General features: G+C 35.2%; 1 protein-coding gene across 5 annotated transcripts; it reads right to left on the bottom strand.

The window, feature by feature from the left end:
- Window positions 1-1,275: 1,275 nt before the first annotated feature.
- Window positions 1,276-98,134, bottom strand: ADGRG6 (adhesion G protein-coupled receptor G6). 5 transcript variants are annotated; one of them, XM_039346812.1, is made up of 26 exons: window positions 93,770-93,949; window positions 89,734-89,831; window positions 63,623-63,964; window positions 59,970-60,590; window positions 56,245-56,313; window positions 50,949-51,029; window positions 43,386-43,471; window positions 40,652-40,704; window positions 40,517-40,573; window positions 38,083-38,219; window positions 36,466-36,580; window positions 36,204-36,265; window positions 34,812-35,019; window positions 33,611-33,776; window positions 31,350-31,490; window positions 28,834-28,962; window positions 27,542-27,587; window positions 25,964-26,070; window positions 22,763-22,890; window positions 21,818-22,086; window positions 17,961-18,075; window positions 16,006-16,289; window positions 12,704-12,805; window positions 9,645-9,797; window positions 8,702-8,748; window positions 4,037-4,174 (listed from the first exon to the last, which is right to left on the bottom strand). In XM_039346812.1, the coding sequence occupies exons 1-25, from the start codon at window positions 93,793-93,795 to the stop codon at window positions 8,735-8,737; spliced, it is 3,609 nt and encodes a 1,202-aa protein (XP_039202746.1). In that variant the 5' UTR covers window positions 93,796-93,949; the 3' UTR covers window positions 4,037-4,174; window positions 8,702-8,734. The 5 variants fall into 5 exon arrangements, with proteins under 5 accessions (XP_039202744.1, XP_039202743.1, XP_039202742.1 ...); XM_039346810.1 differs by lacking the exons at window positions 8,702-8,748; window positions 93,770-93,949 and adding an exon at window positions 97,661-98,134 and having other exon boundaries at window positions 1,276-4,174; XM_039346809.1 differs by lacking the exons at window positions 8,702-8,748; window positions 93,770-93,949 and adding an exon at window positions 97,674-98,134 and having other exon boundaries at window positions 1,276-4,174.
- Between the last annotated feature and the right edge of the window lie 23,762 nt (window positions 98,135-121,896).

The raw sequence follows: 121,896 nt of genomic DNA, 5'->3' as shown, positions 1-121,896 counted from the left end.
ATTGAAAAATTCCTTCATATAAGCAATTATTTTCTAGTAACATATTACCTGTTGAGAGCAGGTAAAAACAAATACAGGTAAATTAGAAAAGGAGAAAGAACTGATAAAGACAAGAAGAAATAAAGACAGGAAGAGATAAGGGGGAACTTAAAGCATATTATTTATTTAGGTAGGTAAGATATTAAGTCAAAAGGGGGTGATCTTTTGGCTGCTTCCTTGGGACAAAGGGTATCAAAAGGTTATGAGGATTGTGGGGGGGAATGCATGGCAGTTTGCTGCAAATTCCCCCACAGTGTGTGAAGTGTGAAGGCTGCATCCTTAGCAGATAGTTTGAAGAACTCTGGCAAAGTTCCAAAATTTGGACTGGAAAGGTACAAGAAGCAGTTATGAGTAAAATGTTGCAAATGCAATACGACTTTAACATGGGCTGGTATGTAAACCAGGTCATTGAGAGATATATGATTGTGAGAAAGGTTTATGTTTATTGAATAAAGTGAAGAGATTTGAATCTTGGAATGCTTTGTGCAAGTATGGAGTTGAAGGTTGGTTACTAAATTCAGAAACAATGACAGATGCTGAAAACTTCCATGTGAATAAATGGTTCAAAACTGAGAACAGTGAATAATAATGTGCAACGTATGTTTATATATTTATGGATGAGTAAGAAATGCATGTGGCTGAATAAATTAAAAGTGAGCACACTTTTGGATTTTAATGTTACAATTTTAGCGTAACTGAAGCTACCTGAAAAGGGTGAGATATTTGCTTAAAATTATAATTTTGCATTATTTTGGAGGGTTAGAAAATAATGATCAGATTGTTTGCTTTTCTTCTCATCTTGAAATCCCTAACAATACATAAAGACGCTCTCCTCCTTATGTCATCCCTACTCTTTTCAATCAGATTCTCCTGTGACCCTAAGAAGGTCATTGGCAGAATTTAGAGCAGGGGTCCCCAACCCCTGGTCCGTGGCCCAGCACCGGTCTGCAGCATGCCAAAAACTAGTCTGCAAATAAGTGAAGCCCCATCTGCAGGATGCAAGCTGTACATAAAACCACGCCCCCTCCAGTCCGCGAAAAAACCTCTCTCCACGGAACCGGTCCCTGGTGCCCAAAAGGTTGGGGACCTCTGGTTTAGAGTTCCTGTCCTTCAGTGTCTGCTTTAATTCTTCCATCTCCAAATTCTGGTGAAGAAAGGTTACTTGGAAGGAATAGGTCATTCTCTGGCATTCCACCAAAGAATTTCATTGATCAGTTGCAAAGAATCAAGAGTCACTTACAATTTACATTTTTTTAATGACTTAGACTATTGATGTTACAATGTTTCTATAAATTGTATCACTAGTCCCTAAAAACTAATGTTTGAAATTATATCGGCATTTCCGTCATAAACAAAAGTTTACCCAATAAACTATACACATAGCAAATCCAACATGCAATATTCACACACACACACACACACACACACACACATCTCCCTATCACTTAAGGTTTGCATATAATTACAAATACTGCTAGTGTGCAGCTAAAATATGCTTGCATATTTTGAACCTCAGAAATAAATAAATATATACAAAGGAAGTTAAATTTTGCTGATAAGAAAATCAAATATTTATACAGAAAGATGATATGATAAAAGAAGAGCACTGGAAAAACTATCTGAAATAATTTTTTAAGGATTACTACATGGTAGTAAATGCAAAGAATATTCTTATTTGGCAAAAATATAGGCATATTTCACATTAATCTGGTCAGAAAAAAACATCTTAAGGGAAAACAAAACTATTACAATTTTCCTAATTAAAGCCCTATTTACCATTTTAATATTATTTACTTCCAATTACCATATACAGACATACATTTTCCCTTCTCATTTTGAATATTTTTATCCAAAATAAATGTTACATAAGCTATTTTCTGAAATCTATTAAGAAACATAAACTTACTAAGTTTTTAGAAAGCACATATGAGCAAAACATTCTTAGTAAAGCTGTTTGATCCCATCAGACTCTGATATAATTTGATGTCATAAGGAATCATTCACTCATATTAAGTTAAATTCTTAACCTGTGATAAATAATTCCTTTTAGGGATTATAAAACAAATTAAATAGTTTGAACTCAAGCAACTTTAGTAATAGAGCAACTTAGTTTGACAATTCTGATGGTGCAAATTAATAAATTGTAGTTGTTCAACAGCTATAATACAGATAAAGTTGAAATGTATTTTGAAAATAAACATGCAGAAAGTATTTTAATAGAAATAGGGAGAGAATCCTATGACTTGTCAGTGGTCAAATTTGCAGCTGTAATTCTGTACTAATTTTCCTTAAAGTAAGCCTCCAGGTATTCAGTTGGAATTACTTCTAAGAAGACATACTGGAGATTCTGCTATATATTACTGGGCGATTAAATAAAGTAGCACACACAGAAAGTTATTAAAGAATTGAGCAAGTGAAAAAATAGTTTTATAATTAGCATATAATTTTTGATTAATTTCATTCAAAGAGAATTTATATTTGTAAACAATGAATATAACACCCTTTCCTTTAAAGATGAGGCATACTGACTTTAGTAAATCTAAATAGAGGTGCTACAGAGTATATAATTACTATAATCTGTAATTCAAAATATTGTATGAAGGGATGCATAGATGGCATTACCATTATGCTTACATGAGTATCTTAATTGTTTCAGCAGCTGTGTGTATCTGAAATTATAAAGATTTCTTCTTAGGTATATTTCAATACACATCTTGGAAAAGAACTATCTGGGGAAAAGGTGTAAGAATTGATAGCATCTTGATTTGTACAGGTTAATAAACACTGCTCTTAAGGCATAAATCAATGGAAAACTTCCATGTTCCAGGCTGCAATTCTATCTATCTAAGGATGTGAAAATAAAGCAAATTAGGAAAAACTGATGGAAGTTTATTTATAATATTGGGTTGATTCAGAATTTCTATTCTTTGATCATGATAAAGATGCATAGCAATCGTGATATATTCAACTGCTCACTTTCTTTTGGTCTATAACTAGGCAAACTTTCAAGTTAACACAAAACACTTTGTTAAGCTCTTCCAATATCAAAGAAGCACACTTTAATACAGGGGTCTTCAAAGTTGGCCCTTTTATGGCTTGTGGACTTTAACTCCCAGAATTCCTCACCCAGGCATGCTGGCTGAGGAACTTTGGGAGTTGAAGTCCACAAGTCATAAAAGGGCCAAGTTTGAAGGCCCCTGCTTTAATACTTCTGCCATTAAAAAATAACAAAATAATAAATATGGCCCAGAGTTTGCAAGTAAGAGTTAAGATCAAGCGTACAATAATCTTTGAAACACTTTTGGTTTCTGTAATCAGGCACAAAAAAATATAAATTCACTAAAAATAGCTTTCCCTTGCCTTGTTCGTAGGAAAAAAAAAATCTATAAAATCTCCCATGACTTCTCCAGCATTGCAGAAGCAGACTTCTGCTTATGCCACAAGCAGAATAGGCTATCATCCCTCTTTACAGAGTAGATTTGGTCATATGAAACAAGGGGATCCATTATACCTGTGAACAAGCACAATTGGATAGCTCTCCCTGTGTAAGGCTACATATACACACAGACACACACAGAGAAGAACACTTGGGTTGATGTAACATCTTAATAGCATGATTTGAAAATATATTTGGAAGCTACAAGCTTTAGTTTTGGGCTTTTCAAGATTCTTAATTTTGCAAGATTATAGATGGGATTAATAAACATGTCACTGATAGATGCTTGAGAACTGTTGATGAGAGAACACCAGCATCAATACTGTGTCAGTGGAGAGAATTAATTAGATGTTCTGTTTCTCCAAGTAAGATACAGGTAGCTGAACAACTTATATAACTGGATAAAGCACAACACTTTAGCAGAGTCTGTATCTTCAGCCAGTCACCAAGTTCAACACTTAATAATCTTAATAATCTTCATTCTGTTTGTTGATTTCTCTTCTTCCAGATATCCAGATACTCAGAATTTTGTACTGTGGCTCAGGGAGTCTGACATGATCATGTTTCTATAGAAATTGTCTGACTGAGTATTGTAGTAACCTTTCACTTTGTCAATGACTTGGTGAACTGGGATGATTGACGTCTGTTCCATGTCCACTTGGATGTATTTTGTTGAAGGCTTGTCAAGAAAAACATTGTCTGATTAAAAACAAGACAAAACAAAACAGGTCAGTAATTTTGAAAACAAAGTTTACTGCCAAGAGGATGACCTCAGACAACCCCTTATACAGTATATAATAACCTTTTATTTTTGTTCCAAAGTCTGATTTTCTTTCTATAATCCATACCATGAATATGTAAGCTGTCAGTCTGATAGTTACAATAGACTTTACATTGCACATTAAAGTTTTTCTTTTAATATTTTCTTATAAAATTAAGTCATTTTGAGAAGTTTTAAGGAGTAAAATGTGTGTGCGTGAGAGAATGTCTAAAAGGTGCAATGAGTGTCTTAAAGTCTTAAGATACAAATTTCATCTGTATAATCTGCCTGAAAAATTCAGCCCCACTGATCCTCTCAGAACTGTAAATTAGTAAGGCTGGACTGTATGCACACCACACTTTTGTGCTCCTGATTTATCTAGAAGTACAAATCAAATTTTGCTGCTTTAGCCTTCGTGATCTGAAATTTAGCATTTCTAAGCTGACCTACATGGTTACTGAAATAATGTCATCGGCATTATTGAAGCCGTGATATCAAACTGCAGTAATCTGACTCACAATTAAATGCTTTTGGGTATAAGCATTAGTCTGTTTTTGTAATGGGAACATGATCATGATGGTGCTCTATAGAACAGGATTCAAGATAATTTCACACAAACAATCAGCTTTGAATGTACGAACCAATTCAGAATAAGGACAAGAGAAAATACATCTCATTAAGAGTGATGCCAGAAAGGGGAAAGAAGTTCATTTTTTACTACTGAATTGCTGAAATGAGGAAATCATAAAATGGCTACAGGTTTCATCATTTTTAGATTCAGCTTATTATGTCCTGAAACAAGATTTTGAGTGTGTTCCTCACTATCAATTTACATTCATATTCCATTTTGTTTATGCACATAGACAGTGTTATCTACATTGAAATGAATGTCAAGCCCATGTGCCAACCCCTGGAGATGCAGAATCTATAGATACAGGTTTTTATTTATTTATTATTCATCTCTCTTTCAGAGTGATTCTGCTGCATCTAAAGGTGACATTTCTTCAAACTGTAAAGAACGTACAGAATTGACAATGGAAGTCACAGCTTCATATTCTTTTTTATAACAGGCATCATCTCTCACCCTCTGTTATGCTATGATCATATTGTGTTTTTTTTTTCTCTTAATGACCTTGTAATCCCTTGCATCAGGGTGGAGTTGGGACGCTTGAAAGACGCTTGAAAGACATTTACTGACCGGATGTCCTTCCTAACACCTAAACGGAGTTCACAGCAGACAATAACTCATTGCACCCAGAAACAGAAATATCTGCTGCTATCTAGTATTGAACTCACAGCCTCCTGATTGTGAGGTGAGAGCTCCATCTCTAGGCCACCACGCTTCTCACATTGTGTGTTTCCATTATACTGTACAAAATCAGCTGGCATGGCTATTCACAACAAAATATTCCATATCATTATTGTAATTAGAGATTATTGGCAGAACTGAAATTTACAAATTTACAAAATTAGGAGAAGCAGTTTCCAGCATGCATTCTTTTCAAGGGTACCAAAATGCACTTCATTAATACATTTTTGAAAAAGAAGAATAATGTTTAAATGCATTTTGTGTGAACTGGGTTGTTTTCAATGTAGAGTTTAACCCAGAAAGAAGAATGTGTGGTTAAATATATGTGAAAGTAATATTGAATCATCTCTCATTATTATATAGAATAAATGGTATTACTTATTACCTAAAAAGAGAAGGAACTTAGTAACATATTTTTTTTCTACTAAAACTAAGATATATAATTTTGACCTGGGAGCAATAAATGTCTATAACAACACTGACAGAGTTTACTGAATTTCTTTTCAGTAATGCTTAGTAGGTAAAATATATTGTTTCAGACATTGGCAGAGATATACTATGACATAATCAGGATTGACTCAAATATCAACTGAGTTCAGTCAGCTGTGTTCATCCTGGTAACTTCAACTTCAAGCATACCTAGGACAAACTTTTGAGTAAGATACTAACAGAAGACTAGAAGGTTCAAGACAGTAAGCAGCTTTGCTAATCTAAATGTGACCATTAGATGTTCCTCTTCATGTGCAATTAAACACATTATTTTTAAACATATCTAATGAATAGGATTTTACCTGCTAAATTCTTTCCACAATTGTATGTTACTATTGAATATTGAATATTATATTTATGCAAAAGTTTAATATTCCTTAAACCATTTAGCATTCATTTACCCAAACAAGCAACTATATAAAATTTAAATTGGTCATAAGTATAAACAAGAGGAAAGGATTCCTCAATCTTTTCTGACAATAATGTATAGCTAAAATTAAGATTTAAATTAGAATTACTTATGAAATGCAAATGAAGAAAATGTAAATTGCACAGAGTTTTTTTAACATGGAAAAAAGCATAGGCATGCTAAAATGTAGCCAGAATGATTTTTTTTTTTGCAAACATTCTTATATGGCAAAGCAAATGGTTTACTTTGGTTTTGTTGTACAGTTATTTATTGCATGTTACATTATATGTATTTATTCAATATGAATCTATGATTTAAGGGCTAAAGCAGCTTTCCTACAGTGTTTAGGGTTTGGGGGTTTAGAAGGAAGTTCAATACAAAGAGATAAACAGAGATATGAAATAAGCCATAGCATGAAAAATATAGAAAAGTTTTCCCCTTCAGTCTATTGGAGGTCGAACGGAGTGAATAAGACAGCAAAACAGCATCTTCTGCTGAAATGTGCAAAAGCAAATTTAGAAGCTCATTAACAGCTCATTAACCCGAGGAGTGGATTATAAAATCTTTTTATTCATAAATACAGCAGTTACTTACTTAAATAACCACACTTTAATCCATAATCCATGTAGTTCTACAAATATTGATGAATTGCAATTCCCAGCAGCCTCAGTCATGCTGGCTAATGGTAAGGGATGCTGGATTCTGTAGCTCGGCACCATTAGCAAACAATCTTTCCAAGGAAAGCTTCACTTTCCAAGGAAGACCCATTAATTCTTCCCCATCCCATCATTAGAATGTACTTTCAAGTCTCCAACAAAAGCAGAGAACAGAGGATTTCACAAATCCCTCATCAGTCCTTCAAAAGTTAGCCAGGTTTGTTGCACATCCTTCCCTTTGATCTTTTAGCCCTAATAATGGCCTCCAATGGGCTCTTTCCAGCTCTCATCTTAAGGGAACTTCCAAGCCACCTGTCTAGCCTTCCATGCTACATTGCAGTCCTATTTCTTAGATAGTCTGCTAATTCATGTTCATCTCTATCATGGCCCCAGGTTATTTGGAGTGATGTAATAAATTTCTTCTTCTCCTCTTCCTTTAGAGAGGGAATAGCTTTATTCCTCCTAATCCATGTGTGAAATGGGGTGGGAGGAATAGAGAACTGCAGTGTTGACTCTTCCTTCCAGTTCTTCTTCTTCAAGCAGGTGGTGAGGGCGGAGCCAAAGGGAGGCAATCAGCCTTGCTCATTCATATCCACCATAGAAAGGAATGTATTGCAGCAATTCAGTGATGTGGTGATGTTCCAGTCCTTTCATAAGTTCACCTCTCCCTCACCATCTCCCTCATCAGGCTTTCCCAACTCCTCCCTTTTCTCTCTCCTCCCTCAACTCAGCTCCCTCTTCTCCATCCGGGTAGCTGGAGACTCCTTCGGCTGCTGATGCAAAACAGCTTGATCCACTTCCAGATGCCATCCCCATGACCACTTCTCCTAACCAGATTGAGAAAGGTGGACCATTCAGGAAGGGGGATGTTTGTAATGCCTGCTCCCTTTCTTGGAGGCTAAAACTGAATGACTGGAGTATGAACATGTGCATGCTTAATAGTTATATATTACAGTGAATTCAAAGGCAGTATGGCTTAAACCAACTGTCAGGGACCAATATTTGAAGAAGACAATTCCCTCATTTCCTACCTATAAGCTTTATGGGATGTCTCTGTTGGTCACTGTATGATAGCTGAATCCAGCAGAATTCATTCTACTTTCATTAGATTGGCTAAACATTAAAATAAATGCTGAATCATTTATACTGTCTGTGTTCACTGCATATTTTAAAAATCTAAGTAAGTTGCTAACTGAAAGCTTTTTCTAATGCTCTGAAAAAAGTTCAGCGTCAGAGAATACAGTAATTTCTTGCAGACATTATTATAAATTAGGTGAATCACTTTAGTGGTGTTTTTTTATTTTCTTCCTGTCAGTTACTATACCAATTTTAGAGACACCTAACAATATGCATTTTATGAAGCACATTGGATGCTTACCTCAAACAATCCTGAATGTTTCATTTTTATGCTAACCGTAATCAAAAGCACTCTTGTGTCCCAAATTATAGTCAGCCAGAATTAATGACAGAGAAAGATGCACAATATAGAATGAAGCAATGTGTATGATTAGTTAATCTTTTTCTGTTGATTCAAACTTCATGCAAGTGTCCTTATGCAAGCGCTTGGAAATCATGCATTCAGCAAATGTGATGTACACTTTACCTTGAATGTTCGACCACTGGTGAGGATATGTTCTTAGAAGACATTATCTATACCATAAACATATGAGCAGCTGAATCAATTTTGGAGAACAGTGAAATAGTTCAATAATTACTTGGAAATATCCACCACCATACAAATTACTAAACTATGATTAAATATGAGTACAACATATCAATCGAATAACTGCATTTTACACAAATGTACTCAAGCAGTTAATAGTTAATACAAAATGAAAAATTAAATTGTGCTTTATAAATTTTGCACATAACACAAACATATTGTTGTTGTCATTTATACTAAAAAGAGACCAATAAGCTGTATCATGACCAAGGATAAATATTCACGTACAGATACTTAAAGGAAATCTACTATGTAAAGCAGAACTTCTACGAATAAAGCTTTAATCCACAACAATACACCAAATTAGTTAGTTAGGGTGATTCATATTTAATGGATCACTGAAAAGACTGCTTACAATTAACGCAATGAGGTGTTATATGCCAATAATTATAAACACTTTTAAACACTTCCAGAGAAATTTTTTATTGCGCTCAATTTTTTAAACTGTAAACAGCCCAGAATTACTTAAGTGTGATGGGTGGTGTAGACATTTGATGAGTAAAATAAATAAAAATTAAAATAAATGTTACTGTGCACAATGTCTTGTTGAAAAGTACCAAAAATCTTACTATGTTTTAGACTTAGATAAGCCTTAGCTTTTGGTAATCCTAAAGATAATGCAATAGCCTGGGTGGCTTGAGGCCTATATATTTCACTTGAATGGGCTGTTGAAAAAAAAACAGCATTGAAGTAGATGAATCCCAGCCAAATTCTGGTTAATTCCTATGGATGCACAGTTGCATAACTTATCTAAGGTAAAGCAAGCTATTCCAGTAGATACTTCATTTTAAAGTTAGACTTTTTCATATTGAAAACTACTGACCAGAATGGCTGTTCCTTTTATGGTAGGTGTTTGATGTGGATTTGGATTTTGAAGTCAGATATGTTGAATTGGAACCAATAGAACTGGAAGATAAGGATTTTCCCAGATTGTCTGAACTCTTCTTTATTATATTAGTTGCTGTTTTACTCCAGTCTGAAAATAAATGAGAGCAAAAGGGGCTGTGATTGCATACCAGCTGGAAATAACGATTCAGACCTTAAAAGTAAAGAAATGGAATTAAAGAAAACGCAAATCATTTTCATTTCCCCCCCCCCCAGTGTACTTATTACCCTTTATTATGCAAATCATTCCCCAGTGCATTTCCTTTGGGTTGAAAATATGGGGAATTCATATGTGCAGTGACAAACCATGTTAATGATATCATTCATGTTTAACATCTGAAATTATTCCCACCCTGTCACTAATATAAGTATTTCTTGTTTCGCAAGGCTTGGGGAGGGAGGGAGGGGATGTGTAACTGGTGAGAGATGCATGGCGAGGCTCAGGGAGGTACTGGGGTCTGTGAGGGTGATGCAACAAGCCTCAGGAAGGGTGTGCCAGGCAGGTGCAGCAAGGAGGGGGAGGTTGTGCAGTGGTTCCTGAATAGCCTGCAAGGTGCAAGGGAGGAGGAGCTAGGGAAGATGTGTGGGTAGTGGAGACTTACTCCAGTGACTTGCAACCTTCACTGCCAGTTTCTCCACTGACTTTTTGGGGAAGCCATCAGGAAAGGTCATACACGGTAATCAGATAACCGCAGGGTATTACAACTGGTCATAAGTGCAAGTGGTTGCCAAACACCCAGATCATCATCACATGATCACGGGAATCCTGGGATGGTCAGAACTCTGAGGATCAATTGTAACCACCCTTCATTCAGCACCGTCATAACTTTGAACGGTTTCTGAATGAATAGTTATATGTTGAGGATTACCTGTATGCACAAAGATGGAGAAATACTGAACTACCCACAATGGAAGAATGGATTGTGAAGATGGCAGAACTAACAGAAATGGCAAAAATTACCTGTTTGGTCAGGGTCAAAACAATTAAGTACTTTTATTAAAGACTGCAAACATTTTATGAAAATGGGAAAAAAGAGAAATGGTGATTTCTGGATTTGATAATTGTAAAAAGACTGAATAAGGGATGGAGGACTATTGCAATGTTCTGTAGGGAGGAAAGATAATGAGTTTGTAACTGCTGTAAAGAAATGTGGAAGTAGCTTCTTTAACTATCTTTTTTTCCCCTTTAACTCTATTTTTTCTGCACATGTTCTTTTCTCTTTTTTCCTTTATTTGCTTTTAGCTATGTAAAAACCTTTAATAATTTTTTTTAAAAAATGCAAATATTCTCTAAATGCAACCACTAAATAATGACTTTCTGAATCAAGGTTCTGTATGATTACATCTGAAACTGCAATTTAGTTTAGTTTAATTAATTAATTTTGATTTAAAAGGAAACACAGGTGAGGTGAGGTGAATTTCACTATTGTGATGAAGAGTCCTAAATTTTAACTAGATGTTTTTAAAAGACATATGCAAATGATGCTTTTAGTTCCTATTGAACCATGCAATACTGTAGAACACAGAGAACCTCTATGATAAACTATTTCAAGATCCTTTATGCTTCTGACTCATACCCTTTCCTCTGCCAGCTTTCAAACATACAGAAGAAATTATTCAAACATATATTCACCAACGTAAGTCAGAGAAATATATCCATCTGTCCAGTACATAAACATGAATGTTTCTCATTAGGTAGACTCAAGGGGTTCAAATGTTTGTAGGCAACTAGTCTCCTTGAACTGGATGAGGCTATAAACAATATTTTTTAAGCTACAGAGACAATTTTAAAAAGATTCAGAGCAATTAAAGGTTGTTTCAACTCTAAGCATGGCTACAGCCATTTTCCTTCTCATTCTAGGTTGCCACATAGACCGGAGGGAGGAGGGGGTTACCCAGGTGCTTCGTTAGTCAAAATAATTCTTTATCCCTTGGGAACCAAGGTCACTGGCTGCCCCCAAGACTGCAGGCTGGGCATTGCGTAAAAAGCCCGCCGAGAAGATGTATTGGGGAACGTAGTTGCTTGCATAGTTTTATGGGTGGGATTTTTAAACTTTGTATTGGGGAATTGTTATGTGTGTATCCAGACTTGGTTTCATATCTCCGATTCTCAGCCTAGGAAGCCTGTGTTGTCGGAGAAATGTTTCTATCATTATGTGGCCAACATGAAAATATGGAACACAGTCACCTTTCCCACCAAAGCGGTATCTATTTATCTACTTGCATTTGCATGTTATCGAACTGCTAGGTTGCAGGAGCTGAGGGGAGTATCGGGAGCTCACCTCGTCATGTGGCGCTTGGGTCTCAAACCCGAGCAATCAGCTTTCCAACAATGGAAAGCAATGGAAGTATATAATTATGCAAACCCTTCCTGGTAACACTATCACAGAAGATCCTTTTAAATTCTGCTTACTACTAAAAATCCATTACATACATACAATAACTAGAAAGTTAAATAAGAAATCTGGAAAGTTGGTAAGGGCAAATAACTTAATATAACTGCCAAGAAAATTACAAGGACATTTCTGTAAGTAACCCATTTAAAATGAAGTAGATTTTGGTTTAATAATGAGTAGAACTGATGTTAATTAAAGTAACAAATCATAGAATAAAATGACAAGTATACAGTACATGGGTCTTGTTCATTTATCTACTAAATGGAAATTCTGCCAGACTTATGAATACATATATTTAATTCGGTGAAAGCGAAGATAAAAGGATCTAAGCAATTGCTCTGTTTCAGGCTTTGTTTTCTAATATCTCCTCAAACATTTACATAAACGTTGCAAGGAAACACTTATTCTTTGAAATAACATCATTTGCAGAAATGGCACATTCTCAATTTTCTGGTAGACAGTTTCTATTAAATATCTCAGAAAGTTGCGCTTATCAGGTCCTAGCAGGTCAGCACATGGATGAAAGATTACCTTATAATGTATATTTTAGCTTTATGGGCTCAATTAAGAGAGAAGAATTACAAACGGTAGTTCATATTACCTGAGTTATCCGCCAGCCTGAATCGTCCACAACATAGATGCCTTCTCCATTGCTTTTGTACATTTTCTTTCATTGCACAGTGGAATATAAATATAAATAAACCTGAAAAGGAAAATAGTCATAAAAATCTAATGTTTTATTAAATAAGATTAAAATACACACACACACACACACACACAAATACCTTTGGTTTATGAAATAGTGTATATGATATTTAGATATACACCTTCACTAATTATTACTCATGTGTAAATCAAACCAAACTGATTCAGAGTAAGGTAGAAGTTCTAATATAATATATTAATATAATATATTCTAATACATTAGAGCAGGGTCCCCAAACTGTTCAATCCCTTCATGAAGTTTCAGATTGTTCATCAATCTCCAAATTTTTATTATACAAAAATAATTTAATAAATATTACTTTAATGAATGGTTCTATGAATAATAACAGCAACAAACAGTCCTATTGACCTTTGGGAATCAATACTGAGCACAGTTAGAGAGACCACCTCATTTTTAAGCCAAACTGGTTAATATATGAATGACCTCCAATCAAGAAAACCCTGGGCACATGTCCTTTCTCCAGTGGTCTTCCAAATTTCTCTCATTAGTCCCCTACTCATGCTGATGCTGTATCTTTAATGGTGACATTAAATAGGAGAAAACAAAGCTTTATTGAGCGTTACTGTTATTTCCCTGATGCCATTTATGCTTAGTCCTAATACTGCTGCACTTCAGATTCCATCTGTCCCTGCTCTTATAGCACCATTAGCAAGGGATCAATCACAGTAGAAGTGCCAGGAAGAAGGCAAATTTGAATGCTGAAGTTGGACGGACCTGGAATCTGGGACAAGCATGTATCGATGTGGAGTGTGGTAAATCACTTTAAATATTATTTTGCTTGGGTTAAAATGTTTAATTTGCATGTTATATAAACAGCAGGAAGACTCAAGACTTTCCTAATCCAGAAATATATGTGTTATTATCTTGTCTATTATTACATCCATTTGGAGGTAGAGGTAGAAGATGAATGACATACAGTAGCATGTTCACATTATTCTGCCTTACTTGTTGGTTCCAAGGGAATTTTGCAATGGACATTCCATAAGCTGGCAATTGTTATATTGTTATCCCATTTTTAAAATAATCTTATTTTATTCCAGTTAATTATATTAATGAAACAGAAAATGTACTTTCTTTTTTTTAATGACAAGATACTTCAAATGTATTTATTAATTATTCTAACAAATACTACTCCTTCCATTTTATTAATTTAAAAATACTATTAACACTTCTCTATTTCTCTCTTTATTTTAAAAAAAATCCACATCTGTACTTCAAGATTCTATGGCATGTCTCTATAGCACACTGTATATGTAGATTAACATTCACTTTATGTGTTGCCAATTGGTGCTGAAGATGGAATATACAAACTGGTAAAGAAAAACAAATGTATAGAATTAGAACATGACATTATTAATATACAGCTATCCGGAATTGAATAGGGAGAGTAATCAGATTCATAATTTGATTCAGACTACATAATTTGATTCTAACCATTACATTTTGGATAGTTTATACACTATTCATATTACTGACTTATACACAGGTTGTACACATGAAATGAAAGATCTGTTGCATGATTTTTCTCTAGCATGTGGCCTTTTTATTGCATATCTCTATTCAGTTATAATTGTATTCAGGTATATTGATAAGCAGGTCAGAACAATTTCGTAAACAAGAATACAGCTATATAAGTGGGTACCTAGGATGCATTACTGTAAATTGCTTAATATGAAAAAAAAAAACCTGTTCAACTTGTAAATCAAGTTTTTTTCCCTTTTAATTCCTTCAACTAATTAACACAGGCTGCTATTAGGGCTGTTTGCTAAACTGGAAACTTTCTTCTTCCTAAGAACAGTGGATTCTTTGAAAAATGCATAAATGTTGAATTTGTTTTGGAACTCTTCATTGGATTTCCAAGAACAAATTTTAATTATTCATCTGGATTTTGGATAAGAACCCAGATTCCATGACCTTACTGGCAAGAGTTCTCAAGCAATTCCAAAAAAATCAAGTATGGGGATAGTCCTGATGAATACCTTTTAGTTCAATATTTTCTTAATGAAATCTTTGCAGTCTTTGTAAAACTGCACCAATTCAAGTTTCCTATTACATATGAGAGATGTTTTTGACAACACCCTTGGAAAAGCAATGGCATGAAATAAAATTGGGAGTATCTTGGGTAGAAAGGTAAATGACTGAAAAAAACAAATGGAGAACTGATAGTGTGAAAAAAGATCCCTTTTTAAATTGGCCTTTTTCTGCTACAAAAATTTACTCCAGTCTGCTAAAGGGGAAGTGATATAAGCTTGATAATCTAAACCATAACTAAATTTAAATATTATTAAAACAAAGCGACATATTGTCTACATATTTCAAAATCTGGGATTTTTTTTGAGATAATTTAGTATTTGCATCCTTTAGCTGCTCCTATATAATAAACAAATGAACAAAAATAATGAACTTCTTATAATATAATAATATCTTATAATACATTTCCCCCTTTTTATTCTCTCCAAACTAGTGGAATAATACAAAGAAATTGTGTAAAAGGGTTCAGGATCTGTTTACTAGCAAGATAACATTCTGAAAGCCAATTAGAATTGGGCCAAATTTTGATATGGCAAAAGATGGCAAAAAAAAAAAAAAATCAAATAAAAATGAGCTACAGAGAGAAAAATCAGAAACAATTTCCTCAATCAACTCTATGGGTCATGGCTTAGAACAAGAACCACCAATTCAGTCTAAACTCCCCTCCCCTTCCTATTTCAACAATAAGGAACATTTTAGGCTTAATTTTGGAGTGTATTGTTAAGTCTAAATTAGATATTTTGAATAAGTTTCAAGTTGGAAAGCAGAAAAGTGCCAATTCTATATTTCTTACTCCAAAATCTGGATGAATTACTTTCTTGAAACAATAAGAACATGCTCCTAGTGTAAGTTGGAGAACATTTCTAGTTCCAAAAAAATTCTATTGACCGTGATATGATGTTTCTGAATTCTATTATCATCAATTGTTGTCATGTGATTCTTTACTATTTATGCTGTATAGTTGTTACCATTGATATCATTTGTGTGTGTGTGTGTGTGTGTGCACATGTGTGAGTGCATGTGCTTACATCTACAAATCTTAAGCACATTGAATCTGTTAAGAGTGCTACATGATGCATATACTATACCTGTGAATCTGTGTTAGGTTATTATTGATATTGTTTTTCCAAAACATTCCTACTCACCTTGCAATGAGTTGGTAATACAGAAGAGATACACAAAAGGAAGATATACTGGCCCCCAGGCAAAAAAAGCAAAACCCCAAGTCATGCCTAAGAGGAAGGTCAGGCTAATAACACTACGAAGGTTCCTCAGGATCTCTTCCCGCATAGTCCTATTGGTCCGTTTGCCATTTCGTCCACATATTTGCATCATCACCACAACAAACATGGCAATGTTCATGAGGAACATGATTCCAAAGTAGCCAACACAAGTCACGTAAAATACAACCGTGCTTTTAATCCAGCAGCTATAAAAAAAAGTATTAATTCTACATTATTGTCATGTTACAAAATTGGTTGTCTATTAATTCTGGTTGCTTTGGGCTACTTTAAACTAAAGTATTGGGCTTTAGCTATTACTTCTCCAAACTTGTATATCAGGGTAATGCAGGACTAGTAAATGATCAGACAAATTCAGAATCAGTTATTCTGTACTTCTAGATACTTCAAATATTGCCACAATCGCCTCAGTGAAGATTAAATGTTTCTCTGACCAAACCTGAAAGCACTTAAAATCTTTTGCTTCTTTTGAGCCATTAAATTAATGTACAAACAAACTCTGGTTCCCTGAAATCTTTCTGAAGAAGTTCAATATCCAGCTAGGTATTGTCCCAAATGTAAACATTCCTAATTATATAATCACCTCTGCATTAAAAAACTACACCCTGAATATTTATTGACCTCAAATTTAGACAATATGAAAACATCCTACGAACAATGAATATTCACAGAATGCATGGTTATTTCACCAGGAACATGTTTGTTTGTATTGGAATGAAAAATTCAAATAAATGTCACATAAACATACATTTTATGAGTAAAGTTTTCAGTCTAAAAGCATATAAATGAGAGTCAATCCCTTTGATTTCAATGGAGATTAACTCCAGAAGGAGCAGAACTAATAAATTCTATGTCATAATGCTGGTATTATACAGGTAATCCTCAACTTACAACTTCACTTAGTGACCGTTCAAAGATACAACAGCACTGAAAAAAGTGACTGATGACTGTTTTTCACACCTACAACCCTTGCAGCATCCCTGTGGTCACATGATCAAAATTTTGGATGCTTGGCAGCTGACTCATATTTACGAGTTTCAGTGTCCTGGGATCATGTGACTCCCTTTTGTGACATTCTGACAAGCCAAGTCAATAAGGAAGCCAGATTCACTTAACGGCTGTGTTATTAACTTAACTGCAGTGATTCACTTAACAACTGTGGCAAGAAAGGTCATAATATGGGCAAAACTCGCTTAACAACTGTCTCACTTAGCAACAGAAATTTTGGACTCAATTATGGTCAAGGACCTTTCATAGCCATTTCAGCAATAAACTCATAAAGCGAAGATAAAAAAACATAACTACCTTCATTTTAAATCATTTATGCACGTGTTCGGAAAGTTGAGCTTATCAAATGAGCAAAGTGAAGCAAAGTACATTCATGTAAATGCCACACATGCACTAACCTAAATTAATGGTTTCTACTAAATGTTTCCAGAAGAATCATCACAATTACTTTTCACATAGTAAAAACTAGAATTCTAACACAAAAAATTGTAGCACTGAATTACTAAAATATTATTCATCATTGCCACAGTTCAAGTACGACAATAATGTCCATGAGAACATGTCCTCCCTTAGTAAGTTAGGAAATTGCATAAGCGAAGCATGTCTCACTAAATAATGCTTCTTCCTCATCCAACATCTAGAATTACTTGTGTTACATTTTAACAAAAGTGGAAAGCTTACTTAACTGGCTCCTTGGATGGAAGAGGATCATGACAAATTTGCTTTTATTGTATTTGCCTTTACTACCATCATATCAGATACATATTCTTATTGGATTTACATCATTTTAAAAATGATTTAAAAGCATGTACTAGGGTGTCTGCATCATTATGTTTTAACCTAATACTTACAAGTTATCTCCACCTTGTTCCTTATTATTTTTGTCATCCAGAATGTTGTTGTAAATATTATTTGTATTTGCATGGGTGCTTGCTAGAATAATAATCACCACCAATGCTGGTAAACCTGCATTAAAATAAAACACAGCAAAAGGAAGTTTTATAAACCTATAATAACCCATCTGTTGTGAATGTAAACTGCAGATTCTTACATACAACCTTCATGAGTACACATGGATCTTCATCATGCAGATTTTGTTATCTCCTATGGGACTTGGGATTTACTTGCCATGGGGGAGGAAAGGCTGAACTCTCTGAGCCAGGCATGTAAAACTCGCAATGTCACGTGACATCGCGCGATGTATTGTGACTTTCCCCCCATTGCCAGCAATGGGGTGGGTGCGGTTTCAGTATGATGCATCTGGCCCGTGGGCCGGCATCTTGACATGCCTGCTCTAAGCACTGTATTTATATGCTACGTGAATGACCAGAAGGTGATTCTACATTTTGCCTATTTAATCAGAAAGAAAGGATAGAGTGTAAGAGCCCTATCTCTCTCAAAGCACTGGAATGAAATATGTATGTCAGGGGAGGCACCTTCATAAAATTGATGGTGTTAGAAGGAAATACCAAGATGCTACCAAGATGGTACCTCAAAGCAGAGGCTTAATAAGGGTGTGATGACATGAGATGTCTGGAAAAAGAGGTAGGACCTCCAGCCTTGTGAACCTTGTAAACCTCAGCTATCTGCTACACCATCTAATAGAGCAAATTAATGCAACAGTGGCTTTAAAATCAATTATCAATATTTCTAATATTTCTTTTTCCTAGTTTCATCCATTTTCAAATACTCAATGTAACTGTAAACCTTAAGCTGTAGTGTATACACTATAGATAACAATGAATCTGCCAGCTCAACTTGACTCATTTCAAATACATCAAGAAAGAAATAGCTAAACAAAATAATAATGAAGCGCTTTGTATATGATGTTGTACTGGTAAAAATATATCTTACATAGGAACAAGCTGTCTTTCTTCTTCTTCTTCTAGTGTTTCTAATCCTTTCTAGAGCAGATTCTGTGAATATATCATAACACTTCTGGTGGTGAAAAACCTCTCTTCTTTCACCTTCAGTATTTTGCTCTAAGTAGCTGCAGTGGATAAGAGTAGCTATACATACCAGGGGCAGGCAAATGATTATCAAAAGTCTTATAAAGAGTTTATAAAGATTAACTCACTCTTTTAAAGAGAAAGAAGTGATTATATGTAAAGTATTCTAGATACTAATTTCAACTGGTAATAAAGTGTATAAAAGATTCTTCACTGGTGGATAACATCATTTCTTTGCTAAATTGCCGAACGCTAGACCATATGTTACTTTTAAAATAATTTATTAGATTTTAGGGGATATTTAATGAAGAAATATTATAGAAATTGCATTTCAATCTATCTGAGTTCTAAGAATTCAGCATGTCAATAATATGTGGTTTAATGTTCTATTGTAATTTTTTTTAAAAAGATAAAGGTTTCCCTGTCCATTCATGTCCGACTCTAAGGCATGGTGCTCATCTCTGTTTCTTGGCCAAGGGAGCCAGCATTATCCGAAGACATTTCCGTAGTCATGTGGTCAGTTTGGCTATATGCCAAAGGTACTCAAAATACTGTTACTTTCCTACTGAAATAGTACCTATTAATCTACTCGCATTTGTAAGCTTTCTAACTGCTTGGTGGGCAAGAGCTGGGGCAAGGAATGGGAGCTCACCCTGTTGTGCAATGCTTGAGTCTCAAACTTGGACTGTTAGCTTTCCAGCTGTTGTGGCCTGTCAGCTGCCGGAGAACTCCACACCCAACTCAGAGGAGAAAGCACAATAGTGGGCATCGGGCCCAGTGTCAGGGCCAGCTGAAAGCTCTAATGGGGATGAAGGTATGGAGCTGTCGCAGCCAGGGACAGAGGTGGAGCCTGGGCCACCCGCCAGCCCCCAGATGGAAAGGCTGAGACCTCATATCTTGAGGCAAGTGATTCAGGAGAGGAGGATCACATGGGGCCAGTGATTGATGCATGGGCACGGTGGAGGCTGAGGAGAGGAGAACAGCGAGAGGCTATGGGACGGTCTTTGGGGTGGAAGAGTCACCGCTGCCAACAGAGCCCTACCCTCAGCTGTGGATAAAAGGCAGGGGTGGAGACGGATAGGTGTGGCAGACAACTATTCGTCTCCCTGCTGGTCAGCCACTGTTGGTTGGAACTCCTGACTCTTGTTTGGAAACTTGCCGGAGTTTTCCTCGAATCCTGTGGCGCTGGGAGTCAGAGAGTTTTCTTAGCATGTGCATGTGTCTTATATTAGAAAAGAGCCAGCTTGCCTGAAGGACTCTTGCTGCAAGCGTGATGAGAGACTCTGGGTTTTGGGAGACCCCTGCAGAGGAAAAGGGAGTAAGCTCTGTCGTTTGGAGGCAACTAAAGACTTTAATAAGCGACTGTATGAAACTGCTGGCGTTCCTGAATAAAAGGAACGTTGGAGAATTATTGGTGCATCTGTTGTGTTCGTGGAGCCGGGTCAGAACACCAGCTGACAAGCTCAGCGTCTTTAACCACTGAGCCATCATGCCCCCTTCTATTCTAGATTAGTGGTCAGTATTTTGTATGGTACCTCAAAATGGGTGTCAACAATGTAGTTAAATTATAAGAAATCTACTCACAAATTAGTTTACTGCTGTTATTTCATGACTACTTCTTTCTTTCTGTGAATTGTTGCATACTACAATTGTGTTCCAGCCCTCTAATGTTTTTTCATAATTCAAAAATTACAAATGTGAGGGAAGGAGAAAGGAATATGAGTTTTGTTTCATGAACTGTACAATTATTTATTGGAATCACTGTTCACTGCATGTTTTATAAATAAAAGCTGTCCTCCCTTCCAATCTGAAAACAGCACAGATAAAGGCGCAGAAAAACTATATATGATAGCATACTTCATACAATGAATTAACCAATATAATCTTCACAATGCAACATATTTCACTTTATGAATTTCATACATTTACTTTAGTAATTTTTCCTTAGCTTTGTAGAAGAAACAGTTGCTACCATGCTGTGTTAGATTATAATGTATAATGATTATGCTACGAAAATGCTCCTTGTAGCCATGAATATATATAACCCAGATACATAAAATGCAGGAACCTATCCCTTGCTCTCAGTTTCAGTTCTTCTCCTACTTGTATGAATATAATTTCATCAGATACCTTTTTATTTGTAAAAGAAAGCAAGCAAATGCTTCACTGAATGAAAATAAGGACTCCAGGACAGGAATTAGAAATTGGGCTAATAAAAACTCAGCTTTTTTGGCCTAAAGATTCTAATTTTGTTATCTAAAAATAGCTCATAACAATTTGTGAGATTATCAGTTGGCCAGGCTTTTTAAGCCATCCATATGAATATCATATCAACATATGAATGTGTTAAAATTATAGGTTCTACTGTTATATAAGCTCTAAGCAACCACTCCTCTGGCACTTTATCAGTTTCTGTAAATAAGTCATAATAAAATTATGTAATTACATTTAAAGGAAAGAGCTCACTTTTAGGAATAAAAATTAATTGAAAAAAGTTATGGAAAGCCTTATGTGAAATATTTAAAACTTTTAAAATTACAAATGTATCTAGGTAGAATGCCAGAACTTACTTGAGGACAATCCTGCAACTTATAAAAAGTACTAATTTAGCCAAAAATGAAGGCGGAAAGGAAGGATAGAAAAACTAGAAAACCCAAAATAATTCCCATATATCTACTGAACTTCTGTTGTCCCTCTTTGCCTTCAAGAGCTAGAATAATCTAATTTAAAAACAAAAACTGTAAAACAGCCTTACTTACCCCAACCAATAACACAAAATTTTAATATGTATCGTCGAATGTAAGTATTGAACACTTTTACTAGAGCTATATACATATGAACAGCTTCAAGGGCCATCCAGGTGAAAGTTGCCAGAAGAAAGTAATGCAGGAGAGCGGCAATAGCTACACAGAGGCCATCTATGTCAAATGATGCAATCCAACCATCAAGGAGAAAGACCAGATTTAAGCATAGCAAAGCTGTGCTCAAATTCATTAGGATTTTAGAAGGATAATCTCTTCGCAGTTTTCTGGTGATAAATGGATAGCAAAATTACAATCAAGTAAGAATTCCACCCCATTGATTTTTGACATTTTTTTGAATCTCGTAGTTATTTAGGCCATAACAGAACACACAGATGCACTCATTTCTATTGATGAAAGGCAAGTCCGTTTATAAACTTGTGCACTGAGAAAGTAACATATATACATTTGCTTTTAAGTAGTACCTATAGCAAATTGTTTTGTAATTTGGGTTTGATTCTATTTTCCATAGAAACCAGGATATTATCAGGAAGACAAAACTTCATGTCTGAATCTCTAAAATAATTTCAGGTATAATATGGACTTATGTGTGTGAGAGATATATGGGCATGTATATTAGAGAGAGTAAATAAGTAAGAGCTGGATTTTAATATGATATCTCACATTCTTACCTAGTTGAGGAATTAAACAACTATTTAGTCATTTTATTATTAGGTGTCTGTTCTGGCTTGTTTGCAACATCAAAATCACATTCCTGCCACAAATAAAATGTATGTCTTACTGTATCTACCTGCTGAAAGAGCAGACTAGGGATCACGTTTTACTTTTATGACGTTTTCCTGATTTCTCATATTCACGGATCTTGTGACTCTCTCCACACAATGATTAGATTGAAATGTATTACTGTGGTATAATTAAAATTATTATTTAACAAACACTTACTCAAAAGCAATGTATGTCAGAAGAGTTGCAGCAGAAAATATGGCCGATATTCCACAACCAATATATGTTATGAAAGTGAGGACTTTGGTATTTACAGAATCTATTTGTGAAGCTGTTCTTGGCAAATCCTACACAGAAAAAGAAACAAAGTATATAAACTGTTAGAAAGACATTTTTGAAAACTGTTTATTTTCTCCTGTGACAATAACCTAGATGAAAGTCATAGGCAATCTGGCCAAAAGTACTGCCGATGACATATTTAATACTTTGCTGTTTCCTTCCTACTTTTTCTGAAGTCAGAGGCTATATTGTATATCAGTTGTAATGAGCGGTGAATGCAAACCACTATAGTTTATGTCATTTTGTCATGTAGATTACAAAACAGCCAGTAAGCAATCTTTCTACTTGCAGTCTTCTATTTTCTGAGCATTCCTTATAAATCAGGATTTTTTTCCCTCTTTTATAAGTGGAATCTTTTTTTATTAAAAAAAGTCTAGAAAGTTTAACAGTCTTGTCATTTTGGTGTGTGAAAATTTATGCCAGTGTTCTTTTATAGAGCCGTTTGGGAACTTCAGTTTGAGTACTATGTTCCAGATTGGAAAAATGAAAGGAGACAAAATACTTTAAAACTTGGATTTGTTCCTGGGAATAGGGGTCTCCTTTCATTTTCCCAATCTGGAACATAGCACTCAAACTGAAGTTCCCAAACGGCTCTATAAAAGAACACAGGCATAAATTTTCACACACTAAAATGACAAGACTGTTAAACTTTCTAGACTTTTTTTTATAAAGAAAGATTCCACTTATAAGAGGAAAAAAATCCTGATTTATAAGGAATGCTGAGAAAATAGAAGACTGCAAGTAGAAGGATTGCTTACTGGCTGTTTTGTAATGAGATGTTGTTGTTTACTTGTTGATTGGGTTTTTCCTTGGCTAATTATACACTTCTTATATTGTTGTTTATAGATGCTTCTTTTGTAATGTGCCCAAAGTCATCATAGCAAGATGGGTGGCCACATAAAGTGAATAAAATGAATAAAATGCGGATTGATATCCTAAAGATTTTAAGAATACTTTCTTCCACAAGGTCACACATTCATATTATTTCCCCCCAACTAGGCCTCGAATATTAATCAGAAGTTAAACATACAACTGGAATCTTGTGGAAATATTACAAAGGCTAAAAGGAAGGTAATCTTATGTGGGAAAATGGGATTGAACAGATTTCATTGCTATTTCTCAACTACAAAATTTCCCACCTCTACAAATTGCTTTTACTTAATTAAAACCACGGGTCAGATTTAAGAACATGCTATTTGTATGGGATGCGATAGTGATGTCCCTTTAGACTTTCCATTACACAGATCTGACTGAAGATTCACTACAGTACAGGGGTGGACAATTTGCAGTTTCTGTCTACAGCAGGGGTAGGCAAGTTTTTTGACTCGTGGACTTCAACTCCCAGAATTCCTGATCCAGCCATGCTGAGGGGAAAGGGAAAGGTTTCCAAGCTGAGCCATGCTGGCTTAGGAATTCTGGGAGTTGAAGTCCACGAGTCATAAAAGAGCCGAGGTTGCCTACTCCTGGTCTATAGGATCACTTTCTCGGAACAGCCGTGCGAACATGCTTGTAAAAGTGGCCATACCAGAATGTGACTCTTACAGCACAATTACACTCATATCTATTTATACTATTTAGTCTCACCGAGTTCCATAGACTTCCCCCCAGGCAAGTAAGTAAGTACAGTCTTTCCAGCATTAAATATTTCAAAAAAAAAAAAAAAAAATACTGAACTACGATATTGACAGCTTCTGAGGCTGGTGATGTTAACTCTGCTGAAAGAGACAGAAAGTGTTCTATACTAAAGCAGCCACTAAAGAGGTGTAAACATCTGTCTGGTAATGGGCTCCGCTGCCTCATCCTGTCTTAAATGCAGCTGTAAGTTGGGAAGTGTCAGACATTTCTGCACAGAAATATTCCTGGAAGTGTTACTGGGATACTCAAATTAAAGAACTGGCCCCAAAATATTAAAATTTTCATACTGGAATGCTGCCAGGATTCTATAGACTTTTCCCTGTCTTCATTTCTAAAACCTTCACAAAACTATTCGCAGCAAGAGAAAGGACCCATTGAATTTATTTCAAAGAATGATCTCCTTTTTGACAAAAATATGGAAGCAGAATGTAACACAGTCTTGAGAAGGGAACAGAAAAGCTTGCAACATTACTAAGCCTATGGGAGCCATATATTAACTTTGTGGGTTAGGGACCCACACAGAACCATAGGAGGGAAGTAGGAAGGAAGAGTAGGGAAAAACTCATTCTTACATTGTAACCTAGTATTTGAAACCTAGTTTACTTTAAAAAATAATAATTTAAATCAGGAAAATTTTTATGTACCAACTTAACTTTAAACTATAAGAGAAAAATCACCAAAATATCTCAGAAGTTGTCAATATCAAAACAAAAGTTGAAATGGTTACTGAAAAGAGCTCATTGTCAAAAAGTTATCATAGATTTTTAAGAAGTTCAGTATTTAATACATCTTTTCCTTGCCAGCAGATGGTTCAACAGGGCAATTTTTTTTTTTAAAGGAAAATAGCCAGATGAATTCCAGAAAAGTTATTTTCCTAAAACAGCAACAGAAATACAATTCCTGTAGCAGATTCTCACTCTGGACCAGAATATGTAAGAAAATGCAAAATAACTATATATAGTCGTCTATGTTGTATTATTAACTTTTTGCATAGGGATCAAAGCAGAATAAATGAAAGCATATGATGCCTCTATCAATGCTGAATATTGCTGATGAGGATGTGTTTCTCATATGTTTTCCTGTGTAGATAATGTTCAATGATACATTCCCATCTAATGCCTAATACTATATTGTGTGGTATCAAGAATACTACAATTCATAGTAAAAGAATAAAAATGTTTCATGAAATGTTTGGTATATTCAAAAGAAGCTCATTTAAGTAAAATTAAAAAAATACCTCAAGGAAGATAGCAATTTGCGAATGTTAAGATAAGATAACCTTTATTGTCATTTTTTTACTGTAGGCACAACGACACACATCAAAAATGAAATTTAGTTGCCCACTGTCAAAGTGAACACATACATGATAATTACCTAAACATACTATATACAACATATACATATTATATACAACATATGTTATGAATGAATAAGAATGACACTTACCATCAATACACCAAAATGTGTAAGATGATTGCAGAGACAGACAGTCTCATTCTCATTTGACTCTGGAAGTGCATAGCAACCAGTTGTATTCCATCCACCTTGGCCTCCTAGAATAATCAATGAAGGAAATTATTCATCATCATCATCATCATCATCATCATCTTTAATTTTTTTCACGCACATTTTATATGCACAACATATGAAAATAGCTTACAATAATTATTAAAAAATAATGCAGTAGAATAACATAAAATAAAATAAAATAAAGATGATGTAAGCAAAAATGGACAAAATGAAAGAGGCAGACATGATCAAACATTAAACTGCACAGAAATGGAAAGTGTATTAGCAATTACTTAAAGAGTTAAAAAGATAGCCCAGTAAATCTTTGTAAGAAGAATACAGCATTTAATATATACAATGTATTAAGTAATATACTATTCTTTTAAGCTGATGGTACTTAGAAGAAAAAGCTGAACCTCGAATCCCAATCTTATCTGTCCCATTTAAGGGAAGACCATGAACAGAGATGGATATTTTTTATTTTGGCAGGAGGAAAAATCTATATTATCTTAAAATTTACATTGTGGGTAGTAAATACTGCTCTCTTCTATAGTGGTCCCTTCCCTGCTTTATCACAGTTTGGGCAACTAGAACAAATATGATGGAATGATAAAACATACAGTCGATTACTAAGCTGATTCTGCAGGGGTATCTACAGTGACAGTCAACGATGTCAAAATGGCAAGTGTGACTGAGCAACTGAAGCATTGCCAATCTGATGTGTGATACATGACATGCACATTAAAAAAGGGGAGTGCTTCTACCTCAATGGATGACAGTATGCTTCTAAACCTGTTCTAAATGGAAGGATTCAAAAACTGTTCACAATTGCTGTGAATGATTACTAAATACTTTCAGCAAAATGTTACTTTAATATTATCAATCCTTCTAGTTGGCTACACAAAAGCGGACCAAAAAATTATAGATGAAGTTTAACTGTGCCCTGACAAAGGGTATGGACAACTATGTCCCATCTATTTATCCTTCATAATGCATGTTTCATTACTTGAAATAGCTCCTTCAGTGTAAAAATCTAACCTGTGTTGATTTGGATGCATCTCAAAACTTCCAACAACTGCCTTCCATCAACACACCTTTTCATTACTCTAGAAAACAAAGTATCTGTACAGGGATAGTTGCTTGGCTATAATCACTTTCCAGTTTGTATAGGAGAAGTTGCTTAGTTGTAAACACTTTCCAATTTATTTTCTGATTCCTGAGTGTGGTCTGAATTGCAACAAGATTACAGAAGGGGAAAATCCCAAAGAAATACACGGAAATTATTCATCTATAATGGATGGTTTGATTATATCACATAACTGGATTGTATTAAAGAGTTCACCACCAGAGGGAGGCTCAGTGCCACTGTTAGATTAAACTTTTGGACTCTACCTCTTGTATAAATTATTAGTAGATTTGAATGTGAATTGTCTTACCGGTACTGCTAAGTAGATAAAAGTTTTCAGAAATGCCCCATATTTTGCATATCAAAGAAGAGGAAAAAAATAAACTTACTGTTCTTGTTCATATCCCAAAAAACACAAGTAGTATTAGGAGTGTTCTATAAATTAAACAAGCACAACAAAAAAACAAAATTGCATCTCCATTAGGTACATGAATTAAAAAGTAATGTCTTATGTTATTAATTAAGCAAGGAAGCTAATTGTCCATTTATATTTATTTCCATTTATTGTTCTATCTTGTAAACAGATAAAAAACTAAAGAACAAATTAGAAACAATCTTAAATGAGCATTTTCAATTAAAAATCCAAACTTCTGAACAAGCACATTTAATCAGTTGGATAACTACTGGAAAAAAGCAGACACTGTGGAATTTAACCCTTTAGTTCTGTAATGCTCTTCTGAAGAAAATCAGTTTTTCTGAAATTAGTAAGGAAATCATTTGTTGGGAAAAATGCTACATTTTCTAAGACTTTGTAATTCTGTGACTGTCTCAAAGCTGCAAGATTAGAAATTATTGAACTCCTAGTCCTCTAACAAAGAGCGAATGTGAATGAAAAAATAGAAAGCACTTGCAGGAGATAATTGGTGACAATGGATTAAGGAATGGAATCTTCTCTAGCAAAAGTTGATTGTTCTTGAAAATGTTCCTGTATTTCAGGTCACTTTCCTCCCACATAGTGACTCCTAATTTACATGATAGGATCAGCCCTGATATTACTGTTTTGCTTTGTAGATTCACAGCAAGAAAAAGCAGCGAATGCTGCTGTACTTGTCACTATGCTTTTCTTTTTCTCTAATTTCTCCCATTAACAGTTGTGAAAAAGTATAGACATAATGGTTAGTGGATTCCTGTACATTCAATTGGAACCTACACATAGCCTCTCTCATTAGTGAAGAAAAAGGAATGCTAACACATTTCTTTAAGGATATATTTGATGTTCATATGTTTACTTGAACAAGTAGCCATGTAGCTATCATAAACAACTGAGTTTTTTGTGGGATGGGGTCCATGGAAAAACAAAGTTTCTGATTTATGTTTAAGTTATTCTAAGAGTTACCCTGTAACTTTATGTACACCATTTTCAATTCACAAAGGGCAAGAAATTTTACCTTCCCTTTTTGTCCCCCAGCTTTCTGATTTCAGGTTTGATTTTGGAGGGGAAAAAAGCAATTCTGGGGCCACAGAAAATAATTCAGAGTTGCCAATACATGTGTGTTATGTAGAAGTATTTCTGTTTCTAAAAACCATTTTGTTTTGCCCTCCTGCTCAGTACAGACAAATGAACATTTTCCTACTCTAACTTAATTAATTATATTTTAAACAAAAGCTGAAGATCTCTTACCTGGATGTTATCATGTTTGAATGTATGCTTGATTGTAATTTTCACAGCCTCCTTGAGATCACGGATAGTAGTATTCCCCACACTGCATGCTACCACGTAACTGGTTAAATTGGAAGGAGCCTCTGGATCCTTTAGGATATAAATTTAAAGATTCCATAGGAAAACATTATTTTATAAACCCCCATAATAGAAACAAGACTTCATAAATTTATTTCTTCATGTTACCAGAACAAATATTGCTAGTACATAATGCTTAACATTACTTGATTATAAGAACATCCTGTTCATTAATTTAAAAGACTTTTTCCTCCCAGAAAGTCTATTTCCCTTACTGCTGCAATGCGTAATTTTTCAGTCATTCTGAGAAAATGTTTCCCTATTGACATTTTTTGGGAGGCCAACAGGAGTTAATTCACAAACAATACTGATTGATATCCAATGATATAATTAGATTAGTTCCCAATTAAAGATGGAACAGCTTCCTTTTATTAACAAAACCTGTCTTACAGAAAGGAGATCATACTTATCTTCAGTTTTACTATTTTATACATCATCCTATCGCGAATATCCAAAAGGGACATACAGTTTTCAAATCCTGTACCCCTGTGCCCACCCCAAAAATTCAGACATGTTTTCACAAGCTGCCTATCTAAATTATCATTAAATTATCATGCAATTATTTCAGTACACCACTTCATATAAGCCATGGTTTAAACCTGATTTGCAATCTAAATTGGGACTAAGCAAGGATATAGTTATCTTCCAAACTTTATTCATTATATCTTTTGATAAAGAGATGGGAAAGAAAAAGATCTAGTGGTTTGTTAACACTCATACATAACATAATTAACATTTAATGCATCAACAGGGAAGCTATTTCCAGTTTAATGTAGTACTCTCTCAAATAGTATGTTGAGGTTCTTTTTTGGTAGATTAAATGCTAAAAACTCTTATGAGAGTACATCCAAGCTGGGTAAAGCCATCTGTTTCCTTTCCATTTATGCACAACACATACCAAAGGAAGGTGAAAAGTTACCAAAATTGTTTATACTTCTTATGGAGAAGATTGGAAGTCACTTCTTTATATATTTTTCTTTATTCTTACTTTTCTTTTTCTTTCTAATCTTTATATCTTTTTTTCTTTTCTCTTTGCACATTTTACTCTTTCTTCTTTAACCTTTTTTTCATTTGCATTTACTTTACTATTGTAATTGTAATCTTTAATAAAATTATTTGAACAAACAAGAAAGAAGATTAGGCATTGTACCTATCCAATCTTGTACTTATGAACAAATACTCACATTTAAACTGAGTTTACTAGCACCAGAATTTTATTTTGAACAAAACGGATTATATTTCAATCCCATGTATCACTCAGGATTTATTTCTATTGGACCTGGACAATCTATTGTATGAATATGCTGTTAACTGCATATGTTCTTTATAAAGTCTTGAGGCAGATTAATATTACCTATTATTTGAACATTTTACCCAAATTAAATGTAAATGTTTATTTATGAAGACATTTCTTGCCTTTTAGGCATATTGCACCATAAGAAAGCATGCAAAAACAACACAGAACACCAGTAAAATTAATCAAACAGAGTGGAATAATAATGTTTTCAAAATTCTTTTAAAAACCAGAAATAAAGAGGCCCATATGTATTTCACTGAGCAATACATTCCAAGGCTATAAGGCAATTGAGAAGACTTTCTACCCATCAATGTATTATTCAACATGAAAAACAGGATCTCTTTAGTAGATCACAGAACTCAAGAAAGCCCATAAAGATAATACCTGCATATCAAGGAAATATTTACATTTTCTTTTGAAATCCTGCAGTTCTGGTATTCTTTAGCTTCCCCTCCTGTAACTGTGCATTACTTACCAAATAAATGATCAAGACTTGTTTTTTAAATACCAAGGTTAAAAATAATATATTTTTTTCTTTTAATGACCCTGCAATCCGTTGCTTGGGGATGGCGTCAGGGTAACTGACTCGAGCTAAACATTTACTGGATGGATGCTCTTCCTGACATCTATGCAGAGTTCACAGCAGACAATTACTCATTGTGCCCAGAAAGAGAAATATCTGCCGCTACCTAGTATCGAACTCACAGCCTCCTGACTCTGAGTTGAGAGCTCCACCTCTAGATCACTAGGCCACTCAAGGTTAAAAAGAATAAACCAACAAAAATTAAAGCAATGGAAAGAAAAAGAGCCACTATTGATATTTTAAAAAAACTACCCATTAATTACATCAAAATTCACTTCACATCTAAATTGGCCTTTATAGTAGAAAGGTCTTTCACTACATTTGCCATTCACAGAAAGAATCTTCAAAAGGTTTTATCAGATAATGAGCACATAGATGTAAAATGAATGTCATCCTGCTATTCCTCTCTCTAAATATATACATAGGATCATAAAAACAGTACCATCTCTCCAAAATCACAAAGATAAATTTCAGTATTGCTATGTTCTTTACGTAACCATTAAACATATTGATGCCTACCTGGAAGAGTCCATTTTTATTGAAAAAAGTGAATTGAGCCCTGGATATTGCTTCAAGATCTTCTTGACTTAAATTATTTAGCAAACTTGGAGGCAAAGAAACAGTAGCAAGAGAATTTTCTTGGTATTGATGAAAATCAATCTAAAACAGAAAAATGACAAAAAAAACCATCAAAATAAAAATAGAAACTATTTACTATGTTTCATGAGGGAATATACTGGTATTATTTGATTCCTAATTATTTAGTTAATAACAAGTTTAGTCCTTCCTCAGCATTATGAAAATTAATATTATTTTGTTTCAGTTTATAAGATTATGTCCTTATAAAGAAAATTTTAAAATCTTCTCTATTAAACATAAATAGCAATTTAATATTGTTTATTTTTAAAAATCAACATTGATGTTAATTTATTGAAAAATATTTTCATTTAGAAGTTGATATAATTCATGTTTTACAAGATCAACTTATCATTTTTTTCAAAGCTATTGTTTACCTATTTTAACAGGTGGATAATAGTGCTAAATATATTTTGGTTTGCATTCACTGAGAAGTAAATAATTAAGAGAGTCTGTCTCAGCAACCTCCCTCCCAGTGAACCAACAACTACTGTAATAATTGCAATAAGTCCTTGAGCCTACCCTAAAAAGCTGCTCAACTCATAAAACTTAATAGATTAGATTGCTTTCAGCATGGGCCAGATATAATGTTTACCACAGAATAGTACTAGTTTCAAATTCTAATATCTTATCTCAGCCCTTTTATTTAACTTGCTGTTGAATGTTGATGGAACAATATACAACACAACAGTACTGCATAAACTAGCTCAAACCCCTTATCACGTAGGACATAGCCCCAAAGCCTTAAATCAGAGATGGATCACATTCTACAACCTAGAAACAGAATACTGCTTACGTTTCTTGCTGGGAACCACAGAGACTGTGGCCCGCAATGCCATATAACAGTGATGGCGAACCTTTTAGAGACCGAGTGCCCAAAAACCGCCCTGCCCCCAGCTTGCCCCCACTCTGTCCACCCACCCACGCCCTGCTCCACCCTCACCCTGCCCGCTCTCAGGGCCATCCACGGCCTGCAGATCGCCCAGGCAGCCCTGCAGCACCATGGTGGCCATGCCCTCTGCCCATGCCCCAAAGCATCATCTGCTGCCCAGCTGCCATGTGTTTGGCTGTGCTGCTCTGCCCGGGCTGCATCCGGGCGTGACTCTCTTCTGGGGGGGCTGCTGATGAGGGGGCTATGGGGGAGGCAGGGCTGGGGCGACGGCATGTGTGCCCACAGAGAGGGCTCCGAGTGCCGCCTCTGGCACTTGTGTCATAGGTTCGCCATATAACACCTTCAGAGAGACTAGGACTAAATTGCTGATGCTTTATGATGCACACTGTTAAGGCCAAAATGTAACCTGATAGTGCATTCACTATCAAACCCAAGAGGTTCCCCTCCCGTAACTACTTAAAATGACCTTGTAGGAAAACATTCCCAGAAAGCTGAATTGACCCTGGGTGGCGGCAAGGAGAAGAATCAATCAGGAATCTGTGGCCCCAGTAAACCAAATCGTTTCTATTCACTATCTCAAAGATAGTGTGGCTAGCATGCTGACCTAGTAGAATGGGATAAATAATAATGTCACATGGATGGATTTATCTAAAACATTCCACACTGTGTTTGTCGTTTTGTTTGTCTTGTCTTTGCTATGTAGTGGGCCAAAGGTATACAAGCTCTGGTTCTGCTTTTGCTCATGCTTGCTCAGCAAAGAGTCAAAGCTTTGTTGGGAGCCCAGTATATACTGTTGCATGTAAATAAAATTACATTGTGTCTTCAACATGATTTGGTTGCTTTAGGTGAGTCATGTTTTGACAGTAACAATATTTAAGGGCTTAAAGAACTCATTTGCCCTTAAACATCCCATGGGGAAAAAAATCTAACAGGTATTTTGGGGGATGAGAGATGGCAGCAATTTTTAAGGAGTAAAATAGGTGCTTTACCTTGCAAGACATCTTTTTAGCATATAAAAGCCTCCCAAACTCTCCTTCTTATAAACATCTGGCCCCAGTCACTCGAGGGAGTGTTGGAAGCCACAAATGAAATGGTAAGCACATCTGGATTACATAGTAAGCATTGCTCATCCTTGCCTTGAATTGACTAACTTGCCATAAATCACTGAATTAATCAATTACATTCCTGTCAATGTATCTTGCTGGAAAATAACCCTGAATGTTTATACAGTATGCAAATGTTTTTGATATACCTGAAAATCTGAAGCATTGTTCTGGGGACTAACACTGAAGGAAAAGCCATTGAATAAAGATGAATTCAAGGATGAAACTCCAAGTGCTAAGTTTCGGGTTGAAATGTTCATGGAGGGACCTGTAAACTGAATCTTCAATGCCAAGGCATCAATTGTTTTTATAGCTCTAAAATCAAGCATACGTATCAAATTCATTAAAATAATGAGATTAAAAGCACTTTGAGTCTAAAGAACCTTTGCATGCATTAGTAGGTATTATTTTTGGCACAGATTTACCTAACTATAAAAAAAAACCTAAACTACAAAATATTCAGATATTTGTGAGCAAATTCTACTCAAGTACAGTGTATCCCAAATGATGGGAAAGAGAACAAAAATTATATGCAGATCTTCTTTCTTTGCTCTTATCCTTTTTCCTGCTGGAGGAGGAAAATGTTGCTTTTTTTCTCTTAGAATGGTCGTATTTTGAACATATTTTTTAAAATGTAGATTATGACGTTCCTTATTTTTAAGGCCTAACTCTTATTTTTTTAAATTTTGCTTATAGTGATGGGGAAACAATAACTGATAGATACTGGAGAGATAGCCAGGACTTTTGATAGTTGTTGCCCCCACAATACAATTATAACTACTCACAAAACCAGTTGTATCCCATCTATTAGCATGGGCAGAATGGGAGAGAATTTGCAAAAGCTTTATTGGGCACTATAATTTCTATTCTACCACCAAGCTGGGAGCTATGATTACGCCAAACAAACGCATCTCTTTTCTGGGCATCTGTTCCTTTGGATTACATTTGCAATTAAGAGTTAAATTGATGTTACTTGAGCGAATGTGTTACACTAATTTGATTCAAAGAAACACTTTTTTCTTGTATCTAATCTAGTGAATGTTATTGGTGTCACTTGTACATCCTGTCACCTTTTATCTACCTTTCACTATGACTTCTTTTAACTGCTATGATCTTAGAGGAAAACTGGTTTAATATCAAAATAGCAGATTTGCTATCAAGCCCATGAGATGCTAAGGTACTTAAAATTAGGCTTCATTTCTTTAATGATTTGAATAATTCACTTGAGGAGTTAATTATAAAATGCAGATAAAGTTTCACATGGTTTGTATGTCCTTCATGGACTACCAATATATAAACATTTTAAAAAAACTCTGCATAACACTCAGATCCTCTTCCAGTAACACTTACTCGGAAGATGATGCAGCCAATACATTATCAGAACTAGTTAAAATATTAGAAAATATTGTCATCACAGTAGAACCCAAAGATTCATTAATTTCTTCATCATTCACAATTTTTTTTAGTTTCTGGATCACATCATTGACTTTGTCTGAAGTCAACTGCTGCCCTTCTCCTGTAAGATTTAGTAGCTGATTGGCTATGTCAGCAGCATTTTCTGAAAGCACACAAAGAAAGAATATATGCCAGTTAGTCCCAGAAAAAGTTCCTTTCCAATTAATAGCATGTTTATCGAGGATCAGGATGTGTATGTACCTAGTGTGTACTGCTGTAATAGAGCTTCCAGAGTGCCATTAAAAATGGAGATTGGAGATGGCTTTGGACAGTTTGCTCAGTGTTGTTTGCCTCTTTCAGACTCTGCTGGGTCTGATTCTTTCTTTCATTCTTTGGGTTCATATTCATTTGTTCTGCCTATCAGCTAGTATGATTTTGGTGTTGGTGTTGGTTTTGTATTGTGTTATAAAATTCTATCCACTGCTTATGGCACTGCATAATGTACATGGTAGCTGAAATATCTGAGGACAGAGATTAGTTTATTAGTGTTAATATGCTAAATCAGGGGTCCCCAACCCCTGGTCTGTGGACCAGTACCATGCCGCGGCATGCCAGCAACCAATCCGCACAAACAATTCATGGGATGAAGGTAGCACACAAAACTATGCACTCTCCGATCTGTGGAAAAACCTCTCTCCACAGAACCAGTCCCTGGTGACCAAAAAGGTTGCGAACCTCTGTGCTAAATGAATGCCTAAAAGTGTTTAACAAATCTAAAGATGCTCTTTAAAGATGACAGGTGAGAGGGGGAAACAGGCTGTTCTGATTTGATAGCTGCTTCAATTGTATCAATAGACCTATCTTATGGGTGAGATTCTTTATCTTTAAAGCCATTTTTCTGCAGGATGGGAGTCTAGTCCTAGTCAGCGGGACTGCCACCCAAATTATTCATGTGGTGCTACGGTAATAAACAACGGAGTGAGAGGATTTTGGCCAAGTTCCCATGGCCAAATGCTAAAAATATTCTGATTTTTCTTCAGTAGGAATAATAAAAAAAACAAAAACTAAATCTGATAGAATATTCTGAGTAAATTTAAATATTTATGCTATATAAACACATGTTGTTTGCTGTATATATCTAAAATAAACATTGATTGTGCTTTAGAGTCTAACAAAACGGTGCAATTCTTCAGTAAAGCATTAAATAATTTTATATTAATGACTAATATCTAAAAACTTTTCTTGGTGAGGCCCAGAGGTGTTTGAAGCTTGGAAAAGAAATATTTCAAATGGATGGAGCAGATACACAAATACACAAATAGATGGGGCAGATACACAAACCCTTACCTGTGCAGTTTCTAAGATCAGGAATACCCCAATGAGATGTATAATTTTTCAGGTTTAGAAAACTAAGATAGAACAGAAAATATTGGCAATCAATATATGGATGTTTTTATGAAATCACATAGTCCTTCTGTGTTATTTTAAATCCTTTGTATCTTTTGCTTCTTTACTTTTAAAAACCTATATCTGTCACTTTTAAATTATATCCGTAGTATACCTCATCTCAGTCTCACTACTAAGCATCTCGTGATCTCTGAGTTGTTACCATGTTCGTGATGCAATCTGGGTAGAGCTGTCATAGCAGTTAGTGGTGGCAGTCTCTTCTGGCCCGGTTTCTTTCCAAAAGTAATTTAGAGGCTGTTCCTGAGCCTCACAGTTTTCTACAAGAGCAAATGAAAAGCAGTGAACCAACCAACCAACCAACCAACCAAATGAACAAAAAACAACCATTAACACTTTAGCTTCCTAGTAAAAGTTGTTAGACTGATCTGAATGAGTCAGGTTTAATTTTATACCAAGTTATTTTTACTTACAAATACCTAATGCAGTGTTTCCCAAACTTGACAATTTTAAGGCATGAGGACTTCAACTCCCAGAATTCCACAGCCAGCAACGCTGGCTGTGGAATTCTGGGAGTTGAAGTCCACATGCCTTAAAATTGTCAAGTTTGGGAAACACTGACCTAATGGGATGAGCATTTATGAAACAAAATGTACATCACTGAATACAAATGTATTTTCCAATTAGAGACAAAAATCATCTAGAATCAGAGAGAAATTAGTATCCGTGGTTTTTTTTAAAAAAAATCTATACATTTTAAACTAATTTATAATATGATAACTCATAACAAATCAGGAATGTGTGGATCAGGACTGAACAACAAATGATTCCAAATCTCCTTGGATCTGAATTGGTGGCTTGCAATGTGATATTCAAAGCTCATTATGTTGCTCAGTCCTATTGTCTCTAAGTTAGGGTATTGCTCAGGTATTGGCCCATTTTAGTCAAACTAACTCTGATCTGGCTTTGCCCGAATTCCATTACTATTTTGCAGTACTATTCTAGGGCCATTGTCCCAGATGTTAATTCCTTCCCAGATCAGCCACCAAATCCTTTGCATAATGTCCTTGTTTCTTGTGGCATGGGTCATAGGGCACAAGGTACTGAGAATAAAGATTCAACACAAAAGTATACAGAACTTTTCTCAATCATAAATAGTTTTTACTCATTCTGTTAATCTGTGAGGAAACAAGTGCAAATGGTTTCAAGAAGCCTCAGTTTCCCCATTATTTTGTTTCTGCTGTACCGTTTCTACCAGGGCTAAGTTAAAGGTGAACTTGAAGAACATCCGTGAACTGCATGCTTTGAAAATAATTTGGAAAAAGTGTTTTGGATTTCAGACCAGTACAATCAATCTTCTAATATTCATTGAAGCATTAAAGGTATATGTTTTCAATATAATTCTTAATATAATGGCATTTTTTCAGACTCACAAAGGAACCTGAAAAATGACAATAATGAATGAATGAACAGCTCTGCTTGCAATTGTGCATGGTCTGAACCACTTCTTATACTGTAGATTATTTTCAAACCATGAACAGAACTATTAAATCTATTAATTTTGATTTCTCATCTGTTGCAACTGACTTCACTATTTTAATGTCTTCTGCTTATCTGGTCAATGTAGAATAGTTAATTCCTTAAAGCATAGTACAGTACATAAAATTATAAACTGAAACAGTATGTTTAAAATACAGTTACTTGTTAAAACGTATTGTTCTTATACACTAATAGTGATCACAATATTAATATTTGCAATATTGATATTTAATCTAATAGTAATAAAATGAGAATGCAGCAAAAACAAAAACTCTGTCCTTACCTATTGAATGAACTTTCACGTCATGGAGTTTCAAGTTGTCTGTGATATTGCTGTTTTCAAGTTTCTTCCTAATGGTTTGTTCTTCTAAATTTACATTGTCGGTAGAATTGTAAGCTAAAAGAGCACGGACCTCAAAACTGCAAAAAAAAAATGCTGAATCAGAATATAGTATAATAATAAGGCATTTAAATATGATCAGTGTAATTTAATTCACAAAAATAATTAATTAATCAACCAATCCTATTAATGGACTCACCAATTCATCAATTTACATATGCCATATTGGAACATCCTGTTTTCTTCTTATGAGATTTTTTTCCTATGGTATCACAGCTAATAATGAAGTCTTTCTAAAAGAAGTAATCCCAGGAGAATACATGGGGATCGCAAAGAAGACTTGAAATTTCCACTTCTTTTACTTCCTCGTACTTAATCTTAACTAGGTTCAATGTAACAACTAATATTAATCAAGCTCAAAGGAAGCCAACAACACCTAGTTTATTGCTTGTTATAGCATGTTTTAATGATCAGATAAATCAGTCAGTACCAAAGCATATAAAAGTGATATTTAATTTTGCACTATAAAACAAAATTACTGATTTTATTACCCAAAAATACTAGTTCTTCCTATTATCATATTTTTTAAAAATGCAGTTTTAGGAAATAGTTCTATAATACACTGTTAAATGTAACAGAAAGTTTTGTTTGATTAGATTTGCTGTTATTTGTTACAGGAATGGTCATTCCTTGTAGTAAGAATGTGCAGCAAGCGCATATTTATTGAGCTGGTAAATAACATCAAAGGCAACAATGCAATTTGCAAAATAAAATGGGGAATTCAGAAACAGAAAAAAAGGGAGCCCCTTTGTAATACACATCTTACCCATCTGACCTAGACTTGCTCATATGGTTACACCTAGGATATGAATGATCTTTCGGGGAAAAACAGCAGCAGCAGCAGGAACAGAAATGTGTGGCTTTACTGGGATGTCAAAAACGACATGGCATCAGTTATATCGAGGGCAAATATAGAGATTAAATGCAAACGATGATGATTTTAAAAATTATTCTCTTTGCTTTCCAATAGATATCATTTAATTGGGAAACAGGACTCCTGAAAAATTAGACATTTCATTACAGTAACAACTGAGAAAACATTGAATTTATTCAAAAATTAATAATATATTTACAATGTGTTGTCACTTCACTATTGTCCAGAGATCTTTTTATTATGCTGCTCCAGGTGCAAAAGCACCATGTGGTTCAGGAACTGGCAAACATACATCTGTCACCAATGTATGATCAATGCAATCTGAACATTAAGAGCTTTTGATAACTTTAATAGAAATTACTAAGTGATGTAAGATGAACAAACCACTTCGTCAAGCCATTCCAGAGTTTAATATTCTATGAGAACTCTTCCCTAACTCTAGTTCAGTTGTCAGTCTTTGAGAAAACAAACAATGCTAAAACTCACGAATGAAGGCAAATATAATTTGATCTTGAAATACTAAAACTGTTTCCAGTGGGATAGCCGTGTTACTTTGCAGCGAAAAATGAAATTTAGTGGAACATTCATATTATTGTAGTTATTTATTAACATTTCACCTGTGGTGCTGTATGATGCTAATATATACAGGTAGTCCTCATGGCCATTGGTTTAGTGACTAAAATTACAAAAAGTGACATGTTTTTCACACTTATGATCATTGCAGCATTCCCATGGTCATGAGACTAAAATTCAGATGCTTGGCAACTGGCATGTATTTATGATGATCACAGTGTCCCAGGATCATGTGATCACCTTTTGAGATCTTCTGACAAACAAAGTCAACAAAGAAGTCAGATTCATTTAACAACCATAAAAACTTAACAATTACAGTCATTCACGTAACAACTGTGGCAAGAAAGCTCATAAAATGGGGCAAAACTCTCTTAATAACTGTCTTGCTTAGCAATGGAAATTTTAAGCACAACTGTGGTCTTAAATCAAGGACTATCTATATGTGTACAACAGATTTCAGGAAGTATGTAGTAGGTTCCTTATAAAACGCATCAACTGACATCTTTCATAAATGGAACTCCTGGATGCTTCCTAAACTTTCTTTTTATCTTTTCTAGAACATGACTCTTCCGAAAAGGAATTATGACATTAGCTCTTAAACTGATAACTAAAGAGTAGCTTGAAATGCCGTATTTTCCGGCAAAGAAGACGACTTTCTAAAGCATACAAATCGGCTTGAAGTCGGGGGTCGTCTTATACGCCAAGTCATCTAATACACTGGAAAATAAGGTATGTTTTGGGAAATATGTCTCATATAATTACCAGGCAAAGTTATTTGACAAATATAAATCCAATTAGCATTTGATAAATGGAACAAAACTGCTAGAATTATTTCAGCGTTTTTGTAACAAGAATTTCTCACAATTTTACCTTTGATCAATACTTCTCTTTCCTCTTGAGGCGGTTTTTATTGAACTTGGTTCAACACTAGAAAAACAAAACACATATTTTTCAGAAAAGTGCCTTCTGCAAATTTCCTTTCTATCCTGTCAAGCAAGCACCTACCTTACATCCACCACACATACATTGTAATTCCAATTCCCCATGGTCTGAATTAACTAGAAAACAGGAAAACAGAGCAAAGGTTAAAATGCATAAAATTGTTGGAACTTTTATTTTTTGCATTAAATTCATTTTGTATGAATTTATCTTCATAGAATCTGAGTTTATTTTCATATGATCATCATTATGATAATCACCATCACCAGCATATCATTCATGCTGTTCCCTTTCATGTTGTGGTGGAAAGTACAGAAAGTGTAAAAAAAATAATAAGCCAAAGAAATGCTATATACAGTATTTCTGCCCTTACTTTTACTAGACCCATAAGCAGTTCATACATTTCCTTTTGTTCTTGTGAGTTAATTGTAGAAAAAAATAGTCTTTAAAAGGTAAGGCACAGAACAACATGTTAGGGAAAGCAAGGTTAGGTGCAGAAAATCAAGAATTCTAAAGTGCATGGCAGTATGTCTTAGTAAGAAAGTTCTCTTCCTAACCTATACCTTCACTATCAATATAAAGCACTAATAGAAGACTATTACTCTCTAACTGAGACATGAACCTGGATTAGATAACAGTCAAAATCTTTGTTATTAATCCTTAAAAGTAGTGACAGAAATCTAAATACGAGGAAAAAATCTCCATGCAGAAGTCTTAGCTGGGGTTCTCACTTAAACAATATCTCAATGGCTCTCTTGGCAAATTTATAACCTTATAGCCTATAAATTTTATAACCCTGTGGCAAGATGGCTAGCAAATAAATTTAATAAATAAATTCAAACATTATTAATCTAGATTCCATTTGACCTTAGCAACTGGTAAACCTTTAAAAACATATTTAACAGTGAATTAAAAAAACCTATATCACCACCATCACCATCAAAAACCTTGTGATTATACAATGAGAATAAACCTACATAGATGGTGGTGAAAAAATAAACTCGAAGTGACAAAAGACAGAGCCCAGTTTGATGTAATGGTTAAGGTACCAATTTCTTCCCAAAACTGAACTGACATATAAGGTCTAATAAACATAAAATATTTTCTGGTAAATTAATTTCATTTTAAATTCAGGTTTCTTCATATCTGGACCTACTGACTGCAAAATTGGATATTCCAATCCTTCATTCCACAGTTCAGACATTTAACTAATGCTAACTTTCATTTTCCATTTAAATTCCCTATAAATTGGAAATTTTGGGTTTGGTTCAGGTACTGCATCTTTTAGTTAAAACTGCAAGTTACTTAGAAGTTGCTAGAGCCTCAGGTCAATATTCTACTTCATAAAATTTCAATTCTATACATTCTCAATAGAGTATCATACTTAAATTATTTTCAACAGATATCAAGTGATCTCTTGTATAGATCATGAATCTAGTCAAACATCTTCCCTGGTATTTTCAAATTTGGATTATTCTACTGTACTAATTTCAGATGGAATTTGAAAGGTTATCGCTTATCTATTAATAACCAAATATATTTGGCAGCTTTCAAGGGTGGACAAAAATATCTTTGTTTAGTATGCCTTGATCCTAAAATTTGTGAAGCACAAAATCTTGTTATCCAGATGGGCTCCAAAAAATGGAGCAATTATTAAAATGGTCCCCCTCAAAAATATGTTAAAATAAAATGGTTAAATCTGATAAATTATATAATATTTATTATGATATAATTAATTTTGCACCAAATTAATGGAAGTTTTAATCATTAGACAGTATCTACTAACATTGCATCTATGCACCTTTTCTTATTGAATGCCCTCTAGTTGTTGTCAACCACATAGACAGGTTTTCTTCTTTGGTCATATATGGTCCTTAAGTGTATCATTTCGTGAATTTTGTACCTTAAGGGTAAACTTTGGATTGGGTTTTTTTCATGATCCACTTGTTTGTTTACCTAGCTAGCCAGAATATTCTAGGAACTCTTTTCCAACACCTAATTTCACAAAGGTTGATACTCTTCTATCCTGCTTCTTCAAAGTCCAACTTTCAATTCTATGCAGTGTCACAGAGAAAACTATTGCCTGCATAATTATGAACCTTGTAGGTATAGATATGTCATATACTTTCTTTCTTTCTCTTTCTCTCTCTCTCTCTCTCTCTCTCTCTTTTCTTTCTTTTTCTTTTCTCCTTCCTCTCTCCCTCCCGCACCTTCTCCAACACCTACACTGTTATTCTAGTCTATGGTACATTTCTTGATTTTACTTTAATTTATTGCTGATAAGTCTTTATTTTACTTTATTGTTCAGGTTAATCTTAAAAAGCAAAACTATTATCTGCCTAAATTAATTTAAAAGATTAATTCTTTTAATTGTTTTAATTCTGAGAAGCTCACAACAATAATAATGCTCAGAACTATAAAAATCACAATACCGAAACAAACATGGTGCCTCAATCATCTCCTTGAGATGCCTCACAATCAACTCCAAATATCCTCACTCTACTCCAATGCCTGGGTTAAAAGCCAGGTCTTGATGGCTTTCTGAAAAGCTAAAAGGATGGTGGCTGCTTAATCTCTATAGATTTTGAAAGATCAGAATAAAAAGCAGTATTTCAGATGAACAGTATGTACATTTGAACAAATAATCTAGAAATTACCAGTTCTGAATCATGCTTTTTAAAAATTAATATTTAAAATTTTAAATATCATACTTTTAAATATTTTAAAAAATATTTAAGTAACATCTTCAAAAGCACACTTAAAATGTATATACAATGGTTTGAAAAGTAGCCTAACTTACCCATTCTGTAATTACATTCTGAATGTTTGGCTCTGTATCTTCTTTGATTTTATAGACAGTAAAGTCTATTCTGTAGTATAATCTACCTAGGCATTACAAAAACAATGTAAATGTCAGAATTATGACTCTTATTTTATATTAATCTATAAAATTCTCACCAAGACACAACACTGATAATGCTTTGAAAACTGGCTTTAATTTTTAATCAGGAGCTTTAAAAATAATCAAATCCCCATTGAACTGACCCAATTATATTTCATAATTTAGTATGAAATGGGAAAAGCAAATGTTACTATAACTTTTATTGTTTTTTTCAGTATGAGATGAACTTTTCAGGAAAATTACAGTATTATGAAGGTATTCAATTTTATAAAAAACAGCATATTGGGGTTTTGTTTATTAAATATCTTTAAAACTTTTTTTTTACAAATGTGCTTAAATGTCTTGATATACTATATCTTACAGTAATAGATCAGGATTATAGATTTTTTTTTCAAACATATAGCTTAAGGGTTTATTAATATATGTAAGGAACCCTGGGAGAGATCATTGTTGGGGGTTGAAGTAGAAGGACAAAAAAAGAATAACCTCTCAACTATCCTATTAAATAAATAATTTGTTAGCTGACTGATACACAATTGGTCAGATAAGAATCTGAAAAAGGAGGAAATAAAATGAGGAATGAAGAATAAAAATTAATATAAGTTCTCCACAGAATTCAAGCTTTAGACAAATCCAATGCATATCCAAAGTAGTAAACTCTTTGACTTTAAGGTGTGAATCAAATAACAGAGGACTTCCAAAGGTGTTTTTATGACTGTGGACATGTACTACATTATGTACTCAGATATAAGGCAAGAATTTTAGGTGTCAATATTATGTTTGGCTTATCGATGGATGGGCTTATCAGCAAAAATATATATGGTAATATTTTTATAATATGTGTATATCTCGTATATACTTGCAGATAAGTCCATCTACAGAAGAGTAGACCCTTAAATTTAAAAAAAAAATTAAAAATGCAGATTGGCTTATCCTGCAAGCATATACCCTATTTCTTTGATAGGACTATGCCAACTAAAGCGCTCAGTGGCTCAAACTGAAAATATTTTGATATTATTATAGACATTATCTTAACATATATATTGGAGCTGTATAGAAATATTTGCACTAAGAGTAAAGGAGACCGCTTCAGTTTTTTCATATTTTTAATCATAATTTATATGAATACAATGCTGTTATTTTTCTTTTCAGGAGTACTTGAGCTTTATCTTATAATTCATTATGTTAACATGAAAATACGTAATAATTTGTTACAGTTCATAATTATTTATTTGAATGAGCGTATCTTTAATAACATTATTATCATGAATGTGTTTGTGTTTGAATATGTTATATCTAAACACATAGAAACATACATTTTTCTACATTTGTACATTTTTATTAATATATAATAAGATGCTAGATATTGGGAGAGATTCTAATATTTTTATTAACTTTTAATTAATTAAGGGTATCAATGGTGATAGAATTTTGTCAATGCTATTATCACTAGTTACACTGAAGTATATTCTATTTTTGAAGAAGGACCTATAACTTTTCTTTTGATTGTTAACTGCTTATACTGCAATAAGGGATTATTTACATGAATAAAGTTCAATGACTGGTATCTTTTCATTTTATCTTTCCTCTTATTCATCATAGTATTGTACATACCAAGTATAGCATACACAAAGAAGCAAATCTAGTTGTCATATGGAGCACATTTAAAACATCTCGTGGTTCCCAGTAAGTAAGAAGGGCAGAGAGCAGAGCCTGTTTATAGCCTGAAATGATAATTAGGTGGAATAGGGAACAAAATTCCCACAGATTACCTGCTCAATTATAACAGAATCATTTAGGGAAGGAATTACCTACATGGAATCCAGATTCTCTTATTGTACAGCATTTCACTGGTCATACTGAACTTTTTAATAATTACCAAACTGTTTATGGGATAGTAGAATCAATGTGTCATCAAAAAGAGATAAATAACTTTACAAATAGGTTGTACAATCCCAATATTTCATTCCACGTTTGTGGCTATTGTCCCAATTTGGGATTTTTTTTGTATTTTCATTTATATATCCCTATTTCTGGTATGAATTGATATATTTGAGGAACCATGAATAATCCATGATCTCATTAACATTTCAACTCATTTGGACAAATATATACCATAAATATGAACCAATTCTCTATGAACACAAAATCTTTTTTACATCTTCCTGGAAAGGAATTATTCGTGTGTTTTATGAAAATATAGTTTACGTTATGTCACACTGAATGGGAAAATTCTACTATTTCTAAATAGTAGAGCTAATTCAAATCTACCACTGCTGAATAATGAGTGAAAAATTATTTTCTCGGGTTAGTACTCTCAGGAGACTATCAATTGACAATATTAAAAAAAATTCAAAGCATACTTTCCATTGAATTTATACTCACATTATTTTTAAGATCACTGTTTCAAAATACTTAGATTACAGTAATCTAAGTAAAATAAAAATAAAACCAAACTGTTTTTATTTAAATATTTTTAAACATATTAGGCAGTGATTTCTCCTGTTCATTTTGTTGGATTTTGTTTATTTTGAAAAATCAGTTTTGAAAAAATAACAGTTCAGTAGATTCAATGTCTTTTTTCTTTATGGACAGCAAGACATATAATAGAGAAAGAGATATACAGAGATTCCATGTTTTGGTTTAGAAGCAAGGATCTAGCATCTCAGTGGAGAAAAGTGGGAGAGTAGAAATTATCTGCATATGGAGAAGATAATTTGATATGATTTCTCTCTCATATTTTCTGATCAAACCGTAATTATTTGTCTTCATTAGATTTTTACAAAACAATCTCCATGGATTGAATAGGAGAAACAGTGTAATTTGATTGTCACAATAGTCTCCTCAAAGATCTTGAATTAGTAAATGGAATGGTAGTGATTAGAATCAGATGCTAAAGTTCTACACTTCGATCATTGATCGTTTTAATATGGTATAAATGCTTTCTAATACACTTCTATTGTTTTAATGTTTCTATTGTTAAGCATTGTCTAGTTTAGTACCAGTAATTCTAAACTCTATTTATACATCTAGCAGATAGACATTTTTTCATTCTACATCTAGCTCAGTGGTTCTCAACCTTTTTAATGCCGCGACCCCCAACCGGTCGTAAGTTGAGGACTACTCAAAGGGTCATAAGTCGAGACTACTCAACTGGTGCAGCACCTTTTGCAGAATGGGACTTTTGGCGGGCTCAGCAGGGCAGAGACAGCCTGGACAATTCCTATTAGCTTTTGAAAGCCAATAGAATTAGACTCTGTTCAAGAGAGTCTATTCTATTGGCTTTCAAAAGCCAGTAGAATAAAAGCTAAGGAAAAGGGGAAAAAAATGGTGGACTGCGTTGTTTGGCGACCCCCGTGAAATGGTCGTTCGACCCCAAATGGGGTCCCGACCCACAGGTTGAGAACCACTGATCTAGCTTCATGTTTGACCTACTGTGTTTGACCTCAGGTCCACATGGGCAGTTCCGGTCCATGAAGGAATTACATAAAAAATTAGTCAAAAGATATTTGCCACTAGGAGTCAATGTTGTTTTGAACACAACACTTTCATTTGCTTCTGGTGCTATATTGGTCAGATCAGTTTCATGAATTAATATATCCACTGCATTTTGAACTTCTGACTTGTGATTATGGAATATCAGTCCAATGTTTGATACGTTTTCATCAAAATACTTAGTAGATTCATTCAACAAAAAAGACTGAACCTCAGTAACTACTGAAATTGTGGGTTGCTCCAAAAGGGAAGAATAGTTTACTATTTTTTCATATTTCAAGTCTTCAAAAGATGAAGGAATTATCTGGTCATAAAAATCAGTCACGCTAACATTATTTGAATTTAAAGAAGACAATCCTTTCTTAATGGGATCATCAATAGACTTGCTAGAACCATGATGCACTTTCCAAACAACCGATTCTTGTGTTGAAACAGTAACTTTAATTTTCGTATCAATACTTTTGTGAGCCATATCACCAAACTCTTCTGCATGACCAGGTTGAAGAAGTAGAATGTCTTTGCTTTCTAAATTATTTGGATCATTATGTTCATTTTGAAAAAGGTATGTTTCATCCATGGTGCTTGTTTCCTGAACTAGCTTTTCATTCCACAAATATTCTGAATCAAGAAAATATTGATCAAGGTTATTTAGAGGATCCTGTGAAGTTGAAGCATCTGAAATCATTGAAGTTGCTGCATGTTTGCCAAATTGTGCAATTGTTCCATGACTATTAGTAGGCAGTATTTCTAAAGGCAATGTCCTTATGAACAGATCAGGTATCTTTGGATGTTGTTTTTCAAAAAAAGCATTATTTATATGTGAATGCACTGTGCTTTTCATATAATCAGAAGCACTTGTAAGCTGACTAATCTGTAAGTCTGTATATACATTATGTGCTGGTTCCTTAAAATGTATTGGACTTAGCAATAAAACTTTGCAGGTATCTTCTACACAGGAAAATTCAAAAAATGGTGATGCTGATGTTTCAGCAGATGGGAAAAAAGTTATTAGTTGATCATCTGGGATTTTCTCCATAGTCTGTTGCATGGTTAAATTGGCAGTAATTTTTAAATCATCAGTAAACCTTCCTTGTAATATGTCATAAGTACCTATCTGTAAATGCAAGGAAGGCTGAATCAAAGTTATTATCTGGGAAGTTAAAGGGACATGCACAGCTGAAATATCATTTATTGATCCATTTTTGTTAAGAGGGTCTGATTTTGTTGCTATTCTTTCAATAACATCTGAAATCCCTGATGAGTACACTGCAAAAACTGAACTAAAATTCTCTTCTGTTATGTTAGTAAAAATAGATAACTTTGAAACATTATGGCCTACTAGTCTATTATAAGGAACTGTTTGCATGGTGATATCATCATCTATTTGTGTAGGCGACATGAAAAAAGACACTGTCTCTATTAGGGAAGAATATCTTCCAGTAGATTCTAGACGATCATTAACCATAGTCCAAAATGAAGTATTTATGTATTGTGTTGGAAGACTTGAATCATTAATTGTGAGAAAAGAAATGTCATTATGTGGGCTGCTAGATATATTATTTTCTACATATCCTACTCCAGAAATCACTTTTGACTTTGACTTGACATCTTCCAATAGAAATGAAAAAGAAGATACGTCATTATTGTAAGAAATGAACTTATCCGGAAGCTCAAATTCATCTTCTAGAGATGAACCTTCCTGTACTTCTAAATTATCTAATTGCTCAGTGAGAGAATTAAATGCAAAAAAATCACTTTTTAAAAAAGATCTATTGTATGTTTCTTGATATAAAGGCGAAACAGTTTGCTGAATTTCAGAATTTCTGCCTCTTGCTTTTGGTAAACCTGATGATAAATGTAATTCTCTACTATATTCCACTGACATGAAGACTTCTGTGGGATGGATTCTGGCCATAACATCTGGAAACCAGGCCTTCATGTTTTGTAATGAACCAGAAGGATTTGCACTGTGTTTAAACATTTGTTTTTTAAAATGTACTGAATTATAGTCCCTTACATGATTTAATTTTGTAGTCTGTAAATCATCTACAATGTAAAAGCCATTCCTAAGAGAATCCTCTTGTAGAAATCGCTTTGTAGGCTGCAAGTAGACACTTTCAAGTGATTTGTTTAGTAAGCCAAGCATTGTTTCTTTAACTAATTCCTTAGGGTATGTATAAGAATATTTATGAACAAGAGAAGAAAGGTTTTCATTTGGAATTCTGGAAATAAAATACTCATAAGTTGCATTTTCCTTCCATGTACTCAAAGACTGCAAGAAATTGTTAGCATGTTTATACACGGAAGAAAATGTGTAACTGATAGGAGATAACATCCACTGAGGGTCTTCTGTAAGTTCAAAAAAAGTGTTCTTGTCCACCAATGAAGGAAACAATAAGTTTGATCTAGAATCTTCTATCTCAACACTTCCACTCTGTTGAATATGGAATCCTAAATTCCTAATGTGATCAAGTGGGAGAGTTGGTGTTTCCTGTGAAATACTACTCTCATTTAACAAGCTCTCAGAATGTCCTGAAACGTTATTAAAGTATGACACTTTGATGGAAGAATTATAATTTATATTTACTTGTTCTGTGAAAGGGCCCAAGCTATTAATTTGCATTTCTCTAGAAGCAGATGGTATCACCTCAGGAGTTATTGTGATGAAGTAACTAGGTGCACTTTTTCTTTCATTTGTTGTAAATTTACTGGTGTGTAAAGGCCTCTGTTTTATAGGCCAAACTATTGGGGTTGATATAATTCCTATGTTTTTGATGCCTCTTATCTTAGAATCTTCTTGCCAATGTTGAATAGGTTGAGAAGAGTCAGCTGCATTTCTCTTGACTCTGAAGACCACTGTAGCAGGACTTTTCATTTCCTGCAGGACTGTACACATTAAGTCATTCAATTAATAAATAAAGTAAATTACTTGAAGAAATTACTTTGAAATTAAATACAGCTCAGAGATTGATTATGAAGAAATCATTTATTTCAGCAGGAACTGCATTATATAGACTGAGTTCTGATATGCAAAGATTAAACAAGAAGTTTAGGCAATTTATTCTTAAACTGTTCATTATACAAAACTGCTTCCACATTTTTCAAAATGTGCATAGGAGACAGAAATTTGTTCAGTCCTGTTCTTATCAAACTTTTATTCTATGCACTATTACTGTTTGTGAATGAAGACATAGAATTCTCTTTGAATGAGCTCCTTATCATAAATTCTATTACATGATCTATTATCTGTGAAATATTTTTATTCTTACTCCATACATACCCCAAGTTATGCTGTAAGTAGCTCTCTTGGTCGTCTCACCCTTGTACCTATATAGCTGTTTGTTGCTTTCTTTATAATTTTGAATCTAATTTTTATTTCATTTATTTCAATTTCAATTGAAAATATTCAACTCTAGAATCTGACAATGTTTTAAAGCAAGAGTAGACAAACTAAGAGTCCACTCTTGGTCCTTTCTTCTTTGTATATTCCTTAAAATATACGGACTCTTGAATATTGCAACATTCTAAGAGAAGTGTCACTTTTCATGCTTATCTTTAGGAGAAAGGTAGCAATCACTTTCAAGTGGATTTGGATTGTTCTTAATGATGTTACTTCAACTAATGACCCTCATCGAAATTTGTGAATAATTTTCTGTTTTTCATTGGCCCCAAGGGTACTCTGGATAACCACTCCTATAGAGAACTACATGAAGATTGCTTTTGTAAAACCTTTAGTATTTGAAGATTAATAATAAAAAAATCAAAACAGAAACATGACATCTTCTAGAAAATCTTCCCTCCGCACAGGAAATTTTGCTTATTCAAAATTGTTATTTGACACAAGCCTCTTTAAACAAGCCTTTTTGTTTTGATGAAACAAAATCTAACATTCATATATAATGCAAGTATGCTCAAAAGATAAAATGATGTAACCTATCAAAGAAAATATAACATTAAATGTCTTACCATCCGTTATTTTATCGGTTCTGTTAGTATCAGGCATGTTAGTGGTAATGGTGGGTGATGGAGTGGTTGCACTTACAGTAGCTGGTAACAAAGATGAAAAAGAATTGAACTTATATGGAATATGAATGTTAATAAGGTCAGGCAACATGAAAAAACAAACAGAGGAAATGACTTTTAAATGACTGAATCCACATACAACGTAAATCACACATATACATTTTTTGCGTTATACTCATTTCAAATTCCAGTGTGGTATATATATTTTTAAAAGTCTCATTTGTTCACCTACAGCATTTGGCAAAACAATGCCTCCACAAACAATTTAACAATAGTGTATTGGTGAATTCATGCTTAAAACCTCTCTTACATTTTTTAATCAAATCATGAACCAATGAATTACAAACATTACTGTATACTATTTCCTGCTGACCAATGTAGACAAATGTGTTACTTTGCTTCTTTGCAATGGCTGCAACAAATATACTAATGCAGATGCTGACCATTAATGCTATTAGCTATAATGAGATGAACTGAATTAATATGGATTGTAATTTTATGTGAAATTTTGCTAAAACCTACTATGGTTGCAATTTTTTTTAAAAAAATGAAAGTAACATGAATTTTTTCTCAGAGTTTTGCTACAGTATACTACACAAACAATATCTTTCATTAGTTAATAAAGCAGATATTTCAATCCTGAACACATTGTTTGCAAGTGAGCCACTGACTTGTAAATTTAATATCAAACCTGTCAGCTAAACAAGACTATTTGTTTGAAATGAAATACAGCGTAATCCACCTGTGAGTATGAAAATTCAAAATAATATTCTCTTAATGACAAAAAGGAGCCTTTATGAATAGCATAAAATTTGCTTTGCATCTATCAGCCAATTGTGTCAGCTTCTGATTAATACCCGCATAAATGACCACAACAAGATTATTTTTCAAGTTGCCTCAATTTCAGATGTCTTTTGTATTGGTAAAGAGTACCACTCATGACTGAAAATATTCAAAAACAGATTCCTGCTCATTTTTTAAGAACATCAACAGATGGAGACATTCTATTAAAAAAATAAGTTAGTATGACTATATTTTTGAGAAAAAAAATGCATTAAATAACAGCTCAGTCAAAAACATAACTGCTGCAATATTTGTTTAGTAACTATTCCTATTCATAGTCTGAACTACAGAACTGCATGAAATCGAAACATTTTTTCCTGCAAGCTCAGAATGAAACAGCCCTTATTTAAATAGAATCAAACTTCAAATTTTAGAGAAAATGATGGGAATTTCAAATCAGTTGTTGCATACTTGCTTTTCACGTAGGGTCGCGATAGTAGATAGGACTGTAGTCTATCCTGAATGACATCTATTAACCAAACTGCAAGAAATTTGTCTGGGATGATTTCTTTAGACATATTTGAAGACATTAAAATAACTTCTGAAAGGAGGTAATGGTAACTAAGCTATGTTCTCACCTGTGTTCATTCAAACGCATTTAGAGTAAAATATGTTTTTAAAAAGTCTATTTCACCTACTGGCAGAGATACATTTTTAATTTAAATAAATCTACTACAGAGTGACTCAGTTAACAGCTTATGGAATGAAGATGGCAGCTAATCTCTAATTATTTTCAGCTTGGTTAGACAAATGTCTACCTGTAAGCCTATAATAATAATTTTTCTTCTGGGAAAAGGGAGAAGAAACAGCACAAAATTTGGACTTTAAATACTTCCCATGTTGAAATACTTGAAAAGTCATTTGAGAGATGACTAAAATTTTTGATTATTAATGAGTCAAAGATAACATTTTTGAGACTTTCTCTATAGAATGATCAGAATCACTGATGTTTCAGTATCTTCAACTATGTAGCATAGAATTAAAAGAACTTCAGAATAAGAGATAATATTTATAGACTGAACTGAATTCGAAACAACTCATAACAAGAAGCTCAAAGGATTTACTCAGCCCTATTTATAAATTATTGGTGAAATACAACACATAAACCATTATTTTTCAAGCTCAAAATGAAACAGCCTTATTTCAATGGAACAACTGAAAGAAGAAGAACTTGAGACCAGTTAATATTCTGTCCAATTGCTAAACTAAATGAATTGCTAAATTGGAGGTTCATTGTCTAAAGACTGTTAGAAATGTAATGATGAAGTTTGATTATTTTTCCACGTATAGAAAATGTTTTGCAAAATGATTTATAACAGAATAAATTACCTTCTGCTCTGCTTTTCTTTCTTATTAAATATTATTCCACCTTACAGTCTCACAAAACATGATAATTGCTCCAAGGATATTCTATCCTTCCTATTGGAAAAGATTTCTCCTGTACAGTCATGTCCAACTCTAGGGAGCAGTGCTCATCTCTGTTACCTTGCTCAGGGAGTCAGTGCTGTCTGAAGATGTTTCCATGGCCATATGGCCAGGATGACTATATGCTGAGGTGCATGGAACACTGTTACCTGCCCACTGAAGTGGTACATACTTATCTACTTGCATTTACATGCTTTGGAATTGCTAGGTTTGTAGGAGCTGAAGTGAGAACAGAAGCTCACCTTATAACTCTGTTATTCTATTGCTTTATGAATTACAAAATTATTGGGTATACTTCATCCATCTCTTTCACAAATTCATGCTCACAATTGCTTTCTACTTCCCAAGTCTCATCATTAGATTTTTTCAGTGCTAGATTAGGACGACAGAAAGTCGTTAATCTTCAAGAGACTTCAGACTCTCATCACACAGAGACAGGACTGTTCAACAAAACACAAGTGTAGCAGGACATAGCTACCCGACTAATAAAAACTGAACTTCAGTCTTGCAATTGTTACCTGACTATTCCATACCCGACCCAGCTGCACATACTGTAGCAGCACCCTGTCAGCATTTTCTTCACCCACTTTGCAGTGTAGTAAAGCCTTCGTGATTAAGTAAAAAACAAAAAACAAAAATGTGAGTGGAAATGTAAGTATGTCTATGCCAGAGGCTCCAAAATTCCAAACATTCAGACTAAAATTCTTCACTAGTAATTTCACAGATAATATAACTCAAACCATTCCTCTAATTGAAATAATTTAGTACATTATTTAATCTCTCTCACATACACATAGACACACATTGGTATTAAATCTAATAACTGTTTTGTGAATGCCTACTAAGGCATTCAATTTGTATAAACATGGTGTTATAGCTATGTGACTTGTCTTACAAATCTCATGTCATTATGAATCAGAAAATTAATGAAATCCTCATGATCTATTATCCTTTCACTACTAAATATTAAAGGAGATATGCAGTGATGTGCAATCAATAGTAAAGATAAATGGGTAAAAATCTCATGGGTAATTCAAATCTGTCCCACAGATGTTCAACTAACAGTTGTGACACCCTCTTTCTTTAATATATAATTTTTATTGAAAGGTTTAACAACAATATTAAGAACTAATATAAACCAAAGTATTAAGAAAATTCATAAAAAGATAGAGAGAAAATGAGAAATAAAGAAAAAACTAAAAGTGCAGAAAGAAAAAGTAGTAGAAGTAGAGAAAAAGAAACAAGATAAGACTTTGATATATTTCTAATGTCTAAGTTTGATTTTTATGAGCTGTATAATATAAGAAATAACCCCCCAAAATAATAATAATAATAATAATAATAATAATAATAATAATAATAATAATAATAATAATAATAATAATAGCTTTCCTAACTGCTTGGTCTATAGAGGAACAATATGGGTTTTCTCCTTTCTTCTCAAAAAATAAAATCCTCCCACAAAAAGTCTATGTATAATTTCTATATTATACAGAATAAAACATGAATCAAGAACTAAGATAAATTACCACAAGTCATACTGCAGTGAACGTATCCCCTCTTTTCTGGAATACTTTGTTAGATCGCTGTAGCTGGAGAAGAAGAAACTGTATAACCCTTAAGGAGAATGCTGCGATCCATTAGTTTGTTCATACCCTTGTTGTGTCAAAATAAACAGTACACTTCTGAAATATACTATAGCAACAAACTGAATGAAGGAAAAAAAACAGGCTAGAACCTTTTATACTGGAGGTGTTGATTATCTACAAAATTTAAAATATGTAATAGAAAACATAAATTATTTTTCTTTTCCTTCCATATTTGATTTGTTATCATATACATATTAGATAGATAGATAGATAGATAGATAGATAGATAGATAGATAGATAGATAGATAGATAGATAGATAGATAGATAATATACTGATCGTTTAAATCTTAAAGCAGGGCTTTTCAACCTTTTCACCCATTGTACCACTTTTAGGATATGGCAACATCCGAGTACCACCAGTTGCCTAGCAAGGTGTCAAAAACTTGATGACAAAAAAAAGGAAAAAAGTCATGAAGTACAGGTAGTCCTCAATTACAACAGTTTGCTTAGTGAGTGTTCAAAGTTACAATGGCACTGAAAAAAGTGCCCCCCAAGCCACAGCCGAGCAAGACACCCGGCTGCGTTCTTCCTCCTGTCTGAGGTTTTCATTGTTGTGAGCATTTCTGTTGATGATTGGCAGTGGGGGTGGGGTAGGGGGGGTGTTTGGTTTTTATTTCCCCTGTCTGCTGGATGGCTGCAGCAGGTTTTGGTCACTTATTTATTTTTTTAATTTATTTTATTTTTAAAATTTATAAACCGCCCCACTCCCGTAGGACTCTGGGCGGCTAACAATAAAAACAACATAAAACATGACAACAAAACAATACAGTTACAGTCATCCAGGAGTCAGCTTTTATAAACCCCAGGCCTGCCGGAAAAGCCAGGTCTTAAGCAGCTTACGGAAAACCAACAGGGTGGGAGCAGTCCTAATCTCCGGGGGGAGCTGGTTCCAAGACGTGGGCGCCATCACTTCACAAGACCCTGGGACACTGTGACCATCATAAATATGAATCAGTTGCCAAGCATCTGAATGTAAATCACAAGACCTTGGAGATACTGCAACATTCCAGCTGATTGGCGCTTCTTCTGGGCTCAGCAGAAGCGCCAGGATCAGTGCCGAGCTCCATCTGGAGCCTGGCGCTGAGCCCTGACAGCCCTGCAGCTCCAGCCATCTTTCGCTCAGGCTTGTGCGGTGCTGCCACCAGTTCAGCTCATTCCCCTCCCCTGCTACCACTTTTCTAGGATGGCCGCATACCACCTGCCAGGTGCCAATGTACCACAGATGGTACCCATACCACTGGTTGAAAAGCCCTGTCTTAAAGCCTATAAAGAAAAGGTAGCAATAAATTCTGACTCAACAAACTAGTGTTGGTTTCTTACCTCGACAAAGGCTTCCTATAGTGGCACAGCTAGTTGGTTCAACTGTCGGCAAGGGGACAAGATATGAGCCTTTAAAAAAAAAGGAAACACTGTAAACAAGACTTATCTTTTAATGAGAAACTCAATGAGATAGCTAAAGAAACTGCTTTACTAAATACAAAGTAAAGACAAAAAGTGTTAACAGATCACTGAATAAAACAAATGTGCTGAACATAACAGTAGATACTACGGGTTCTTTTGGTAACTCAGTAAAGGTTAAAGGGTTAGCTTACACTTGTGTTTATGAGTGTAAACACAAACATTTGCTAGCTTATTCTCATATTTATGATTCAGGCAAATGAAATAGCATGTTGCCTCATTTAAGGAAGACAAATATGTTAATAGTTCATTTTTCACAAAAGACAAAAGACAAAAGGATAGAAGCTCTTCATGAAATTAGACACACAGCCTATGTTCTATAAGCCAATTGTGACAGAACACTATTCCAATGCCAATGTTAAATAAGATTCAGCTGCTAGACTGTGCATGAAATGAGTTGTGGCAGCAGAGAGGGGAACATTTCTTTCACCACAGATGGCACAATTTATGGAGGTGGTCTTGGAGGTACCTCAGAATAATGGCTCCCTTTCTGAAGATATAATTAGAAATTGAGGATTTTTTTTGCTTTAAAGAAAACCATACCTACTTTGTAATGCTATCTGCATATATAAATGAAATTGTAATTGTTCTTTCCCTTCATGTAAACAAGAATGGTTATGATGATGGGCATAAAAAGGTTCTAGGTCAAAAAACAAAATCCCCTTTTTATAAATGAAAAACATTCTTATAAAGGAGAGTATTTGTAGCTCAGGGTTGAAATAAGGGTCCTTGGTGCTCTCTGAACTTGGCTGTTTTCTTGAAGGTGTTTCATTACCCCAAACTAGGTAACATCACTGTTATGCAGATGTTTGTGAAGTACATCATTTTATGTTAGCAGAAGCTTATGCTATCACTTTCTTGCAACAAACTGCTTTCAAAATCATACCATACAGGCTAAAGGCTCCTTTAAATGCATTATAAATGCATTATATTGTCTATACAGTATATTGTAGGAGGTGGGCCATGTCAGTAGTATCTGTAATGTTGTCTCCCAAAGAACCCCATCCCTATAACCTTATACCTATCTTCCCAGTCCCTTTTCCCTTCTGCCTCATCAGCCATAAGCCAAGCTGCTTCATGCACCTGATGAAATTAACTGCAACCCACAAAATGTTATGCCTTAAATAAAATGGTTAATCTCAGAAGACTCTATCACCTGCTATGAACCATGAGCCATGAAGGCTTCTGTGAGTGAGTTCTGTGAAAAGTAGAAATCTAAAGAAATAAAACTTTAAAGTTATATGTACTCCTTATAATTTCCTTGCCTTTTTGAAATTTTTAAAGATTCCCTGCTTAGGGACATCTCTACAGCATAAAGATACAAATTACTCACTAAAATAGCTGAAGGAGAAAGCAAATTCCTTTTTATTCAAACCTAATCATGTGTGAAGGAACTTTACAAAGCCCATTTCTTTTCACCTGCAAAAGAAGAAGCACCCCCACTTTTGAAAACTTCTTGATTGAAAAGTTACCCCATCTAAAACTTTGGCACATGGCCCATATCCTTGGCTCAATGGAGTGGCAATGTCTAGCTGACCAGAACTAATCTTGAAAAACTAAGCTAGAAATTGGATGACAGGTCACTCCTATTCACTGAGTCCAGGAACAAAGCTCAATTTGAAGAAGACTGTACTTAATCCTCTTAGTGGGGGCTATTCTATCTGATTGTTGTGATTTTTTAAAAAAACTTCCAATCTTTTTTGATTGCCTGTGACAATCAGAGGAAAGGCACAAACATAAGCATTCTGGAACTGTAATGTTGATTTATGTGATACTTGAGTTATGTAACTTTTGAAACAAATATGTGATTAACTGGAGTATTGTTCAAATCACTGAATCACAGTTTGAACCTAATGATAACTATTGATATGTGATCAGCATATACCCCTTAATAAAAATCAAGGATGTACAAAAATTAAGTAGATGGGAACAAGAACTGATCTAATTAGTTTCCCTTACAAGAGAATTTCAAGAAAGAAATAAAATGTTCATTTTGTTATAAAAGTATCATCAACTTCATCTTGATCTTCAATTGGTGCATGTATACGCTATCCTACTGTCAGAATCCCTCCAATTTTACAAACACAATAATCGTATAAGGTAGATTAAGGATCAAATATATAATACAAAGACATTTATTTCCTTAAAATTGTTAACTATTATTTTGCTATTTGTTCATGGCAATTACAGGTTGCTAGAGGCAAAATGGCAGGTGGATCAAAGCAACTAAACTTCTGTCCCTTTCCCATGTATGCTGCAAGCACGTTCAAAAGGAAAGGTCAGTGCTTACACTGCTGGGCCTGCCATCTTGCCTCTTTTGATACGCCTCTGCAAAATGCCATTTTCAAAAGCATTCCTCAAACGGTGAAACATTCCTCTAATGGCAAGTGCCCCTCTGCCCTCTAAAGACTCCAATGTAATAAGCTCCAAGCTTAAAATGAATATAGAAGAATATTTTTGCATATAGAGATTTTTTAGGATCCTTCAAATATAAAAGGTCAAGGTTTAACCTTTTTATCTAGCTTCGGATTGGAGTAGGTATAGTGATAATCAAAATAGGTCTGGAGCAACTTTATTTTCAGTCTGAAAATACCATATTTCTGCATTCTAGACTTTACTCTGCATAGCTCTATGCTAGTCTCTAAGCCAGTGGTTCTCAATCTGTGGGTCGGGACCCCATTTGGGGTCGGTCATTTCACGGGGGTCGCCAAACAAGGCTGTCCGCCATTTTTCCCCCCCTTTTCTTTGGCCATGCCCCTGGCACCCGGTGATGTATAAGTGGTTGGGGGTCACCACAACATGGGGAACTGTATTATGGGGTCGCGGCATTAGAAAGGTTGAGAACCACTGCTCTAAGCAAAGCTGGAAGAAAACTGTTTAAAAGATATATAGTATTTTATAAAATAAGTTGGGGAAATGATGATTTTATTCTTTTTTCTGTGGACTTTTTCATAAGATGTATAGTTTGACTACTAGCAAGACTGGCTAGAAAAATGAAGACTTGTTGATAAACTTTGTTTCTATTTTCATAACTTATTTTTGAATGAGTAGTATACAAATAAATGAATAGATTTAGTTAAGGTCATGAGTGTAAAGAGAAGCATAATGTAATACTTAATGCTGTAGTTTTTGTCACTGATAGTAATATAATTCAATAAACAAAATGTAACAATTTGACAATTGTTAAAATTGCATCATTATAAAATCTATTAATAAAAACTCTTGAAATCAGTTTGTGCTGTACTGGTTGAACTGGTTCTGGAGAGATACCGATTTTAAGGATCAGCCATGGAAACTCACTGAGTGACTTTCAGTCAATCACTGTTTCTCGGTCTAGCTACTTGATCAAGTTGTTATTGTGGGGAAAAATAAAAGAAAGGAATATTTTGTGTAACACCTTAAGCTCCTGAACAAAACAATGGGATATAGATTGAATAAATAAATAATATATTTACTGTGGCACATGAATCTTATAGTAAAACAAGTTCAAGAAATATGGGGATGTTAATTCAAATTCACTATAAACAAATTTTCTTTCTGACCTAAATAATCTTAACAGCTATGCCAAATTTAAAAAAGAAACTCACCACAACTCAAGTTGTTCTCCGCTTTTAGAAATGTTGCTGGAATGCTCCAGAAATCATTTTCCCAATCAATAATGTTACCTTTCTCATCACAGGTGAGGTTGAAAAGTGATTGGGAATTCATTGTAAAATTCCAAAGCCGGAAGTTGTACATATCTCCAGGTAGAGGGCTTATGTCTTCTTTGTCAGAACTCAGAACCAACTTTCCATTACCAGGAATTACTTTTCCATAAGTATCTAAACAAGAGACTGTTTTATACGTCTCTTGGACATTTACACCTACTATGCCTAATGAGCTATCCCATACAATGCAAAGCTCTTCAAATGTTTCTATGAAAATGTCCTCATTTGGACCTATGTCAAGGGCATCATTTAAAAAACACTTTGAGTCTGAGATAAAAATGAAATACCCCTGTTTTGTTTTTCCAAAGCTGAAGAATTCCACAGAGGAATCACCATAGGAGAAAGCCTTCCATTCATAGTTATTACTGTTGTTTGCTCTTGCTTCAAAGCATAGGGTGAACTGATTAAGTTCTGGGACTTGAATAGAATTTGCCAGAGACACAGAATCAGAATCTAGAAATTGCGGAATGGCAACCTTTTGATTCTTCAAAGATACAGCAACTGGAACATAAAAAGAAACTGTTTTCAGAATCAACTACCATCAAATTTTATTAAAAGTAATATAATACTTTTTACCTATGTATAATTAAACTCATGAGTCAGAAATATATGCAGGGATATTATTGTAGTCAATTAACTTACAGTATGACCATTTGATTCCTACAAAATGTAAATAAGTTACTTGCAAAAAATGTTTTGGATACCTTACCTGTTGTACTAGACAAAGCAGTAAACCAGTAACCTGAAATAGCCCTTTCATTTCTTTATGCGCTGCTCCCAATAGGTTATTTTATACAGCTACATTAAACTGAAGAAATGAATACCAGATATCTTTTTCAGACTGTGCAGAAAGTAACCTGCCATGTTATTTCACAAATAAAAGCTCTTTGTTTACAAACTTTTGAATTTCAGTTGAATAAATCTATTCACATTTCATTGCAAAACAACTTATTAAATATACCAGCAGTCACATCTGGCTGCCATATTCCCTGCATCTATACTTAGAAATGAATCTGAGTATTTTAACTGAACTTTACTTTGCAGTAAGCATACATAAGACAGTAGCCATAATACTGATCAATAATTAACCCTTAAAAAGCCTATTCATATTTCTATCTATCTTGCTAAACATGATTCTGAAGCCATTTGTGATTGATCCCATTTGATATACATTGTATTAGTTACAAATATTAACAGATTAATTATAGGAATGTATATTAATTATAGGAAATATAGTGGCATAAATATCCTTCTTCCTCCACAAATAATACACATCATCAAGCAGAGGAAAGTGACTGGGTAGGGGGAGTCATGAAAGGGCACTTAACTGTGTATTGTTGTTACACTTTTTCTGATAAAAGAGAGAGAGATTCTGACTTAGGTATCATGTAAATCAACTTGTTCTGAGTCTGATTTACCTTAGTAACAAGAAACTCAAACTACTTCTTGCCTGTTAATACCTTTTGGAAATCTGTTTGTTTGTCAAAACAAGCAAACCAAAAGAAGTGAATACTGATCCCTTAGAAAGTCTAGAAAAGAAAAACTGAAAAAAAAAATCCTTACAAATCCAGTTATGTAACAATGGTAACCTGATGCAAATAATAATTTTAGTAGTAGCTCAAGAGAGATAGGACAAGCATTCTGTCAGTTATTTCAAAAGAAACATACTGTCAGAATTAGCAACACATTTCTCTCCTGATGTAAAAATGTTTAATTTTTTTTAGGAATTCGTACTATTGGTATTCCTTTTTAAGCAGTATCTATAACATTTTTTATTATGTACCATTAAGTACATACTATTTATATATAAATTATTATTCACAGCAAAACAACAACAACAAAACAACAACAATAATAACAATAATAATGTTGGAAGAGACCTTGAAAGTCATCTAGTCCAACCTCCTGCTCAGGCAGGAAACCCTAGACCATTTCAGACAAATGGCTGTCCAATCTCTTCTTAAAAACTTCCAATGCTGTGGAGCATTCACAGCTTCTGGAGGCAGGTTGTTCCACTGATTAATTGTTCTAACTGTTCTAAATGGCAAACATATATTAAAAAGTAACTAATATCAATGTGCAACTGAACAGGGATACCTTTTTTCCTTCCTTTTTAAAATTTTCCTTGAAAAGTTGGAAAAGTCTATTAAAAAAGCAACCAATAATAGAGTTTTTATATCACATTGTGAGAACAAGATTGGATGACTACAGGCCTGACTAATCAAAAGCAAATTTAAATTAGATCAGTGGGGCTAATTTGTAGCTATGTGGTAGTTTTCTATTTAATTATAACTAGGGCTTAATTTTTATTTAATGAAATGGAAGTTTTATTTCATTAAGGAAATAGTGATATGCAGTCTTATTTCATTAATCCTAATGACTTATTTCCTTCAGGCATTTAAAGAAAAACATCTATATGATCTTACTCACTCTTGAAAGGTTTTGATGTGCAATTAAAATGCGTAAGGAAATCCAATGCATTCCTATTTACTTATTCAGCACATACCATAATCTTATAGTGCATATATATACAAGTAGACTTTGGCTTATAATCACAACTGGGATCAGAATTTCCATTGCTAAGTAAGGCAATTAAGTGAGTCACAGCTGATTTTATGACCTTTTTTGCAACAATTGTTAAACAAATAATTGCAGTTGTTCAATGAATTACATGGTGGTTAAGCAAATCCTGCCTTGTCTATTAATCCCTTGTAGGAAACTGACTGTGAAGGGCAAATGGTGATTACATGAACCTGGGACACTACAACCATTGTAAATGCATACCAATTGCCAAGTGCCCAAATTTTGATCACATGCTGTGACGGTCGTGTGGGAATCAGTTCTAAGCCAATTTTTTCCAGTGCCATTGTAACTTGAAACGGTCACTAAACAAATGGTAAGGTGAGGACTACCTGTACTGTACAGTAGGGGTCCTCAATCGGCACTGGGCTGCAGCATGCCAGAAACTAGGCTGCACAAACAAGCAAAGCCCCATCCCTGAAATGCAGGCAGCACACGAAACCACACCTCCTCCAGTCTGCGGAAAAACCTCCCTCCATGGAACTGGTCCCTGGTGCCGAAAAGGTTGGGGGCGCTTGATGTACAGGATTTAGACAACCACTAGAGGGCAATCAAGAATTAGATATTTGGTTTGTCTTGCTGCCATCTGCTCCTCATCTAGAGTTTTGCAGCTCATATGGTGCCCTATCTTGCAATACAGTAACCCTATAACCTAGATCTATATTATTTTCCACATCACAGATGCAGAAAGCCTGAAGTATAGGGAAATAAAGAGAATGGCAAACTTGAGAGCCTCTTATTGACTTCATGACACAGAGGAGATCCATAACTCTTTATGTAACACAATTTCTTTAAGAGAACTCCAATTAATTTAAGTCAGTGGTATAGATACCTTACCTAACCTAGCTAAATAATAATATTTTACTTTTACTTTTATATCAAATAGATATTATCAAATCACAACCTCAGAAGTATATTCTATAGATTGGAAACAGCAAGAAGCGCATACTTACTTCGGGTATAAGTGGCATTGAAGCCTTTTCTCTGAATGCTAAAGTCACTTGTAAAAGATATAATCATTTCATTCCTAGATGAGTTAAATGATAAACCTTTGGCAGTCATACCACAATAGGAATCTCTTTTGTCTCCAGTGTCCAAAGTTACATGATCATATGTGCAACCAGAAGCTTCTTCAATATCAAAATCAACAAATATTATCTGGATGATGTATCCAGAAGGAGCCCTGATGGTCCATTTGCATGCTTGATTGTTGGGATAATTATTGGGGAAGCAAGGAGAGGTAAAAATTCCTGTGGGATTCGAGAGCACCATACGACACTCTGAGCATTCTTGAGCTTTGGAACAAAAACAAAAAAACAGAAAAGAGTTAGTTAACAAAAGAAAGTAGAATTTACCACAGTGTAGATATTCTTGATCATTCCGTGCATAATCAAGAAATATTTACAATTACCGTAACTGAACTTGGTCTCCTTCAGATATAGCCATAATATATCTATTGTTCTATACATGAGCAATATGTAATTCATTAACCAGATAAATATATTTAAAAATAGTTTAATAAATATGTAGGTGACTATCATAAAGGTTTTTATATCATTTAATGCTTTAACTTCATCTACCCTTACCTGGTTGTAAATTCCATTAATCATGGGAATTTTCCTCTGAATAAACATGCAAGGGGCTCACTACATTGTAATTTGTACTTTGTACTCACTACATTTCATAATTTGTACTTTATATGTTTCCAGCATAATTAATTATTAACTGGCTGCTAAAACATATTTTTATTCCCAGTGTTAGATGTTTTATTTATTTATTTGTTTTTATCCTGCTTTTAATTTAAAAGAAGCTTCAAAGAAAAGGTTTAATGGAACATATTATTAAACTACATAAAATGTGCTAAACGAAACATATTATAATAAATAATTTTAACATTTCAGCAACAATATACAAAATAAAATACAAATGAAAAACCTTTCTGTAGATTTAGATCAGGCCATTGTAAAGGCAGTAATTCCATTTTGATTCCCATAAGAATTTTGGAAATATATTAAATGTAGGGACCTTCTCTACCTATCAGCAGGATATTTGTCCAAAATCAAATTTGGTGGAGCAGAACAAACTGACAAAAAAAATACTGAGTTTGAAAATGGTCCAGATCTGGATAGGAGATACACAGAAAAAAAAATCTCAATGCCATCCAAGGGTAGAAGCAATCTGGCAACCAACTACTTTATCGTACGTGCTCCTGGTCACATGACCCAGCACGACCAATCTGCAGCCTACCCTCTGCTCCTCAGTGTATTTATAAATACAAACAAAAAAACAATGCAACAAAGGGACATCAGAAAAACACACAATGAAAAATCTTTCAAAAAATGTGCTTTTAAGAGCTTTTTAAAGCTGCTGTGTTTAGAGATATGAAACTTTAGGAAACATTCTATTTTCTGGGCATGAGGTAGCTACAAAGAAAGCTCGCTTGCAAGTGATCAAAAGAAACACCCACAGAAACAGTAGATGGATTCCTTAGATGACCCTGAGTAGGGGATTTCATATAAAAGAAAGTATTGTTTCAACTTATGGACTCAAGTTACTCAAGCTTTCAAGGTAATAATGGAAACTTTGTATCTCATATAAAAAAATTACCAAGGTATGTAGTACCAGCTATGTAATTGGTATAATTTAGATTAACTGAGCTGCTTCTGTAGATGAATCTGGCTGCTGAATTCTGTATTAATATAAAACACACCCCATGTAGATCACAATAGACAGACTTGGAATTTACCAATACATGCTTAATATTTTAATCAAGTTCTTTAAAAAAAAAAAAAAAGAATTGAATGTTATAACTGTCTCAATCTGGGCAACAAGAAAAGAATTTAGATCTAGAAACTCTCCCAAACTATGTAACTGTGCATACATATATATCCAACACACAAACAAAATTAAATAATAAAAGTCCTAAGGAATATGATAAACACAGAGAGACATTTGACTAACTCTACTTGACATCAACCCTATTCCTTATATTTAATATACAGATAATCCTCAACTTACAACCACAATTGAACCCAAGATTTCTGCTGCTAAGCAAGCAGTTGTTACTTACATTAAGTAAATAACAGCTGTCTTGCTTAGCAACAGAAATTACTACATCTACTTAAATGGAGTTTTGCCCCATTTTACTATCTTTCTTGCCACAGTTGTTAAGTTAGTAACACGGTTAAGTTAGTAACATGACTCTGCTTGTCAGAAAGTCATAAATGGTGATCATGTGACCCTAGGATACTGCAATTGTCATAAATATGCATCAGTTGCCAAGCACCTGACCATGGGGATACTGCAAGGGTTGTAAATGTCAAAAACAGTCATAAGTTTGTTTTTTTAGTGCCGTTGTGACTTCAAATGGTCACTAAATGAACTGCTGTAAGTCGAAGGCAAATTGTATTTCTCTATATATGTAGTGGCAATGCGGAAGACCATTCTATTTTGATGAGTCTGGTGAAATATTTTGTTTTTTCCTTCATTAAGAAAATTCTACAAGGGTCTTGCCTTGCAGCTTTGTGACTATGGAAGCAGGCCACAAAGTCTTAGTGCCAGGTTTTAATAAAAACCCTAGAATAGAATAGAATAGAATAGAATAGAATAGAATAGAATAGAATAGAATAGAATAGAATAGAATAGAATAGAATAGAATAGGAGCTGGAAGAGACTTTACAGGTCTTCTAGTCCAGCCCCCTGCTCAAGCAGGAAAACCTATACCATCTCAGACAAGTGACTGTCTAGCCTCTTCTTAAAAAACTCCAGTGATGGAGCACCCACGATTTCTGAAGGCAAGCTGTTCCACTGGTTAATTGTCCTCACTGTCAGGAAGTTTTTTCTTAATTCCAGGTTGCTTTCCAACCATTCTTTCTTGTCCTGCCCTCTGGTGCTTTGGAGAATAATGTGACCCCCTCTTCTTTGTGGCAGCCTTTCAAATACTGGAATACTATTTCTTCTTTTCTTTAGAGTAGCCAAACCCAAATCCTGCAGCCATTCTTCGTTTGTTTTAGTCTCCAGGCCTTTGATCATCTTAGTTGCTTTTCTCTGAATTTTTTCCAAACTCTCAACATCTTTTTGTAATATGGTGGCCAAAATTGGTTGTAGTGTTCCAGGTGTGGTCTTACTAGGATTTTATAAAGTGGTACTAATACTTCGCATGATTTTGATTCTATGCCTGTTTATACAATCCAGGATTGTATTAACTTTTTTGGCTGCTGCTGCACATTGCTGGTTCATAGTCAAGTGATCGTCCACTAGGACTCCAAGATCCCTCTTACAGTTGCTATTTTCAAGCCAGGTCTAGCCTTGAAACTGTCCATGAAGTTTGAGACTCTGCATAGGCTTGAATGCTCAGTGCTGTGTATCCAGGCCCAAATGGGGTCTCTCTGCTGCTTGAAAAGGAGCTCCCAGTGAGAAAATCTTGTTTGGTATTTTATGCGTTCTTGTGTTTCTGTTTAATATGCCTGCTACAGTTAAATAATAAAGCTTGAAAACTTCTTATGCTTTTTGTTTCTAGATCCAAAAGTACCAATTGCCTGGGTATCTGATCATTGCCCTGGCACTTGGCAAAACACTACATTTCTATCCCTGCAAACTACTCTTGTTTCCACTAGTCCAAATATCCATTTATATATTGCCACTCTCAAGTTCTCTCTTTTTAAGGATCTGATCAACTCATCCACACATGATTTTCTCAGTCTTCCCTTCCTCCTTCCTTCATGTATTTTGGTGATTCAATCCTCATTCAATCTCTTTATGACCAAATTACTTCAGAAGTTTTTGGGATTGCTCAATCATTCAGTCTGCATTCATTCAACATCAATTCAATATCCAATCCCACTGCATTCATTTTAGTTTTATGCCTCTTCTGAAATACCTGACTTGCTTACAAATAATGAAGTAGAGCTGCATTCTTATCAGACAGCAGGTTAGCTTTTTCTGATAAGCATTCATTTCTCACAGCAAGCCACAAACTGTCTATATATCTCTACCAGCATTTACATGTCTTGAAATATTTCCATTATTTGTCTTCAGTAAATATTCTGTAAAAATGTTCTACTCTTTGATCTAATATTTTGCCATTTGCAACATTACCATCTTGCAATTGTTTATTCCAATTTCCTTGTTATTTTCAAGTTATATTGACCAACATTTTTTTCTTTTTATAATATTTGATTAATTTTCCAATTTTACATTTAAGTATTTAAAAAGCAACGTGGTGTCTGGGTGAATCAATAGTTCGATAATAAAATCTTTAGTACAAATCTCAAGTTACAACCTCAAATATTTCCTCTCTTTTCTCCTTAACATTTACTGTCTCGTATTTAAGCTAATACAGTTCTTATTATATCAACTCAGTAAAAACATCATTATTACATTTATCAATAAATTTTTGCTTATACATATCTTAATTATTTTTTACATTCAATCTTCATAAACAATCCGTATCCTGTTATTATTTTTTTCCCCAATTTTTAGTTTCCCATCAATATTCCAATTTAACCTTTGATATTTATAATTTTCAGGATTTAGGTAACCAAGATTTCCTTTATCTCAATTCATAACAGCATCCAATATCCAAAATACACATTTTATCTATTTAAATATAATCTTGTTCAATTTCCTAAAAGTTATCTATTTCCCACCATATTAAATCATCTACTTAATAATACAATATTCCCTTTGATAAATCAAAACCATTATCTATATTAGCTGGGTTATTCAATAAATCAAACATATTCATAATAATTAATTTTTTTAGATTTGCCATCGCAGCCGCTGGAAGGCAAGCTCTGTCTTCCGCATTCGGTTTTGCTCCACTGAGGGACCCTGGAAAGAGTTGAAAGTCACCCTATAGGGGTGACGAGCAAGGAGGGGACCCCCACTTGATCGCAGGAAGGCGGCAGCCCTTCCGCTTGATCTGGGGCAGCCCTCCAAACTGGCGGAGGAAAGACCGGCCATAGTAATATGGCCCATCACTAGGCTGCAGACAACCGAAGTCAAACTTACCACCAAGCACTTCAAAAGCAACACGGATGAAATTGGGTGAGATCCGAACTTCTCTTTACCCTAAGTACTTTATTTTCCTGTAAAAGCTGCATGAAGTATCTTTCCCCCTGTGAGGAGAGAGGGAAGGGAATTTCTATTCCACCCTCTAAGAATAGCAGCAACTGACCACCCAGGGGAATTAAAGCACTAAAAGTACAATTTTAATCTAATTGGGTTTATATGTTCCTGAAACTTGGGGACCAAAAATGTTCCTATTTTTATTGGAGACTTTTGCTTTTATCTACAAAAAAAAAATGGAAAAAGGATTATAAAAATTTTGGACTTAAAAAACTTTAAACAGCATCAGTGACATCTTGTGGCGAAGTTTGGTATTAAAACTTATTTCCTAAAAGGGACTTGGCTCGAAGCCCAGACCTTAGATAAGACTCTTCTGACCTTGGCACCACCTGTGAGAAACTCAGCTATAAAAGAACAGCTGGGCAGCATAACTGGCCTACTTGAACTGTGAATGTAAATCTTTACTGACTTTCAGAGTTATATGTGGGGAATTGCTTTTTTATCTCTTTATTTGAGGAATATTGGTTACTATATGAGATAATGAAATACCCTGGACTATAAAATCTTGCTTGACAAATGATTTCTACTATAAAGACTATTTATACATATGGAAGAGATGGATGAAGACCAGGAAAAGATCCTTTCCATGTTGAAAGCAATACATGAAACCATTATTTCAGCTTGTGATAAAATAAGACCTAACATAAAAGATAAAGACACCAGCTTAGATATACAAACCCAAACTTTGACTACAACCAAATAACTAATAACACAGAAGATAACAGAAGAAGTGGAACAATCAAATATTAAGACAGAGGACTCAACTGACCAACAAATACAGTTAATGGAAAATCCAGAAAAGGGAATGACAACACTGAAAATGGAAAAGACTTTCTATATAAATCAGAAGAAATTTGAGAAGGAAGAAGAACAGATTGAATGGAAGATAAACATATCAGGGCAATCATGGGGAATTGGAATAATAGGGAGACAACTTAATGAATATAAATGGGCTAGTCCTTCCAAAAAAAATGGCAATTAAATGGTCTCCTTTATTTCAAATAACATATATAATAATAGAGGGAGATCTATTTGATGATCTAAAAGCACTGATATGGAAGCCTAGTTGGCAAAGGAAGAAAGCCAGAATAAGGCTGAAGAAAATTGGGGTTTTGATTTATTAGAGGGGATTTCATATTATTAATTAGAGGGTTAAAGGGAGAAGTTGAGATAAGGGGAATTCTAGTCATTAGACTTAAAATATTTGGAAATATTTTCAATAAAGTTGAAAATAAGGACTTTATCTGTTTAATATTTAAAAATCTTTTTTTATAATAACTTTCTGGGCAAGATAACAGTGAAAACAGTAAAAAGAACAAAAAGAAAAGAAAATCATCACTGGCTTTGAATTACAATTTGGCAGTATTTTGCATATTCTGCTGATATGTAATTCCATCTTTATCTTGTGAGCAATTACTTCTGAAAGTCTGCCTCTAACTGAAGCTCAGTTCACAGCCATAGCAGAGAAATACTTTGCAAAGTCATTCGCTGAAGAGAAGTTAAAACTGTGGATATTAATTGTAAGCAAGTAATATTTTGCAAGATATCTGGCAAGCAAATACATGCTGAATGATGGCGACCCAACTAATTAATTACATGCATTGTCAAAAACAATACAGGGGCAGAAATTTCAGAACCTGACTTTCAAACTCCCACCCCAATTTGTGCCCACATTTTCCCATTCGTATTGGTTAATATGAGGACAGATTTTTTTCCAGAGTGGAAAAAACTTAAATGTTAGACCAATTCTGTAAATAATTATACTTGTCACTCAGAGTGTACTGGTGATTTGGTAGAAATATATTCTCATATACTGGCCTATTACTATTTACATGTATAACTCTAGAAGCATACCAACAAGAAAACCAATAAGAAAAGAAGTCTCGTTGCTGTGACTCAACTTTCAGATAAATCTAAAAGAGTAGTAAAATATTTTACATTTTGCTTACAATTGGCTTACATAATTACTACGCCACAGTTTCTTAAATGTTCTTATAATCACAGAAGTAGCATAGGAATGTCTGTGAGATGAGAAAAAAACTGTTCAGCAGTTGTACCTGTTAACTTTTCTCAATCCAAGAGATATTTGGAACTGGAAACACTTGGACTTGGGTATACCAAAATTTATGGAAAATGAGACAAAGATATGGTAAGGGCCTAAATGACTAAAGTTTGTTTATATAGCTAGTTTTATTGAAATCTTGGAAAGGATAAGTCCTGTTCTGATTCATGGACAAGGCTAGAGACAGCACTTAACTTTTTTCTAACTAATCATACCTTTTGGAGATAAGATACCATACTTTTTAAAACCATGAATTTGAAAACACTAAACAGTAGAATACATCTTCATTTTTTTAATATTAAATGTTTTACAGGCATTATTTACTTAATAATTACATATGGAGAAAAGTATACAATAGCTCTTCCTATTGCCAAGTAGAGCTCAAATCAACACTAATCTTCAACTATGTTGGGAGACGTTGTATTACTAAATGTTTTCACCATTGCTTTTAACTCACTTATAGCACTGATTTAAAAAAAACAACTGAATTCATTATTTGGAAAGTACCTATTTTACTTCACCTTAAGAAAATTAATTTCAAATAAAAAAATTGAAGTCGTTAGTGTAATACATAGTTACGTATTTGTTCATTTTTTTCTCATTTTAGGCTGTCATTAACACTTTTTGAAAGTACAATCACTAGCAATTTTTTACTTTCTAGAAACAAAAAACATTTTATCAATATCAAGAACAAAAACTCCTTTACTTACATTTAAAAAAAACCAAAACAGTTGCTTCTATCAGTATCAATTTGAATACTGTAGCTATTTTCACATTTTCGAATTCACATGAAATAATAAAAAGGATTTTTTTCTCAAGATAAAATTTTATTAAACATACAACTTCTATCATTAAAGTTTAACTGTCAATGTTTGGTCATTCCAAATCTTAAAATTGTATTGCTATACATGGCTATATATAAATGCAGAAGAACTTATTCTGGGAGGTCACAAGTAATAACATAATCTTCTATGATAATATTATTGCTCCAAATATTTAAGAGCGCTATTTAATTAATGTTATTTTATATACTATATAGGATATTACAACTTGTTATTTTTCATTGTTGTGTTCCTCTCGTCTGCTTAGTAGGACTCCCTTAACCCGGAAGTATAGCAATCTTTCACTCTGGACTGGAAATAATGCACAGACCTCATGAAATCTTTTATAATTCAATGAAAGACAGAATTATGCAATCATAAAATTATTCAACTGTGTTTTGGTCGCTGATGATAGGAAACAAAGACAGCATTATTGCTAGTCCCACCAGCTTACTTTATATCTTTGTGCATGGATATTTTGTGTTTTAGAGAAAACTCAACTGCTTATAGCATATAATAGTAAGCAATACAATCCTGTGCTACCCCAAAATAAATGTTCTGCTAAAAAAGAAAAATTATAGTGTGTGGCATTTATAGAGGGAAGAATACAGACTGATGGCATTGACATTATCATTCAAAATCACCTGAAGAATTTTCAGCTTAACAGAGTTTAGCTATTTATCGTGTTACTTTAAAGCAGGGGTCTCCAACCCCCATCCCTGGACCGGCACTGGGCCACAGTATACCAGCAACCGGGCCGCGCAAACAAGTGAAGCCCCATCTGCTGGATGCAGACAGCACACGAAACCATGTCCCCTCTGATCTGCGGAAAAATCTTTCTCCACAGAACCAGTCCTTGGCACCCAAAAGGTTGGGAGCCTCTTCTTTAAAGCTCCAAGGAGAAATCTTTAGTTCAGTAGTCTGCTTAGATTTCTGATGCACAAAACTAATGGCAGGGTTTTTTTTTTTGAGGTGAGAACCACATGAAAATATAAAATAGAATATGTCCTTCATAGTTAAGCAACAAAAGGACCCTACCAAATTTAACACAGAGGTATCTGCAACTGGAGAGGGAAGTTGAAGATGAGGTGCCTATTATGAACGTGCCTGTTCCACCCACCTCATAACCCCTCTGTCCATTCACAAATACTGTACAGCCCTTGACCACCAAAACATCCTGAACTATCTGAGAAGAGGACATTTTACACAGAAATAATTTGAAAAACGAAAGGGCCAGAGCTAGAAAAAGGTCATCTGGTTCATAATATGTAGGAATACAGATTAAGCTACTCCAGGCAGATGGTTATCTAGCCTCCACTTGAACACATTAAATGAAGTAGTTTCATAACTGAAGTGCTCTTATTGTAATGAGGTATTTTTCAACAGAATTGGAAGTTGCTTCCTGTAACTTAAAACCATTCCATCTGGTACTCCGGAATGAGTGAGCAAAATGTGACCATCTTCTTTGTGGCATCCTCTCGTTACCTGAAGAATGCTATCATATTTCTCTACAGTCAATTTTCTCAAAGCTCATTCAATCTCCCTTCCCAAGTTTTAATTTCCTGATTTTTCTTGTTATGCTTCTCTCAATGTATCCCAATTTCTCTGAGTCATTCTTAAAAAATGCTGCTCAGATGTGTCAGTGACCTTTAAGGTAACCTTGAAGAAGAAATCTAAGAACTGCTTAGCCTTGAAAAAGAGTAGAGAATGAGGAAAAAAAAAAATACCGTGCCTTTTGTATAACGGATCGCTGCTTTTTTTTGTCTAACAGGCTGCAGAAAGTTAAAACAGGCACCTCAATATCTGATCCAGTATTAGTGCCCTAGGTTCTACTCTTTTCCTGATTTATATAAATGACTTATGTGATCAACTTAAAAGTAATTGTGCCCTTTTTGCTGATGATGTAAAATTGTTCAATACTATTGAAAATCCACTTATTTTTCAAAATGTCATTGATCATGTTTTTGAGGTCATCTATTTGGCAATATCAAGTTTCAGTTAAACAATGCTTGGTTTTACATATTGGAAAGCAAAACCAGAATGTAAAGTACAAGTTAGGAGGTATTGATCTAGAACAGTGGTTCTCAACCTTTTTAATGCCGTGACCCCCAACCGGTCGTAAGTCGAGGACTACTCAACCGGTCATAAGTCGAGGACTACTCAACTGGTGCAGCACTGTTTGCAGAATGGGACTTTTGGCGGGCTCAGCAGGGCAGAGACAGCCTGGACAATTCCTATTGGCTTTTGAAGGCCAATAGAATTAGACTCTATTCAAGAGAGTCTATTCTATTGGTTTTCAAAAGCCAATAGAATAAAAGGGAGTAGCACAGCTAAGGAAAAGGGGAAAAAATGGCGGACTGCGTTGTTGGCGACCCCCGTGAAATGGTCATTCGACCCCAAATGGGGTCCCGACCCACAGGTTGAGAACCACTGATCTAGAAGCTGACCTTTATTTTGCTAAAGACGTATGTCTCTAATGATTTATGTTCTAAAGTTCATTGTAACAGCATTGATTAAAAAAAGCAATACAAGTTATAAATTTAATTTTACTAAGTTTGTTTTCTGGAAATACTATATTGCTCACTAGAGCTTACAAAACATACATTAGGCAAATCCTAGAACACTTGTTTCACCATTTGGAATTCTTACTACATATCGGACATTAATACAATCGAGTTCAGAAGTATTTTACAAGAAAATAACTCTCCTTCATTGTTTTACAAGAAAAGTTTTGCACTCTTCTGTCCGTAATAGAATACCTTATACTACTAGGCTTGAAATTCCTGGTATGGATAGCTTAGAACTGCTCGGTTAGACTTAGGTATTGCATACAAAATTGTACATAGTAATGTTTTAGCTGTAAATGGCTTTTTTAGTTTTAAATGTAATGTAACGTGGGCAAATAATTGCTTTAAACTTAATATAAGCCGCTTTAAATTTGATAGTAAAAAAAAAAGATTTTTGTAATAGAGTTGTCAAAGTTTGCAATATTCTACCCGATTCAGTTGTTTCAGCTACTAACTTTCCATAGTTTTAACTCCAACCTAATGTCTGTGGACCTCACCCCATATTTAAGAGGTCCTTAAGAGAGTGTACATAAATGCATTAACATGCCTATTGTCCCTGTCACATTTTAAGTTTTTTTCATTTTGCCTATTCAAATTATTAATTTTTGCTTGACAAATAAACATGAAACAGTAAGACTACAGTTTTCAAATTAAGCTTTGGTACTTTGTACCATGTGGGAGAAAATCTCACTAACTATTTGTGGTATCGAAAGAATTGTTTTTTCTCTTTTTTTAAGTTAAAGAAAGTTTACATGTCAAAAATGGATTGGTAATATATAGGCAGTCTTTGCTTACCAACTGCTTGTTCAGAGACTGTTCAAATTTATGATGGCTCCAAAAAAGGAGATTTATGACTGGTCTTCAAAGTTGTGCCTATTGCAGTGTGGTTGTAGACATATGATTGCAATTTGGGCACTCGGCAATTGGTGCACATTTATGAATGACAGCATCCTATGGTCACATGATCATCACCTGCAACCTTCACAGCCAGCTTCCAACAAGCAAAGTCAATGGGGGAGCCAAAAGGAAATTGCAAATTACTGTCACGTACTTAATGATTGCAGATAATTAATTTGACAACTGCAGCCAGAAGTGACAAACTGACATAAGTGATGCATGGTCATATAATGTTTCAATTTATGACCATGTTGCTTAGTGATGGTTGCTGGTCCCAATCATGGTCTGTAAGTAAGGTCAAATAAGCAATTCCTTCAAAAATTTGCTCCAGGTTTAGCATGATTTTTCTTTTATTTTGAAGTTTTTTGCTAAGAATTTTAATCTTAACTCATAAAATATTCAAGTGACTGTGAATATATATATAGAAGTTGTATCAGTAGGAAGTTAGTTTTCCTTTATACAACCATACTTCCCCAAAAATACAATCTTTGTGAGAAAAATAAGTAGGCCTTGAGTCTTTCTAACCAACTTGGTTTTTTTTTTTGCTTTGTACTTTAATACTAGACTTTTCATTTGTGCCCATTCATTGCTTTTCTTGTCTTCTTTTTCTTGACGGTAAGTTACCTTGTTACTCATAACCTTCTCAGTAGGACTATTTCTTCCCTTGTGGTTTTCTCAGCTTCCAGTTTTCTTTTCCTTGCAATAAAGTATTTTGTTCCTATCAAGTTCGTCCAACATGGAGGTGCCCTCTGAAACGCCTCTGATGCCAAAGACCTATTTGCCTTAAGAGCTAGTTGCTTGAAAAAATTATGTATGTCTCTAAATAATCAGAGATTACAAAAGTTTTCCAGGATGATAGCATATATATGTGTTACTTTTCCTGAAAGAAAAGACTGAACTGTGAAAGAACAAGTTGTAAAAGCAGAACATATTTTTTTAACTAGAGTTGGGGCCCTGCCCTGCCTGTTTCCCTTGATACTTTGGTTTTCTGCCAGTGAAAATTCAAGTAGAAGCACAATGCATTGACTAACTCAACCCACATCCATAGTTTTTGAAGAGGTCATCCTAAAGGCAGAGTAAGGATTTCCCTCGGAGGAACAGGTAGTATGAAAATCCTGTGTTACACCCAATATTATTTGAGAGTATTTTCATTGGCATTCATGCTATAGGTTTTTACAAATAACAAAACTCAGTTGCTAATACAAATCTTAATTTCATGTTTGTATAAACTAATTACATTTTTATAAAACAATTAAAGCTCAGTAGACTAAAGATGCTTTGATAATTTATACCCAATAATGTTTCACTAAATAAAAACTAAACACGCAGGAAAACATTGGCCTATGGTTCCATCTTCATTTCCACCTTCTGCAAATTAATTTCATTTCGGGGTAATTTATTTTCAAACGTTACTGCAGGGGAAAAAAATCTATTCTTTCTTCAAACTGCTCTGACAATATCCTTAGTTAGGCTTAGGCTGTATTTTAACAATGTAGTAGCTCAGCTTCTTATAGACTGCATATCAGTGTATTATAAGCTTATTATAATACTCAAGCGTGCAAGAAAAATAATGGCAGAAATTATGACAAACAAAATCCAATATGAAACAAGAATTCTATTCTGTACAACGACATTCTTTTTATGAGACTAAATGAGACTAAATCTGATACAACTCTACCCATGTGGAGATGCATAATCATGAAAACTTTTAGGAGCTAAAGAAATGTGAATAATAAGACCCATTACTGAAGGCAGGTTTGCAATAGTGTTAATTTTTGTGGTTGTTGAACTGAATATAGGCTCAACATATATTTTACCATTTTAAAAGAGTTGCAAAATTATATATCTATTTATTGGCATGACTTCTTATCAAATTTATTCTAAAACTGAGAAGGAATTAATGGGATAATCACACTTCATTTTAACTTCAGTTTAAAGTTAAACTGACACCACATAGAACCGAAATAGAAAGCAGACATGAATAAGGTATTGCTTTAAAAATGGCAATTTCTTATTACCCAAAATCCCAAATAGATAACTTACAAAAGGAGCAAAGACAAAAAACAAAACAAAACAAAAAAACACCTGTTACAATTCAGCTTGTTTTAATGTCTGACCTACTGGTGCACTTCATATTTCCCTCTAAAACTGCAAAACTATGCAACTGAATTGTTTTACAACTTCTGAAATGAAATTTAGGACATTAGCCAAAAGGAAATCTCTGTCATGATTATGTATTTAAAAGTAATATAGACAGGAAAATGGCATTTAGTTATCTCTGGAGACATGCTTTAAGGAGGTTTGGAAAGATTTATTGAAGCAGGATAACAAGTGCATAAAGATTCTTGAAATGAATTAGGAAGTGACTTAAGATATTTTAATGTCTTTTCTGAAATCGACTGAACAAATTGTTTTAAAACAGTGTGTCTACGTTTGTAATTTAGCACAATGTTCCTTATCTTGAACTTTAGCACTATGTACAAGCTCAGGATTAAATATACTTGTCATTATATCTCTGGATGAAATACAAATCTGCCTCAGCCATTAATGTTTTTGTCTACTTTTTTTAAAAAAATTCATATGAAAATAAAGTATGTTCTTTCATTTAAAGTTTCCTATCATTTTGGAACTTTATTAGTAGTTTTGTATATGTTACTATGGCAAGTACCATTAATTAGTCCTGCACATTAGCTTCGAGAAATTTTATTGCAAGCTTCAATTCAGGAATGTTGATGGATTTTATCACATGATGTTCTTCAGGTCCTTCCACAATTGTTCTATAGGAGTAAAGTCAGGACTCTGACTCGGTCATTCCAAAACATTAACTTCCTTTTGTTTTAACCATTTTTGTTGTTGTACAGCTGGTGTTTTGGGTCACTGTCTCCGTGCATGACCCACTTACTCTTCAAAGACAGACACCTAGGGATTTTCTTGTACACTTTGTTGGTACAATTCAGAATTCATAGTTCCATTAATGATAGCAAGCTGTCTTGGTCTATAGCAGTGATGTCGAACCTTTTAGAGACTGAGTGCCCAAAAACTGGCCCCGCCCCACCCCACCCCCTGCTCCGCCCTATCCTCCACCCTGCCTGCTCGCAGGGCCACTCACCACCTCCAGGGCCCAGCGCAGATCGCCCAGGAAGCCCAGCAGTGCTCTGGCAGTAATGCCCTCTGCCCGCGCCCTGCAGCATCAATTGTGCATGATGGGGTGTGAGGGCAGAGTCTTGTCTACGCTGCCTGGCTGCCATGTGCTTGGCTGCCCTGCTCTGGGTGGGCCACGCTCAGGGGCGACTCTCTTTCAGAGAGAGTTGGAGAGAAGGGGGTCATGGGGGGAGGCGAGGCTGGGGCAATGGCACATATGCCCACAGAGAGGGCTCCGAGTGCCATTTCTGGCACCCGTGCCATAGGTTCACCACCACTGGTCTAGAGACAGCAAAGCGGGCCCAAACCATTACACTCCTACTACCATGTTTCACAAATGTGATAAAGTTCTTGTGCTGGAATGCAACGTGTGGTTTTTGGCAAATATAATGCTTATTTAAAAAGAAAAACAGTTTAGTTTTGGTTTCATCTGTCCATAGAACAGTCTTCTCCATTTATAACATTTTATCAGATTATAGAATAAAATACAAAAATACAAAAGCAAATACTAGGACATAGTGGGGAAGGAAAGGGGAAAGAAAAGTGAGGAGGAGAGGGGGGGAAAGAAAAGGCATTGACTTATGACTCCCTCTATTGCAGTAGAATAGAGCATTAACATTGATATCTTGATCATACAGAACAGTCTTCCAATAGCCTTCTGGCTTACCCACATTGTCTTTTGCAAACTGTAGACAGGTAGCAATGTTCTTTTTGGAGAACTGTGGCTTTCTCCTTGCATACCATTGATGTTGAAAATGACCCCATCAAGTAAAAAATAAATTAAAATTAAGTTGCAAAATATTTGGGTAAATATTATAGGATTAGTAAATGTAGCCAATAAGTATTAATGGGTGTTAATTGGGGCATATTTAGCATTCTTAGTCTTATTTGTAAAGCACCATTATTGCACCTGCTACTTTATAAAACTTCTCAAATTATTTGCTTAAACAGTCTCAGAATGTCAGTGCAAGCAATAAGCAAATCCAGCAGGATCTTGGGTTGGCATAAAACCTGTCCTTATAATTTAGGAAAACCGTATCTCAAGGGTTGTTTTGCTATCTCAAATTTCCCATGTGCTAAAGAACCATTTCCTGTTTAATCATTCTGTCACATGATAATTGCTTAGAAAGAATTCTTAGATCTAAAGGAAATTCTTTTAAAGACGAAGTGCTTGGAATTACAACCCACACATTCTTTAGAAGTGTTGGAGTGGAAATGGTAAGGAAACGGAAAGACTGGGCACTATGCTTTGTGTCTATGTTCTTTCGTCTGGTTAAATACTGTTTCACATCAAAAATATCCCTTCCAAAAAGTAAGTGTGTGAGTGTGTGCAGGTATGTATGTGTTATATATCATATATATGATTAAAACAGAAAAATACCGATCCATAAGCTTCAGGCACACAAATTAGTCTGCACAAACATTCCCTGGAGTTTCTTCTCCTCTATTTCCTAACAAATAAAGCAACCCATACATCTTTTCAGTTATTGTGTGTCCTTATATTTCAATTAGTAAACATAGTGTGATTTTCACTGATAGTAACTGAAAATTCAAATTATAAATTTAGGAGCAAGTCCTATTCCCCTTTCCTGATAAGATGCTTTCCCTGCTTTAAATTTAAAAAAAAAAAAAAATAGGGAAGGAAGCAAAGTTGCAAGAAATTTGTCCCTTTCACTTACACCCTGCTGGCCTAAAGCCAGCAAGGCACAAGGGTCTTTAGAGTTCTTCACATCACAGTCCTCTGAGGAAAAGAAAAACAGATTATTTTGCCAATAATTGTATACTGGAGGAAAAAGATAACAGGAATAACTCAACTTTGTAATTGTTTTTCAAAAACTGGAGGAGAATAATAATATTTAATGAAGAAAAAGGGGGAACTAATGCAAAATGTTTCACAGTATAATGCAAAGTTAATATATTTATGATAACTGAAAATTAAAGGCACATTAAAATTACTGTTTTATGTCATTTGCAATAATGATTTAGAACAAAATTAAGACTTTGTGTTAGGATTAGAATTATTTAAAGCCTTAATCAGATTATACAACCTTTAGAGCAAATTCTGTTCAGTTGAGGCAATATGGTCATCCATTTAAAAGTTAAACTGCTGAATTATTATACCATCTGTTTTCCCCAGAATATGTTTTGTTTCCTGCTAAATACATTAAACATAGCTAAATTTAGAATTTGGCCTAAACAATAAACAGCAGCAAACATACAGGTCATCTTCAACTTACAACAGTTCATTTAGTGACTGTTCAGTTACAATGGAACTGAAAAATGACTTATGACAGTTTTTCACACTTACGTCCAACGTAGTATCCTTGCTTATCTGGGTGTTGATTGCTGGCAACGAAGTGTTCTAGTCTTTTTGTTTTCTTTTTAGCCTTTTTATTATCTGTTTCAATTTAAATGTTGCTTATCTCTATGTGCCTGTTGATGTTTCGTGTGGATGGCGTGGCAATTGTGCACAATCTGGGGATCCTCCTGGACTCACTATTCCTGCTCAAAGGTCAGTTGACAATCATGGTTAGGGGGGACTTTGCACAGCTTTGTGTTGTGCAACAGTTGCACCCATTCCTAGATCAGGCGAATTTGCTCAGTCACATATGCCCTAGTAGGGTAGTAAGCCCTACTACCAAGGAAAGTAAGTGGATGTATTGAAAGTACATTGGAAGAATATCTGTAGGATAGTGAAGAAGATGCACCAAAGCTAGTATACCAGGAAGGCCTACTGAATACTGGAGAGACCAAACTGGCCTACAAGAAAGACCAAATGAAGAACAGAGAAGAGGCATGGGAAGACAAAACATTACATGGTCAGTGGCATAAAAAAATAGCAGAGAAAACAAATAATAACAAGACCTGGCAGTGGCTAAAAGCAGGAAAATTGAAGAAAGATATAGAGCGGCTAATTCTGGCTGCACAAGACATAGCCTTAAGAAAAAATGCACACAAAGCCAAAATTGAGAAGACAGCAACAGATAGTAAGTGCTACCTCTGCAAAGAAGCTGAAGAAACAGTGAATCACCTGGTTAGCTGATGCAAGAAGATGGCACAGACTGACTAGAAAGGCATGGCAAATAGCAACAATGGTGCATTGGAAGAACTGCAAGAAATAACATTTGTCTGCAAGCAAGAACTGGTGGGACCATAAAATAGGGAAAGTAATAGAAAATGAAGAAGCTAAAGTGTTCTGGGACTTTAGAATTCATACAGACAGGCACCTGACACGTAACATCCCAGGCTTAACAATTGTTAATAAGCAAGATAAAAAAGTCTAGATCAGTGGTTCTCAACCTGTGGGTTGGGACCCCATTTGGGGTTGAACGACCATTTCATGGGGGTCACCAAACAACGCAGTCCACCATTTTTTTCTCCTTTTCCTTAGCTATACTACTCCCTTTTATTCTATTGGCTTTTGAAAGCCAATAGAATAGACTCTTTTGAATAGAGTCTAATTCTATTGGCTTTCAAAAGCCAATAGGAATTGTCCAGGCTGTCTCTGCCCTGCTGAGCCCGCCAAAAGTCCCATTCTGCAAATGGTGCTGCACCAGTTGAGTAGTCCTCGACTTACAACTGGTTGAGTAGTCCTCGACTTACGACCGGTTGGGGGGTTGCAGCATTAAAAAGGTTGAGAACCTTTTCTAGATAGTAGACATTGCAATACCTGGAGATGGCTGAAGGGAAGAACTAGAGCAAATAACAAAATACAAAGAGCTGCAAATAAAAATAGAAAGACTGTGGCAAAAGAAAGCAAAGGTAGTACCAGTAGTAATAGGCATTTTGGGTGCAACCCCAAAACAACTGGAGCACCACTTGAACACCATCGGCATTGACAAAAATCACCATCAGTCAATTGCAATTTGCTCAGAACAGCTTACATCCTGCAGCAATACCTTTAAGACCATCAAGCATCCAAAATCCTTTGGAAAGACTAAATAGGGGGACAAAATGCTTCAAATCCAGTCTGAACATCTGGCTGACTGTGTGAAAAACCATAATTTATTAACCATGTAAAAGCTTTGGGTGCATTTCATGCCCAGTCTCCATCTGCAATATCACAAATTACTTCCTGCTTGGAAAATTCCTGGACCATCTGGAACAACCATAATAGAATAATTCAAAGGAATAATAGGATGTTTTAGCAATCCCCAGAACTCTCCTTCTCTAGATACAGAATGTTTTGCAAACACTGCATTGTAATATTTGTTTATAAATAATGATTTTGTGAAAATATGTAAAACATTCTAATACTTAAAAGTGGGCCCAAAGTAGTTATTTCTTGCAACTTATATCTGGACATAAATACATTAAAATATATATTAATATAAAATATATTAAGATAAATATTTTATCTCAGGATATTGCCATTTTGCAAATGATACTTACGTTGCAGCATAATTAACTGCAATTGGTATCTAAGCCTCTACATTGATCAAAGTTACACAATCCAGATTTTATAACAAAAAATAGTCTTTTTATTTCAAATCTGGATTTTCTTCTAACAATTTATTTAACATGATTACAAAGACCAAACTTGAGCTGCCAACTGGTTGAATATTATGTCCTCTAATGCTAATATTAGGAACTGGAAATTAACAAATGCAGTAATTCAAAGTTGTGTATGTACATATAGATTTAAACAATTTTGAATTTTTTTACTCATAACTGCAAATAATGCTTTAAAACTCTAATATTAGTAAACGCATCCTTGATTTAAATAATCTATATTAATTGACATGGTTTTCAGGAGGAAAAACACAACACTAAAAAATAGAACTTTCAACACTGGCTGGGTTTAAGTGAACTTTTTTTTTCACAAATCCCATCAAGTTCTTAGGATTCCACAGAATACAATTTGAAAAATCCTAGTTTATTTCACTGGCCATTCAGTGTAAAAGAAGGAATTCTTTGTAGAGTCAGAAAAGTTCTTCTTTGACTCTGAAGAGGACCACACACAAGTATTTCTTGATTAAAAGTACAATGATAATCACAAGAAGTTGACAATAAACAGTTAAGGATAACCTACTATCCTGCCTATAACAGAAAGAGCTACAATGCAATTACCCCTCCTTATATTTTTATTATTTTATTTATTTATATCCTACTTTATTATTTTTACAAATAAATCAAGGTGGTGAACATATAACTGAAAGTGTAATAAAATAAATAAGACCTCCATAAAAGCATTGTTTCTTTTTTCATATCTTCAGCAAAGGCCTACATCATTGGTGGCGAACCTATGGCACGCATGACAGAGGCGGCATGCAAAGCCCTCTCTGTGGGCACGCGCCATTGCCCCAGCACACATGGTCTCTAAAAGTTTGCCATCACTGGCCTAAGGCCAGCCAGCCTGGAGCCACCATTGGGGAGCCTACCATCCCATCCGCTAGACACCCTCTGGATCTCTCCCAATCCTGTCCGGCTACCACAGGTATCACTCCCCATAAGCAACATCGAGGTGGCCACGCCCACCCCGGCCATGCCCACCCAACTGCCATGACTACTTCAGCCACACCCATCCAGTGGCCACGCCCATCCAGTCTGCCAAGCCCACTGTAGCTGCGCCCGCCAAGTGGGCCACACCCACCCGGCACCCAGCGATACAGTTTGGGTTGCAGTTTGGGCACTCGATCTTTAAAAGGTTTGCCATCACTGGCCTAAATATTATACTACTTCTCATGTTCATAAAGTTGGTTTGTAACATGTGATTAACTTTCTATAAAGTTGTTATTTCAGTTAGACAATGTGTTTACCCATCACCTGATTGGAGGTGCTACATTTTATTAATTGTGCTGTGATCATATCAGCATATGTTTAAGGTACACCCACTGAATCTCTCATTCCTTTAAACTTAGTCATGTTTTATTCATTTCTTTAAGGTAAAGTATTAGCTTTTATTTTCCTTGTGGGTGGATGAAGTAGGAAAAGATGGAACTAATACCTGTCATAAATTGAAGGCTTCTTTTATGCTGTAGATTTTTTCCTTTTTTGAAAGCAAGCGGTTTCCCAATTAGAGTGACAAAAATAAAGATTAATCAGTTTTACTGAAGGAAATATGCAGCTCTGTAGTGTAGATGAAACAGGAGAAGATTTCATGTTTCAATTCTTTTTTCATAGTCAGCAGCAACTCTTTCCACTCCTGTTGACTTACAGCTTATTTCATCTAGAGACCTGTTTATTTCTAATTAGCTTTTTGCAACATGGTACCCTCCATATCTGTTTGGACCATAACTCCAGATTTCTCAGTCACGGACCTTTCTGATTAAGAATTTTTTTGCTTTGGTTACTGCTCACGTACAGGTTACAGAAAAACTGCTCTAACTTGATTTACAAGGCACTGGTGATCATTAATTAGTATGGAAGCAAGAAAAAATTAAGCCAGCACTGAAGATCTTTGAAGTTGCAGAAAAGACCAGATAATAGTTATTAAAATTCAATTTTCATTTCTTTTGAATAAAAAATGAGGATTATCAATCTTTGATAATCCTCATAATTAGTGCTCAGTATTTTGCACGAAGAACAATTGACAAAGAAAAATACATTATTCTTAGCATACTTTTTCCTTCTAGAATTGGCACATCAAAGTCACATACACATCTTAAAATTTTAAAATCAGCATATCTTACTTTTTCACATATTTAGATCAAATGACTTGTTTTCCAATTTCTAAATATCTGAGGTTTTTTTTCTTCAGGTATTTGATTAGTTGTCCTCACTAATATAGATGACCATTTAATGACCATTTAAAATTATAATGGACCTCCCCAAAAAATACAGCCCAGTTCTGAAGTCCCCCCATAGTCATGTGACCACATTTGAGCACTTGGCAGCCAGTCCACATTTATGGCTGTTTGCAGTGTCCTGTAATCACATGACTGCAATTTGCAATGTTTTTTCTGAAAGTGTTTATTTCTAATTTTCAGTAAACCTTTGGTATAGCAAGCAATGGGTTTACTTAATGATCATGGTCTTCACTTACTAACTGCCACAAAAAAGGTCGTAAAATTGGCTTAGTCACAGTCTGATGATAGACACATCTTACAACAATTATGGCCAGGCTCCGTTATGGTTAAGTTGAAGGACTACCTGTATTTGAATTAATGATTATTAATTCAAAAGTTAAGCTAGTCCTTAACAAATAGAAAAATGTGTAATTTCCAATCTGTGCCCTTGCTACAGGAATAGCTTTCATATGTGTAAGAATAGTATGTTTTTTTAATTAACGAAACACTGAGTGTCCTGGTGGTGATACAGTCTTATTACTATTTAATAAGCAGGCCTCTTGGTTTTACAACTGCAAAAATAATTGCAACTTATGTATGATTAATTAGGAAATTCAATATTTGCTATCTATTGGGGAAAATATACTGATGTGTCCAACTTATAAAACAGTTTGTAGATATTTCAAAAGAACTAATGAAGAAATTGTTAGGATTGACTAATAGGGCTATGCAAATATTTCAAAAGATGAATTTCAAAATGCATAGAAATGCAGCTGAAGTATCTGTTCCTGAAGAATAAAGACAGCCACCTGTTTCCCAGGGTTATGCACCTGCTTCAAAAGCTATTCCCAGCTCTATTTAGATGAATATGCATGTACAGCTACTTCTCCTTTTTGGGAAAAAAAAATGAAGAGAAATGTCTGTGCATGCCCACACATCAGACAGATGGAAGCAGTTTCTGAAACAATTGTACAAGAAAGAAAAAAGACATAGCTGCTTTGACAATGTGGAAAGTGCTATGTATATAATGCACATATTCCAAATGGATCAGTGGTATTTTTTCTTAGGATTTCCTAAACCAGTGGTTCTCAACCTTTTTAATGCCGCGACCCCCAACCGGTCGTAAGTCGAGGACTACTCAACCGGTCGTAAATCGAGGACTATTCAACTGGTGCAGCACTGTTTGCAGAATGGGACTTTTGGCGGGCTCAGCAGGGCAGAGACAGCCTGGACAATTCCTATTGGCTTTTGAAAGCCAATAGAATTAGACTCTATTCAAGAGAGACTATTCTATTGGCCTTCAAAAGCCAATAGAATAAAAGGGAGTAGCACAGCTAAGGAAAAGAGGGAAAAAATGGCAGACTGCGTTGTTTGGCGATCCCCGTGAAATGGTCATTCGACCCCAAATGGGGTCCCGACCCACAGGTTGAGAACCACTGTCCTAAAAAGAGCTCAAAAAATTGAAAACACAATGCCTTAATATCAAATCCCATTGCAACATTAAATTTTCTTATACTAATATTTTTAAATATTTCTTTTATTTAAATAACTTTAAAAATAAAACCCATGTCCAAGCAATAGAAGGAACCAGTAATCCCTTGTTAAAATCACTTCCATACTTACCATTTGACTTGTATTTAGCTCTCTGTACTATAATCCTAGGATCTTCTAGTTAGGAAGCAAATTACTTAAGAGCTCCATGTGCCATAGGCACAATGAACAGGTTCTGTGTGCAACAATTCTAGAGGGCAATAGGTGAATTTTTAACCTCACTTCAGTTACCGGTTCTAATCCATTGCTCTATTATGACTAATCATAGGGCTGGCTCTGGGCAATGTGGCTGACTCCATTATTACTATTTTTTTAAAAAATCCCTTTCATAGCTGGTTCAAAATTGTACAATGTTTATTACATCTACTGCATTCATTACCAATGTACCAAGACAAGTGCATTATTACTTAAATTAGTATTTCCAAACATTCTTGCATAAAAATAGCTTCCTATTTTTAAGTAGATTTTACTTAATTTACAATACTGAGTGCATTGCAGCATTTGTACTCATGAAGCAATTTTATGAAAATTCAGGAGCTACTATTTCTGAAATACTAAAGTTCATATCTAATTATAAAATACTATGAAGATTCATGTCAATATTATTCTTTCATACTCTGATATTTTGCATAGTCTTTCTAACAGAATACCAACCAAACTTGCAAATTCATTACCTGAATATTGAAAGATGTATAGACAGGGAGAGTTAAACTTGTACTAAACTCAGATTTAAAACAATAAGTGGTTGATGTTATTGATTTGCCCTTCGAAAATGAAGTAGTAAGATAATACCATCATGCAAGCTAATTAGATGCTTACTGATGGTGAACTATTCACTACTTTACCCCTCTATTCCTGTGTCCCGTGTATTCCCACTATCTAAACTGAAGACAGAGGCAAGAAGTCATCTGGAGTTTTTTGCTGCATTGCTGAATGGTTCCTTAGCACCCAACTCTACAAAAGCCATTAGAAGCCTTGAGTATCCATTAATTAAGAAGACGATTAAAAAAGGAGAAAAAAAAATCAAGTTAAAACCTAAGTAAAAATATGAAGATCCCGCTCGTTTTGACTAAGCCTACTTTTCTCTTAAGGGATTAAGTCTACACTTTAGAAGTACTCTTTGACCATGGGCTGTCACCAAGATGTCACATATGGCAGTTGTGGAAATGTTTCACAACCATGCTTGATGTCACAACTGAGTTGGTCATATTAATAGTGGCTGACCAAGCTGTTTTGACTATTGCCACAATCCCTATATATTGAAGTATTCAGAAATGTCAAGTGGTGCAGCATCTAGATTGCCAGCTAGCACAAGGAACAGATATCAAATGATGACTTACCAAAATATTGGAACTGCTTGCCAATTGCTTCCAGAACACAATGTAAGATGGTAGAGTTGACTTTTTAAAGCTGTATTACTTTTAAGGCCTAACCATCCAAATGCATGTTTTTCCTCATTAAAATAACTGTTCCAGTATTAAGGTCTGCAGGAGAAACTTAGTGAAGATGGCCCAGGCTATCAGAGATCTGTGGTTCTAAAAGGAGGAGAGAACCTTAGCCAGTATTCCTTCCGGATTATGGAACACATTCCTTCAAGTGTGGCATCTGGCTCCAGACTCTTCAGTTTTCAGAAAATATGGTTTTTACCATGGTTTTAATAGCTATTTATTGATCTCAAAATCTGTATGTCCTTTTAAAGACCCTGAAGCTAAACTATTAATGTTAGCATAGAAGTGTTTCTAAAGTTCCTTTCAGTTTTAGCAATTGTGACTAGATGTTTTCTTATGTCTTGCCACTGGGGTAAAATTATTTGAATTCTCCTATCTGGACTATTCCACCAGTAGCAATCATATTCCTCCTGCTAATAGTTTATTTCTATCTACCACCTATTGAACTTATTCTGCTCTTCCTTGTGCAGCATTTTTTGCTATTGTTGTCTTCTTTTTTTGTAAGATATTTTATTATTTTTTTATAGTTACAAATATTTCGTGTTTAGTAAACAACGTGTTGTCTGGGTCCACATATTTAACTTAATACATCTTCTGAATAGAAGGAATTTATCTGTATCAAAAGCAATTCCTTCCTTCTACTTCTCAGAGCAAGTCATGTCCCCTCCCAGGCTTCACTAAATCCAATTTACTATTTAATAAACGTTTAAAGAAAATAAAAAAATATTTTCCGAAATAAATTTCATAATACCCATGACAGCAATCATGAAGAGACAGACTGGTATGGTTACTTATTTATCATTGAGCTCTACTTAATTGCAAATCTAATCCAAACTATGTACACAAAATAGAGGAAGCCTAATTTTCCTCCATTCTTCTGTTTGTAAAAAATATAACCACACCTTCAAAGAAGTATTGGCAGAGACTCACAAATATCATAAGGTGACAAAGACTAATAACATCAAAGCCATAATTAAAGACCACTCCTATCAGAACATCAGAGATGTGCCAAAGAGGGAAATTCACAGTTTGTTTTCTTCCTTTGAGGTGATTTGTTTTCCTCCTTCTATATTTTTATTGTTTCATAAAGCAGTAAAATTGATCTTACTCTGTGGAACAAATGAAGCTATACTTTCTATTCACAACATACTTTTAGCAGATGCTTCACAAAACTCAACTTCTTAAATGATACTATTGTGTGTGCAATTCATATTGAAAGAAACAATGATTAGATTTATAGGTGATATTTGTGGTAATTAAGTATGACGTTTGTTCAATTCCTGTTGCACTGAATTTTCTACACTAAGTACTAATATTAATGAATTGTTACAGCTGTTGTCAAATTCTGTTTCTAGCACATTGTGCAATAGCACACAAGATTGTATGTGGTGCACTAGGAGATTCAAAATGCACCACTGGCTGCCACCCCCTATTACTTGGGCATCTGATCTGAAAATTGTACCTTAATAATTTGTGAAATGTAACTCTTAAGAATTAACAAGGAAAAATTAGGATTACTGATGAAGTAAAAAGCATCCATCCAAAAATATAAATGCATATATGATGCAAAGGTTTATACTTGTTTTATTAATATAATGTCTTAATAGTATAATAATAATATAATTATCTTCAAATAACTTTGCAAAACTTCCATAAAACCAATATAAATATTGGTTAGTATTTTTAAGGATTTATTAAAGAAATATTCATGGTATCTTACCTGAAATCTTTATGCACAGAAGACTGAGTATGAATAGAAAAAATAAATGTGACTTCTTTTTCCACTGACAGCACCACATCTGAATCTCATATGACATCCTATGGAACAAGGAATGAGAAAAATATAGATACCTCTTTAACATTCCTGGTATTACAAATCTACTTTTTCTTCAAAGAGTTGCTTTCTTCAATCTATTTCTTCTTGCATAGTATATTAAATACTTGAGGTATATATATACACACTACTTTGGGAGTGCATTTCATGAATAGCAGCTTTATTCTAAAACATTTGGAGATCAGCAGATAACTTTCTCTGTTTTAGATAAGAAATAAGTAATAGTATATATATATATAAAAAATTGATTTTATTTCCACAGGCAACTTTGGGCAGCTTAAAACATTTTAGTTGTATAATTGATAGCTATTATTACTTATTTCTTATCTAAAACAGAGAAAGTTATTTGCTGATCTCCAAATGTTTTACAATAAAGCTGCTATTCGTGAAATGCACTCCCAAAGTAGCATCATCTGAATGGTACTGAAAACAAGTAAATAAGTTACACTTAAATTTACCAAATCTAAGATCTTTTTCCACTGATTTAAAGAGGTAACAACAAAATTGGATATAAGACTGGAATAGCAATATAAGGTGCAGTCCAAGTGTAAAATTGTGCTTGTGTTTCATCAGCCAGTGGATTAGTGGAAGCTTTGCTAGATCACCTAGTTTACTGTAACGTACAGGGGAAAAACAAATAGTTATTCTGATATTAAAAACGTTGACTTAATTCTAGTTACAACATTAAAAGTCACATAGGGATGATAGACTATTCTCCCTGTTTCTCTTCTGTGCATCCAGTGAAGATTTGGGATCAATCCTTCTGTCATTAGAGCACTTTTGTACATCACTGACTCTTTTCCTTTACCACAACTAAGAATTCTAGGACACAACACATTTCACAAAAAAGGACATGAAAATGAAAATATCTATATTATTACAAATGGGATCATAGGTGTCGCCATTCTGTCTCACATCATAGACAGTCTTTGAATATGGTAAATGCAATATTTGCTTAAGGCTAAATATATCATGCAAACTGGATTACACTTACAAGAATCAGAATCTGGAACCAAAGGTAGTCATCATTACTCATTAATTGGTATCTCCACAAAATAGGCACGATCATCATTACCAACAGGGAGGAAGAAGTTGAGATGAATGTACTAGTCCCTTTCTTTAACTTCCTTTTGTACATCTAGATTCAGAGATAGTGTACTCTAATTGGTGATTATTGCATGATCACTAGTATAGGAATTACCTCACTGCAGGCAGGCCAGGAAAGAATCGCACTATGACTAATTAGAGAGGACAGCCAACTGTTTGGTTTACTCCACTGGGGTATCAGACCAACTGCTCTAGGCTGACCTTAGCATCACTGCATCTATTAAGGAAAAAGCTATATAACAACGAGTATGTTACTAATTTAGGTAGAGCCAAGGAATATTTACCTTTTGCAGTTTACTCCAACCTGGGCACTATGCAGTTTCTTCATTATTAATGGTACTTTACTTGTTTAAAATTATATGCTGCCCATTTCTAGGCTGTGTTTTCAGATAGTCTTAAAGATCACACAGCATGGCATAACTTGGATATCAGCTGATATGGGGAGGGGGACTTTGGAGCTAGGATGGCAAGGAAAGTTGACTGGTTCAGGGAAAGCAGCATGGGTGCCCCTGGGGTTACAGATAGATTGTATACTGCTACCACAATGTAAGAAAATCTACATTGTGCTCCTTTTTAGGTTCTGTACCCACAAGTTCATTTAAAAAAGGGCATTCTGACTAGATTATAAAAAGCATAGTTCAGCAACATCTGAAGAACTGTACGTTCTCTGCTTCTGCTATATGTAATCAAAAGGGGAAATGAATGGACAGGCATTGATGACATACACTACAGAGATGGAGAAAGAAAAAAATTTTTTTTCTGGTTGACTCAGTTGTATCTTGGACAGCCCTCCTTTGCTAAAATAGAGTTTGACTTTGAATCTGAGTTTTAATATTTCTTCCCAACATGTAACAACAGGGTTTTAAAGTTGATTTCACCGATTTCAGCGTAAAGCTGTTTTAAAGCCTTATTGTCATGTAGGAGCTATATGTCTGTGGCCAATACTCATTAACTGCCTTTTGTAATATATAAAATGAGATTGCTAATTTATTAAATACCATCAGCCTATATTAACCCCATATTTGTAACCATCAACATTAGAGTACTTATTTTCATCAGATTCATGAGAATTGTGCCTACGTGAGAAAGGAAATATGAAGCAAATCAAAGGCAGTACTTAAGTCTTCTTAGAACATCTGAGTTTCCTCACAGGCTGCCTAATGTCCTCCAGATGCCTTACCTCCAGTTCCATATGTCCTTCCAAAATTATGAAAGATCTAATCTAAAACATCAGTAAAACAAGAAGTCGTTTTTGAGATTATTCTCTGTGTATGGAAAGTATCTCCTTTTGGTTTTTCTTTTCAGACAAAAGCAGCCATTTTACAGGGAACTTATATTTGTAATCCAACTTGCTCTTCCCTAGATAATGGCACGGAGATTTTCTTACATAGATCAATTCCTTAGAAAGGACAGAAAAATGTCTATGTCTTTTAAAGGTAAATGTACAAACGGTTTCATTCTAGTTAGAAATTAAATTACATGATATTATTGATTTTTCATAAATAAGTAGCTGATTAATCAATCACATTGTTCTTTACTGAAAAGTACCGTATCTTAAATTATCAAGTCCGAAAGTGACTCAGCTTTCTGATGAGCAGTAACATTAAACTTAATGGTGATCCTACACTACTTCTTGCTCTCTGAAATATAAAAAGCTCTTTGATGAAGCCAGACACTCTAAAATAACCAGATTAGCACACAACAAAATGATTGTCTTGCATGTCAATGCAATTGCAAATAAATCCTTGCTAAAATTTCTGAAAATGAGATACCAGAGATCCATAATGAATGGTTAATAAATGAACACACATATTCTGAATTCTTTACTAGATGAAGAAGTTTGTCTTTATATTTCTTAGCCTCATTTTTTCCTATATATGTATAATACTGAAATAGACTACAGAGAGTCTAAGAACATTAATTAAGAAAATATGGCTGAGGAAATCTTTACATTTTAAGGATGGCCTGCACTATGACCCAAATTATGTAAATAAAAGTATCTTATCTATCCATTAAAAAAAAGCGGTCAATAAACTATTATTCCACAGCTATAATTCTCAGTTAAGCTAAATAGTGCAAATACAGACTGCATTTTGAATATCAGAGGATCATTATTTTCAATCAATCCTACTTAAAGAGATCTTTTCTCACTTTGAAAGACAAATTATGCCTATTAAAATTACTCTAAGTTCCTGGAAATCTTATGTATATATAAGGTAGCCTTTAACAAATATGTTATAGCAGATTTACTATTAAAACCAAAAATCACACACACACAAACACACAGATTAAAACCTAGGTATAAAGTCAATTAAAATTACCAAGAAATATTTTAAGGCTACTGAAAATAAGAGAGTCAATTAATCCTCTAATTTTACTCAGTGCTTAACTCAAATTATACTGGATTTACAAATATAAATGTTTGGAACTCAGTATATCCCTGGAACTAATCCCAATTCAAAAAGAAATATTTTAAGTACATTTCTCCAATTAATGTTCCTTCTCCCCGATCCATTCTACTCCCCTCCAAACATCATTTTGTTTCTTTTAGATGGAAACATTTTTATTTTTGATCTCTACAGGAATCTTTTTATATCAGTTTAAATACGAAGTGATCAGAGTATGTATCCAGAAATCCATACTGAAATCTCTTAAAGAAAATTTGTTTTGTAAAAATGGATTGAAAAATCCTCACAGTTTGAGCAGATTGAGTTCTGGCAACCAGATATATTACATTGCTCAAACAAGGCAATTAAACTCTATTTTCTGGATTGGAACCTTTTTAACATCAAGTCCACCACAGGCTACAACTTACAATAATTTTAAATACAGCACTCCCATTTTGTCTTTTTCCTCATTCCTCTCCAAAATCCCTTCTCTTCCAATCTGCTGCAATATCTCCCGGGGTTTGTACTGTAATATCCATACGTTGATCCTTCTATCAGCTATTAGTATTGTCACAAGTATCTATCAGAGGTGTTTTTCTTCTCTCAATTGCTACCACTGCAGCCACCAGTGACCAACTGTGGTTCTTAGACTGCAAAAAAAGACAGGGGTGTCAAACTGCCAGCCTGCAGGCCAGTTGCATTATGCAGAGACCGCGCCCACCCTAGCTTCAGCAATGCGAAAAGTCATGATACGTCACAACATGTCAAGTTTGATACCTGTGGTGTAAGATGTGTATAAGCCATAACAAAGTTCAGCAATCAGGTGAAACAGGGGTTCCCAACCCCCCGTTTGTGAACCAGCACCGGTCCATGGCATGCCAGCAATTGGGCCGTGCAAACAAGCGAAGCCCCATCTGTGGGATGCAGGCAGCATGCAAAACCATGCCTCCTCCAGTCTGTGGAAAAACCTTTTTCCATGGAATCAGTCCTTGGTGCCCAAAAGGTTGGCCGCTGAGATAGTACACAGTTCACGTTATTCTCAGCAAAACATGAGATTCACTTAGATGCTGTTGTTAAGGCAGGGTGCATTTGGTTTAGTAACCTGTAAGAAGTTTGGAAGGAAGGAAGGAAGGAAGGAGGGAAGGAAGGAAGGAAGGAAGGAAGGAAGGAAGGAAGGAAGGAAGGAAACATCCAAGTTCCATTAATATTTTTTAATAGCTAGAGTATTCTGAGTATTATGGCTGTGTTTTAAGGTATAGTCCATTAATCTAAAAAAATATGTTCTAAACCCAACATGTACATAGAATTCCTATCTATGGACTTAGTAGATTTCCGATGTTTTATTTTTTCCCAAGGTATTCTGAATATGGAGGCATAGGCTGGAGAGATAGAGTCAGCAGCTGTGATCAAATTAATGATAGGAATAAATCCTGAAATGGGTGTAGTAAGATAATGTATTTGAGGATGCCCGTTATTATTTACTAGCATGCAGAATTCCTTGGAGGCATTATCTTTTATATAAAGTTTGATTATCAATTTTAAATGCTTTCCAATAATAAGGAAAACAATCTACAAGAAAATGGATAAGAGATATCTTGGTTTAAGATGAAGGTATGTAGGTAGGTAGGTAGATAGGTAGATAGATAGATAGATACAAAAAAATATTCTATGAGGGCATCATTTAGACTTACCACTACTTTTAGGAAACTACCATAATTTGCCTTAAAGCGTTGTTTTTGTTGATTACAAGTGGCAGTAAAAATGTATCCTTGAATATCAAGGCAACTGAAATTAATCATTAATCTTAATCCTCATTATTTTAACATACATATATTGCTGATTAAGCAATTTGTAAGGCAGATGTATTATAAAATCTAAAGGAATTAGAGAGATGTTTAGCACTACTGTGCTATCAACATGACGTAGTGCTATAGAGAGTCTATACAACTCTCTAAAATGGCATGCAACAAAGCCTGACTTTGGAAAGAATAATGAATAGAATGAGTTATAAGTTTCCATGGTTTCATTCATATAATTATGACCTTGCATGACTACCCATCAGAACTACTAAAATTCATGCAGCTGCCTACTAAAAATGAAGTTTCAGCAAAGAGAGATCATGCAAATAAGGATTTCCTCTTGAATACCATTTTTGCTGATTATTATAAAAGAATATACAAAAAATACTGTCTCAGTTGTTTTCTTTTAAAAAAGATGGACTTTGCAACTTCCAAAGTATTTTGGGGCAAATCAGCAACAAATAAAATCAAATGTAACAGAAGGATATTATCATGAGGTATTAACCATTACTAGTGATATTGCATAAAGGATAAACTGCAATTCCGTTCAACTTTTTCACTTCAGGTTTTATAATGAATAATCAGGAATTGAACCAAATTAATTATATAAGTTAATGACAGTGATGTATTGGTTGCACAGATGTTTTTCCATTTAAGCCTAAGGGTTTAACAATTATTATAATGCAATCTTATCTAATTTCACTATCGTAAGATTCTCAAAGCTGACTATTTATTTAATCTATCAGTCAACAAATTGATGAAATTTTATGTACAACTTTCACTTAGCCTATGCACATTTACTTAGAAATCTATAGACTTTTCAATTTAGTTTATTCTCCAAGTGTAACCATATATCAGATTTAGACTTTTTCCTTAATCTATCCCAGTATTTGTAATTACCCCTCCTCACATCATAGTAGTAAGGCACAAAGAAGGACAAAAATAGCATACATTATTAGTCCTCCCTTTCAGTACATCAATTACATTCACAACATCTCATTTCTTACACTGTAAACATCATCTATGCTATTTTGTATCTGCCTGTATCCCCATAACATTCTATCACCTTTTTCTCTTCAGATTGTCACATTCATTTTTCATGGGTGTCGTTCTAGCCATTTATAATTTGTAGTAAAGTTTTTAAAATACTATATGTCTCCATCTTTACCTTTCCTTGCAAATTATTCAGAATAGTTTTATTGTTTTAAAATTGTTTTATATTATTGGTTTTATTATTGTTCTGAGCTCCCAATGCTGGTTAAGATGGGCAGCCATATAAATCTTTTAAATAAATAAATTGGATTAGTGTGATGGACATAGCATAAAAATACTGCTTTTTAGATTAATTTCAGTAACTGAGATTTCTAATCCAAACCAGGCAGACTTTGGGGTAAATTTTTTACAGGAAATACATTCATAAAAATGATCCTCTGGAATTTGCTTTATTAAAAGTTCCTAGGTACTATAAATAAAATGGGACAATTTATTTTCAAAATGATTTCCATTATTCCTTCCTTTCTGGCTCACAACTATGTATTTTCACTTGACACTTAGCAAGTATCAACCCAAAGCAAAAGTAATGAGCATCTTTAGTCACTATGTAATATTGTAATACTGCACATTCTTGTCTGATAAGTTAGTCCAGCAGCTAGGAAAGTTAAATGCATAATCATTCAAATCTCAATACCATATTTTCTCCCCAAGATAGACAAGAAGCAACCCAGCAACCAAAGAACCATGACAGTTAAAGGTGGTGAATATCTTCCATGATTTCCTGTTCCTCTTTTTGGCAGAGCATCTTTTCCGCTGGAAGTATTTCTTTGTAAAATATTTGTAAAACACTTTACTCACATCTTCTCTCAGATAAAGCTGGGGTTTTTAAACTATGCCACCACCAAATAATATTTAGCTGAGTGAAACTAGGCATCGAAGTTCTAAACGAAAACCAAGAGTAAATGCCAACTGCTTGTATGAACTTTCCATCAAGCTGTATTGCAATCATGTAAGAAAAAGCAAAAATGGGTCCTTATAACTATTACTTTAAATCCACATGTGGGTTCATGTGGTTATTTTAAAAAAACACACAAAAGAACCTTTCCTGTGATCATCAGCTGTCAGCTTTCAAAGAAATCAGATTGAGTTAAGTCTGTTCCATAGGGACTGGGCTTTTTTTTTTAACCTGGTTCTCCCTAAAGCTAGTTTTTTTGGGGGCCCTACTTTTTCTCTGCACAGACGAGTCACTGGCTCTGTCCTAAGGACACATTAAACCACAAACGACCTATCGCATTTAGCCAAAAGAAGTCAAATCACCAAGAAGGAAAAAAAGCAGAGGTAGAGCACCAAATCCTTTGGCTGGAATAAACCGTGCAAGTAAAGTGTAGACAAAGCCCAAACGCGTTCGCTTCTCCGAGGCTGAGAAGGGAACTGAGACTGCTTCGCAAGGTTTTTAGGAAAAAAAAAAAGAAGAGAAGCAAAGCGTGATTCCTTTCAGTAAGGACAAGTGCCGAGTCAGAAACGTACATGTTGTCATTACTTGGTTTCAGTTAGCATCCTCTAGGGCGGGATTCTTCTTTTTCCCCTTTCTCGGTTTCCTTGTGGTCCTCGTCTAGCGTCGGGCTGGCAGAAAAGTTCACGAGGGAAAGTCCATCGCCCTTCGTTCCGCCACCTTCGTTTCGACGCGCAAAAATCTGGGACCCGAACGAAGGCGAGAAAGGCGCTGGGTCTCTTGGCTCCTCCCTCTCCGAAACCTCTTCAAAACTTCGAGACAAACTCGGCTAGGCGGTAACGGTGGCCACCGCAGCAATTTCTCCTGCGCCTTTCTGGCAGAGCAGAAGCCACGCAACCTCGAAAGGGGTTTTCGCGACTCAGCCCCCCCCCTCCCGTTCCCGCCTACTCGGACGCTTCCTGCGCAAGGTCGGAGAACCGAAAAACCTGCGCTGTTTGGGGTTTCCACGTGGCCCCGCGCCCGAAGAGAGAGTCCCCCGCGCGGTTCTGGCTGCTTGCTGCGGGCGGCCGCCTCTCACCTTCTAGGGGCCGGGTTCCAATTCCGAGCCCCACCCCAGAGTGACGGCGGGGGCGGGAAAGGGAGGGAAAGCATCCAAAAGTTTTCGAGCAGCCAGCGCTGCCCTACTCACGCGAATGATTCACGTCGTCCGTGCCCGAAAGCAGTCATTAATTCCAATTAATCTCTTGTCCCTCATACTCGCGAACGCGTAAGTGAGGCTTGCTAAGTGAAGAAAGTGGTTTAAAGAAGTGGCCTTCACTTAGGGCAATCTACAGTAGACCCTCTTTGCTTTCCTTCAAATATTGCAGATAGTGTGTTCCAGTTAACAGGTAGTCCTAGACGTATGACCACAATTGAGCCCAAAATTTCTTTTAAGTGAGACAAAAGTGAGTTTTGCCCCCTTTTACAATCTTTCTTGCCACAGTTAAGTGAATCACTACGTTGATAAGTTGGTAACCTGGTTTTTAAGTGAATCTAGCTTCCCCATCTTGCTTGTCAAAAGGTTGCAAAAGGTGATCACATGACCTTGATATACAGCAACGGTCATAAGTATGAACCAGTTGCCAAGCATCTCAAGTCTGACTACATCAGGGGTGTCAAACTCAATTTCATTGAGGGCTGAATTAGCATTGTGGTTGCCCTCGTGGGGGCGGGTGTGTGTGTGGCCAGGGTGGGTGCAGCCTACTGGGTGGGCATGGCCAGCTCTACATCATTCGGGTCAAGGGTGCCTGTGGGGGCCTGGGCAGGAGTGGGACAGATCTGAGGGTCTCTGGCAGAAAGAGGTGAGACCAGGGCAGAGCCCATCAAGCCGAATATGTGAAGTAGGTGAAGGCCATTTGCTGGCCACTTCCAGGCAATGGTGCATTTCTTCATTCCTCACAAAGGGTGACACCTCCCCAGCATGCACCCAGGGAGCAGGACTGACACGGCAAGGGCTGGTTCCTTGCTGTTTCCAGATGGCCTTGTGGAGCTAAGACTGAATGCATTTCAGCATAGATGGCCACCAGAAAATTGTACATTGGCTCTCGGCTGGCCAGGGCCAAGGTAGCGGGGGCTGTTTCCAGGATGGCTTCGTGGACCACATGAAACCACTTTGCAGGCCGCATCCAACCACCAGGCCTTGTGTTTGACATGTCTGGACTACATAATCATGAGCACATTTGTAACTGTGAAAAATGGTTGTAAATCAGTTTTTGCAGTGTTGTTATAACTTTGAACGGTCACTAAATGAACTGTCGCATTTCTGGTTGCTTGAGTTGAAAAACTTCAAGGGCATCAGGCAATCAAAGGCCATTGCCCCTGGACCTTGGACTTGTAACCTGCAAGAAAAAATAAAGTGTGTGAGTTGTTTTCACTCCTGTAATGCTATGAAAACGAGGCATAATTAAAGATTCCTCATGGAATCTTTTTGCACCTAACTATGATACAAACATGTCCTGACAATATCTTTTTCATGCTGTGCTCAATGATACTGATCCACCTATGAATAAGATGGGATGAAGTCATCCTTAGCTGTACTTGAGTTAAAGTGGCACTCCCCTGTCCTTATCCCAGGGCAGTCTCAATATTTTAACGTTTCTCTAGGCTTTATCGATCATTATTTTGGACAGAAATAAGATTTTGGTGATTTGAAAAATAGGCAATAGAAGGATTGGGAGTGGGGAAAATAACTATGTCAGCATGCATATATTTTTGAAGGGTGGATAGGGAGCACTTCAACTCATATAATAAATCTGAAGAGATTCCATACGATGAGGGATTAAAATATCAAGACGATGCCCCCAACCTGTGACTGAAGCCACGGCCTTTTTATGTGCATGCCATCTTGACTTTTTTGACCCCTAGGAAACCACTGATACCCACTTAATATCACAGAACAACAGATTTGCCTCATTTGATATGAAAATGAGGCAAATCTATTGTTATGCAATATTATATATACATGAAAAAGTAAGCACACCCCCATGTAAAAGGTTTTTTTCCCTTTTTTTAACATGTGGACATACCAATATTTTATCTTCATTCAAATAGTACAATAATGATAAAGGTTGCATAACTGAACACAAAAAACTATGGAAAATTGACTTTGCAATCATTTACTCAACAAAAAAATTAACAGATGTGCCATTTTATTCTATGGAAAAACTAAGTACACTTTTGGTTCTAATATCTGATATTTGGCCCCTTTGGGGCTTTTCTTATAACTGTCAACCAGTCTCTGACATTAACTGGGAAGATTTTTTTTCTCTTCATAATTTTTTTTTAGCTATGCAATGTTTGAGAGGTTTCTTTTGCATGCACTGCCTGTTTCAAATTATCCCACAACATCTTGATGGGATTTAGATCTAGGCTTTGACTTGGCCAGTCCGGAACCCTCTATTTCTTTTTATTTCTTTTTTTATTTTTCAGCCTCGATGGAAATGGACTCACTGGAATGTTTGGGGTCATTGTCATGTTGCAAGGTCCACTTTTGCTTGAACTTCAATCTTCTGACAAATGATTTCACTTTATCCTCAAGCACCCTCTGGAACTATGAACAATTCATAGTGGATTCTTTCCCAAACCATAACATTTCCACCACCATGCTTTGAGTTGGCATAGGCTTTTCTGGTAAAATGCTCTTTTTGGTTTTTGCCAAACATTGTTCCTGGTATCCTAGCCAAATAACCCTGACTTTGCCTTACCTGTCCAGAAGTCTTGGCCTTTGCCTAGGTTTTCATAAGCAAATCTTATTCTTGCCCTGATGTCCTTTCTCTACTGTAAAAGTTTCCATGGAGATTGAATTTAGCGGCTTCTTTCTAATAGTAGACTCGTGCATATCAATAGTGGCACAAGCTACCTGTAGGTGATATAACAACTTTCTGGGGTTCTTAGAGACTTTTTTCAACATTTTGGGATGAACTTATTGGGACATCTTGGCCTGGACAAGTTAGCAGTAGTTTGAAATCTTTCCCATTTGTAGATGATCTTTCAGGTTATTTTAGTGAAATTTTTGATGTCCAATGTTTGACAATTTTGTAAAATCCATTCCCATAATCATTGGCTTCTATATTTTAATTTCTGTGTGTCTCAGAGAGGTTTTTTTTTTCAATCTAGGCATGGTATTCTATACACTTAACAACAAAGAGCAAATTAAACTCAATACAATATCTGAGATTTAAATAAGACGGGCTCCTTCCAGACGTTATTTAACAATATTCTAATCATTTGCCTCTGATCTTCAGCACCTGATTTTAACTTTAGGTATTTTAGGTAATGATAAATGCAGTCATATGTTTCCATTTTGTACTTGTGAAATTTGCATTTATGTTTATTTAAACCACACAATGGAGTAAAACATGTAAATGGTGCACAATAATTCTTATATTACGTACCTGATGATGAGGAAACATCATTGCTGAAATTTGTTGAATATGTCAAAACATTCAAAAGGGTGTGCTTATCTTTTCACATGACTATAGTGGCATCATAAAATTTTAACACCAGATTTTTACCATTGGGTGGCAACCTGGTTGGGAGAGGATGTTATGAATTTGTTGTTGGCAACATTTTTCTTTCCTCCTGCTGTCTCATTATGTTTTCTAGAAATGACAGGATTTCTGCTACAAAAATAAATGATGGCAATTCCATTCATGCATGGCAAACATGTACATGTGCTTAATCTTAATATAGTTAATTAAAATATTCACAGGCATAGTGAATATTGGTTACAGAATGGTTACCTTACATGATGATTTAGTCACATACAGTATATCAAATGCGGTAAGTTTCCATATCATTTTTGACCCAATGCTTTACATGTGAAGAATCTTCAGTGGGAGAATTTTAGCGGGAGTTCTCAAACAATGAGAATGAATGTCTGATTACTCAGTTCCATATTTATTGTGACACAATTATGTATCAGTGTGCATTGTATGTATTCTGGGTGTTGAATTCCAAAAAAGGCCAAGAAAAAAAATTATTGATTAAAATTATTTGCTTCTAAAATAAGACATCCCATTTATGAAATTAACTGATTCCCAATCTGCATATACAAATCATCCTCTTTCAGATACGCCAACTAATTTTTTTTGCACAGAAATATACACAGTAGAGTACACAGCATCTTTTTCCAGCAAAACCAATAATATTTTCGTGAAAAAATACGTTTTCTCTGTAGCTTGTATAAATCCTACAATTGTGGGGTCCTTGGTGCCCTTTGGGCTTGGTTGTTTTCTTGAAGACATTTTATTACCCAAATTAGGTAACATCATCAGTACAATTGTTACCAGACTACTGTATTATTCTAATTTTATTGATGTTTAAGAGTTTATTCATTACATCTTCTGGTTTTTCAGAACTAGCTTCCACTACAGGATATTTCATCCTTTACCATTCATGAATGCCAATAGAAGAAAAAAACCTGTTTGCATCCAACTTTTCATTAAAATATTTTTCTTAACATTTGGCCTTCCAGTACTGTATAACCATCCCTCTCCTGTTCTATATGCCTGAATATTCTTTATAGTTATGTCTGTATATGATTATGTCTTATTTTCTGTCGATCAGTGTTTCTCAGCCTTATCAATTTTAAGATGTCTGGACTTCAACTCCATGCTGTCTGGGGAATTCTTAAACGTTGCTAAGGCTGAGAAACATTGATTGAGAAACACTGCAGTAGATCTTCTTAAGTATCATCTCAGAAATAGTTTTCAATCTATAATTTAAACATTCACCAAACAAAGGTAGTTTGAAAACCTGGTTTTAAGAAATTGAGGCTAAGACTACTCAGCATCTTTGTATGCCATTTAAGGGCAAAATTTTAATGCAGCATTTGCGTTTTAGGATTGTGAAAAAATTGCTGAAGTATTTTTTTTATTTTATTTTTACCAGTTTGGATAAAATAGGTTTAACATAGGGCATATAGTCTGCTGTGGACAATTTTGTAATAGCATAAAATTAAAACTACAGAAACCCTTCAGCTTCTTCCTCATGCAAAGGGCTTGTAGCATAAACCCAATGCACAATATGAGTCATCAGTTCAGAGGACTCTTTTAAACTTATTTTCCATATTGGTGTTCATAGAATAGGCACTGTATATATTGTAAATTATATTTTCTACTCCTATATTTTCTTCTAATTTTTTGAATCAAACTAGGTGATAAACCTTTTTAAAAAAATGAAAAAAGACCACACAATTAAAGGTATAGCTAAAAGGTTATTAGAGTCCGGTTTTTGTATTGACTTTTATATTTTCCATTTTCTGAACAGATGTGGAAGTTTAGAAATATGCAAGGAAGGCTAACCTCAAGCTGTTTCCATCAGGGGTATATTAGCTGGAAACTTCAGGAGGAAAAGTTTTCTCAGCTCTCTGTTTGCAGCCCAATTTAGCAGGCTTGAAAAGTTTGGAAAATCTGGAAAAGTTTTAAATAAACATCTTCAAATTTGGATGAAATCAAATCGAAACTCTAAAATCTTTGAAGCTGATTGTTACATTTTTGTTGTGTTATATTAAAACGTTAAAAGCTTACAAGTGCTACATCGGAGAATTTAAATTACAGACTAATTTGAAGACATGACATAAGATAGCTAACAGTTCTGTAAAAAAAATGGGAAATAAAATGTCACATAATAACAAAGAAAAAGGAAGTAATGAAATTATCTGATTCATTTTGTCCTGAAGGATAAAGAAGTGGATAGTTGGTTCCTATTTATTAAATTTATATTGTCAGTTTAACATATTGTTAGAAATTATTTTTTATGAAACAAAGATAACTAATTGAAAATGAACTTTTTATTTCCCATTGGTATCAGAAAATAATACTTTGCAGCCTTTAGTCATTTTATTACTATGTATCTTAACTAGGTATATTTTACTTCTGTGAATCATTATAATTATTTTAATTGGGACAATCTTGCCTGATGAACTAGACCGATGACCAATTCAAGCCCCTGCAGACTTTAATTTCAGGCTGCACGGATTCAATAACTGCACATCCTAGTTCATGTGGCTATCAGCATGCAGCTATATTTTGTACATTTTACATAGAATACTGATTAGATGTATGGAAACAAAACTCAGCATGGCAAAGAAAATATTTGCTAGCATACTCAAGAAGTGAATCCTGTGAATAATAATATTTGCATTGGCTGAAAAGCAGTTGAATGTGGTGACTGGATGGAAGCCATTTTCCCCTTTAGCAACATAAATATGTTCTGTGTTTCCACAGAGAGGCCACAAAATAATAAAATAATAGTAGGAAACTAACAAAGCTGATCTTATCTCAATGTATAAAACTTTGCTTATTAGGTGGTTACTAACTGAGTTGGCCACCCATGCAAAACCTGAAGAAAGTAGGAAGTTGTGGCATAACATTTTGATTACAGTATAAAAATCATGCTATAGTGTAACATGAAATCAAGATTCTGAGAGAGGATAAGCTCACACATGGAGCTGTTTCTTTCATTGTAATGTTTAATACATCTTGTCTTGGACCATGCACTTTTTCATCTCCACTTCACATTGCTGGCGTTACTGAATAAAAAAAGGGAAATCTAAAAAACATCTAATAAGAAACATACATTATAATGACATTGAAGATGCATAATAAATTGTAAAACACCATTCAAAAAATGAGAATTCAATGCAGAAGTTCTGTTTTGAATACAGCTTCCTGTGCATTCTGTTAGCAGGAAATATTCATCTGAGATCAAAGGATAATTACATAATGATAGATTAAGTTATAAAGAATAATTTACAAAGATAAAAGTATGCATAACAGAATAATGTTACTTATTAATTTAGGTATGTTCCAGTTATAACTTTATAGCTATTTGGTTGGTCCAAACCACATGATACTCTGAAACTTGCATTACAAAACATAACTGCTATATTTATATAACATGCAGTGTCCAAATAAAGAGATTACAGATTAATGTATAGTCTTACTTCAGAAAACAAAAATGACTGGATTCCCATATGTCATTTATATTCACTTTGAATGTTAAGAAAACTTAACATAGGTTAGGTTAGGTTCCTAATTTAGTGTGGAATTTTTAATGTTTTAATGTTTTTATATTCATGTTTTTATCATGTTGTAAGCTGCCCAGAGTTGCTTAATAATGAGACGAGCAGCATATAAATTTAATAATAAATAAAAATGGTAAAATCTTACCATTAAAATAGTAAAAAAATAGTTATTTCCTTCCGCAGCTCTTTCATGTCCCCAAAATTCTTTTAATCCAACTGACGATGTGTAATGAAGTTGGAAGAAAGAATAAGAGGGGGAAAAAGTTATGAATCCATCCATAATTGTCCTGTGTGTGAACTAATTCCTGATGTCTTTTCACATTGTTACTTTACAATATAGTTTAGTCTCGGCAAATGTGAAGGCATTTCTTCATGTTATGAAAATAATAAAATACAATGAAAAGACTGGTCCTAGAACACATGAAACCTAATAGATCTCAATAGAAAAGAATATTTGTAGTTCAGGACTGAACTGTGGGATCCTTAATGTTTCTGAGCTTGGTAGTTTTCTTGCAGATGTTTCATTATCAAACTAGGTAACATCATCAGCCCTGATAAGGTTACGTAGTTTGGTAATGAAACATCTGCAAGACAACCACCAACCTCAGAAAGCATTAAGGACTCTGCAATCCATGTCTGTTAAAATGCTGATAAAATATATGGGTTAAGTGGCCTTCTTATTTTCACATATAAGTTCATGTGATATCACTCCTACAAACCTGTGAATAGCAAACCCAAATGTTCTCCCCCATTTTCCATTCTCAGTTAAAATAACTTTTGCCTACTTCCAAGCAGCAAAAATGCTAATTCTGTAAGCATGTATTCACTGCATTTGGTGACATTTATTTGTGAATAAAAAAAGTTTTACAATATTTGATTAAAACTGCCTTGAATATAAAAGGGGGGAAAATGACATTGCCATAGGTGTTTATTATAGGCCACCCAACCAAACATAAGAAATAGATGAAGTTTTTGCTAGTCAGTTAATTAAGGTATGTAGAAAGGGGGACTTTAATTACCCTGACATCAACTGGGAGACAAACTCTGCACCAAGTGGAAGATCAAAAAAAGTTCCTGACAAACCTAACAGACAACTCCCAAAAAGTAGAAAAGGGATCTAGGGGATCAACCATATTAGACTTAATTCTCACTAACAGAGATGAAGTGATAGAAGGTGTTGAACTAACAGGAACCTTGAGTTAGAATAATCATGCAATATTGGAATTCAACATTATGCAAGCACAAGCAATAGAACATAGTCAAATTAGAGTCTTGGACTTTAAGTGAGCTAATTTCAATAAACTTAGAGAGTGCTTGTGAAGGATTCCATGGATGAGAATCCTCAAGGGGAAAACAACTCAAGAAGCTTGGGAAATTTTGAAAAGTGAGATTATAAAAGCTCAGTCTAGCACAATACCAATGAAGAAGAAAAATAATACCTCTCAAAAGAAAGCAGCATGGCTGCATAAAGATCTCTCTGATAAATTGAAAGACAAAAAGGACAAGTATGAAGAATGGAAAGAAGGGCACATACTAAGGCAAAAGATCAGTAAATAGCCCAAACTTGCAAAGATGAACAGAGGAAAGCTACAATAAGGCTCGAAATGAACAAAGGCTTGCAACAAAAGTAAAAAATAACAAAAAAGAGCTTCTTTCAACATGTGAAAAACAAGAAAAAAGTTAAGGAAATGATTGGTACATTAGTGGGAGAAAGTGACAAGAAGGTGACAAGCAACAAGAAGAAAGCAGAACTACTTAACTAACTTAACTTGTTTTTTGCATCCATCTTTACACAAAGGGAAAAAACAGTCCAACCTATCAAAAACAGTACCATAAAAACAGATTAGAAACACAAGTTAAGATAGGCAAGAAAATAATAAGTGAGCACCTGTCCACCCTAGACGAGTTCAAATCATCAGGACAAAATGGGTTACATCCCAAGGTTCTAAAGGAACTGTGATCTCAGAACCACTGAACTATATCTTTTGAAGATCCTGGAGCACTGGGGAACTACCAGAGGACTAGAAAAGAGCTGATGTAGTTCTCATCTTTAAAAAAAAAAGATTCAGGAAACTACAGACCTATCAGCCTGACCTCAATACCTGGGAAAATTCTGGAAAAGATAATCAAGCAATGAATCAATGAACACCTAGAGGCAAACAAAGTCATAACCAAAAGCCAACATGAGTTTGTCAAAAATAGATCATGCCAGACAAATCTTATTGCATTCTTTGACAAGGCAACAAAATTAGTAGACCAGAGGATATCATTTACTTGGACTTCAGTAAGGCATTTGATAAAGTAGACCACAACCTACTACTTGATAAAATAGAAAAATGTGGGTTAGACAGCATCACCACCAGATGGATTCGTAGTTGGCTAACTGGCTTTACTCAGCATGTGGTCCTCAAAGGAACTGCATCTACATGGAGGTAAATGTGTAGTGGGGTGCCCAGGGCTCTGTTCTGAGCTCAGTGCTCTTCAACATGTTCATCAATGATTTGGATGAGGGAATAGATGGGGAACTCACCAAATTTGCAGACGACACCAAGTTGGCAGGAATAGCCAACACTCCAGAAGACAGGCTTAAGATACAGAAAGATCTTGACAGACTTGAACATTGAGCGCTAACAAAATGAAATTCAGTGGTGAAAAAAGTAAGGTTCTACATTTAGGCAAGAAAACTAAATGCCCAAGTACAGTATAGGTGGTACCTCACTCAATAGTAGTAACTGTGAAAGGGATCTCAAAGTCCTAGAAAACAATCACTTAAATAGTTCAGTGGTGCACTCAGTCTCCTCTCTGTGGGCATGCATGCTGTTGCCCCAGCCCCGCCTCCTCCCACAGCCCCTCCTCCCCAAAAGCCCCCACAGAGGAGAGTTTCACCCGAGCACGGCCTGTGTGGAGCAGCACAGCCAAGGACATGGCAGCCGGGCAGCGGGGACAAGACTCCACCCTCGCACCCCATTGTCCTGTTGCAAGGGCATGGCTGTCATGGCGCTGCTGGGCTGCCTGGATGAACTGCAGCAGGTCATGGAGACAGGGAGTGGTCCTGCGGGTGGGCGGGGCAGGAGGAAGGCTGGGGTGGGGCGGGCTGGGGATGGGGCAGGTAAGGGCAGAGCGGGCGGGACAGGGGGCAGGTGGGCAGCAGGGCAGGGCCAGGGATGGTTTTTGGGCACTCGGTCTCTAAAAGGTTCGTCATCACTGGTCTAGTTTAATGAAAAGAAGGACTAGGAGTAACATGAGAGCAGTGTTTCAATATCTCAGGGGTTGCCACAAAGAAGAGGGAGTCAAGCTATTCTCCAAAGCACCTGAAGGCAGGACAAGAAGCAATGGATGGAAACTAATCAAGAAGAGAAGCCACTTAGAACTAAGGAGAAATTTCCTGACAGAACAATTAATCAATGGAACAACCTGCCTCCAAAATTGTGAATGCTCCAACACTGGAAGTTTTTAAGAAAAGACTGGACAACTATTTGTCTGAAATAGTATAGGGTTTCCTGCCTAAGCAGGGGGTTGGACTAGAAGACTTCCAAGATCCCTTCCAACTCTATTATTCTATTCTGTTCTGTTCTGTTCCATTCTATTAATTATCGAATTAGAAATTAAGTGAAGGAGATACATAAAGCCATCATTCTACCTAAAGTATGTAAATAATATAATTTTTTTAAAAAATAAGCACTATTTATTATATCTTTGGCTTATTTTCACAATACATGCAGACTAGAGGTCAGGCATATATCTGTGGAGCAAGTGCTCAATAAAATTAAGCAACTTGTGGAACTTCACAGGAAGTCATAAGGATGAAATATTTACTGGGGAGAAAATGTCACAATGTTCTAAGTGATGATGCAGAGCTTTGCACTGTATGCGGATGCTGTTCTTTCTTTTTTCTTTCTTTTTTTTTTGAACATGCTCTTTTGTTGAGCAAACCTTTAAAGGCTGCAGTAATGAAACATCAGGCTATATACTGTATTACTGACAAGAATGGAGACTGGATTTGAATTCTTCCTTTAGTGGAAACATCTTTGCCCTTATTCTTGTGCAAGAAAAAAAAGGATTTTGAATAATACAAAAATGAAGAAAAATGTATATATGGTTCCTAGAATGTCAACAATTAAGACTCTTTAATTGGAAAAAGTTATTATCCTACCTAGTTTTTTCAAAGCTCACTCTATTATGCCCCTGGTGGTTGTTTCCATTTATTAACGAAGGCTGAAATTGAAGAATTGTAACATCCTGAGTTTAGTTTTTATTTTTACTCAGAAGGCATACTTAAAATATTTAAGAACTGTGAATTTTATCACTTACTATTTTTATACTTACTTAGAAATATGTTATCATTTTTATTTGTCTGCCATACACTAAATAAATAATTTTTATTTGTACATATATCACATTCATAATTTAAGGAAAAAATCTAGATGGTTTAAATGCCTCTTTGATTTTGAAATTAAGCATTTCATGATGAAGTACAGAGAGGAAATAATGCTATACAGTATCATTTACCCTATCATCAGTGGTGGGATTCAGCCAGTTCGCACCACTTCAGCAGAACCGGTAGCTAATGTTTTGCTGCCCAAGCCCAGAACGGACTTCCGGAAGCGGCATCCACACAGAGAACCGGTTGTTCACATATTTGAATCCCACTACTGCCTATCATCATATAAAATATACAAGGAGTTAAAATCTATTCTGTATACTCTTTCAAATCTCTAAGAATTTGTATTGTTAACAGTTTGCATATTTTTTTTTTGAATTCCAAACTCTGAACAAATGGCAGATTATGATTAGTAAATGTATGCTTAGTACCAAAATGCAGGAATAAACAATGATCTGTATAAGCACACATGAAAGAGACATTAATATTGCATAATTAAACCTTGTTATAATACTAACTAATCAACAGCATTTTGGCTTGATAAGTCAGAAGAATTTATACCTTGATTAAAGAAGAATAAGAGTATATATGCCATTAGCAAAAAGGTTAGAGCATTTTTTTGTCCAAAACATTAATAAAAAATTGGAACTTATTCAAAATTGATTTTTTTTCTGAACATGTTCAGGGGAAGAGTTGCCCCCATATTTAACTTCACAGTCATACCCCTTCAGCTTTTTGTATTTTGTTTTTACTTTTATGATGAAGAAAAAATTGAACAATGTCAGAGCTGAATAATGAAAGGACTTTATTACTAAAACATCTGTATACTGGGGGCATTCCTAAAATGAGAGAAAAATTACAAATAATTTTAAGAAATGTGGATCATTCATGATTTCAAATACATAAAATTCTGCATTTCATGGTACTTTGGCAGTTAGAACACAAGCAACTGGAATCATAATTAAATTTGAAATTAAGCTAAATCAGCTCCTAATAGGAAGATAAGGAGAGTTTAAAAAATGTACCAGTTTAGGCAATGCATGGGTTTGCATGTCATTTCCTAACAGGAAGGTCTGTGGCTCTTTCTATGAATGAGGCTGTGCCCAGTTGAAGATGCATTTAGTAATGCAAGATTTTCCATAAAATACTCACCATATCAATACAAAACAGAAAAGATTAGTAACATTCCTTTCATACTTTCACTTCTGTGCATGATATACAAATCTGATCAAGGGTAAAGAGGAAGATGTTTGTGTAGTGTAATGCTCATTGCTTCCTTAAAGGTCCCTAAGAACATTTACTTACATTGTTTCTTGTAACTGTTTTTTCTTGTTTCTATGTGCCTTTGAGTCAGTATTTCACTTCTGGCAACTGTGTGGTGAGGTTTTTCAGAAGTCATTTTCCATGGCCTTCTTCCTAGGAGTGTGACTGACTGATCCAAAGTCACCCAGATGGCTTTGTGCCTCATAGTCTCCTGGTTCCTTGCCTGGTGGCTTTAACTTTTACACCAAACTGGCTTTCTGCTTGTATCTTACTTGTCCATAATACTTTTTTTAAATAGCACTGCTATTATAACCAAGTAATTTGCCTAAAAGATGGGCTCCTGGCACTAATTGCTAAATCTTCCATCCAACTAGTTGAGCTCTGTGGAATGAACCAGGACCAACAAATTGACAATCATGTTGTTTTTCTACATAGATAAATGCAACTCGCTGATCCTACACTCTCACTATCTTCAAGGCAAGACACCAGAGAAGCGGACTAGTTTGGAATTGAGGAGGTTAAAATAGCTAAGCCACTATTTTACCCCAAATTATTTAGGTTGGTAGAAACAAGGTGTTTATTTTAGCTGCAAATAACAAATATTAAATAATTGTGTAGAGTTAAGGGTCCCACAGGTGAGATGGGCTTTGTAAAAATTTGATGAATAAAAAAATAGGCTTCTCCTTAACTGTTAGGGACAATCTTCCTATGTCAAGACAGGAGTATTTGCAAGGAGTTGGGGGCAGGTTGTGAAACCAGTGTTACAACACCATGATAAACCTCTGGCCCTTTTTTTTTACATGTGTTGAGATGTTACACACCCACATGAAAAGGATGAAAGCAGCACGTTCCTACAAATGCTTGTATTAATAGACAAATCTTCAAGTGAAACATAAATAAAGCATAAAAGAAAAAAATGTGATTACGTGGCATTTGATTTATTTGTGCCTTTGCATCAGTCTTGACTCCTGGAAGGTGCCTGGAGAATTCAATGCAGTTTTAAAAATATTTTCAGAAGTGGTTTGTGATTATTACTCCTGGGGTTGAGACAGAATAAATAGTCCAAAATCACCCAGCTGGCTTCATGCCCAAGGTAAAACTAAAACTCAGTTCTTAGCCCAGTCCTTTAAACATTACACCAAACTGGTGCTAATTTTACATATGTAAGACCTAAACATTAACATATTTTAACAGCTTTCAATATTGTCTAAACAAAGTAATTAGAAAAAAATAAAGCAATTAGAAATAGCTTATATAGGTAGCATATTTTTGTTCATATTTAACATCAGACATTAGTAGTTAAGGGATAATACAGTGAGCTCCATAGTAGGACTTCTAATGTTGAATACATACAGTAAAATAGGCACGCTGTTCAGTATTATATCCACTGAAGATTAGAGGAAGTGTTTAACATATTTAATAATCCATCAAATGTGGTGAAGTAAGCGTGACCTATGAGTCATTGCAGAGGAAACAATTGTATTCTGGCTGTCAAATTTTTCTCCAAATGAAACTTTTAAATGTTTTTCAATGGGTAATCTCATAGAGAACCTACTATCTACTAGGCAAAGTTACAGACATGATCTATTTCATTGTGCAAGGAGTATAGGAAATGAATAAGCATGGACTTGTAAAAACCCTGCTACTAACCATCTGTACATCCTGGAACAAGGGTGGGACACTATAGCTTCCAAATATCAGTCCTAATTTTTCCTTTCAAAGAAAAATCTCATTCGGAAGCAGTTGTATCTCCACTGAACTGAATTCCATTCTTCCACTAAACAACAGTGTTGCTGTATTTCTTATTCATATCTCAGTTTGTTAACCCATGCCTAGTTTTTCATTGAACTCAGAGACTAATTTGAAGTCTGCACAACTTTCTTGGCCATCAGATGAAAGATGGAAGGAGAATTGGGTACCATTGATAAACTAAACACTTTCTGGTGTTCTTATCTCTCCCAGTAATTCAGATAGATGTTAAGTTACATGGGCACAGAACTGAATTCTTAGGAACTCTAAGTAGTCAAATAATATTGTTTTCTCAGTGTGAAAAAACATAAGGAAAATACCACCGCAACAAATAATATTGAAAAAGTCAAGCATGGCAATACAGGCAATAAGCTCTTTAACTTTATTTAGGACTATAACTAGATAGATATATCATATTAATTTAATCCTCAAATCATTGGGGACTGATCTCTGCCTTGAACAAAAAAACCTGAAATACAGTATAAAATAGGGCAGGGGAAAAAAAAGCTTGCATTATTTTACAGGTTACATTTATTTGATAATTAGGGTTCGGTCATGATTCCAAGAATATAAGAGACCATCAAAAGTTACAGCTCTGTAAATATTATCTGAATTCAAGTGCAAGATAATAGTAGCTCAGGAGCAGAGGTTGCTATCTTATCGGAATTGTCTTAAAATGTGTGTGTGTGTGTGTGTGTGTGTGTGTGTGTGTGTGTGTGTATCCTCTTTGGTGAATATGGAGAAATCTATATTCAAAATGGTTACAGTCACAATAAGGCTTTCATTCACTGGGATTCTGAGTACATTTAAGAAATCTAAATCAAGTCCTTTCCTCCATCTTAGACTATGCTAAAAAGAAAAAATAAACATTTGGTTCAGTAGTGTTATTGAACAATATTATATCAGTTGAATTTTAAAATGCTTCTTATAAGGCTGGTCATCTCCACTAAGGGTTTATGGGGCAGTTGCAGAGATTTATGTGATCCCCAGGAATGTGAGACAAAGATTCATTAACTTCAGAAACCCTGAGTGCTTAGTATCATTTACTTCTCCTCCAGATCATCTGGAAATGGAACACTAAACCAACATCTAGAGGTCTATTATAAAAATAGAGAAGTAAAATGTACCCCCATCTTCTAACTGAATTGTAAATGCAGCCAGTTTTAAACCAATCAGATTTTAAATAGAAATTTCTGATGGAATAATTTGGGCCTCTCCTAAAAGAGGATTTGACAGTTTATTCTCCTGAACAAGCCAAGAACAATATTTGCCATTTTTTACAGGGGCGTAAAATACATCTCTTGATGATGGAAGTTAGCACAGTAACCATTAAAGTCTTGTGTCAGATCTTGAAGTTCAAAGGAGGTGGTGAAAACATCATATTTTCTGCTCCTGTGGATGCCTGGTTTTAATTCTCTCCCTCTCCCTACCCTTCTTCTTCCTAAGATAGGACTGGTTTTGGCAACACAGAGAAAACTCACATAGCTTTTCTATTTGTTGTGCAGAAGGAAGGAAGTACAGAGAAGGTTGGTCAGCTCAAAAAGTCCTTCTCTGTGGAAACATCAACTAATGGGAAGCATCCTTGTAGAAAATGTCACCATCCACATCACAAGATCTTGAGAAACCTCTAACTCTCAACTTTCCATCTGGGCTGGAACGCTGAAAGATTTACGAAAGTTCACAGAGGTATAGCACTGCAGGGCTGGGAATGAAATAGGTTATCATTGCTGTTGAAATATAAAACTGTATTTATTTCAATTTTTTTAAAAAAATCATTGGGGAATGAATGTATATAATTTATGTGAATAAAAATGTGTTCATATATTTCGACCACAGAGTTTGTGGTATGTATAAGGGATTTTATGGATTACTGCCTTGTCGTGGCGAAGGGCCTTGCATAACTCAATGGAGCTATGATGGACAGGTCATAAGAGAGAGTTATGACAAAATGTGATCCACTGGAGAAGGAAATGGCTAACCACTCCAGTATCTTTGCCATGAAAACCCCATGGACAGTACTAAAAGGCAAAAACATATGACACTGGAAGATGAGCCCCTCAGGTTGGAAGATGTCCAATATGCTACTGGGGAAGAGGAGAGGACTAGTACTAGTAGTGCCAGAAAGAATGAAGAGACTGGGTCAAAGCCGAAAGGACGCTCAGCTGTGGATATATCTGGTGGTGAAAGGAAAGTCCGATGCTGTAAAGATTTTTTCTCCATAGGAACCTGGAATGTAAGATCCATGAATCAAGACAAGCTAGATGTAGTCAAACAAGAGATGACAAGACTGAACATCGACATCTTAGGAATCAGCGAACTAAAATGGACAGGAATGAGTGAATTTAACTCAGATGACCATCAGGTATACTACTGCGGGCAAGAATTCCTCAGAAGAAATGGAGTAGCCTTCATAGTCAATAAAAGAATAGGAAAAGCAATACTGGGATACAATCCCCAAAATGACAGAATGATTTCAGTTCGAATCCAAGGCAAATCATTCAATACCACAGTAGTCCAAATCTATGCCCCAACCACTGGTGCTGAAGAGGATGAAATTGACCGGTTCTATGAGGCCTTACAGCACCTTATAGAATTAACATCAAAAAATGATGTCCTTGTCATCATGGGGGATTGGAATGTTAAAGTAGGAAGCCAAAAGATAACCAGAATAACAGGCAAGTTTGGCCTTGGAGTACAAAATGAAGCAAGGCACAGGCTAATAGAATTTTGTCAAGAGAATACGATGGTCATAACAAACACTCTTTTCCAACAACCCAAGAGACGGCTCTACACATGGACGTCACCAGACGGTCAACACAGAAATCATATTGACTATGTGCTCTGCAGCCAAAGATGGAGAAGCTCTATACAGTCAGTAAAAACAAGACCAGGAGCTGACTGTGGCTCAGATCATGAGCTTCTCGTTGCAAAATTTAGGCTTAAATTGAAGAAAGTAGGGAAAAGCCTAGGCCACTCAGGTATGAACTAAATCATATTCCTGATGAATATACAGTAGAGGTGACAAATAGATTTAAGGAATTAGATCTGATAGACAGAGTGCCTGAAGAACTATGGACGGAGGTTCGCAACATTGTAAAACCATCCCAAAGAAAAAGTAATGCAAGAAAGCAAAATGGCTGTCTGAGGAAGCTTTGCAAATAGCTGAGGAAAGAAGGGAAGCGAAAGGCAAAGGAGAAAGAGAAAGATACACCCAGTTGAGTGCAGAATTCCAGAGAATAGCTAGAAGAGATAAGAATGCCTTCTTAAATGAACAGTGCAAAGAAATAGAATAAAACAACAGAATAGGGAGGACCAGAGATCTCTTCAAGAAAATTGGAGATATGAAGGGAACGTTTCATGCAAAGATGGGCATGATAAAGGACCAAAATGGCAGGGACCTAACAGAGGCAGAAGAGATTAAGAAGAGGTGGCAAAACTACACAAAGAAACTATACAAGAACGAGCTTAACGTCCCAGATAACCATGATGGGGTGGTCACTGACCTCGAACCAGACATACTAGAATGTGAAGTGAAATGGGCCTTAGGAAATCTGAGCAACAACAAAGCTAGTGGAGGTGACAGTATTCCAGCTGAGCTATTCAAAATCTTAAAAGACGATGCAATAAAAGTGCTACACTCAATTTGCCAGAAAATTTGGAAAACTCAACAGTGGCCACAGGATTGGAAAAGGTCACTTTACATTCCAATTCCAAAGAAAGGCAATGCCAAAGAATGTTCAAACTATCGCACCATTGCACTCATTTCACATGCTAGCAAAGTTATGCTTAAAATCCTACAAGCTAGACTCCAGCAGTATGTGGATTGAGAACTACCAGAAGTACAGGCAGGATTTCGAAGAGGCAGAGGAACTAGAGATCAAGTTGCCAACATACGCTGGATCATGGAGAAAGCTAGGGAGTTCCAGAAAAACATCTACTTCTGCTTCATTGACTATGCTAAAGCCTTTGATTGTGTGGACCAAACAAATTGTGGCAAATCCTTAAAGAGATGGGAGTACCAGACCATCTTATTTGTCTCTTGAGAAACCTATATGTGGGTCAAGAAGCAACAATGAGAACTGGACACGGAACCACAGATTGGTTCCAAATTGGGAAAGGAGTCTGGCAAGGCTGTATACTGTCACCCTGCCTATTTAACTTATATGCAGAGCACATCATGAAAAAGGCAGGGCTAGATGAATCAAAAGTTGGAATTAAGATTGCCGGGAGAAATATCAATAATCTAAGATATGCAGATGATACCACTCTAGTGCAGAAAATGAAGAGGAACTAAAGAGCCTCTTGATGCAGATGAAGAAGGAGAGTGCAAAAGTTGGCTTGAAACTCAACATTAAGAAAACCAAAATCATGGCATCTGGCCCTCTCAATTCCTGGCAAATAGATGGGGAAGACATGTAGGTAGTGACAGATTTTATTTTCCTGGGCTCCAAGATCACCTCAGATGGGGACTGCAGCCAAGAAATTAAAAGACACTTGCTCCTGGGGAGGAAAGCTATGGCAAATCTAGACAGCATACTAAAAAGCAGAGACATCACCCTGCCACCAAAAATGTGTATAGTCAAGACCATGATTTTCCCAGTTGCAATGTATGGATGTGAAAGTTGGACCATAAGAAAGGCTGAGCGACAAAGAATTGAGGCCTTTGAACTATGGTGCTGGAGAAGACTCCTGTGAGTCCCCTGGACTGCAAGGTGATCCAACCGGTCAGTCCTGGAGGAGATCAACCCCGACTGCTCTTTAGAAGGCCAGATCCTGAAGTTGAAACTCAAATACTTTGGCCACCTAATGAGAAGGAAGGACTCACTGGAGAAGGGCCTAATGCTGGGAAAGATTGAGGGCAATAGAAGAAGGTGACAACAGAGAATGAGGTGGCTGGATGGAGTCACTGAAGCAGTAGGTGTGAACTTAAATGGACTCCAGAAAATAGTAGAGGACAGGAAGACCTGAAGGAACGTTGTCCATGGGGTCATGATGGGTCGGACATGACTTCGCAATTAACAACAACAACAGTAAGGGAGAAAAGGGCACTGATTCTGGGAAATTTTGAGTGCAAATTATGTGGTGTTTTAGAAGATCCAGGTTCAGGCCCTTGAAAGTTGATGCTGGATATACAATATCAATGAGATTAATTAATTTCCTGCTTGTTATCTTTCACATCATGAAACTCTGTACAAGTAGTCCTCAACGTATAACCACAATTGAGCCAAAAATTTATGTTGCTAAGTGAGACATTTGTTAAGTGAGTTTTGCCCCATTTTACAACCTTTCTTGCCACAATTGTTAAGTGAACTATTGCAATTATGTTAGTAACACGGTTGTTAAGTGAATCTGGCTTTCGCTTTGACTTTGCTTATTGGACAGTCGCAAAAAGTGATCACAGACAGTGGTGGGATTCAAATATGTGAATAACTGGTTCTCTCTGTGGATGCCACTTCCAGAAGTCCATTCTGGGTCTGGGCAACAAAAATTAGCTACTGGTTCTGCTGAACTGGTGCGAAATGGCTGAATCCCACCACTGATTACATAACCTCAGGAAACTGCAACCGGCAACCGTCATAAATATGAACCAGTTGCCAAGCATCTGAAGTTTGATCACATGACCACGGGGATGATGCAACATTTGTAAGTATGAAAAATGGTCATAAGTCCCTTTTTTCAGTGCCAGTCACTAAACAAACTGTTGTAAGTGGAGGACTAGCTGTATCGGGGTGGACAACAAGCAACCTGTATAAGTTGGAAGGAGTTGAAAATTGAAAGAACTGATTTTTGGCTTTTTTTTTTTTTAAACCAACCAACCAAAATACCAAGCCAGGTTTTTTTTAGTAACTTTTTCATGCCACCATTTTAATTTGTGGCCAAGTTTTTTTATTTATTTCTACTCCTTATATCAAAAGAAATTTGCATAGCTTAATGACATCGCTAACTTAGTTTAATGACGTCACTAACTTGGGGATTGGAACAAGGTGATTATGGTACCCTCTTTTGTTATGGGCGATTTTTAGCTTTTTATATATAAATCATTTATATATACCAATAAGTATTACCGACTGCCTGAACTAATCTGCATTCGGGATGCATTTTTTTGGCTGCATGATATCTAAAATATGATGAAGATGGAAGACCTATCTTTTGTTCTCAGCCTTTTAAAAATAGTTAGATTTCCACATTGCACTATTCTGGTTTTTTAGTTTCCCAATCATGTTTTGCCAACTTAATTCACATATTTAGTGTGAATTAGTGTACAAACTACAGGGTCTGGGTTCACAAACTGCCCTTAAACCCAGACCAAATAAGTTGCATTAGAATTTACGGTAGCAACCTCAGCAGATGGCAACATCTAGCTGGCCTTAGCTGATCTTGGAAACAGTACTTAACAACAGATTAATACTTGGATGAGGGACTGCCTGTGAATTCCAAGGTTATTGGCTAGAGTGAGAAATTGAAAGGCAACCCAGAAGTAAGCAGTGCCAAGCTATGTAGCTCAGCTCAGGGGACTTTTACATTTGCAAAGTGTGTGACCTCAGCTACAGTTATGAAGATTGAGGGCTCACTTGTCTGCATTAAATAGTTGAACACTGACTAAGATTTCAGATGGATTTTTTAAAATTTTATCTTATCATCCCTCTTCTATACAGTTCGCTTTGAAAACATTTGCTGAGTTGACACGTTTTAATGTCTAATGTTGTTTTGATTATATTTCAAAAACTTCACGTCTTCACTTGCAAAATTGGAGATGTCTTATTAGATAGTATTTCCCTCTGCATTCTTTCTTTTTTCTTCTTCTTAAAACAAGTTTTAGCAAAGAGAAAAACATGAAGTTAATGGAAAATACTTGGAAGGGTTTTTGTTTTAATGAGAAACTAGATGTGCTCTCTCCAAGCAGATGATTTCTCATGATTTCTCACATTATTTGAGACAGTCTGGTCTAGTGGTTAAGACACCAGTCTAAAAACCAGGAAGACCATGAGTTCTAGCCCTACGTTAGAGGTATGAAAACAGGCTAGGTGACTTTGAGCTATTCTCAGTCCAATTCACAGGTTTGTTGTTGTGAGGAAAATATGAGGAGGAAGGAATATTACTGTAGCTATGTTTGCCACTTTATGTTATTTATAAAAAAAAATAAAGACAAGATAATAAATACCTAAATAAATTTAAGAATTTTAAATATTTAATATTTAATAATAATATTTAATGATAGATCATAAAAAATAGAGAAGTAGTGTGAAACCCAAGTTACAGCTAGAAGATTATTTTCATCTTCCATGTAATATTTACTTAATGAAACATAGCAATTACAATGTAAAAGTATTGTCTGGAAACACCTTGAAAATGAAATCTCATGAAACTTTATTTGATTGAATTCGTTGAAGATAAAGGACATACTTCTTTGTAAGTGTACAGAGAATGAACCATTTAAGCTTCTAGTAATATTGAAGGACTTATGTTTTAACTATCCCAAATGAACTAGCTATTAATTTTGGCAAAGAAAAAGGAAACAACGACAGTAAAATGATTCATTCACATTTAGAAATATCTCTTCCAAAATTATGAATCAGCTCCATTTACCTCCCGCAAATAGTCACAACTTCATAGACTTTTGACTCCATTTTTTGAAAAAGGGGAAGGGGGATATTCCAAATCCTTCCTGGCACGGATTTGCAATTGCATTTTACAATTTTAGCTTGCATTTTCCCCCGGATTGCCCAAGTCAATGTGTGGGATTTCTACATTTTCTAATCACAACAGCTGTCCTGAAAAATAAACTGGATTATGAATTAGTGGAGAACCAGTGTGGTATAGCAATTAAGGCATCAGGCTAGAAACCAGGAAACCATGAACTCTCATCCTGTCTTAAGCACAAAGCTAGTTGGGTGACCTTTGGAAGCCCCCCTCTCTTAGCCTTAGGAAGGAGGCAAAGGAAAACCATTAAAACAAAAAACAAAAAACCTTGCCAAGAAAACTGTAAGGACTAGAACAAGCAGCCACTAGGAATTGGCACCGACACAAAAGCACAAATAAAATGAATTAGTAACCAACCCAGGGTCATCAAATGAACTTCATGATCAAGAAGAAGTATTGATTCTGGTCTTATATGCGATTCATTTGTACTGATGACCTCTATAGTTTCTAGCCTTGATTCATGTATTCATCCCTAGGGGAATGTACAATTCTTTCCATGACTGTTTATGATGAGGCACTCAATGGGGCTTATCTAGAGCCATGGTGGCTCAGTGGTTAGAATGCAGTACTGCAGGCTACTTCTGTAGACTGCCAGCTGCCAGCAGTTTGGCAGTTCGATTCTCACCGGCTCAAGGTTAACTCAGCCTTCCATTCTTCTGAGGTCAGTAAAATGAGGACCCAGATTGTTGGAGGCAATATGCTGACTCTGTAAACTGCTTAGAGAGGGCTGTAAAGCATTGTGAAGCAGTATATAAGTCTAAGTGCTATTACTAAGTGCTATCTATGAACAGGTGTGGTAAAACCTGGGTGAAAATGTGCATATTGAGAAAACTGTATCCAGAAATATATATTCTTTTCTTTTAAAAAAAATACTATGCTTTTTAATGTACAAAAGTGATAAAATGGACTGTTAATATAACAAAACCTAGAAATAGTTAAATTAGAATGGGCAGGTGCCATTGATGCAGTAAGTCAGATGAAATGTAAAAGAGGTACTTCCTGGACTGTCCTCTCATGACAATTAATGCAACAGTTCTCTGAATAAAATTGAAGAACACTTTTTCTACACGACAGGGGTCCCCAACCCCCGGTCCTTGGACTGGCTCCGGGCTGTGCAAACAAGCAAAGCCCCATCCATGGGTTGCAAGCAGCATGTGAAACCACATACCCTCCAGCCTGCAAAAAAGCCTCTCTCCACAGAAATAGTCCCAGGTGCCCAAAAGGTTGGGGTTGCTGCTGTAAGAGGTAGAATTGATTGCTCACTAAATCTAAAAAACTGTAGACATCATTAAGCAACTAAAATAATATTTAAAAATACCAAAGGTTGCAGAAACCAACAGTGGAGAAACTATGTCCCTCCCAATATTTTAAATTATGAGTCCCCACCAATAGAACTGACAAAACCTGGTAAAATCCCCTGAGATATATGTCTTTCAAGGAAATTAGGAATCAAAACCTTAGCAGAATTCAGCATGCAAGGTAAAATCAGCAGGCTGGCAGATGCAACATTGCAATGTATAACCCATCCCATTTGAACATGTATGCAGTGTCCTAGTGCAGGGGTCCTTAACCCCTGGTCTGGGGACCAGCAACGATCCACAGCATGCCAGCAACTGGGCCGTGCAAACAAGTGAAGCCCCATCCATGGG

Source organism: Crotalus tigris, unplaced genomic scaffold (genome assembly GCF_016545835.1).
Source record: "Crotalus tigris isolate CLP2741 ecotype Arizona unplaced genomic scaffold, ASM1654583v1 scf7180000018030.5226217, whole genome shotgun sequence".
Classification (NCBI taxonomy): Eukaryota; Metazoa; Chordata; class Lepidosauria; order Squamata; family Viperidae; genus Crotalus; species Crotalus tigris.
The sequence above is the reverse complement of the archived record's forward strand: the minus strand, read 5'-3'. Positions and strand labels throughout refer to the sequence as shown.

Coding starts and splice junctions, on each gene's coding strand:
- ADGRG6 (XM_039346808.1), bottom strand. CDS start 93,795: ATGGGAGTGCTGTATTTAAAATTATT. Junction 33,777..34,811: donor TTGGCTGCATCATCTTCCGA/GTAAGTGTTACT, acceptor GCTTGATTTTAG/AGCTATAAAAACAATTGATG. Junction 26,071..27,541: donor TTGGGATATGAACAAGAACA/GTAAGTTTATTT, acceptor TGATTATTCTAG/GAGGCCAAGGTGGATGGAAT.